The 121,896-nt window shown below is 43.1% G+C and overlaps 4 protein-coding genes across 22 annotated transcripts in view; 3 read left to right on the plus strand and 1 right to left on the minus strand.

Moving 5' to 3' along the window:
• LOC120730308 (cytosolic carboxypeptidase 4) overlaps positions 1 to 9,952 on the minus strand; it is an 80,783-nt gene extending 70,831 nt beyond the window's left edge. The window contains exon 1 of one of the 3 annotated variants that reach the window (XM_040026605.1): positions 9,584 to 9,952. In XM_040026605.1, the coding sequence (XP_039882539.1) occupies positions 9,584 to 9,665 (82 nt within the window). In that variant the 5' untranslated portion in view covers positions 9,666 to 9,952. The remainder of the gene's footprint in view (positions 1 to 9,583) is intronic. The other 2 variants (XM_040026604.1, XM_040026603.1) reach the window with 2 other exon arrangements.
• Positions 9,953 to 27,433: 17,481 nt separating this feature from the next.
• On the plus strand, positions 27,434 to 32,869 carry ska1 (spindle and kinetochore associated complex subunit 1). The gene is made up of 7 exons (XM_040026607.1): positions 27,434 to 27,559; positions 28,741 to 28,826; positions 28,923 to 29,038; positions 29,511 to 29,605; positions 30,264 to 30,389; positions 31,351 to 31,520; positions 32,165 to 32,869. The coding sequence occupies exons 2-7, from the start codon at positions 28,745 to 28,747 to the stop codon at positions 32,311 to 32,313; spliced, it is 738 nt and encodes a 245-aa protein (XP_039882541.1). The 5' UTR covers positions 27,434 to 27,559; positions 28,741 to 28,744; the 3' UTR covers positions 32,314 to 32,869.
• Positions 32,870 to 35,266: 2,397 nt separating this feature from the next.
• On the plus strand, positions 35,267 to 95,384 carry LOC120730310 (A-kinase anchor protein 13-like). 10 transcript variants are annotated; one of them, XM_040026609.1, is made up of 47 exons: positions 35,268 to 35,604; positions 37,832 to 37,975; positions 51,842 to 51,885; positions 52,303 to 52,444; positions 52,999 to 53,096; positions 54,523 to 54,700; positions 56,899 to 57,091; positions 58,904 to 59,123; positions 60,284 to 60,818; positions 61,672 to 64,401; positions 65,684 to 65,733; positions 73,579 to 73,651; positions 74,491 to 74,603; positions 75,760 to 75,946; positions 76,298 to 76,493; positions 77,030 to 77,110; positions 77,833 to 77,892; positions 78,629 to 78,815; positions 78,903 to 78,996; positions 79,969 to 80,011; positions 80,278 to 80,389; positions 82,334 to 82,466; positions 83,889 to 83,956; positions 84,120 to 84,174; positions 84,996 to 85,161; positions 85,435 to 85,541; positions 85,648 to 85,791; positions 85,874 to 85,983; positions 86,063 to 86,206; positions 86,541 to 86,666; positions 86,758 to 86,875; positions 87,027 to 87,147; positions 87,548 to 87,678; positions 87,767 to 87,843; positions 87,917 to 87,983; positions 88,104 to 88,218; positions 89,232 to 89,314; positions 89,404 to 89,595; positions 89,673 to 89,825; positions 89,959 to 90,029; positions 90,487 to 90,531; positions 91,094 to 91,144; positions 91,224 to 91,433; positions 91,574 to 91,852; positions 92,220 to 92,339; positions 92,437 to 92,644; positions 92,740 to 95,384. In XM_040026609.1, the coding sequence occupies exons 3-47, from the start codon at positions 51,853 to 51,855 to the stop codon at positions 92,793 to 92,795; spliced, it is 8,475 nt and encodes a 2,824-aa protein (XP_039882543.1). In that variant the 5' UTR covers positions 35,268 to 35,604; positions 37,832 to 37,975; positions 51,842 to 51,852; the 3' UTR covers positions 92,796 to 95,384. The 10 variants fall into 10 exon arrangements, with proteins under 10 accessions (XP_039882545.1, XP_039882547.1, XP_039882543.1 ...); XM_040026614.1 differs by lacking the exon at positions 37,832 to 37,975 and having other exon boundaries at positions 61,672 to 63,922; positions 64,136 to 64,401; XM_040026611.1 differs by lacking the exon at positions 37,832 to 37,975 and having other exon boundaries at positions 35,267 to 35,604; positions 91,097 to 91,144.
• A 2,655-nt stretch (positions 95,385 to 98,039) lies between these two features.
• Positions 98,040 to 116,421, plus strand: LOC120730312 (kelch-like protein 25). 8 transcript variants are annotated; one of them, XM_040026620.1, is made up of 14 exons: positions 98,041 to 98,262; positions 100,934 to 100,997; positions 101,282 to 101,409; positions 104,912 to 105,131; positions 105,233 to 105,338; positions 106,620 to 106,865; positions 107,642 to 107,731; positions 107,906 to 108,069; positions 109,198 to 109,345; positions 109,905 to 110,101; positions 110,715 to 110,820; positions 111,365 to 111,508; positions 111,726 to 112,142; positions 114,960 to 116,421. In XM_040026620.1, exons 4-13 carry the CDS (start codon positions 104,950 to 104,952, stop codon positions 112,110 to 112,112), a joined length of 1,770 nt encoding a protein of 589 aa, XP_039882554.1. In that variant the 5' UTR covers positions 98,041 to 98,262; positions 100,934 to 100,997; positions 101,282 to 101,409; positions 104,912 to 104,949; the 3' UTR covers positions 112,113 to 112,142; positions 114,960 to 116,421. The 8 variants fall into 8 exon arrangements, with proteins under 8 accessions (XP_039882557.1, XP_039882554.1, XP_039882555.1 ...); XM_040026621.1 differs by having other exon boundaries at positions 101,285 to 101,409; XM_040026625.1 differs by having other exon boundaries at positions 98,048 to 98,167.
• Positions 116,422 to 121,896: the final 5,475 nt, after the last annotated feature.

Genomic DNA, 121,896 nt, shown 5'->3' on the forward strand with positions numbered 1-121,896 from the left:
AGCTGAATGCATCCACTCCCAGGTTCCCATGCCCCAGCAGCAGCTGCCAGAGCTTTCCACACCTGCTGGCCTCGTGTCACTTCAGCCAGAGGTTTCCAAACCTGCTGGCCGTGCCTCGTCTTTGCCAGAGGTTTCCACTAGGGGTGCAACGATACTCGTATCGATATTGAACCGTTCGATACAGTGCTTTTGGTTCGGTACGCATATGTATCGAACAATACAAAATTTTTAATTTATTTTATCAACTTTCCCTCTTACGATGCTGTCTGTGTTGAACGCTCAGTGGATCTGCCCTCGACAGTGCAGCCTAGGCGGAGTAGTCGAACTCAGATTCACTGAGCGCAGGGCAAGCTAGCGAGACAGAAGTTAAGCTCTCCTTGCAACATGGCAAATTGAACCCCCCCCAATTCAGATCTGGCGTTTGGAACTATTTTGGTTTTCATGTGACGTATGACCCTGAAGGTAAGCGCGTCATGGACAAAAGTAAAACAGTATGTCGGATGTGCCACGCAATGCTCAATTACATTGGTGGGAACTAGTGTGTTAGCACAGTTAGCTCGTTAACGTGTTGGCCGTCCAGCCCCACAACGAATATGACTGCACATTTACTCCGACATCATCCTAGTGCAAAGACAAGTGGAAGCAGACAAAAACAACAAGCACACATGCTACAAACTTTACCCGAGTCATTTAGACAGCCGTTAGCACATGATTCTCCTTATGGTGACCTGATATGTTTAATATGCTGCTGAGAATATAGCCCAGAAGCGTATAGTATAGCTTTTATTTTGGAAAGAGCCATTTCTCTGTAATAAACTCTCTTTTCCAAAGATGAGTGATTTCTCGATCAGATAGATTTATTTTTTTATTACTTTGTTGTTTCAGCAACATTAAATTTAAAAACTGTACTTTTGAGTTAAAATATATATTTATAATTTTAATAAATGACAAATTAAAAAGACATGAACATTTCTTTTGTATCGAAAAAATATCGAACCGTGACACCAAAGTATCGAACCGAACCGAACCGTGAATTTTGTGTATCGTTGCACCCCTAGTATCTTCGCCTGCTGGTTTTACTTCGTCTCTGCCAGAGGTCTCCGCACCGCCATGTGTTTTCTCTTTCGAATCATATCACAAATGACCCCGACTGCAGCCTCGGCTTTCTGCCTTTTATTGAAAAAACTGTTACAATAAACAATAGTTTACACAAGCACCTGCACTCGTAAAACTCCCCTTGGTTACAAGGACAAGGCACTGTGTGTGTGTGTGTGTGTGTGTGTGTGTGTCTCTATGTGCGTGACTTCCTGATCACATTTGTTTCTAACAACATCCTTGGTCATAAAAAGGTAATCTCCCCCACACCCAATATATGGCTCAATTCCTGTATTGGTTCACCATACACAACACAGTGAAGCCATAAAAAGGGCAGGAAGCTTACCAAACATCAAACAAACCTTCACAAGGGATGTGCTTGTGATAAAACACTACAGCCTCCCCCAGAACCTCAAGAGGCTGGGGAGGCAGACAAAGGAATTCCTTGATCACAGAGTTTGAAACAATGTAGAGGAGGTAAGCATAAAAATGACAACACTTAACAATTCACTTTAACACACAAACTTAACAACGTGGTGTATGCTGTACAGTGCAGCGAGGAATGCCTAGACCAGGCACGTGCCTGTGCCCTTTTGTTGAGGCAACTTTTTAAAAAAAAATTATTATTTTTTTTTTTATGTGTGTGTGCGTGCATGCGGAGTCCTGTCTGTGCCCCTCAACAATAATATTTAACTATTAATCACAGTTTTGCTAAATAAAAGGATCTGGCTTGCATCAGTCACATGATCACATTTAACCAATGATCTCCCTTGACGGCAGAACGCGCTGGTTACGAGCCGGGAACGAGCTCACAAAGAGCACACGCATTTTTAGCGGTCCGGAGCTGTAGGAGAAACACAAGTTAACTCAGAGACACAGACTGATGCGACAAAACCAGTAAGTAGGTGTACAGCGTAAACTGTAGTGTATAGCACCCAGGAGTATTAGCTTATTACGTACACGTTGGTAAGTTGTCTTGTGGCAACTGACGAACTGAAACAAACGAGCGTGCTGTGTGTGCAACAGCGCGACAAACATTACCTGTCCTTTTATTAACTGCACATGTAGTGCTGGTCATAGCCGCTGGCTACCTGGCTGTCATGGGTCTGTAGCTCTGTCACCGTTTTAGGGAACATATTTAATTTTAAAGTATTTAGAAACATATTTAGTTTTAAAGTAAGTTTCCGGGCTTTTCCTGCCTTTCTGGAGGGATTATATTTCACTAAAAAACGATCTAATATGCATGTCCACATAATAATTATTATAATTATAATATATTTAAAAACACAAGCTGTATTTTAAAGAACATACATTAAGAAGCAGATTATATTAGATTTATATTTTAAATAAGACAAAATTTGGATTTTACAGCAGTAAGATTATTGTATCTCTACAGTTTAAAAATGTAATAAGCTTTGCCCCTGCACAGAGTGGATAGTGAAACAAATGGAATCATCATAAATACATTATTTCATATTTATTACTTCCCCCTCCTCATTGCTTTATTATTGTAGCTCTAGTAATAAATAATAATGTAAGGATTCTGGATCAGCACCATGATGCCCACAGTATATACAGTATTCTGAAGAAGGTCTAAAATGTCACTGTGTGTGCGTGCATGTGTGTGTGTTATTTAGATGGATTTTTAAAAAAAATATTACTCATGATATAACATTGTCCAGACATGCCTGGTAAGGACATGAGGAGGAAACAGCAGGAGCTGTGTGAGGCTACTAAAGGCAGGGCTATAACATTTTTCTGTCATCATTTTATTATAGATTAAGTGCAAGAGTTGTTAGGTGTGGATAATTAGATTATAGTTTATTGCAATAGCAAGTTGTGCCTTGTTCTCACATAGCAAGTGGAGAGTGATATATGAAATGATGGGATGGAAGGAAGAAGAGAAGCAAAAAGTGATTCACAGGCAGAGCCTAAATTATTTCTCACAGTTTTTTGTTGCCTTATGGTTCCAAGCGCTGTCACCAATGTTTGCATTTTGTTATTATCTCATGACACTTGTTTAATCAGCTACCATCTCTCCTATGGACTTTTTAATGTCTACAGTCTCAGATCAACACAGCCAGGATTGCTCTCCCCCCGCTTCAGGACACCTACACCAGGAGATGCCGGACTAGAGCAGCGCAGATACTGAAGGACCCGTCCCATCCTGGCAACAAACTGTTCCAACTTCTGCAATCTGGTAGAAGGTTCCGCATCTTCCGGGCAAGGACAGAGAGACTCAAGAGGAGCTTCTATCCCCAAGCCATCCGTGCCCTAAACACACACACCCGCCCTCTCACATCATCTATAATTGACTGAGTCAGGACTCTTCCAGACACTAAACCAAGGCACAATGTACATTTCAATTCCTTTAATTTTAAATATGTTTATATTGTCTATCCTGTAAAATAGTCAGATGTCTATTCATATTAATGTACAGAATTCACCTGCTTGCTGCTACTACTGCACATTCACCCAATGTATATACTACATATATATATATATATATATATATATATACATATATATATATATATATATATGTATAATGTTTTTCCTCTACACACACCCCCCCCCCCCCCCCCCAATTTTTTTGCACATGTCGAGGAGCGTGTCAGGCTACATTTCACTGTGTGTTATACTTGTATAACTATGCATGTGACAAATAAAGAACCTTGAACCTTGAACCTTGAACCCTGCCCTTCCCATATTAGATTCTTGATGAATGTGTGTTGTTGTTATTCAGCCTGGTTCAATGTGCCCCTTTTTAACTTTGAGCACCCGCCCCTTTAAACCTCTCTGCACGGCCCTGGCCTAGACCTCTACACTGGAGAGACCAAACAGCCACTTCACAAGCACATGGCACAACATAGAAGAGCCACCTCCACAGGACAAGACTCAGCGGTCCATCTGCATCTAAAGGATAAAGGTCACTCTTTCAAGGATGCCAATGTTCACATTTTGGACAGAGAGGACAGATGGTTTGAAAGAGAAGTGAAAAAAGCCATCCTTCCCTCCCCATCTCCAGCTGCCTCCCTCTTCCCGCTCCACCACAACCACCCACACATGTAGGGCCTTGGAGTAGGGGTATGTCACCAGGGTGCAGAGGAGGCTACCCCCCCCCCCCCCCCCCGTCCCCTTCTGGCTGCCTCTGCCTCAATTTTATCCCACAACTTAGACATTCACATTACTCACACTCTCATTACGCATACATATAGGATCTTGGGGGTGGGCACGATACACGGAGTCAGAATTACCATCAGGGTGTACACCCCACCCCTGGCGTCGTTGCCCACCTCTCAATTTTGAATACACGTAGACATTGAGGGCTAGCAGGAGGGACTATGCGCTTACCTGCTGCTCTCTGGCAGGTAGCTCCATGCCCTCCTGGGTTTTAATTGCACCTTAGAACACACATGCATCAACACTACAATGAGCGGGTGGAGGGAGGTTTGGAGTCTTCTCTCACCCCCGTTCTCTGCGGCCTGCTGGAGCGGGGGGGCTAGGAGGAGGAGTTGGCCGTCCGACTGCGGTCTGGAGTGTGGGGCCTCCCTGCTGCTGCGGAGTCGGGGCGGTCTGCCTCTCCCCACCGCAGGGAAAAGGGTAACACCACCTGGGTCTGGGTGCAGTTCCCCCCTCCAGGGGCAAGGGTACCTAGACCCGGTTCGTAGAGTACGCTTGGGGAGTGTGACCGTGTGTACAGCGTCTCTTTATGTCTGTCTCCATGTTGGTTGAGTGTGGAGTAAGTGCATATGAGAGCATGAGGGTGGGAATGGATGTTTGTGTCTGTGTGTGCCTGTATGTCTGTGTCTATATGTCAGGTTGGGTATCAGACGCCACCTCTCTGGGGACATCTCAGGCCCTCCAAGGTTTGGAGGCCTATCTCCACCCACCACCACTTCCCCTGCCAGTGGCGGACTCCCTCAGGTGTCGGTGCGTTGGTGGTTCTTTGTGTCTGGGGGTGGGCGTCCGGGTACACACCGGCTCACTCCTTGGCGGCCGCTTATCGGGGCCTGGAGCCTGGGGCTCGCTCGGGCCACTCCGGAGGTGGGGTGCCCCCGGCCTCTCGGCCTGGGGCTCGGTCACTCAGGCACAGCTGGCTGCCGGCGGAGCTCACGGGCGCATCACTGCAACTCCCCCTGGCTTCTGCTCCGCGGCTGCTGAGTGAGCCCTCATCTGGGACTCTCCTCAGCTCTTACTGGGACAGTGGCGCGGCTGCCCCTCTGTTGGTCTTCCTTGGTCTCTTGTGTTCTGGGGGCCTCTGGATGTCTGGAGTCTTGATCTCCTCCATACCTGCTTCATGCCCTGGAGGACGGGGCTGTGGCTCCCCACACTCCCTAGCAGATCGTTACATGGAGAAACCTTTGGAATGCAAGCATGCTGATCCACACAGGTATGCACACAGGTGTACACACGGGTATTCACAGACGCGGACTACAGCTTTCTTGGCTGCTGCCTCAAAGCACATTGTGCGCTGTCTATCTTGCGTGCTGCACAATATCGTTTGTTATTTAGTATCTACTGATATCTACTGCTAGCTAGTTTATTGTGATGGTGCCGTTTTTTTTATTTATTATGTTGCTCTTTGTTGTTTGCTTTCTCTTCTGTTTTTTTTCTCCATACAGGTGACCCAGGAGTTTTGTTCTTTTTTTTTTTTTTTTTTTTCTTTCTTCCCCCCCTTCTCACCGTCTCTTCTCCCATTTGGTTTTCTTTCTCTCCCTCTCTTTCTTTCATTCTTTCTCCCTGTCCTATCCTCCAGTCATGTCTGTCCCGTTTGTAGCAACTGAAAATAAAATAAATTCATAATTATAATAAAGGTCAATCAAATGGACCAATATGGCAAGGCCATGACGATCCACTTGGTAAAATAAATCCGCTTGGCATCTTTCTTGGCCTTAAGACAACAATTCTGATGGCCATAGATCCAAACGGGACACAAAAAAAAAAAAAAAAAAAAAAAAAATGAACAAAAAAAAAAAAAAAGCCATTTATGTCCACTGTGAGTGACCATCTTTGAATAGAGGCGGTGGTTTACGACACCAACTGTCTGCTATCTATAATCCAGTTTTGAGATCCCTTCCCAGACACCTTTACGCCCACTCACATTCTGGGCCATCTTACCTCAGGAAATCACATGATAGGGTGGGGCCAGGTTTCACAATGAGCTCACCCGAAACCCTGGCTGATTGTGACCCACACCCAGTTTCACACCTTGGCTCAGGCGATTAGAGGATCATCAGGGGGGTCCTTTTGTCCCTCTTTGGGGGGAAACTCCCACTGGGTTTAAATCTTGGACTCTCCACCATTTGACCCTAGAACTGAAGAAGCTTCTCGGATGAGAGGTGAAACGTCTTCAAGCAACTTAAAGAAATCCAGGCGCTTTTCTTTCCAAGCTCCTTTGACTACGATGACCTGGAACACTGAGAACCTTCACAGACTCTTGACAGAGTGCTGAATTTTTCTCTGAAGAAAAACCTAGGGCAGTTGTTCTTTTCTTCAATTAGTGATGAATCGTAAGATGTTCTAGCTTTACAGAGGGCTTTTTTATGGTGTAACAACTATAGCAACAATTTTGTAAGATGTGCATTTTAGAGTTACACCAGGGACTGAAATACTTCTGATGTGTGTCTTTCTTTTCAGAGGAGCTGCAGTATCAGAGTCGTATGCGGAAAAGATGTAAAACTATCAACAAGATAATCAGCCTCTCTGGGAGTACAGTTCAGGTAGCTGCTTTGCACTGTATTGGCACATTATTGGCACATGGCATTGAGCCCTTCAGCCTCTAGGGGCTGATAGTGGACTGTCAGACTTATTTATTTACTCATGATTCAACAGTTCCACAGTCCCACGGCATCTGAAGCATGCCAGTTTTAAAGCCCATGCCCCCTCCCCCCAGATGTAAATCACACTGCAATGGAAACTTGAAGCAAAGGAGGCCCTTTCCGATTGAATGTACCTATAAATCACCACCCTTATCCACACGGGCTAGATGATCCAGACTGACAGACAGAGCAAGGGAGAAGCAAAAGGACAGATATGCATTTACACAGCCTTATTTCACATAATAGTAAATGAAATGTTATTTAAAAACAATATTCTCCTTCAGTGTATCTGCATTACCGTAGCGCTTTTCTATTCACACTGTCCATTACTGGACAGTATCTCAAAATTTCATGGTAAAATGAAGACAGCCATAGTGGTAGGTGTAGTTGTACAGTGAAAGAATTGTTTTTAAAGAGGAGGGCTGAGAGAGGAGCTCGAGAAGATGTAGAGGGTGAAGATAACAATGTTTCTGTGGCACTCAGAGCAGTGACCAATTTGTCCTGAAAGTTGACGTATTAGAAGCAGGAAAAATAGACAAGCTTAAGGATTTGAGTGATTTTGACAAGGCTTACTTGTGATGACTAGATCAACGGTCCCCAACCCCTGGGCCTCGGACCGGTACCGGTCCGTGAGTCGTTTGGTACCGGGCCGCGAGAGTTGAGGCTCAGGTGTGAAATGTATGGTTTTCAGGGTTTTTATCGGTTTTCAGCGTTATTTTGTTATCATTTTTATCGTTAACTCGGTTTTCCTGGGTCTTTTCACGTGTGTTATGAATAAATCTTCTTTTTTTCGGTATCGGTACTAGTTTTATTTTGTTGTATTTATCCGCGACACCTTAAAGGCCGGTCCGTGAAAATATTGTCGGGCATAAACCGGTCTGTGGTGCAAAAAAGGTTGGGGACCGCTGGACTAAATGATTGTATCAGAGCATCTCCAGAACTACAGTTGTGGTATAATATCCATCAAAAGTAGTCCAAGGAAGGAAAAGTGGCAAACCAGTGATAAGATCAACCAAGGCTCAACAACACATTTAGCGAGCGAAGGCTAGTCCATGTGGTCCAGTTCAACAAATGAGCTATTGTAGTTCAAATTGCCGAACAAGTTAGTAGTTGTTCAGCCCTAAACCTTTCCAGACTTTTCTTTCATCTTCTGTTAAGTCTACCAGTGATCCATGACAGAAAACGAACAAAAACTATTGCAAGGCCTCCCCTCAGTTGAATGGACTCATTCAGTTAAATTCAACTTTATTTCTATAGCACTAAAACACAACAACAATTGTCTCAAAGCCCCTTATTATGCAAGTTAACATTTACTCATGTTTATTGACTCATGTTCTGCATCTATAAGAATTAATGATGTGTACTGAGTGGATTCATCTTCAGTTGTAGTTTTACAAGACTCTCATTGACACTGTTGGTTTCTAAAATCTGGTGAACTGCATTCACTAACTGCTAACTAGAAAGAAGTGTATGAGTCACTGACATAATTCATATGATTTTAGATAACTTATAATGTACACAGGGATCTGAGATCATAAAAAGCAATATCAAACAGTAAATTCAGACTGTTATCAAGTAAACAGTATGATATCGTTACCAAGACATTAAACCATAAATAAGAGTGACAGTTTCCTTGACTACCCTATAGCATACTCAAATCACTTATGTGTCATTAGCCCACTGGATGCTACTTTGCTCCTCTCTGTTATGCCTCTGATCTGACATCTTATTACTGTGGAGAGTTGACACAGCATGCACAGTAACATTGAGCACATAACAGCCACATAGCAGAGATAGCACTCCAGTCTGACTAGCACTGGAGGCACTAGATATTTTCAAGCAACCTTTCCATGACTACAGAAGCAAATGTTGCTTTTCATAACTGGCATTCTTTGCATTTTGAAACTCACAGCTGCAGTTTGTTAGTATGACTACTTCTTTCAGTATAAGTGATTGTAACAGTAAAGATTAGATTTAAATTATTTATTTATTGAGTACCCAATCACAGCAGAAGTCATATCTATGCACTGGTGGTCTGGTTCAAATGTTTATAAGTAAGGAAACTGAGGAAACTGAGATTTGTCTGTGGAAAAAAAGTATTTTATGCATAAATGGATGTGTAATGAATTCCAAGCCTTACAGTACACCACAATTAAATGTGTCAACTGCAACTGAATGTTCTTGCAAGTAATGCCAAGTCAGAATTCTGCTTGGTCTTGATGTGTACAAGCATACAGGCACTCATGCCAACCTTACACAGGCTGCAAAGTCAACTCCACCCCCGCCCCCTGTCCGTGTTCTCATCAGGAGAGTAAGCATAGACATGCAATCTGTATGTTTGCATGTGCATGAGAAAGTTTCATTTAATCCTAGATTCATTTTACTGCATTTTAAAGAGCCCCAGAGAATCACCAGAAGGACACAAGAAAGGACACAAGAACATCCAATAAATGGTATGGACCCCACAAGTTTTGATTTCAACCTCAGAGGAGTAACAGAAGACTTTCTCTTTACTGCAGTTTGCATGAAGTCCATTGATAAATAAAAGCTATTCCTCATAACTTTACTGTCTATGGCTTTTTTTTTTTTTTAAAGGTATTCTTAATTTCAAATGAAAATACATGTGACTGATACACATGTACACAAACACACTTAGTCTTACCTACCTGTGCAGAAGCCTGTATAGCTGCCATGCAGATCTCTCAGAGTACCATTCCAAGTAAAGTGATTCTGGCCATAAACAGACATTGTAACTGCTTCCACTGATTTCTGTTAACAGCTGCCCTGTTTGTCTGGTTATTTATTTGTCAGTCTAATCCACATACGCTGGGATCTAAATGAAAAGATGGGAAATAAAAAGAGATTCTTTCCCTTCCTTTCTTGTTTTCTCCTCTGACTTGGTGTTAGTGTGAAGGAAACTTAGTGTAGTGTGCACTACTGGAGGTAGAGGGTGTGGAGTCAGTAGCACTCATAAGCGCCTGATTGGGTGCCCTTGTGCCCTTCTGTCTTTTGACTGCTGTTGGTTAGTAGCCTAAATGTGAAACAACATACCAGTATGTGCAAGAGGACAGGTGGGGTGAATATATATAGTGTGTGTGTGTGTGTGTGTGTGTGTGTGTGTGTGCACGTGTGTGTGTACCTGCATTACTTATACATGCTGATTTTCCACACTCACACTGAGGATACCCACCTCTGTCTCTGGAGAGAGGTGGGGAGATGATCATTACATATATATATGTGTGTGTGTGTGTGTGTGTGTGTGTGTGTGTGGTGTGTGTGTGTGTGTGTGTGTGTGTGTGTGTGTGTGTGTGTATACATTTTTGCTTTCCTTTTTTTTATCATTATTTCTAGACATTTGAATAAAATTTGCTATACATGCTGCACGCTTTTCATTCAAACCATTCAAGACCCTTGGATAAATTTGTTGCAAGAGCTTTCAAGGTTTTTCTTCCAAAGGCGTTTTAATTGATCTCACACTCTCAACATTAGATTTCAGGATTGTAGCCTTTACCTTCTGGGCTTTTAGGATTGCATGTCTTACTTGGTCTGTTCCTCATTTTTCTGCAGTTATATTTTTTACACCAGGCTTTAGGGTTAAAGGTTGTTCAAGCTGAATTTGTTGTTTCTTTTCAGCATGATATTTTCTTACTCTTTCCCTTGTTTGTTCCCTTATATAAGCCCATCATTTCCGGTCTTTCACTCAAGTTCCTTCTCTGACTTCTTTCTTTCTGTTGTGTTTCTCTGCAGCTTTGAGTGAGCAGTCTTACCCAGGATGGCATTACCTTGGCCTACAGTAACACTGTGAGATTTCTTGGAGTTGTTTGTGATCAGGATATGTCCTTCAGTGCGCACATTAAATAAATGTGTAGGACTTTCTTCCCTTGTGCATTTCTTCTATGCACAATATCTCTAACATTAGAAACATCCTTCAGTGATGCTGAAAAACTAGTTCATATGTTTATTATTTCTAGGCTAGACTACAGTGGTCCCTCGCTAAAACGCGGTCTCCCTTCTCGCTGTTTCATGGATTTTTTTTGTGCAATTTTGCATGCTTTTTTTTTTTTTTTGTACATCGCATTGTGTTCTGCGTCCTGATTGGCTGTAGACCATTGTGAATCAATCTCATGGCATGTCTCCTGTACAGTACAGAATGCATTCAGCTTTTCAAATTTACATAAATCTTCGATCATTAGCAGTGCGACTCTGAAGTGCTGTACTGTATGTTTGTAAGTTTTCTCCCCAACAAACAACAACAATGTCGACGAAACATTTTGCATCGTCAAAGGCAACCGCAGGTGCCTTTGGTTTCATTCTATAATACTGGACTTATTTTTCTACGAAGTTTTGAACTTTGAGAGTGTTTAAACAAGAGAGAAAAGTGTGAAAATGTTCCTGCCTGTCTGAGAAAAGTGTATAAAGTGTGCAGTGAGGGGTTTTACAGCCTTAAAACATCTATAATAATTGTAAAAAATAAAGTTGGATACTTCGCGGACTTCACCTATTGCAAGTTATTTTTTAGAACGTAACTCCCGCGATAAACGAGGGACCACTGTACTGTAATTCGTTATTATCAGGATGCCCTAAAAACTCCCTGAAAAGCCTTGAGAGCATTACAAGTAATGCTTTACTGTAATCCGATTACTTTTTCAAGTAACGTGTAAAGTAAGGGATTACTATTGCAAAAAAGGTAATTTGATTACTGTTACTTTCCCGTAAGCACGCTGCATTACTACATTACTAAAACCGTGATTTTTTTGCGAGAGTGTCCCATGACAATGACGTAAGCGAGTGTGACGTTCGTGGCAACAGCTGTGTGCAGATCAACAATGGATAATATATCGAGTGCGGGAGAGAGTATGACCGTGCAGCTTTTAAAGAGTGGAAGTACTGACCTTACTTTGAGTTTGATTCCGTAAAAGGTGACAAAAACATTAGCGTCCGCTGTTCACTGCGTGGGAAGAAAACTTCTTTTTACAGCAAAAAAAACCCTAAACTTCCAAGCAAGCACCGACAGTACGCTGCCACGGGAATGTGAAATTCACAGAGAAACTGCCTGATCCTTCCACTGACCGCTACGACACACCTGCACCAGGGCAAATTTCCGCCTGCCCCACTCCTGCTATATAGGTGAAAATAGAGCAACAGGGCCACTGAATCTTTGATTTTATTTATTTTTTGCTGTGTTTTACGTGCATCTATTTGAAAAAGTGAGTGTAAACACAAAAGGACCAACACATTGTGCAGAGGAATGGTTTATTTGAAGAGTTTCAGTCAGGTTTCAGAGCTCATCACAGCACAGAAACAGCTTTAGTGAAGGTTACAAATGATCTTTTTATGGCCTCAGACAGTGGACTCATCTCTGTGCTTGTCCTGCTAGACCTTAGTGCAGCATTCGATACTGTTGACCATAATATCCTATTAGAGGGATTAGAACATGCTGTAGGTTTTACAGGTACTGCACTGCAGTGGTTTGTATCATATCTATCTAATAGACTCCAATTTGTTCATGTAAATGGAGAGTCCTCTTCACACACTGAGGTTAATTATGGAGTTCCACAGGGTTCAGTGCTAGGACCAATTCTGTTTACATTATACATGCTTCCCTTAGGCAGCATCATTAGAAGACATAGCATACATTTTCACTGCTATGCTGATGACACCCAGCTCTATCTGTCCATGAAGCCAGATAACACACACCAATTAGTTAAACTGCAGGAATGTCTTAAAGACATAAAGACCTGGATGGCCGCTAACTTTCTGCTTCTTAATTCAGATAAAACTGAGGTTATTGTACTCGGCCCTGAAAATCTTAGAAATATGGTATCTAACCAGATTCTTACTCTGGATGGCATTACCTTGGCCTCCAGTAACGCTGTGAGGAACCTTGGAGTCATTTTGACCAGGATATGTCCTTCAATGCACATATTAAACAAATATGTAAGACTGCTTTCTTCCATTTGCGCAACATCTCTAAAATTAGAAATATCCTGTCTCAGAGTGACGCTGAAAAACTAGTTCATGCATTTATTACTTCCAGGCTGGACTACTGTAATTCATTATTATCAGGATGTCCAAAAAACTCACTGAAAAGCCTTCAGCTAATCCAAAATGCTGCAGCAAGAGTACTGACAGGGACTAGAAAGAGAGAGCATATTTCTCCTGTTTTGGCTTCCCTTCATTGGCTTCCTGTTAAATCCAGAATTGAATTCAAAATCCTGCTCCTCACATACAAGGTCTTAAATAATCAGGCCCCATCTTATCTTAATGACCTTGTAGTACCATATCACCCTATTAGAGCACTTCGCTCTTGCTCTGCAGGCCTACTTGTTGTTCCTAGAGTATTTAAAAGTAGAATGGGAGGGAGAGCCTTCAGTTTTCAGGCCCCTCTTCTGTGGAACCAACTTCCAGTTTGGATTCGGGAGACAGACACTATCTCTACTTTTAAGATTAGGCTTAAAGCTTTCCTTTTTGCTAAAGCATATAGTTAGGGCTGGACCAGGTGACCCTGAATCCTCCCTTAGTTATGCTGCAATAGACATAGGCTGCCGGGGGATTCCCATGATGCATTGAGTTTTTCCTTTCCAGTCACCTTTCTCACTCACTATGTATTAATAGACCTCTCTGCATTGAATCATATCTGTTATTAACCTCTGTCTCTCTTCCACAGCATGTCTTTATCCTGTCTTCCTTCTATCACCCCAACCGGTCGCAGCAGATGGCCGCCCCTCCCTGAGCCTGGTTCTGCCGGAGGTTTCTTCCTGTTAAAAGGGAGTTTTTCCTTCCCACTGTCGCCAAAGTGCTTGCTCATAGGGGGTCATATGATTGTTGGGTTTTTCACTGTATCTATGAAGCGCCTTGAGGCGACTTTTGTTGTGATTTGGCGCTATATAAATAAAATTGAATTGAATTGAATTGAAAAAACCATTTTATTTTATATGCTGGAATATGCAGAAAAAAGGTTTAAATGTTAAACAAATTTCTTCCAGTCAGAGAATGTTGCATGTCATTTAATGTTTGCTTCACGCATAAAGTTAAAAGATTAAAACTAATAAAACTAGTTTCAAAAAGAAACTTTTTCATTTGATTACATTTTATATGATGGATTATACAGAAAAAATAGAATTGGGCTGAAAGATCTATTGCCTTTTTACCTATTCAGGTTGTAAATCATTTTTTAAATAAGTAACTAAGTAACTAATTACTTTTGGGGGGAAGTAATCAGTAATTAGTTACTGATTACTTTTTTCAAGTAATTTGACCAACACTGCTTGAGAGTACTGACAGGGACTAGAAAGACAGAGCATGCTTCAATGCCGGTTATGTGTCAAAATAGAGATATGTGAGTTTCGTTCACCCTCAGTCACTTCTTGGCTACATGCTAGCAGGAGGCCAGGTGAAGACAGACCTAGCTAACGTTCTAGTCGTGAGGTAATGGCCCACACCAACATCTGGGAAACATCTTCAATGTTTTCTGGGATTCGGTGAATAGATATTTTAACTTAACGGAAGGGGATCTGTAGAAGGGGGATCTCGGTGGACTTGAGGTGAGTGAGAGGTGCAACTACCTGGCTGTACATCGTGTTCCAAATTATTATGCACATTGTGTTTAAGTGTCATAAAGATTAAATAAGTTGTTTTTCAATTAAACTCATGGATGGAATTGTGTCTCAGGGATTTGTGGATCACTGAATTCATCTCGGAGACCTATGATCATGAGTTTGACGGGTGAGCTCAATTAAAGGAAAAACTACTAAAGAAGGATGTTCCACATTATTAAGCAGACCACCATTTTCAAGCAATATGAGTAAGAAAAAGGATCTCTCTGCTGTTGCATGAAATAGTTGAATGCCTTGGACACATAACCAAAACCAGAGATATTTCACGAAAACTTAAGCGTGATCACCATAATGTTAAGAGATTTGTGGCTGAGTCAGAGCACACACGGGTTCATGCAGATAAAGGCACAATGAGGAAGGTTTCTGCCAGACAAATACTTCAGATTAAGAGCAGCTGCTAAAAGGCCATTACAAAGCAGCAAACACATATTTGAAGTTGCTGGTGCCACTGGAGCCCTGCGAACATCAAGGTGTAGGATCCTCCAGAGACTTGCAGTTGTGCATAAACCACCCCTAACTAATGCTCACAATGGCTGCAGTGGACCGAGAACTACATGAAGACTAATTTTAAACAGTCTTGTTCAGTGATGAGTGCAGTGCAACCCTGGATGGTCAAGATGGATGCAGTGGTGGATGGTTGGTGGACGGCCACCATGTCCCAACAAGGCTGCGACGTCAGCAAGGAGGTGGTGGAGTCATTTTTTTGAGCCGGAATCACAGGGAGAGAGCTGGTCGGCCCCTTTAGGGTCCCTGAAGGTGTGAAAAGGACATCTGCAAAGTATGTGGAGTTTCTGACTGACCACTTTCTTACACGATAGAAAAAGAAGAACTGTGCTTTCTGCAGCAAAATTACCTTCATGCAAGACAATGCACCATCTCATGCTACAAGGAATGCCTCTGTATCATTGGCTGCTATCAGCATAAAAGGAGAGGAACTCATGGTGTGGCCCTCATCCTCCCCTGACCCCAGTCCTATTGAGAACCTTTGGAGCATCCTCAAGCAAAAGGTCTATGAGGGTGGGAGGCAGTTCACATCCAATCAGCAGCTCTGGGAGGATATTCTGACATCCTGCAAAGACATTCAAGCAGAAACTTTCCAAAAACTCACAAGTTCCATGGATGCAAGAATTGTGAAACTGCTATCAATAAAGGGTTCCTGTGTTAATATGTAACTTGGCATGTTAAGATGCTTTTGATTGAAATTGCTTTTGATTTCACTAAAATTGATCTACTAATGCTGCAAATTTGACAAATGGCCATTTTCAATTCTCTATAACTTATAAAATGTTTTGACACTCTGTGTTCGTAATAATTTGGAACAGTGCATTTTAAGTTTTTTATTTTTGAAAAACATACTGTTTTCATTGGGAGGTTTATTCAGTAACATTTGATTTATACTCTAACGGTTGATGACTCGAAAAATATGCTGACTGTCATTTGAATCGACTATTTAGGAAAATCAGAGAAAAATATCATTTGCATAATAATGTGGAACGCAGTGTAGTTCCAGATGAAGCAACAGTAAAAAATTTGCGAGTCCGAGAAAACGTTGAAAATGTTTCTAGCACATTGGTCTACAAATGACACATCATGGGGTCGGGATGAATGTGAACAGGTGCAGTAGAGGTAGACACAGGTGTAGGAGTGGTACTCTCCCAGCAGTCCAGGCCACATTCAAAGCTGCAACCCTGTGCCTTCTTCTCACATTGTTTCATTCTGGCAGAACAAAATTATGATGTAGGCGACCGTAAATAATTTGCAATTAAGTTGGTATTTGAGGAATGGCGTCACCCACTAGAGGGAGCCGAGCAGCCTTTTCTTAGATGGACAGACCAGAGGAATATCACTTACCTGAGGACCACAAAACAACTAAATGCCCGCCAGGTTTGATGGTCACTGTGTTTCTGTAGGTTCTTTTTCCATCTCATACTGTCCAGGTTCTCTGAATATCAAGTCGGATGCTCTCTCCTGCCAATTCGCCACAAACACCGATCACTCACAAGGGGGGACCATCTAACCCGCCACCTGCAGGGAGGGTTTAATTTCCTGGGATGTGGAGAAGACAATTCGCCAGGCCCTCCAGGATGAACCTGATCCTGGCACTGGTTCACCTGACTGCTGTTTTGTCCTCTCCTCAGCCCATTCCACAGTAATCAACTGGATCAACACTGCTAAGTTCGCCTGTCACCCCGGCGTAGGTAGGACCATTTCATTATTAAAATGGTACTTCTGGTGGGAGGCCCTGGAAAGGGATGCCCTTTGTTATTTCTTTTAGTGTTATTTCAGTTACTACATTATATGTGTAGTATGACGATGTCTAAGCTGAAAAAGGAATGGGGGAGAAAACTGGAAAAAATATAGCATGTGGCGGCTTGTACCATCTGTGCTAGGAGTAAGAACAGAACTCAACAACCGGCAGGATTCCTTCAAATTTTAACTATTCCCCATTGCCCCTGGTCTCACATAGCCATATATTTTGTCACTGGTTTACCTGTCTCTTCTGGGAACTGTCATTTTGTCCATATTCGACAGGTTTTCAAAGGTTGCTCATTTCGTCACCCATGACAAACTCCCTTCAGCCCTTCAGACTACTAAGCTCCTGGTTAACCATGTCTTCAGGCTTCATGGCATCCCTTTGGAGATTGTTTCGGAACGGGGATCACAGTTCACCTCCCATGTCTGGAAGGCCTTCTGCACTACTCTGGGAGCCAAGGTCAGTCTCAGTTCTGGATACCATCCGCAGTCCAACGGCCAGACAGAGAGGCTCAACCAGGAGCTGGAGTCTAACCTCCACTGCCTAACCACTTACATCCCAGCGACATGGTCCTCTCATCTACCTTGGATAGAGTATGCACACAACACCCTCATATCTTCTGCAACTGGCTTGTCCCACTTTGAAGTCTCCCTAGGGTATCAGCCACCCCTATTTCCTGAGGAAGAGGCTGACCTCGCCGTTCCCTCAGTCCAGCACCATCTCCAGCATTGCCACCGCGCCTGGGCTCAGACTCGGAAGGCGTTACTCAAAGCCACTAATCATCAATACCACTACGCCAATCGGCTAACAGGTATACTCCAAGGCAGCTAAGGATATTCCTCTGAAGGCACTCTCTCGCAAGCTTGCTCCCCACTACATCGGTCCTTACAAGGTTAAGTCCATAATCAGTCATTCGGCTGTCAAGCTTAAACTTCCTGCTACCATGTGCATCCAACCCACATTCCATGTCTCCCAGCTCGGACCAGTGCAATCCAGTCCCTTATATCGTACTATTGCCTTCCGTGTTTGAATCTGGTCTTGGGTCCAAATCATTGCACCAACCTCCGGGCCCCTGTGACAGCTTAAAACTTTCCTTTTTGACAAAGCTAATAGTTAGAGGTGGATCAGGTGACCCTGAATCCTCCCTTGGTTATGCTGCAATAGACTTTATGCTGCTGGGGGGTTCCCATGATCCAATGAATGTTTCTCCTTCTCTCACCCATTTTCACTAACCGTGTCTTTATACACCCCTCTCAATTTAATTATGAGTTATTATTAATCTCTGGCTCGCTTCCACAGTAAGTATTTTGTCTTGTCTTGCTCCCCTCACCCCCAAACGCTGTGGCAGACAACCACCCCTCACTGAGCATGGGTCTGCCGGAGAGAGTTCTTCCTTCACACAAGTACTTGCTCATAGGGGGTCTTCCAATTGCCAGAGTTTCTTTGTATTATTGTAGGGTCTTTACCTTCCAATGTCAAGTTCCTCGAGAAGACTGTTGTTGTGATTTCTCTCTATATAAATAAAACAAAAAAAAATTTAAACGATTTGTGTCTTAGATTTGAAGGTGCTCCTATATGTTTACAATGGTGATGTATAGTTTTTAGCCTCTATGGACTGTGGCGTACACAGAGAGAGCAGTGAAAGTTGTGCTGTCCCCAGTGAAGTGCTATACAGAAGTTGATATTTATCCTGGCGAGGGCAGGAGACAAAAAGAAAGTTGTATATATATGAAATGATACATGTTTACAATAATTGGGATATTCTTTTGTCACAGCAGTTGAAATGATGTAGAAATAATGTTATAATGAAATACCACATGGACCTCACTGTCACTGCAGCTGAAATAATACATATAATAATAAAAAAGCAACATGAATGTAACAATAATAGCAGTATTAATGTCATAAACTAATGGAATGATCACCGAGCACTGTAAAGGTTCAACAGGTTTATTTACAGGATTTTGCAAGGTCAAAGGCAATAACAAAGTGGAGGGTCAGGTGTTAAGAGTTCTAGCAACAGCGGTCTGATATTGCAGGCTGTTTAGTACACACACACACACACACACACACACACACACACACACACACAAACAACAGAGTTCACGGGAGTCAGACTTCATAGCAACAAAAAAAAACACTGATGAGGAGCAGGTCAGTCATCACAGCTGATTGCCAGCAGGTGCTGGCAAAATTCAGTTGTGGTTGCTTTAAAGTCAAAGCAACCACAACTGAATTTTTAAAAGGAAATAAAATATTAATGAAAGAGCAGATAACTCTTCACCAGAGAGACATATTTTATTATAAAGAGTATTTACACGTGGCTGTGAGCTGAATCAGTGTGTGCTCAATAAGTGGTCCAGAGGATGGCCAAGAATATCTATGATGCCTAACAGTTTGTTCAGTGATGGCCTCGCCACCATTTGACAGCCAATCACAGAGCCAGCCTTCCTGTGGCTAGTTAATCAGCAAACTCCAGCAGTTAATCAGCAAACACTGTGCTCACCATAACTACCTGATAAAAAGCCTCCAGGATTTTGCTGTACATATTGAAAGAGCTCCCTTTCTTGTACACAACCTCTGTGATGGTCTTCTAATTCAGCCTGTCCTCGATGTTGACGACAAAAGTTGTGCTCTATCAATCAGCAAATGGTTAAAATCACCCATAAAAGCAATAAAACGCTTGGTGAGCTGGCATGTCTCACGTCACACATTACCAGTGTATCAGATGATAGCTGAATGTAAAAAAGAACAACAGAGCAGACTAGGGTTTAGAAAGTGGGCGGTAAAATGTGTTTGGCTAGGAGCTCCTAATAACTGAAATATTTGGTTCAACAATGCCATTGACTTCTTTGAGAAATACATAAAAGGGTAAATGTGGTTGATTTCATTTTTTTTAAAGGAGTTAAACAGAGTTAAAATGGCTAAAACAACTAAAAACGTCCCTCTTCATATGCTGTACTGATAAACCCAAAAAGAGACACAAATGAAGGGAGGCTGGTAGCAAATAACTGGGTTTGCATTGCAAAGGGTGATAAGAAGCTGAGTGACTGTCCAGACTGAGAAGCTGCGGTTACTGGTCTGAGAATATTACTGGGTTCCAGTGGAAGGGGTGGGCCAGAAGGAAAGGAGAGCAGGGCCTGGAGGCACTGCAAGAGGGAGGAGAGAGTTATTTCAGGAGGGGAATATCAGCAAGTCCGCCTTGAATATCTAACTAGATCAAAGGATGGCTAAAGCACATTTGTATTGGAGACTACGATCTGGCAGTGAGGTGGTGGCAGAGCTGGATATTTGTAGACTCTTGATTACTGCAGTTGGTGAGGCTCTGCTCCAGTTCGTGGCACCTGTCTCCAGTACTTCAACCAAAGAGCTACACACACACTCACCAGAGTGACTGAGTGACTGTGTGTGTGTACGTGTGTGTGGTCAAATAATCAGTTTTTAGTTGCGAGGTTTGCTCACCCTGGGAATACAATGGGGGCACAACTGTGCTACATCAGGACTATGACATGACTGATGGAGTAGATCGCACCCATTGGAGACATTTTGATTCCAACAGACATGATACAATATGCTTCAGAAGCACATCTACACTCTGCCTCACTAAAAATAGTGTTCGACTTTACTGTCACATATCATCTTACTATACTGATATATGCATATACCCTATCTCCTATTTAAGTAAGGGCCATTCTGAATGAAACCTTCGACCGATATTGTCACACATACAGCGATTATTCACATCTATATGTTTTGTTTTGTTTTAAACAGTCATTAAAACCCAGTTCTTTTAATTTTTGTATTCATTATTCCTGCAAAGGTTCTCCAGTTGTGTTGTTTCACACATCACTCATATGTAACTTCACAGTCACCAAAATTTGTATGAGAATTTTGTGACCATTAAATACACTATGAAGACTGCCCAGAAAACTGCCTGTGGGTGGTGTTTGCTAGTCGAAATTAATGAAATTTCTGTATCTATAACTTTAAGTGTTTATACATTTTAAACTTTCAACAATATGTTAAAACAATAGACTGTTGTTTATAAATCCCTGAGTGAACTATGAATGTTGTGTACTGTAATAAGACTTGCTTGTTATTAAGTTGCTACATTATGTGAAGCACTTTGTAATGTGGCTTTAGGAAGTGCTCTCTCTATAAACACTGCTATTTTATTATCAGTTCTGATTGTAATCAGTTTGATGGACAGTTAAATTGGATAATCTACTTAAGCAGGAAGAGACATTCTGACTTTACAGGTGTAAATAATTCTTTGTGGCTTTCTTTTTGACCCCAGTCACAGAAAACAGAACCAGTCAACTCCAATCAGAGACATAACAGGAGAACGAGTAACAGAGATCAAAGAGTAATGCTGGCGGAAAATTGTTCATTGGAGATAAATTATCTGAATTTCAGGAGCGGGACCACCGGAAGGGGGGTGCATGGGGGTGGGTCTATATATGACCCCTCCAACACTACAAGCTGTTCATTCTTGTTTTCATATGGGGATCTGCCCAGTCCCAGGAGCCGCCACCAGTACCCTTACTGGCCTTTCCCAAACTGCAGCCTCAATTCACGCTTAAGCCATCTACCCTTATCTACTAGAAATGCTGTCAAACCTAAAATGAGGATGTGGTCCCAGCTAGTTTACTGATAAAATATTTTGGTCAAAAATGTCCAACAAACTGGGCTTTCTTATTTGTGCTCTATCAGCTGTAATTCCAAACAGACTTGGCAGCAGATTAGCGCAAAACTTGAAAACATTTATGCATTTTCATCAACTGAATATGTGTAAATCCCTGTGATGCAGTTTCTGCTGCTGTAGCCCTGCTGCATGGCTTCCTCCTGTAGTGTTAGTTAGATACAGCTCAACAGGCTGCTTTTATAAAACATATTAGTTCAGCAGAGACTCTGTATAGCATTTAAATTATACTGTAAGTCAACATCAGTGTAACCCTGGGACTTCCAACCTGAATATAACCTGTTCCGGGTTCTGTGTTCAGCATAAGTTGCTATAGTGATCTAGCAAGATAAAAAAGAGAGCAACCTTTGTAACTCTGAAAACTGACTTTAAGCTGAACATATTTCTCTGACCCATTAACCGCACTTTGTAATACACCACCAATATTTGCTAATCATCCATCTTCTTAACTCAGTGCGCCCCAGGGCAGCTGTGGCTACAATGTAGCTTGCCATCACCAGTGTGTGAATGTGTGTGTGAATGGGTGGATGACTGGATGTGTAAAGCGCTTTGGGGTCCTTAGGGACTAGTAAAGCACTATACAAATACAGACCATTTTTTACCATTTAACTTCTTTAAGATTTATTTCCTACTGTAATGTAATAGTATAGTCAAGTTTTATGGTCTTATGGCATTACAGGAAACAATGTAAGGTCACCAAAACTTAATATGACTTCATGGAAATCTAACTAGTACATTTTAAGAATTAAAGGATGGACAGATTGATGAAGAACATTTCCTAGGAACATATCCAGCACTTTTTGCAGATGAAATGTGCCACATGAACATATGAGATTCAAGGACCATTTAAAAAAAAAAAACACCTTTAGTCAGTCTGACAGTCTGGCTCACTTCAGTGGTTGATAAACTTTGATTTATATTGGACCAACTTCTTGTAAAAGACTACATGTTATGGGCTTGTACATTCCCATCTGTCATCACACTGCAGTGGAGAAAACCTTGTGTTTCGTTTTGTGTGTTCCACTAAAAGCACAAACAATTTTGGTGCTTTTTGTCTTAACTTTATCATGTTATGTTTGAGTTTTCAGTGGTCTAGGTTACTGAAATAGAGAATCATACAGTTGAATGCTTGTCATCTCCGAGACTTAACAGAACATCATCTTGGCATGTGAACCACGCTCTGGTCTTGTCTCATGTTGCCTCATGACTCAACAGGTACACGTCTCAAGTTTCAGTCAGAAAAGTTAGATTAATGATAGGTAAATATGGGGATAAGTGCAGTGATTATTAGAGTAGGATTTAAAAGCTGTAAACACAATGCATGAATTTCAGGAGCTGCATGACATGATAGATTACACCTAAAGTTAAAGCAGTGCGTAGACATCCAAAAGAATTGTGTCATGAACAAATATCCCCATGTTTACAGTAGGATGTAATACCACAAGTTCTTTCCATGTGTTTAAAATATTTATAATGGAAAAACATAGTGTCCTACTGGTTTCCAATACTTCTCACTGTGCTAAAGTTACCCAGCAGTAAAAATAATTCCTTCCAGTGAACTCAGTTCAGGTTAACAGGGTTGCTTAGTGACAATGTTTCTCACCAAATAGTTCCTATACTGTATGGAGCCGTAAGACGGAGACTAAGTGCTACCACTGACTTTCAGTATCTAGCATTCTCAGTAAAAGTAAAATATCTCAGTTAACAAGAATATAAAAGGTACAGATGGACACATTTATTTAGATGAACTTATTATTTATTTTTGTTCAGAGTAAAGCATCATGGTATATTAACAGACATGTTTACTTATCTGAGAATTAAAATGCTTCTGTACTAGTGTAAGCATTTTTCAGGTCCTGTTTTATTGTCCAACAGTCCAGTAGGAAGGACAGAGGTGACACTGCCTAAAATAGCCTTTGGTGTAACTCAGTCCTGGGTGAAAATACCCCACTTCATCACTTGAACTGGATCCCTTTTCAAGTTGCTCAGATAAAACGGTGTGTGTGCCAGCTCTGACAGTTGAGAACACAGACTGAACCAAAGGTGTGTATCTGTATCCAGCCATTTAAAAAAATGACTAATAACGTTCACCTCAGATGTCCAGTACAATGTGCATTTTAAACTGGTCTTCATGCTATCTGGGATTGATATAGCTGACAGGGGTTGAACATGTTGCCAGTTTTCTAATATATGTCTAAAGGTGCTATTGACATGAAATTGTAATTGTATGTAAAAAAGAATTCTTAAAAAAATTTTTTTTTTTGCAAAAGATCCCCCCCAGCAGAGAAGGCCAGAAAGAGACACAAGACGAAATAGAGCAGCAGTAGCTGCAGGCCTTAAACACACTGAGCCTGCCAACTGATGTCAATTAAATATGACATGTGGCATAACTACATTATCGGTTTTCCATTAAAGCCCAACTACAGCTGAATTTTATTATTTTAGACATAGAATTTACATTTTTTATTAGAGCTATTTTTGATTGAAATGACTCCGAAGTTCAATATGATAAGCTATCATACCTTTAAGCATTAAAGGGCAGAAAATGTGATCACACAGCTGAACCTCTTAAGTAACTTTAACAACTTTTGAATAGCTTTTGGGTGCATGATGGCATCTGTCTGACTGGGATAGTGTGCGGCTCAGTACTTCCTGTTGATTACCTCTTATTTAAGTATTACTGTGCTGATAACCACAAACATCAACACAAAGAGCAAGATAGCTAGTAAAAACGAGAGAAAGCATTCCAGCAGTATAGAAAGTCCACGTTACATTGTTGAGTGTCCCTTTTAACTATTTTACCATCTCACTATAATTTGGAGACAAGTTCTCACTCATTTTAGAATAGAATAGATTTCCCTTGGTGCACAGAGCACAGATATCCAAAGGGACAGCAACTTTAACCTCACTGAAAACAATTATGTGTGCAACAGGAACAGGAGGAGCACATAAAAGAAGGAGAATATGCAGGAATAGGTTTCATCTTTCTGCAGGTTCTAACTAAGGATATAATTCATTCACTGTTTTCTTCTCTAATGCCACGTGCCACACAAAGTGCAGAACAGCTACCTGAAATCTACTCGAGTAGAGGTTGATTACCTTATTAATAATTTTACATTTGCACTGCGTACAACTCTGGACACTGTAGCGCCTCTGAAAAAGTAGGCTTTTGTCACTTCTTCAAAAAGCTTAACTCCCAGGTTGAAAGTGAGTATTAAGCTGCTGTCTGGGAAGCTGCTCTTCTGGCATATACAGCTTTCCGTCAGTACAGAGCGTGTGATATGAGCTTGCATTGACAGGCCCTACGCAGGCTAACTCGGTCAAACATGGCTGAATTAGCACTTTCCAAAAGGCATGAAACCCAAGCCTCTCTCCGGGGATACAGTGCACGTCTAAAATACACAAGCAAACTTTGAGCCACAGGTAAACAGCACAGCTACCTGTGGCAGCACATTCTACACAATGTGTCAGAAAAGTGGTGCACAAGTGCTGCTTTGCTCATACTGCTCAGTAGTTTATAACCAGTCAAATCTTTGGTCTAATTGTTCCTTTGTTGTTTAACAGCACTTTCTTAGCTAAAGTTAATAGGAGCAGTACAGAGCAGTATTTGGATAAGTAATATTATATATGGTAATGTTGAATATAAAACATTATAAATTAATTCAAATGTGTGTGGAAAGGTTTGATTTCTATTTATACATTTTGATTTGTGACTGTGTGCAGAAACCTAAATGTGATTTGTACATGTTATAAGAATCCATTAAAAAAATTCAGCTTTTGAAAATTAACATTGTTTTATTAGGATGGTCTTTTGCTTTATGTAAGATATGTAAGAAGGCATAGTGACCTCTCTTCACTTCATGTATCATTTACACTGTGCTCCGCCTTATGCTATTTAAAGGTCTGGGTGCTTGTGCCATCTTCTGGTACATAGCCTGTACAGTTACCAAGACAAAATGATTTTCACCATATCATTACATTTACATTACATTTTATATGTCGGAGTGACCTTGAGAATGGCCTCACACATGTATGTGTAGTGTATGCTTTGTCGATTTCTCCTCAGTTTTAACCATGTCTAACCTTATATTTTTTCTTGTATACTTTCTGAAATGCTAGGTCTGTACACAGTGCTGGATGTTGATAAGGAGGTCAAAGTGAATCGCCACCTTATCGTGGTAAGGGGTTTGTGTGCCCCAGTGATCCCAGGGGCTATGTTGTCGGAGGGCTTTTGCTTTGCCCCCTAACCCTACCCCCATCTTATCTCACTAAATTAAATACTATATCAGAAAATATCAATAAATTAGATTAAAATAAAATATTAAAAGAAGGAGAAAATAATAACAAGTATTAATAATAAAACACTTTAAGATGCAACTTAATTAAATTTTTGTTTATTACCACGTGTGAACATAATTGAAAGGTCTATGTCAGTCATCTGTGTTGGTTACTGAACACATCGATGTGCCTTCGGCCAAATATTAAAATACACCTTTTGTGTTTTAGAGTGAATATAAGATGTACTATGCTAGATTTAGTTTTTTGAAGATGGGTTTCCAGCATTCAACTGTCTGGAGTAATGGAGTAATGAGCATTAACCATTACTGTGTGTAGAAATTTTCTTTACTGTGCCCAAGATTTTATTTAATGTAAACTTAATGTTGGGTTTATGAAACATGAACTGAGCAGTCTTGTTCTTCAACTGTGCATGTGTTAGTGAATAATTTCTTTTTATAGGGAAACAGATTTGAGGTGCAGCGGAACAAGTACTGACAACATTGCAAGAGAGAAGCCTCTACTGCTACGAAAACAAAGCAGAGAGAAAGAGAGAATGATAGTGTTCAAGGAAGAAACCACATAATAAGAAACTGAAAACAGGCGGAGAACAAGGGTCGCCTTATCTCCCAGCCAAAGACGAAAGAATCAGAGCATTTACTAAAAGAAGTCATCTGTCATCCAACATCTTTGGACAAGTGCCACTAAATTAGACTGGATGAACAAATGGTTTTTGTTCATGGCTGTTTATCATCCATGAACAAAGAACAAAAATCCATGAACAAAAAAAAAAAAAAACACAAAACAAAACAATACAAAAAATTGCTTAAGTTACTTTCCCCTAACAGATTTCTGCGTTAAAAACATGCACACACAAGGAGACAAGTCTTAATAACTTGAATTTAACATTCAGATGAAAGGTCATCTCTCTCTGTAATACCAGCAAAAACATATGCATGTTTGTAACACTGACGTCAGGCAACGACAATTTTAATCCAATATTGGCAAGAAAAAGGTTCCTTTAAATGTAGCAGTGACAGGAAGTGCACTGATTGTAGCGTGGGAGGAACCAGTGAGGGTTTAAACTGTCTCTCACAGTCACTGGTCAGGACAGTTTTTAAAAAAAAAAAAATATTATTATTATTTCAAGTACATATACAAATACGGCAATCAGTGCTGCACACATTCAAAGGATTACAATGAATTGCCAGAAAGAACAGCGATTACAGTAACAATGTAACCATATAAAACAGAAATAATGAATTTTTACATCGATATAGATGTGTACAAATGACCAAGATGCAAAACTGAGTGAATTGCTGCCTATTAGAGAAAACAAAACAAAACAGACAAACAAAAACAAAGGGGAAGCGTATATAAAGTTTCAGTTATTCGATTCAGTGGGAAGATGCTTAAGAATATCATATAGTTTTTGTGGTTTATTTCCTTTAAGTAACTTAAGGATTTTATATATAGTTTCAATTTGTATAAGAAAGTAACAAACCTGGGGATGTTTTGGTAAATCTACATTTGTGTATGAAAAAATTTGCTATACATAAAATAACATTATGACATAGTCCATCCTTCTTATACTGTAGAAAATGGCCAAAAGATTGGTCAGGACCAGTTGTCACAGTGACAAAACAGAATTGTACCACTCTGCTGCCATCTTCCAGACTCCGCTGTTTTAAAACAGCGCATGCGCTGGCCGTGACGTCTCGTGACGTGACATTTGAAATGAGCCGGGAAAGTAGCTACTGAGGAAGACTACGATGAAGTGAGAGCAGCTAAATGTGTGAGTGAGCTTAATAATACACTGTGTGTACAGGTGTGGGGACGGGATGGCGCTTATGGCAAAGGTTACGCTTCCACCTTCAGTCTGTTCCTACTTGTTACTAACGTCATGGGTTCATAAGATCTCTGTCATACGCTCGTACCTTAAACAGTGTACATGCTGTATATGTTCTCATATAGAAAGACTTGTTTGACAACCCGAGCGTACCGATCGCGCGCACGGTTAGGTTGCTGGCAGTAGAAGCAAACAGGTTTCCGTATATCAGTTAGCTGTAACTGCACTGCTTGTTGCTGGCTTTTATAGCTCTTGACCCTTACATTTCAGTGGTCTTCTTCTTCCCTGTCGTTGCTCTCGCTCTCGTTCACTCAGAGTAATGGTGAATTAATAAGTTGTCCTTGTGTAGCGCTTTGTCTTAACACGTAATTTTATGTATTTTCCACAGACTTCCTGTAAATGTTTCAGAATAAGAGCCTGGTTAAGAAATGACTGTGCATTGACACGGTAACCCCCCTTTAATTTGAAACAGCTACCGGAAGTGCCGAGTTTGTATAAACAAACAAGACTGTAATATGGGTTTTGACAGCACATAAGCAGGAGCCAGGCCTTTGGTTTTAGCTGTCCTTTCATTGACGCCTATTAAAGTTTATAAGCTGATCTTTTAATAAGTGTCTGACCTGTTTGTTAATCCGTGTGTGGACGTATTCCGGTAACTACAAACAGCACATGGAGTTCATAATTATCAAACTGTCAAAATATAACGTACTTTAAGAAAACTCTGACCATTTGTGTATTATTCCACTGGTTTACTCTTCAGATCTCTCATAGTGCATTGTCATATTCATGCTACCTTGGTCCATCAAAATTGTCGAAGTGTTTGAATGGAGCCGTGAGGGTCTTCAGTGTAAAAGTGATGTGTGTCTGACATAATGCGCTCGCTTTAGGAGATGGCTGGAGCAGCAGTCTCACATGTCCCATGTCTACAACTTAAATGTTTAAGGTTTTAGAGAGGCAATGTTTTTCGATCCAATTTTCATTGTCATGCTTGTTGCTTTTTCTTCTCCTTAAGCAGTTTGATATCATCAAAGTTCTACTTTAGTTTTGTGCATGACCTTCACCTGCATGCTTGACAGGTTAGAATTTTAAATTCCAATGTTAATGGTTTTAATTTGACCCTGTTTCAGAAAAATGGGCGACCTTGAGGATATCAGCCACCACATTCATGACAGAATAACTTCTATAAAACACATGCTGGATCTGTCAGTTATTGGTATGACATGTCCACTTGTATGAGACTGATGATAGTGTTTGCATCCATGGGAACCACTGCTAAGTTTTGTGACATAAAATGTTCCTCTGCATACAGAATTGCCTCAAAACAAGATGAAGAAACTTGGACAAGAACTGTTTGCCCTGGAGAGACTTCTGGAGGAGTTTGAAAAAGGCGTTGACCAGCAGAAGGAGCACCTGAAGCATCTCAAGGTAAAGTAGAGGCGTTTGTTTATCTGTTGGAACAAACAAGTCCAACATTCACACCAATAAAGAAGAATAAGCTGTGACCGCCATAACTAATTATATCTACTGCATAAACCAGTTAGTCACTGATACATGCCATCCAGTCAAGCCCCTGAAGTGATATTCATTTTCAGCATGAATGTCTTGCTTTTCCTTTGCTCAGAGTGGACCTTCAGGGGTGACTACGTGCACAAAATAGAAATTCATTTTCTCCTGACAGTTTGATCAGCAAAATGGCTTTTTAATGCTTTCTAAATGAAAACCTAGATAAACAAAATTTAGTTTCCTTAAAAAGCACCCTTTGAGGATGCCAGAATTTTGTGAATGCAGGAAAAATGGCAAACATGGCAGAGATGAAAACAAATAATGAAATCATCCAAAGTAAAACATTAAGTGAGCGGAGGGTTTTAGGGTTTGACAGTCTCTTTTTCTCACTCAGGAACTTGATGAGGTTTTCCAGAAGCATCTACAGGATGTTCAGCACATTAATAACAACATCCCTCCACACATGCCCCGGAAGAAGGGCCTGCTCAAGTGAGAATACCGGCATTGCTTACTTATGTTTTTTTTAATGGAAAATGGGGATTTTATTTTGAATAAAGCAGTATTTCTCTAATGATCTATGAATCAAATATATTTGGCAACCCGCTTCAGCATTTTTACCTTTTTTGTTATGTTACCCTTTCAACAGAATGTTGTTTGTGCTCAATTTTTTACTTCTCTTTGTTTGAAATATTGGCACTAACTATCCAGTCCTTCCTGTCATGGATTTCCATACTGCCTGCTTCTCTGCTCAGACTGCTGTTGTAGCAGTCTTTGATAACACTCAGATGCTGAACCACAACTCCCGGTGTTACCATCCAGCTCATGGGGGGCAGCAGGAAGCAGTTGTTCTTGTTGCTCTCTGGAGATCCATCGTGAGGTGGAGAGTCAGTGAGCAGGTGGAGAGTTCATGTGCTGCTAAGTGGAGCTTACCAATGCTTCAAGCAGAACTGCAGATGGATTAAGACAGCTGACTTCATTACTCTGCTGTTAATCAAAAAGTGCTTGGTTGTTTTTTTGTTTTCCCCCTGCTCTTCTCAGCATAAAAACAAACGCATTATGTTTGCTTTCAACTGTTGCTGTACCTTGCTTGTAGAGCCCACCACCTTACAAAATATACAGTAAATGCTTATGATCTGTTATTTTCCAGAGGAAGCGAACCTGCAATAAATCAGAAAGAAGCTGTAGAGGTTCAGCCAGCAGAAAAAAAGAGCAGCAAGAGTTTTGTCAGAGAGATGGAGTTTGTCACTATGCCAGAGTTTGAGAGCATCCCTCAGTAAGTATAATCAATCACTGTAATTCAAAATAACCTTATGTATGATGATCACCTTTGTGAAACCCACTTAAACAATCTAGGGAGGCTATCTCATTTTGACCTTGAGACTTCCAGGCCATTCTTGGCACAGATGTTTCTGTATACAATGCCAGCTACTTGATTATGGGGTACCATGTATGCCTTGCCTGCTAGGATCTGGCAACGTGTGTGTATGTATGCGTGCTAGCTTATTAATATCATATAATATGCTGGACACCTGTCTGTTCATTATGAGGAGTTTTCATGTCTTCATATCAGTGGCATCCATTTCCTCTTTATTACAGCTGGGTGTCTGATATCTGCTAAAGAATATTTGATGGCTTGGATCTTTTCCTACTGTTCAGCTGGCTTCTCAGCACCTGTTTTACTTTCTGGAAGTATTTGACTATTTTGCTTTCTGTAGCTCCGCCCCTTTGCTTTGGATCACCTTCCGTTTCGTTGCAGTCATTCAGGTATACTTATCCAGTCCAAAGGACATCCCGATATCCTTGCTTTAGATCTTGGTGTGGTGGAGCAGTGAGTCGATATCTCGCTTATTCCTGGCCTGCAGGACTAAGCGTCTAAGCTCTGGCTGGATCTGCCCTTGTGCTTTTGTGCTTGTGCTACCCGCCAGAGCTCATTTAGAGACTTCTTGTACCTCTTATTCATGCAGGACCTGTGTGTCATGACACCCTTCTGCATTTCTGTTAGTGACTGACATCCTTCCTGAGTTCTCTGATTTTATGACTTCCAGCCATCATCATAAGGCAGTCTGGCTACAGTCAGCTCAGCAGATGTCATTGGTGGCTGGGCCTCATCTAGTTCAGTTACACTGCTCTATTCTACCATGGTTGGCTCATTATGCCCATACCGCTCACTACTGCTCCCATAATAGCTGAAGACATAACATGAAACGGTGTTTTTCTGATGTGTGTTCATACAGGTACATGAAAGGACGTGTGACATATGAGCAGCTCAATGCAGCAGTGGAGAGCATCAATACTGCTGTAGCAGCCAAGTACAAGATTGTCCATCAGTCCTTGAAAACACTCAACAATCACTCACGAAAGCTGCACCAGCGCTTTAAGGACCAAGAGACCAAAGATACAAAAGGTATCCTGCAAGCCAAAATTGTGTGCTACTTGTGTACGTCTCAGGAAGATAGAATGGGCGTGTAGGTTTTCATTCATAGAGGTCATGTTAGTCCAAAGAGCTTTCTTTCTTACCAAGCTCCTTAGTTTGCAACAGAAGTCTTTCTTGATTTAAGATCACATTTTAGAATCATTGTGAAGGTTTTGCTGATCACTTTGAAAGCATCTCTGGGTTTTTCCCCTCAAGACAGTGAAAATGTTAGACTTCAATATTTGATATATTGTCTTTTTAGTGTTTTCAGCTAAGCATAGGCTTTTAATGATCCACAGACCTTTCTTCTGCCATTTATTTTATTTGTTTGTTTGTTTTTAAGTATTCATGAGTCATATAAAGCGATATAAAAATCATTTTGGACTAAACAGAGCAAACAAAACTGTCCTGAAAATTAAAAAACAAAGGATACCGGTGTTATACTTGCTTGTTTTTCTTTTGCTTTCAGCTTTGTGGGCGAATCATTAAATGCAAACCCACATCTCAGATATTTGAGATCACTTTTTTCAACTGGCTCTTTATGAGTACATTATCACATCCATATTGGTCAGTTTCTGAGAAAAGATTGTTTGTAAAACACAAAAGTTTCACAGTTGTGCTTAAATGTTTTGCAGGTCAGTATTTTGTGGTGGAGGATGACATTCGTGAATTTACCCAGATGAAGGTGGACAAACGCTTTCAGGGGATTCTGAACATGCTGCGACACTGCCAGCGCCTGCGGGAGCTCCGAGGGGGAGGGCTCACCCGCTACATGCTGCTATGAAAAAGACGCTTTCAGTTAGTTTTTCCTTTTCTCTAGTACACTGCCATATTTGTAAATGGCTTACATAGGTAAATGTCAATTGTTGTGATAGGTAGACATACCAAACATTTAACACGCTTCTGGTATATATATATATATGTTTGCGTACTTAAACTTCTATGTGTATGTTGTATTGTCATATAGTGTAATAATAGATACTAGTAATAATAAATGGCATATTTTCTCTTCTGTATCATTATGTTGTAATAATGTAATAATATCTTTACATGTCTGAAAGCTTGGTTATGATTAAATTGCTTTTTGTGTTGGTTTTTTTTGAGACTTCATTCAGAGATTTATAGCCCTTTTCCACTAGCACCTCTGCTCAATTCCGTTTCAGTCGTTTTCCATTACAATTAAGTACCACCTATTGTGCGTGAGGTCATTACAGCAACATTCCTGAAACTCCTGCGATATCATTTGTAAGCAACACAAACATCACAAGAATGGAAGATGTCGTAGCAATAGTCGCTCTCAAGACGCTAGCAGAGCCAAAGACCACAAACCTGCCACAAGGTTAGACAAAGGGTAATACTGTCTGCTCTGGGACTACCCCAGGGTTACCTGGTAGTGGTTTATGAAATAAAAATTCTGTTCCACACTGAAAACTTTATATTCCAGAGGCCGCTGGATTAAAATGGAGGCTCTCTTTGTTGGTGCCATGGTGAATCCTGGTATCAGAGCTCCAATGGTCATTCATTATCTTACTTTAATGCGTGACTGGTAGAATAACTCACATGCTTAACTCTGGAAGAACACACTCCGGGTTGATTAAAGTAAAGGTGATCAATCTCTTGATACTCAGAACAGAAGTTATGGTCAGGCTCAGTTTGTGCAACAGCTTCTCAGGCATTCACGTCATCAATGGGACGCTAACACACAGGCTGAAAGTAATAAGTAATTTTATATATATATATATATGTATATGACTCAATGCCCCACACATGAATCCTGGAATACCTAGAACTATACAAGATCAGCAGGATGCTGAGAGCCTTCATCAGGAACTCAATGGGGATGTGGCAAACAACACTAGAGGCCAATTTCAAGCCTGTAGCACAAGTCACTATCGAGTGTGGGGTCTACAAAGGAGATGCGCTGTCCCCACTGCTTTTCTGCATAAGCCTGAACCCCCCTCAGTCCACTCCACACCAATCCACACCACGAGGATCTACAGGAACAACATCAGAATGTCATTCGGACTGGAGAAGTGTAGTTGGACGGTAACAAAGAGAGGGAAGGTAGTCAGAACTGAGGGGATTGTAATACCGGACAGCTGCAAGTACCTGGAAATCCTAGGCAAACGGGAACCTTAAAGAGGCCGCTAGAAAAGCTGCAAATAGCTGCAGAGAGTGAGGCAAGTGCTGTGGAATCAGCTGAATGGGAAAAACAAGATCAGGGCTATCAACACCTACGCCCTGCCCGTGATCAGGTGCCCTGCCTGGATAATAAGCTGGCCAAAGGAGAAGACAGAAGCCACTGACATCAAGACGAGGAAGCTCATCACCATGCATGAAGGATTTCACCCCAAGTTCAGCATCCTGAGACTGTATGCTAAGCGGAAGGAACGATGCCGGGGACTGGTGAGTCCAGGATGAGGCAATGAACATCCACAAATACATCAGGAAAATGGCCACAACTGACTGTGTGCTTAGTGAATACCACAGGTGGTAGAACCCAGAGAAAGAAGAGGAGCAAGAGGGGGAGCCATCATAGAAGGACAGGCCCCTGCACAGTATGTACAAACGCCAGATACAGTACAAGATCCATAGAGGGTGGGTTCTACCACACCAGACAATACCCCAGGTGCAGGCTGTGCAAAGATGGCCCTGAGATAATCCACACAAAACAGCAGGGTACAAGATACTAGCAGGCAGGTCATACATGGAATGCCGTAACCAAGTGGCCGGCATAGTGTACAGAAACATTTGTGTGAGTATGGCCTGGAAGTCCTGGCCATAGTGTTTTTTTGTTTGTTTTTTTCCCTGTCCCGTTTGGCTCTTTTGCCATCAGAATTATTGTCTAAAGGCGAAGAAAGATGCCCAACGGATTTACTTTACCAAATGGACCATCCCAGCCTTGCCGTAATGGTCTATTTGATTCACCTTTGCTTTTATTGTTTTTTTTATTTTATTTTCACTTGCTACACACGGGACAGACTTGACTGGGGAAAAGAAAGGGGAGAAAGAAAGAGGGAAAGAATAACAGCGGAGAAGAGGGATGGGGATAAAGGGCAAAAAACAAAAAACAACAAAATAAGCAGACAAAAAATACATATATCAATCACCTGGATCACCTGTTGAGAGAGAAAAAAGAGAAAACAAGCAGAAGAAAAAGAGAGCAATATAATAAACAACATCACAATGATATATGGGAATATAACAGTAAATACTAAATATTAAACATTATTGAGCAGCACATAAGACCGACAGCGCACAGTGTGCTTTTAGGTAGGAGCCAAAAAGGGTGTAGTTTGTGTGTGTGAGCACCCGTGTGTACACCTGTGAGCATGAGCGTGCTTGTATTTAAAAGGTTCCTTCATGTAATGATCTGCTAGAGGGTGTGGGGAGCCACAGCCCCGTCCTCCAGGGCATGAAGCAGGTATGGAGGAGATCAAGACTCCAGACATCCAGAGGCCCTCAGAACACAAGAGACCAAGGAAGACCAACAGAGGGGCAGCCGCGCCACTGTCCCAGAAAGAGCTGACGGCCGTAGAGCAAATAATATCACATTGACGGCCACAGTCAATGTGATATTATTTGCTCTGCTGCTTATTTTCCATCCTTAAGTACAGCGTGTGTTGTGTGTGTGTTCACGTTACTGTGCTGGGTAAAGGCACACTGTGCGGTCAGTGTGCTCTGGTGTACTCTTGTTCGTGTACCACGAGGGGTCAGGCTGAGGAGCTCAGCGCCACAAGTCCCCGCATGTGTGCCCCTGTGGGCAGTCTGCTTGTTCTCAGTGTACAAGCTCACTGAACTGAGCTGGAACAACTTGTCACAGCTCATTGCTGATCCACGAATCTGCGCAGGGTCCCGGGGTACAGCAGGAAGAGGCTCCCCTTCAAAATAAAGCAGTTCCGTGCGTCACAGCGCTGTTTGTCTCCGCGGTGATTTCACTCGAAGCTGAAGTTCAGGAAAACGCTACAGCACACACTCCGTCCTCATGGACCTGGAAACCGCTCAGCACAGTGAGCCGTGTCTGCCTCTGTGAGGGAGCAACAGGCTGACTTCTGCCTCAAACCACCGCAGCGAGGTAAGCAGAGCCGCACAGCAGGGCAGCTGTCCGCAAACAAAGCGCTTGTCCTGGTGTCTGTGTGTGTGTGTGTGTGTGTTTGTTTGTGCGCGCTGTTTGGTTCTCGGTCATCCAGCCTTCAGTTCAGCTTTCAGCTTCTCCAAAACTGGAGAAGCTGAAAGCAAATATCATAAAGCGTCTTAGTAAGGTGTGAAAAAGCCGTCTGAAAATACAGAATACTTACTATAAAAACACAAATAATACGACAAAGTAAAACAGTACGGTAGAGCTCAGTAAACCCATTAGAGAATAATTAGGAAAATGTAAAAGGTTTAAAATAAGGTGCAGTAAAAATATATGAGGAGTGAGGAGGGAACAGGAGTCTGCTGGGCAGATGTCACACGGGGTATGAAAGAGTTCATGCAGGTTTTGAAGAGCTGATTACTGACACACACAGCTATGCTCTGGGTGTATGAGGCCTGATGGGAGGGAGCTTTGCAATCTGGCCATTCTCTTTCCAGCTGTTAGCTTTTCTCTCTCAGTACAGTTGAGCTGCTTGCTCAGCACAGGCATGCTTCCATTCATGCCAGCCTTTCCTGCTCCAACCCCGGAGGTTGAAAGATCATCACCACCATCGCTCATACTCACTTTATTAAGCAGTTGTTCCTGCACTGCAGACAGTGCATTTCTGTCTATTCATTTGGCAGAAAATTAAAAAAATTTAATTACCAATTCTAACAGTGGTAGAAAACACCCTCTTCCTTTGAGGACTAACCCGAGAAGCATGCTGATGTACTGAAGGTGGGGCACTGCGTCAGTGCTCCAGGTAGAGGGTCGCCACAGCGCATCATCTGCCTGCATCTCACCCTGTTCCATGTAACATCCTCCATTTGTTAGCGCAACCTCTGCAAGTTCTCCTTCACTGCATCCACCAATCCACTCTGAGCTCTTCCTCGTTTCCTCCTGCCTGGCAGCTCTAGATTGAGCATCCTTTGTTCAAACCAGCTCAGCGTCGCTTTTCTTGTTGCAGTGTGTCTCTCACAAATCATGACACTCATTACCACCCACTCCACCCTGCCTTGACTCTCTTCTTCACCTCTCTTGTACACTTTGCTTTAGAAGGTTGATCTCAATGATTGTAGGGTCTGTCTTACAATATAAAGCATACCTCCACCTCTCCAGGCTCTCCTCCACCTGCTCTCTGTTCTCACTACAAATAGCTATGTCGTCTGCAAACATCACAGATCCACAGAGCCTCCTGCGTGTGCGTGTCACCTTATGTGTCACTTCTGACTTCTGAGATGACCAGAAGTTTACAAAGTGAATTTAATATGTTATTTGTTTGGACCCAAAATGTGTGATTGAGCCTGTGAATTCATTAGAGAGCTTCTTTCACATAGAGTTGTGTAGGATCAAAAGTCATGCTTTAGTTACAGGTTGGTCCCTGCTGACCAGCTTTAAGGCACTTTCATGTTGGCTTCACGTCTCAGATCAAGAAGCTGTCCATCTTTTATACTGTTTGAGCTTGTGTTTATGTAATTCACATTCGGCTCACGCTGCCTTTTGACTTTTCCTTCAACTCATCACCTTTTCCATCAAGACAAATTAAACATGATTAGGAAAAGGCAGATGAGGGAATCTGTTGATGAGCTAATAAGGATTAAGAGGTTTACCACAGAAGAAGAACCAAGCAGTGACATCTCCTGTTGGACATTCTCTGTTCTTGCTTTAGAGCCTAACGGAGGGACCGTATTGATCATGGTCTTAGCTGCTCTTCCACACACAGTTAGTGAGCAGCTGGATCGTCTGTCTGTTTCAGATCAAGTGTGGAAACCTTGGAATCTGCAAAATGAGCATGTCTCCTTCATGCTGACAGACGGGCGGAGTGCTGTGTGGATGTTTCAGAAATCTTTGAGAACATGTGGCTGTCAAGCACTCCTATTTAGAGCTTTATCTTACAGGCTCTTTAAAAGGCAGAAGCACACACTGTTGCGTTTCTCCGGTCTGTCTGTGGCTCTGTCACACAGCAGTCAGCCGTGCTATGTGGGGTTAACCAGTGCTGCATGCTTTGCTGTTGAGTCATGCTCTCTCACTCTGCTAGCATGTCTTCTGAACGCTGTATTTGTTGTTCTGAGTCGTACTTGTTCTGGGTGTTGTGATGCACAGCAGTGCAGTGTGTGCTTTCTTAAATAAATGATTGTGTGAGACATAATGCAGATGAACGCTACTTGCTTTACTTTTTCGCTAGTGTGACCTTGAAGCTGACAGGAACTAGAGAACAGAGTACAGACTAATGTTCCAGCTGCAGTCCAAGACAGTGGAGTTTGAGTCCATCCAACCACAGGAGGACAGACCGTGCGGAGAGGCAGCTAGGTGATACTGAGGTCAGCCGGTAAGAAAACATGAGATGGAAACAGCTGACTCCCTGATATGTTGGCTGTTCTTCATTTCTAGCTTTTTATCTTATTTCTCTCGGGCTCCTTAGCTGGTTAGCAGCAGCTAAAATTTCTTAAAAGCTAAGTTGATGGCCAGTGACGGTGTTCTCTCAGATGGATTAAAAAGTAGAAATTAAAATGCTTATATGAGATGTCAGAAGGTGCCGGCGTACATGACTGTGTGCAGACAGTCCACACAGGCCCAGCTGTTACTGCAGTCTAACACAGCGTCGCCCATTTCTGTGCTTTTCTGATCCCACTGACTGATTCAGTTTGTTTCTGAAGAGAGTGTAACCCAGGTTTCATTTCTCTGTACACAGTCTACAGATGCCCCCTGAATGCAGCACAGGCTGGTGGTGACAGAAAACAAGTTCAGGATTGGGAATGCATTCGTGCCAGTGACCACAGGAAATGCACAGAAAAAAAAGTTATTAAAATGTTGTGACGTCACAGCGAGCAGACAGTTTCCTCTCAGGCGTCTTTAAAGTGAACTCGACACTGTCGGAGCACGGCTGATGTTTTTCAGGAGGTCCTGCGTAGCGCTTGTATGTTGTGCTGTGACTGCAGCAGTAATAGGGACAAACAGTCTGAAAAGAAGCTCCCTCACTCTACATCGTAACTGTTCCCATAGCGAAGCAGGACAGACAGAGGTTGGTGCTTTGTGCTGTAGGCACATACACGAACAGCTCTCATTAAAATCCTCTTTTTGGGGTTTTTGTCTCATGCTTCATTTTGCTGAAAAAGGCAAAGGTATCAGAAGCGTCTGCTCTGTGGTCTTATCAGAGTGCCGATGTCACTGAAAGCACGCTCTCCTGCCCGCCATGTCACCATGCTAGTGCTGTTCACAACACTACCAAAGCAACACTACCAAAGCTAACTTTTTTTCATAAGAAAAGTCGGTCCATGTGCAGCCTTGTTGTTTCAGTGATGATTCTGCGGGCTGATCTGTGCTCCTAATGAAGCCACTGTGTCACCCCTGTGGAATTTGGCACATGTATAAATATCTTTGCAACAGTAATTGCCTGCAAGTGACAGCAGCCAGAGCTCAGCTGTGTGATTGCATCTGAGGTCAGGATAGTTTGACTTGAATTGCCCAGACACGTATACTTGCCAGTTTGTGCTAACATGAAAATAACAAGTGAAGCAGAGACGTAGTGGATGGTGTGTAAGCCTTCACAAAATCCAAACCCATGACTTATAAAGATTCATAACAACTGTACAAGGATGATTTTTTTTAAATCACTTGTATTTTCACATATTGTGAGATTTGCATAAACCTCAGCGTGTAAAGTTTGAGCTGTGAACATCTTTCCATTCTTCCCCAGCAGCAAGAGCGCCTCCCAGAAGTCCACTTCCACAAAAGTAGGTCACAATAGTCCCAGAGATGCACCCAGCAGTCACTTTGTTAGTCACTGCCAGTTACCACAAACACTCGAGCACAGTCCTCTGTCAGTGATCAGGGTTAGGGAATTACTTTTTCACACATGGCCAGGATAGCTTTTAAATTGATGAATAATCATTTAATAAATGCATTTGGTGTTCACTCAGGTTATAGTTGACTAATATGGAAATTGGTTTGATGATTTGAAACATGGAAGTGTGACAAATATGCAAATAACTAAGAAATCGGGAAGGGGCCGATAGTTTTTCACAGCGCTGTCTGCAGTAGTAAAACTCTGCTGCCATTGGCTGCGTCTCTCTGTCATTCTGTCATTGTTCCTGAGGGCGGGAGCAGCAGCAGTCCCAGGTTGATTTAAAGCTCCAGACACTGAAACAGTCAGTTAGAGCCCAAAACCACAGTCTGCACACATGTTCACAGCACGGTCTGTGTGCGATTCTTTCTATATATTCTCGGCACCTGTGACACTGACATTAGTAATTCCTGGAGTTATAGGGGCTTAAAATCTGCATGATTAAGTGGGCGTGGCCTCTTTGACAGGTGGATGGTGTCAAAGAGTTGGAGTCCCAGAGCCGGACCTCTCATCCATGTTTGTGCTCTTTGCTGACAGACAGTCATAAAGTCTGTGCTCCACTTTTCAGTGAACTCCTGACTCTTTGTTTGATCCTTTCACTCAGTCTGTGCATTGCACCGATGCAGGCTGTGGGTGTCGCTTGCTAACCAAGCTAGCCTTGTTAGCTGATCACTTGGAAGGATTGTTCCAATACTGAATCACATCATTGAACTGTAGCATGGGAATACTAATAAAAAGAGCGAGGTTCATTATTGTTGTTGCTTTTTGTCATTAGAATCGAGTCATTCTGGATGGCACACAGGTAGAAGCAGCTCTGGTTCCAGTGCAGTGACATTGTGGTGTATTTTTTGGACCTGTCACTCTGACAAAAAATAATAACAGGATAACAATATGAAATAAAATTTATTCAGAGACCATAGTTTACAAAACATAGTATGTTTATTTCATTGTTTCATTTCATTTTATTTTATGTCCTCATCTGCTAAACACGCTGTAACGTCCTTCTCTTTAAACTGAATTATTTGTCCAGTTCTCTGCCTAATGTGATGTTGTACGTCATTCCAAAATATTCTGGCATATACACACGGTTAAAAATAGCTGCTGAGTAGTTCCAATTTATAATTAGCAAAGAACAAGAGTAGTTAAGCTTAGACCTCTCCAGTGTCTTTTAACTGAGTATATATTATGTAGTATTTAAAAGGAGCTTCCATCCATGCCAAGATACTGAACCCTGATTTGCCCCTAATGCATCCACTACAGTGTGAGTGCGTGTGTGAATGTTAAACAAAAGTTCTTGTATGGATGTGTGTGACTGAGGGGATGAGGCTTCTAGTAAAGTGCTCAGAGTAGAAAAGCACTATGTCAGTTCATATATTAACCAGTTCTCCTGTGTCTGTCTGGACTTGTACACAAGTATGAATGAATGATGAACAAAATATAAAGATTGCGTAATATTCCCCTCTTCACCATCTATTAAATTTCCTATGCAGCAACCCACCCTGAGGTTGAGAGACGGGGTGGGCTATACCTTAGATAGGTCAACAGCCCTGAGATGAGCTGTGGACATACTCACATATTGGCCTGTGGCCAGTAAAGAATGACCAGTTTGTCTTTGGAATGTGTGACGAGGCACCCGGAGGAAACCCCAGCAGGCACAGAACATGTCCACGCGGCTGCTTTGAAGCAGGCATGGTAAGCTTCATATATAGTATGCTGTTGAAAGCACAGTGACTCGTAGGACATGCACAATTGCAGTGAGTATAGCCTTGACATTTCCTATATTGTTGCCGTACGTGGTAAAATGATTAAATAAGGTTGGTTGGTTGTTGAGAGATCCACAGACAGACACTTAGACAAGTGATGAAACTGATATTTCTCCTTGTTGTAACATCACAATCAGAAACAATATCCTGACGTGTCCTGGCAGGCTGGCCACTAAATGAGTGTAACGATGGACTGGAACACTTGTAGACATGTGTTGTTGACATCAACTTTAACCTGTAATAAACAAGTACTGTTGCATTTTCAAAGTTTTGGTACCAAAAGCTTTGTAAGTTGTTCTGGTGACAGTTCACTTCATAATTAATCATAATTAATCCTTCTGTCAGCAGTCACATCATCAGTAAACTCCAGTGACCCGCTTCCACTGGCAGGCATACATGATGACAACAGGGAAACATAAGGTTTCCTACACCACGTTTGACAGATGATGACAGATAATGAGCTGGTCAATGCTTTTCTCTTACCATCATTCTGGTACAAGTTAATCTGGCTGTCATCTGTCCACTGATTTTTTTTTCCCTAGCACTGAGGTGGAAAAGTCTACTCTGGCCTTCCTGTTCTTGAGTCTAACCAGTGGCTTGTACCTTGTTGTAATCCGTCTCTTGTACACTTATTCACTCAGGAGTTCTCTTGTTAGATGTTGTAAGGGCTTTTCTTCCCCAGGAAATAATTTTGCAGTCGTGAACTTTAGTTGTTTTCGTTAAACTTCCAGGCCTGTTGGTTTTCCTGAGCCACCCGGAGCGTTGCTTCTTTTTAAGAATGTAACAGATTGTTGGTCACTCGTAAGTTGTTTTTGGTCTTTCTGCACTGACATCAACCCTTTATGGGCCTCGTGTTGTGAGTTCCAGTGAACAGATCTATTAGCTGCTTAATTTGTCATTGAATGATTCATTTTTAATAACTTTATGCATTTTAGTGGTTAGAAAAGTGGTGACACTCTTCTCTCAGATATTTAATTACTTAAACAAAATTACTTTTCCAGAGTTAGTTGTAACTGAGGAAGTGACATCTGTGCTGGGTTGTGACAGCGGTCACACTACAAGTGTACAACTGAAATATGCTAGGCCCACCTCTTCATGTGGGCCAAGGCTTAGTTTACTAAACTGTTTACTAAAATGTGCACCAGTGAGTCACTGGGGTGTGTGAGTAAGAGGATTCACCACCATTGCAGCTCAGTAGCTAGACCGGCTCATCTAACAGTGTACTGGAAACATTCCGATGGAGTTTTGGTCAATGTTGAAATGATTCCATCACACAGTTGCTCTAGATTTGTAACAGTTTCACCACATCCCAAAGGTGCTCTGTTGGATTGAGATCTGGTAAATGTGGAGGCTGTTTGAGCACAGCAAATATCTCTTTGAGGTGATCTGAGCTTTGAGATGTAGCACATTATTCTGCTGGAACTATACATTGGGATGCACGTGATCAGCAGCAATACTCAGGTAGGCTGTGGGATTGAAACACATCTCAGTTGGTACTAAAGGGCCAAAGTCTGCCACCACCACAACACAACCACAACCACACCACACTACCTGCAGCAGCTGCCTGAAATGAATAGACCTAGCGACTCATGTCTTCAGTCTGGCCTCACTGATTGCTCCAAACACACCAGGTTACTGAGAGATGTATGATAAATCAAAACAGCACAAAAGTGCAGTGTGTCTCACAGTTGTGATATCAGCAAATACAGTTTAATAATGAATTAATAGATTTTCATTAATCTTCTACACCAAATTCTCAAAGTGTTCTGTTCGTTTTCATTCTCTGCTGTTACCTCTGGTCCTTAGAATCTGGGCCTTGGTATTTTATTCAAGGTGAAAGCCTGTAAAATGTGGGTTAAAAGCTGGCTGAGCTTTGCCAGAAGCAGCAGCTGATTGGCTGTGGCTGAGCTGGTGTGTTGTGATAAGAGCCCAGTCTTTTGCAGCTCCACTGTGCAGCCAGAGGAAGTCTGTGACGGAGTGAAGCACAGCACCCCTCACTTCTTCCTTCCACTCTCTCTCTGCTACTCTGTCATTCCTGCCATACCAGACATAGCTTACCACCAGCTGAGGTAGGCTCTCACCGTAAATTTTTGGAAAGAACAGCCGGAGTCAGCATTCAGTCTTAAAACACATAATTACAACAAGTTGTGGAAACATGTCCTTCTCTCTGTTTCTGTCGCAAGAGCCAAGTGTGTGTGTGTGTGTGTGTGTGTGTGTGTGCGTGTGCGCGTGCACGTTTTTTCAGTCTTTATATGTGTTTGACATACAATGGCAGTGTGTGTATGTTGTCTGCAGTTTACATAATACATGTTGGAATGCTTAAAACTAGCAGTGAAACTAGCAGTAATAATTCCAGTAATTAAGAGGAATTTTGGCCCACCCATCTTTGCAGAATTGTTGTTATTCAGCCACCTTGGAGGGTTTTCGACCATGAACCGCCTTTTTAAGGTCATGCCATCCATCCATCCATCCATCCATTTTCTGCCCCTTATTCTGGGCTGGGTCGCAGAGGCAGCAGGCTAAGCAGAGAAGCACAGACCTCCCCTGCCACCTCGTACAGCTTGTCCAAGGGGAACACCGAGGCATTCCCAGGCCAGGCGAGAGATATAATTTCTCCAGTGTGTCCCGGGTTTGCCCCGAGGCCTCCTCCCGGTGGGACATGCCCGGAACACCTCACTCAGGAGGTGCCCAGGAGGCATCCTTATCAGATGCCCAAACCACCTCAACTGGCTCCTTTTGATGTGGAGGAATAGCAGCTCTACTCTGAGCCCCTCCTGGAGGGCCCACCCAATCTCTAAGGGAGAAGCCAGCTACCCTTTGGAGAAAGCTAATTTCCGCCGCTTGTATCTGCGATCTTGTTCTTTTGACCACTACCCAAAGCTCGTGACCATAGGTGAGGGTAGGGACATAGATCAGCCGGTAAATCGACAGTTTTCCTTTTACGCTCAGCTCTTGCTTTAGCACGATGGTCAAATTGCGAACAGAATTGGTGACAAAGGGCTGCCCTGGTGGAGTCCAACACAAACAGGGAATGAGTCCGACTTATTGCCAGTTATGCAGACCAAGCTCTTGCAGTGGTTGTTTAAGGATCGAGTTCTCCAAGTCCACAAAAAACATGTATACTGGTTGGGCAAACTCCCATGCACCCTCGAGTATCCTTGAGAGAGTAAAGAGCTGTTCCAGTGTTCTGCGACCGGGCGGAAAACCGCATTGTTCCTTCTGTATCCGAGTTTGACTAACGGAGCCCCAGCCTGCTGCCTTTCACCAAGGGCAACTCCACACTGAACCAGAGTCCAGCTCCTCTCCGGGAGACTGGTTTCAGAGCCCAAACTGTGCACTGAGGTGAGCCTGACTATATCTACCCGGTACCTCTAAACCTAATGCACTAGCTGAGGCTCATTCCCACCCAGAGAGGTGACATTCCATGTTGCAGTCGCTAGTCTTGGTAGAAAAGAGGATCGTTACGTCAGGTTTTGCTCAGGTTTGTATTTCTTAGTCCTGGTCTTAGTGTTAGTTACTTCCTGTTTTATTTTAAAAGTGTGACAAAGGACCCAACGCACACAACTTTACAAGGTACGTGTATGTTTATTTACATTGGATTTTTGCTCAGTCTTCTCGTACAGCTTTCGAGCTGCCATACTTCCGTTCAATCCAACACCATACACACCTCTCCCATCAGCTCTCGGTATCCAACCTATATAGGGGAGGCATGATAAGATAATGGAAATCAGCTGTTCTGGTCAGCCTCCCCGACACCACACCCTGAACCTACTGTTTCATCTCTCCCCTGCAGCTGAACCACAAACCACACTTCACCACAGATAGTTGCTTGTGTCAAGTGTGTTGTGTTGAGATTTTCATCTCCTTATCTCATTAGTTAGATTTAGTTTAGCTCTGTGTTGTTCCTCTGGTGTCTCCACTCCTTCCTAATGTCCTCTTGTGTATTTAAACCCTCAGTTTACATTGGAGTCCTATTTCTGCCTTGAACATAGCAGTCCATGACACTTCTAAGAAAGGATACAATCAAGATAACTCTAGAGACGAGTTATCTGTTTTACCCTTATCCTTTTTTAGCTTCCTTTCTATCCCTGCATTCTCACTCATACTTTCACACATTTAATGCTTCCAGGGGGTTTGGGATTTTCAGTAAAATTATTTTATTTCTTTGCTGGAGTTTTAGGGTTAACCCTGGGTTTTTTGTACTACAAAGGTGGTTGACTTCTTACTGGAGTAAATCACAATGGTGACTTAAGCTGCTCCGAAGCTTCATTCACTTCTCCGAAGTTGTGCATTTTACTGGTATATTTTTATAACCTTTTGATATTTTTTGTCGCCATTTGATAACATTGCTGTAGTAGGTAGTAGTTAACCCTGGGTTAGCTTAGCGATTTGATAACCAGCTTTGTATGACCGTTTAGCCTGATCGCCAGTGTTAAGATAAGTGAAAGATACCCTGGATATGTTGAACGAGCTTCGTAGTGTAGGGCACTGCTCATCTACTAATTAGAAGGTTGGTGGTTCAACAACAACAACAACAACAATCTTTATTTATAGAGCACATTTAAAAGCCAAGGGCATGCCAAAGTGCTTTACATAAAAGAATAAAACAATAAAACAATTAACACTATAACATCAGAGTCATCTAAGTGTGGAATTATGTTCACAGGTAAAAACCACTAATGAGAGTAAACTATAGCACATAGCTATAGCAAAGTAAAGCTGTACCATCAAACACAGTGATAGAGAACATAGACAACGCAAGACAACGCAAGACAAACAGAAAAATTAATAGAATAACTCACTGCAAACAAGGCCAGGATTTAACTGGTAGAAAAAGTAAGTTCAAACAGATATGTTTTAAGCCGTGATTTAAAAGATTGAATAGAATCAGACGCCCGGATGCCAATCGGGAGATTGTTCCACAGCTCAGGTGCAGCTAGAGCAAACGCTCGATCACCTCTAGACTTCAAACGAGATCTGGGCTGAACCAACAATAACTGTGAGGATGATCTTAAAGCCCTCGCAGGAGCATATGAGTTTAAGAGTTCCTTAAGATAGCTTGGTCCTGTGTTATTAGTAATTTTAAAAGTAAGCAACAGAATTTTAAATTGAATACGAAATTTCACAGGCAACCAGTGCAGATCAGCAAGGACGGGAGTGATGTGGGCAAACTTCTTAGTTTTAGTTAGAATGCGTGCAGCGGCATTCTGGACTGTCTGTAATCTATGTAGAAGGGTAGAGTGGAGACCAAAATAAAGTGAATTACAATAATCTAGCCTTGACGTTACAAAGGCATGGATGAGCTTTTCCAGATCATTGTGCGGGATATAGTGTTTGGCCTTAGAAATAAGGCGAAGTTGGTAAAAACTGGATCTGACGACAGCAGACACTTGTTTATCAAGTTTAAATGAGCTGTCAAGTAGCACACCCAGATTCCTAACAGTGTCAGAGAAGGAGCTAGTGAGAAAACCAAAGGCATCATGAAGTTTGGCACGGAGAGCGTCACTACCAAAGATCATAATTTCAGTTTTCTTATCATTAAGGATAAGAGTATTTGCCAGAAGCCATTGCTTGACCTCACACATGCACTCTCGAAAGCTACTCAAGGACAGAGCTAGATCATCATTTAACTCAAAATAGATCTGGATGTCGTCGGCATAATAATGAAAAGCAATGTGGTATTTCTCAAAGATAGCACTTAAAGGAAGCATATATAATGAGAACAGGGTAGGGCCTAACACAGATCCCTGAGGGACACCACAGCAAACAGGTACAGCTGGCTCAATCCCTGCCTGCTCCAGTGTGCATGCCAGATAACCTTGGGAAAGATACTAACCTCAACTTTGAATATTAGAATGAAAGTACCTAAACTTAGGGGAAAAAGTGCTTGTTTGAATGGCTTTAAGTGTGTTTAAGAGGCTTGTTGTATAAAGAGCTTTGAATGCTCAGGTAGAGTAGAAAACCACTATTTAAGAACCAGTTCATTTACCATTTTACCTCTTGTATTCTAAGATCTGCTTTCTCTTCCAGCTGATTTAGCTTCCTCATGCTGAATCTTCCTTCGTTTTGTCTATAGGCTATAAATCTAAACCGTTTTCCACTATTATATGATGGAGCAGTCAATACAGTGAGGACGACCAGGTCCTCGGTTACTTTCTCCTTTTGAAAGTCATTTAAAGTTGTTCTGCTGAGCTCCCTGGGTTTACTCGGCCCTGTAATGAACTCTACACCAGGTGTGAACACAGAGAAACAATCAATTTCATAATTTTCTTTTTTCAAAATTATAACAATTTCTTCGGATCTCTCACCCTTGAAGACAATGTGGTCTTCTGATGAAAATCCCAGTGTTGTTGGTCTTAGCACTTTTCAGGGATAATCAGTCTATGTCCATCTCAGACCCCAGATGCCAGTCAGTCATAGGATCCCGTAGCTGACACCAAGGTCGTTGTGGAAATATGAAATGAATTGAGGTGCACACAGCACAGAAACTGTTTTTTTTTTTATTTTCTCTTGCAAAGGCGTCGAACAGCAGCACAGGGCAGCAGTCTGTATGCAGTCTGTAAGCCTAGAATATTTATAGAGTATAGTTATCTGTCTGCCATGGTCACAGAACAATGTGTAACAACAGATAACTCGCTCATCAGTATGTGCTATAGCTGAACGATTAGATGGGGACACAATTTGACCGTATGGAGCCTGCCATTTGTTAAGGTTGGGACTTATTAAGGCTTTTAACACTGAAGCAGAAGAATCCTAAAAAAAATCCATGACAAATTACAACCATTTATATAAAACTGCAGCTGTGGGTTATTTTAGTAATCAAGTACACTGACAAGTATCCCATATCAGTGACATTCACATCCAAAAACTGACTGCTGTCTACTCCACTGTAGACAGCAGTCAGTTTTTGGATGTGAATGTCACTGATATGGGATACTTGTCAGTGTAATGTCTACTCCACTATAACCTATGTTGTCCGCGATCGAGACGAAAACCACATTGTAAAAGAAGAGAAGCACTAAAGTGCTGACTGTCATCATTTGTCCCACAGTGAGCAGTAAGATGCAGCACTTTAGTGACAGACTTCGGCCTGCAGCATCACTGAAAATGACTTCTTTGTATTTGAAGAGCAGGATACTGCTTCCTTTCACTCAGACACTGAAGTTATTGAATATTTGAGGATCCCGAACTTTTTCAGGATAGACTCTTTCCATGAAACACAGCAATACCCTCGAGTGTGCCTGTGGAGAGCTTCTTCAATCTGGGGAGTCTTGTGCTAACTCAAGGAAGTCAAAGGAGGAACATATTGGATTTAAAACTTCTCCCCATGAGGTTTAGTCCACTGGTAAGCTATTATTTGGTAAAGGAGCAGCTTTCCCCCTATTTTCAGTATTCCATTTCAACATGCTTTTTCCTTTTATTCATTTTTTTCTTGCACATATCTAACAAGCCTGTAAATTTCTTCATCTGTTGTTTGACTGATTTTGCTGTGACCTGTCCATAGTTGGATCCAATATACTAATAGGTGTAAAAAGGAAATCGAATGAACAACACTTAACTCTTAATTCTAAACCTGCACAGTGTATTTAACCTTCTACAGCCCACTGTTGCCCTCTGACCCTAACCCAACACAATCTCAAACCGAAAAAGTGTTAGACCTCCATATTTACCAAGAGATATGAACGCAGACATTATGACTTTTCTATTAAAGTTAATGTCCACACTTATTAATAGACACAGACAAAATAATAGTTACTAAAGCCCGAGCCACCAAAAGGGAAAAAGTTCTCTGTGTCAGTCTACCCGACCAAAGAGACTTTATGAAATCCAGAAATGTGCAGATTTTTAAATGTGGTCAGCTTTACTAGAAACCAGAGAACACACAGATTACCTGATTTGTCTACCTTTTTTTCTTTAAATTATATATTATAGTCTCTCTTGGGTTGCTTTTGCAGTTTGTTTTGGATCGTTATCATCTGTGGTGATAACTGTGAACCTCTTTCTGCTCAGTGTTGCAGCATTAGTCTAAATGTGAGCAGAGTGCTGCCCTGTACACTTCACAATTCATCCTGCTGCTTCTATCAGGAGTCACATTATAAACAAACACCAGTGACCCGCTTCCACTGGCAGCCGTACATGCCCATACCATAATGCTCCCTCCACCATGCTGACAGATCATGTGGATGCTTCAGATCATAATCTTCCTTCTTCATACATTTCCTCTGCATCATTCTGCGAGTTTCAGTGAACAGATGGCAAATGCAAGTTCAACACTTAGAATTGACTCCAGATATCTTTTATGGGTCATGAATCAGTTTGTCATCAACTGCTCACTTACTTTTGAGCCTCTGGAAATGGGAGACTGTAAAAATGGCCATAATTCCTAAAGAGGTGATTCGGTTCTTTGTTAAACCCTTTGAATTAAAGCTGATAGTCTGTACTTGGACAGCTGCAGAGCAGAATCAGTGAACAGATTGATGTCTAATGAGCCCCTGCTGTGGGATGGGGGGTGTGAGCAGGCACACACAGATTTATACACACATTCACACGATGCATACATCCATCCATGGGAGGGTGAGGATTATCTTTGCAGGCAGAAAGACAAGAAGATCCGGTTTAGCCACTTAGAAGTCTCTACTGAGCGAGCCTCTTTACCCACCAACCTGGATGAAGTCTCTAATTGACACACAAATTGTCATGCTAAAGAAATACTCGCTGCTTTTATATAGAAAGCACAGACAGCTGTCATTTGATTTCTTGAGTAACAGTTTAAAAGTGACTTTAAAGATGTTCATGTTCAGCAAAGGAGAACTCTGCCACTAAGGTACCAGAGTCTAGTGGCATGAGTGGAAAGCATGAATCAGCCTCAGGGCAGAACTCTTCAGCTCAGGAATGTGAGAGCTCATTAATCGCTGCAAGCAAGACTGAATATCGAATGTAAAAATGCAGCAGAGCTGCGAGTGTGTGTTGCTGATGTCCTCCTTTATGTTACAGCTTCACTGCAACTCTCAGATGTTGGACAAAGGCAGAGTTAAACAGAGCTTGGCGTTTGTGGCCAGCCAATGAGAAAAAGACTCCTTGCTAAACAGACAAAATGTCAGATTTCTGTCTTGGCGACAGAGCAGTCAGCAGGATTCTTTACAGCTTGGTTAAGTACCTGACGTAATGATAAAACCTCCCACCAGTTCATGAATGAGAGGCTCTACAAAGCTCTGTTATACAAAGACTGTGTGTCTGTGAGTTTGTGTGTCTGAGAGAAATAGTCTTGTCCTTTGGGTGTGTAAGGATTCCCCTGTTTCGTTCTGACTTCCTGCTTCCTGTCTGTGAAAGGGCTGACCAAATCAGTGCATGTACGAGAGCTGAATGCAGCTTTGTGTCTCTGTCACTTGTCAGTAATAAGTGTGGTTTGAACAGTAAGTGAGTCATGCAGACTGCTACATTGTCAAGTTAAAGCTGCAACAAGTTCTTGCCATGTGCTGAGCGACACTCTGTCCACCTGCACGTCTCCACAGCTGCTGCACAGTGACAGACTGTGCCAGACTATGGTGCTGCCGTCACAGTGCCACTCCTGTTAAGTCTGACATTCAAACTGCTGCTCATTCTAGTAATTCAGCTACTGCTAATAGTGAAGCGTATGAAGCACTCTAAAATCTCATATTAAAAACCAAAGACAAAACATTCACAGCTAAGAAGTGTTTTTCTTTTCAAACAGATAAGAAGTAGAAAAATCTTTTTTCCGCACACACAGAAAGAACATATCGCACATGCTCCACTATTACAGAACATACAGCATGGTTTACTTGAAGGAAAGGACGTGGAAGTGTGTCAGTGTGTGTTAAACTTTGTTTAGATTAGACTAAAATGTAAACCATCACCAGTTTGTCTGTTTGTAACTGGAAGTCTCACAGAATCTTAGTTCGGTCATTCCCAACCACCCATTTTGACTTCCAGGCCGTACTCGGCACGGATGTTTCTGTATACTCTACCGGCCTTGGTTATGGCATTCCATGTATTCCCTGCCCTCCTGGCATCTTGCACCCTGCTGTTACGTGCTGGATTGTCTCAATGTCTGCGGTTTTGCCTTCTGGTAGTACAGTCTGATTACCTTCCCTCCCTTTGCTACCGATACATTTCTCCAGTCTGAATGACATTCCAATGTTATGATCCTCATGGTGTGGATCAGTGAGTAGATGTCTTGTTCACTGGCATACAGCATATAGCAACTTTCCTCTGTGTTGCCTTGATCTTGGCCTCTGAATATAAAAAAACTAAATGCAAGTACCTTTATGTGCTGTGTTGGTTCAGAGTTTCAGTTGGCGCATCCCTGTAAAAACTGCAGCAGTGTGTAAGAGGGTGGCAAGATGTTACAGTCTTTGCAGACAGCTTCATCAACCATGTATGTAATGTGTGGACGATGATGAAAATACAGTTTGTCAGTGAACACATCCTAGCATGTCATTTTCATGAGAAGATAACTGTTTTTTACTTCAGCTGTTTCAGACCTTTCATGTTGCAGATCTGGTATACTTCCTGGTGTATTTCCTCTGGCACTGTGAATGTTACATCTCTGCTTTGCCTCTTCTTCTAGTGTCTGACACCATGAAACTGAATCCACGGGAAGCTCTGCTTTATGTAAGTATCTGTTGTTTTTATAAGGCATCATAATGAGCTGTAAAGGAGCTAGAATGTCTTATTAAACTTGCCTGGTGTGGCAAATGCACTTTAAACACCAGCTAGCCAGCTGATTAGCAAATATGCTAACACACTTCACTACCAAACAGTCAGCAGATGGCACAGACCCAGATCTGTCACATGCCATCATTTCTGTTTCGAGTGAGGTTCCTTTTGTGAAGCACAGGGGCCATACCATTTGAAAACATCATCTAGCTTCAGCCATACAGGCGTTTTCCAAACTTATAGGTCTGTTTTTCCATCTATCATCTGTGATAGAGTAGCTGATGTGAGGTAGTGTTTGCTGACTCTCAGCAATCTGTGAGCATTGCTGCAGTCAATCGCCGATGCCATGTTTGTGACACTGTTTTCTGTCAGGGAGACTGTGTGCTGACAGTGCAGCTTGATGAGGACGAAGAGAAGGAAGCAGACTTTTACCTGATTTTCTCTGGGTCTACACAAAGGCACGTGAGCAGCACACTGCGAGTGAGTCATGTCACACTGCAGGCCATGTGTCCAGGTATAACACACACACACACACACATGTACACATGCATGCACATGCACACACTCACACTCGCACGGCTGGTTGAGTGGATTTTTGAAATACCAGAACAGAGAGTGCAGAAGTTTTGCAGGTGGATGAAAGTATGTGTGTTCACATGAGTGGAGCTGCTACAGAGCCCTCCTGCTTTCATCGTCCACTGAAGCAATCCTGTGTTGGTTCCACTAATCCAGACTTGAGCTCCGTTAGGTTGGGATCTGGAGCCTGGGACCATCTGTACAGACTCACAGTGTGGACTCCTGTACTCAGTTCTTCATACTTCATGCTTTAGTGAATTTGTTTACTCTTTAATTGTCTTATGGATGAACTGAGGTAGATAACTTGTTGGTGAGTGAGTGATAATTTTGATGGTTTTGTTGATGTGCTGCTGACAACTCCACCCATAGATCACACATTAGCACACATCACGTATCAGGTTCTCTGCATGTAGCTCACCTGCCAGAAACCGACTGTGTGTGTGTGTGTGTGTGTGTGTGTGTGTGTGTGTGTGTGTGTGTGTGTGTGTGTAGGCCATAATGTGTGTGAACAGGTCTTGGTGACACTGTGTTTGGCTCGCCCTGATGGATCAGTGGACACACACTCGCAGCAGACCTTCTCCTTTATACAGGTAACAGCATTAAAGAGCTCCTTTGGGTCAGCCCTGTCATGATGTCATGTGACTGGTGGGATGAAAATGATGTGAGACTATTGCAGCAACTGATCACTTTCAATATGAGCACAAGAGTGTTAAAGTTTGGATTGTACGTGCCTGACAACAGAGAGCGGCAAACGTCTTCATATGTTGAAGAAAGCAGTCAGCACTGTGAGGCAGCAGGCCTGTTTACAATACTGACGTACACATGAGCCAGTTTTATTTCTAATATGATTATTACTTATTAATGACTGCCACCCACAACTACAAGTGTACCTGACTGAAACCTCCATCAAGGGACATTATTAACAACTCAGTTCTCAGACTGTGTGCACTGAGACTGAGACAGAGCAGAGTTTGCATCCATCCAGAAAGTACTTTAGCCATAATATAGATATATTACAAAATATATATTAGCAGTAATATAGATGTATAGATATATTACAGAAATGGGTCTGTTATAGGTATGAGGGTACAAAATATGGGTGTATTATGGGTATGTTACAATGTACACGGTATGAAGGTATGTTATGAATATGCTATAACTATAAGTATGTACAGGCTATGAACAGGATATAAATATGAAAACTATACAGAAATATGAACTATGCAAGTTATAAACAGTTGTAAACAGTTGTAGAATTATAATTATCGTATTGTACAGAATGTACAGAGGCTATATAAAGTGCAAGTGGTTGTGAGTGGTGGTTCAGTCCATGTTATTATTGTGTGTATGAGGGTACAGTTGGCCATTTGTTTGTTTTTGTCCATTGTGTGTGCGTAGGTGGTTGTGGGTGTGTGTTCAGTCCATGAGTTTAATGTGGGTCAGATGTCAGGAGGCTATGCTAGTAAACCTGTACCCTATTGGCTGGTGTAAAAACAAATATACTTTGTTTCTCAAGCAAGATAAAACCTAGTACAAATTCAGTTTCAGGGATCTTATGGTTAAGGATTTCTTAAAATATATATATTATAAAATAATATAGGTACCACAGTTTGAGAGCATGGGGCACCTTTGTGACATGTGTGTGATGAGTGTGTGTTGCAGGTCATGTTTGCAGTTTCCACAATGGAGGGTGATGTTTTTTTGTTCATCCTGTTTAAGAATGATGATTAGGCAGCAGAAAGCTGTGTGACACACATCCCTGTGAGGAAACAGGCAGATGTGAGCAGATGTACTTGAGTTGACAGTTGACAGGTTTGACAAAGAGCCTGTAGGAGTGTATCTGAATGATGACTGCAGTGTGTGGTGTGCAGCACACAGAAGCATTCCTACTGAACCGGGAGCAGGTGAGTGAGAAGAGACAGAGGGGTCCTGAAGCTGCTGGTATTTAGAAGGAAACTCAGAAATTGAGAGTTTTGAAGAAGTGCTCAGAGCAGCGTGCCTCTGTTTGTGTGGTAGAGTCCAGAGGAAGCTGAGAGCCTGGCCCTGAAGCATGTCAGCCAGCCTCACCGCAGGACTGCACCACAAGCACCCTGCAGCACACACACAGATGGGCAGAAGGGAACGGTCACAGTGACGGACGCGAACAGACCCGACACACGGATGGATGTCGCTTCATTTTGGAGCAGCTGCCCTGGTGAGTGAGCATGATTTCTGTGCAAACTACTGCAGTGAGAGTCAGCCTCACCTGGAAGAGGTTGAGAACAGACAGGTACAGGCTGCCCCTGCAGGGTCAGTCTTCTTCCTGTTAGCTTCAGTTCTCAGACTGTGACGGATTTTTCCAGCTCAGATGGCATTTGCATATTGTGTAATTTTAAAGGTTTGCTATTTAATTTTTTTGTATTCACCAAGGTGCCGAGCCAGAACCCACAACACAGCGTCCCAGCTTCAGAATGTTTAGCAGGATTTATCTGGTTCCACCTGCAGACATGCACTACACACGTTTGATTAGCAGCCACTGCAGTCTGAGGAAGCTGAACTTTGTGATCCTCATACATCTTTTAGCACAGGGGTTTTATCTCAGTATGCACCAACATAGCACTTAACCAAAGAAGACCAGGTGTCCCACCCACAAGTTACTTCCTCTCCATGGGGAGCCCATGTGCTTCCAGATTATAAGGGGTATGTAATCCCTGCAGCATAATCTTTGTCTGCCTGTGCTCTCCTCCCAGCTGGACATGTCCAGAATGTCTCCCTGTGGTGGTGTGCAGGTGCCATTGTGGTTGGTGGCTCACACCCAGTGCTGTGCAACTTCACAGACACCACTGACAAAGTCCTGTGGCCGTAATCTGCACCCACAGCTCATTGGTAACCTATGAAGAAGATATGGACATAGAGTAGCCGCAGCCATGAGTTTGTGAAGTTACCTTTTTAAAAACTTGAGCTGGTATCATCTTGATTTTGTGGCCAGAAGTCTCCATACTGCGATAAGAGGATGGAGATTTTAATGAGCTGCATCCAGGGGCTGTATGAATGCATCACAGATAACTGCTAACATCCACCAAAACTGAAGCACAGCCTTTTCATATGGTCTGTTAGCACAATTAACTGCACTTGAAACTATATTATTTAATAGATAATTACATTAAAATAATCCAAATACCAGCAGCACACACACTGTCCAGAGGGACTCAGGGACTGCAGTGAAGGCCTAGTTGGAGGCCACTTGGATAATAAAGCTAAACTTTTAGACTTGTTTCTATAAAAGGTCACCAGAGCAGGCTGAGGAGAATGCAAACAGAGGTTTGAGTCGTGTTCAGTCTGCCTGCGTGTCACCCTTCCAGAAGGAAAAGTCTCTGTTTATAACAGTAAACACAAGCAGAGCAAGCAGGTTTTTCTGTGTTACAGCACCAGCAGTGGTCCTCAAACGTCACACACAGCTCACTAAGGACTCTTCAGAATCACCCAACCCACTTCATGACAGTCGTGCAGAGCGTGCACAATGAATTCCACCTGCGTGCTCCAAGCTTGTTACACATGATGAATGTGCGTGAATTATCTTGGATGCATGGATCAGGTTTTCCTACCGAAATACTTCAACTTTGCCATTAACAGTGAGATTTCTCTAACGTCAGATGGTTCGTTGGATGATTTTGTAGCTTTTTAATGAAAGTTTGAATGAATGGAGACAAAAGCACCGTTGTTCTCCTTGTTTACACTGAACGTCACTGTTGAGCGGAGCGCCGTGTCCTGCTGCGTGACTTCCAGTCAGCACCAAATTGCTGTTATAATCTTCACTACGGTCTAAGTCAGCATTGGTTTAGTGTTTGTACTTTTCTGCCCACTGAAGCTTTAAACATTTCATGAAGCCTTTTAGGTCCACTAAATATGAGGCAAGTCTGTTTCTGCTGCTGTTTGGCAGCCCCCCTGATGCTCTAAGCACTGCTACATGACCCACATACATTTCCTTTTCACTATTTCTGCTTGTTGTTTTCAGACATTTCATCACACACACGTCTCTTAAAGATACAGAGTTAGTGGTAAATGGGCCGGCTCTTATATGGTGCATTTCTATCAGAGCACTCAAAGCGTTTTATACAAAATGCCTCATTCACCCAAGCACATGTTTCTATATGAGTGCTTTCTAACATTCACAGATGTTCATGGAACAACTTTAGGTTGTTAGTATGTTGCCCAACTTTGGCACGCAGGCTGATATTTGGGACGCAGATTGGAGCAGCCAGGAATCAAACCACCAACCTTCCAATTAGCAGATGACGTGCTCTAACTTCTGAGCTACAGCCACCCTTACTCTATTCTTCTCTGTCCACCAGGAGCTGTTCTGTTTTCAGTTGAATCCAACCATCACATTTTCCCTCGTTTCTTCTTCTCCAGCTGTGTGTGAGCACCAGCAGCCCTCCAGCCTGCTGCAGCTCGCAGCCAGTCATGGTCTGAAGACGGCACCAGCATTCCTCCTGCAGCAGCCAGCAGGGAAGGAGGCATTGCGAAGGACGAACACTCAGGGTTCAGCTCCAGCATGTCTTGCAAAGAGCAGAGGGAAGCAGCCACTTCTGGAGCTCTTCACACAGTGAGTACTGCTCATTAACGGGTACTAACTGAGGTTAAAGCTCCGAGTTCATCAAGAAGCTTGGGAACTGAAACACAATGACAACATTCTGCACTCTTCTGTACACACTCCGGCACACAACAGGGGTCCAGTTGGCTGTCCCTCCCTGAGGGGTTCTTCCTGTTAAAAGTGAGTTTTTCCTTCCCACTGCTGCCGAATGCTTGCTCAAATGGGGTTTTTTGATAGTTGGGGTTTCTCTGTGGGTCTTTACAATACAGAGCGTGTTGAGGTAACTGCTGCTGTGAATAAAACTGAATAGAAATAGAACTGTCTTCAGTAAATCTGGTTTGCATTCAGTGCCAGAGAAATATGGAGATTATTCTTATTTTTATTAGTATTTTTAAAGGCATGAAAACTTTGGTGGCCACCATTGGGAGCTGGAAGGCACCAGGACAGTGTGTGTTTTGTCCTGTGTTGTGATCGGTCAGTGTGTTCATCGCTGCTGCCCTCAGTCTTCAGTGTGGCCACTAATCCTATTGTCCTGTTGAGCTCCACTAACAAGCTCCTAATATATTTAAAAGGGATCCGGTGAATATGTGCAGCACCACAGATGCTAGCTAGAGATGATGTTAGTGTTTTTAGCTCATGCTTTGGATGAAGTGTTGGGTCCCTTTTCAAAGCCTCAGCAGCTTTACTGAATGGGTGGTGCAAAGACTGTAGCAGCTGAGGACACAGTTGGGTGCTGTGTGTTTGCTGCTGTGTGCCCAGGCCTCTCACAGCTCTGTCACTGACGAGGACGAGACAGTGCAGCTGGATGTCTGCAGGTGAACTGAAGCGTTGCATTAAATGACTGTTCGGAGGAAACAAACCCCACCTAAAACTGTGCCGTTGCCCCACCTTACTGTTTTTCATTTTCAAAACATCTGTTTTCCAGGCCACAGTTACCACAGTGTATGCACGAGTGCCATTGTGGCTGTGAGGCAGTAAGCCGTGGTGACAATGATGTGTTCATAGCTGTGTTCAAACACACAGAGTACCCAGAACTTTTATCCCCCAGCACATTCATCAGAGAGCAGGGCGTCATTTTTGCACAGAACAGCAGAACTATTACATATATACTAGCCCAGTAGGTGGCAGTATTGCAGATGACTGTACAACAACAATAGCAGCATATAAAACAGACAGACACCTGCAGCAGGCATCAGAGAGCAGGTGATTGTGATTTCCTGTTGATGGGGTCAGAAAGTCAGAGCTAGGAAAGAGACAAGCAGTAGATGCAAGACCCTGCTCTCCCAAACACAAACACACACATACGTGACATCAACATGTTTGGGCCTCTGTTAGAGAGTTAGAGATCAGATCCTGTCCCAGCAGCAACGTTCCAAGTTCCTGGAAAATGTTTGTGTGTTTGAATCAGAGGGAGGGAGCTGGCAGAGTTCACAGAAACATGAGGCATTCATTTTGTCCCTGAGAAGAGCACAACACATCGAAGTGTGTGTGTGTCTGTGTCTGTGTGTGTATCAGTAGCTTTGAGCTCTGTGATGTGATCTGGCTGCATGGTTAGGGCTCCTCCTCTTTAGGGAGGGCATGGATGAGTTGTGTGTCTCAGAGACAGGAGGTGAAGTGTGTCTTTATTTGAGTTCTTGCACAGTTTCCTGATTCAGCTCCTCCCTCGTTGTGACTTTACTTTCTGTTCTAATCATTCCTGTGAACAGGTAGGAGCCCTGGGGTTGTATTTCTCTGTGTTTCCTGTTATCCTGGTATCTGGATCTGTGCACGTGCGCTACAGAGGAAACCAAGAAAACTCTTTTTTTGTTGTTGTTGTCATTGCAGCTATGCAACGCTCCCAGATGTTCAAGCGGAAGCTGAGGAGACACTGCAGGTTTACCCCAAAGGTCAAGTGTTTCAGTACCATGCCAGTGTAGGTACCTACACCCTAACCTTCCTCCTCCAGAGGGAGGGGGACACAGGGACAGACAGCAGGGGGCGCTGCTGTTTACCGGAGGAAGTGATGGAGCTGAGGAGGCTGATGGAGGGTCACAAATCCACCGTGGTGAGTAGATAACATCAACAGTCACAGTGTGCAGAAAGACTGCTGCTGTTTTTTCACCATTACTGTGCAGCACGTCTGCTCCTCCTCTTCATCCTCCGCTGTCGCAGCTCTTTCCTGTTCCTGGCTGCTGATGGAATTTGGCTTGTTTCTTTGCTACTTTGTAGCTGCATGAGGCTTTCATTCATTATTGTATTTAGATTCTAATTGTCATAGGTGTGTGTGTGTGTGTGTGTGTGTGTGTGTGTGTGTGTGTGTGTGTGTGTGTGTGTGTGTGTGTGTGTGTGTGTGTGTGTGTGAACTTTTTATAGGGTAACTTGGTGAGTAGCGATGCTATTAAGCAGTGTCTGTAATATGACAATGGGATAATGAGGTCAAAGGGAAACTCCCAGGGCTCAACGTGCTCACACATGCATCATTTCCAGGATACAAAGTGAGCTTGCATAAATATGGGCTTTGCTGCTAATACAGAGCCAGCCGTCCTAGACAGGTGACCAGCAGAGGAGCTTTAAACTGTTTATACTGCACAGGTGTGGCATATGTGGCATGCGTCATGATTTCCATGAAGTGATAACATCCACCCAGTGGAAAACCTTACAGGAAAGCTTGAAGTAACAGAGTACTTTGTCCCAGCCAGCAGGTGTCACAGTCAGACCAGAAGAGTGAGAAGCTGGACTGTGACCTGCTGTTTCCTGCAGGTCTGTGAGCCAGAGGAGTGAAGGCCAAATGAAACTAAAATTCCCATAAGTGTCTCCTTTCTTCTTCAGGTTTTAAACCTACTTTGTGCAGCTCACCTGACAGTTCATGGCTGGCCTGAACATGTGAGTGGATAGCCAAGATAGCTTGTTTGCAGTGTAGGGATCAGTTCCACATACAGTGGGTTGCTGTGGTAGGCATGCGAAGCCTTCGTTTCCTTAATGAGTGAGTGAGCTGTATGACTATCAGCAGTTGTAGGCACTGATGGCTGTGACAGATCATCTCTTTTGTACGTCACTCTTTTGTTAGTTTTGAGATTAGCTTCGATCACCCTTTCGGGTAACAGCCATCCATCTGCTAATGTTGTCTTTCACGCATACTGAACAAACGATGTGCTAAACTGCTTCGTGGGTCATTTCTGCATGTTTCCATATATGATTCATTTGTATTTCTTTTCCTTTTTTCAGAGTTCAGGCTTCCACTCGCTGGAGGAGAGAACACAAGGGGACGACTCGGCTGCTGTCAGTCAAACATCCTGTACCAGTGGAGGTCTTTGTCAAAGAGAGGAAAAAGGGTGGGAACACCAGGGCACAGCAGCTGCCCGCACTGGGAGGAACAAGAAAAACAAAAAGAGAACCGCCAAAGTCACAAGACCTGCAGCAGAGTCTTCAGGAAACCAGAGCCGAGAAAGTGCACGGAGGCCTCGCACAGCAACAGGAAGTGGAACTCTCTCACCAAGACAACGAGAAGTGGCGACTGTGACTAATGTCGGAGGAACACAAGAAACTCCATCACCCATAAGGCCAGTATTGGGACCAGGTGTTGAAAGGAAGTGTGCTGGCAGGAAGGTGGTTGCCTTGCCTACGGCCAGTGTCGTAGATAAACAGGAAGACCAGAAACAGGAAGTGGAGCTGCCGATGCGTAAGCTGGTGTCAAAGACAGGAAGAGACACACAAAGTTTCAGCGCAGAAATCACAGTGGAATCAGCTGCAGATGGGACAGGTACGTCCTGTAACTGAATACACAACTTTATTGTGCTGTGCGTCGTCTGAGGTGTAGGCAAAAACGAAACGCTCTTTAACAACAAGTGCAGGCTGTGCAGAGACGAGAAGAAAAGGAACGATGAGCTTGTGAGTTTCTGGCTGTTCAGTTACTTAAAGACTCAAAGAGTAACAAACGAGACATCTGTGCATCTGTGCAAACTGCTGTTTGATGAAAACGTGCATACAAACACAGTATCTGAGCTTTTTCATGTTTATGAGGTTTTTTCTGAGGTGTGTGTGTTTGGTCCTGTTTCCTCTGCAAACAGCTTGCTCAGATAGAGACCTAAAGCAGTAAGATCCAAACTCCACGAGCTGAAGGAGCCCGGTGGTTGTTTGTTAGCTCACATTAAAGATGAGTTCTTTAAGGCGTTGTTGTTGTGTAGGGATTGTGTCATCATCACTAAAGACAAAACCTGCTGCAGTCTGAGATACATGAAGGAAGGAAAATGAGGTTCAGCAGGTCAGTCAGAAATCCATCCCAGCTCATCATCAGTCTGCTCGCCTCTGTCTGAAGTTGCTGTTTATCACAGCGTTGCAGGTAGTCTGTGTCAGGCCTGTTCTCACTGCTGTAGATGCAGTGTGTCTGTTTTAGGCGGGGTTCAACAAACTATTAACCGCTCCATCTGACATCACAGACCTGAGCTGGCAGGTCAGGGACTGTTTCATGTGTTCGGCATGCAGCTGTGGTGTGTAATGTCTGGGCTGGGTGTGTGATCCAGATCAGAGTAATCCATTTGATGAGTAAGAGTTAAGAGTTAAGCTGTGATAGACCTGTTTGTTCTGCAGTCCCTAATCTGCTCGTCTCCTTTCAGTGGCCATGGGTCAGGAGCAGTCCCAGGACAGTCAGACAGAGCAAGAGGAGCCAAGCCCAGTCGGCACTATGGAGAAAAGTCCTTCATCTGACACGGGAGCCAGCCCCGAGTCCACACATGCTGAAAGGAAAGGCAGGAGAGTGCTATGGCGGGATGGAGGCTGGACCGGAAGCATAATGGGACCAGAAGCAGCCGGAAAAACCATCTGGTATGAGGAAGAAAACTTCGGACAAGTTTCCAGTGAAGATTCCAGGAGAACAGAAGTGAACTCGCAGTCAGTCTGGTACGACAGTGGCACCACGGGTGAGAGAATCCCCGGACAGCAGGAGCAAGGAGTGACACAGAAGAGAAACTGCGATGCGAGCTCACCTCAAGCTTTAGGTCTTAGTTCTCCACAGCTGTTAGAGCAGGCTCTGTCTGCAGCTCCTAGTCAGTCACATGCTGCTGGAAACCTGCCAGCGCTGTCACATGGGCCACACGCACAAAGACGGGAAGTGCAGCGAGAGGAGGAAGTTAGGTCAGACTGGGAGAAGGCAGGAGTGGAAGGAGACAGAGAAGAGGCCAGTAACAGAGAGACAAGTTTCAGCAGAAGGATTTGTGAAACAGCAGGCGCTGAAGAGGGAGGAGAAAAACTAGCAACGAGCAAAAAACGCAAGAGAAAGAAGAGGGGGAAGAGAGGAGGTGGAGAAGCCAAACTTAGCTCCTGCTCTAGTACAGAATCTCAGGGTCACACAGAGATTCAGTCAGAAAGCCAAGAAGCAACAGACCCCGGCATCCAGTCACAGACGCAGACTGGGAGGACAGACGATTGCTGCCTCCCTGATTCTGAGCCGGCCCAGAAGCAGGAAGCCGATGACTATGCCATGCACCTACCCGGCCACACGGAGATCCAGGCCCGCAGCGCTCATGGAGCTGGCGGTGATGTTACAAGCTCAGACTCTGGTTTCATGGCTGAAGAGCTCAGTCGCACTGAGCATCTGACAGCACACTCCACTCCAGTTACAGCTTCACACACAGAAAGAAGAAAGGACTCATCGGAGGATGAGACCGTGAGCTCAGAATTCGGTGAAGCAGACGTCAGTACGGTGGACATAAAGATAAATACAAGTGTGCAGCTGGAGGCAACACAAGGACGTGACCCTGGAGAGCTGGAATCACAGATGCCTGCCATTCCTGTCCAGCCAGCACCGGATAATGCTGATCTTAAGGCTCTGCCACCAAACGATGATCTGACCGTTACTTGTACAGCCACAGAGTCTGGGATCCAGATCGAGTTAGCGAACTCCAAGTATCCAAAGGAATTTGTTAAACAGTCGGAGGATACAGAGCTCAGGGAGGAAAAGCCAGGACACTCTGTGGATCCCACAGGAACACCAGCAGGACTTGTTGAATCTGTGCGTCCCACAGAAGCTGCTTTTGTACCAGCTGACGATAGAGCGGATGTTGCTCCCCTTCACATTCAGGAAGGAAGCACTGAGAGCACTGCAAGGGAATATTTAAAGCATTGTTTGGCCCCTGAGATTCTGAGAGGTCAGCAGCGCACGGAGAAAATGAGACATGACATGTGGGTGGGCGTAGAGGGAGGAGTTGAGGAAAGAAGCCAGAGTGGCGACGAGGACAGTGCCACAGAGGCGTGCTCCATGGAGCGAGGGCGAGCGGTGAAGCAGAACTATGATGAAGATGTGGTTGCTGCTGCAGTAGCTGTTGTAGCAGTAGCAATAGCATCAGCAGTGGTTAGCATAGAAGTTAGCCAACATTTATTAGACAATATGTCAGAGAGTCAAGTATGTGCTGGCAAAGAAGCAGGAACCAGTCCATCATTAGCAAAGGGGAGCGGTGCAGTCGGCCTCAGCACGACTCAGTGCTCACAGCTGGCTCCACAGCTGATCGCCAGAGCTGACACAGAAAACCAGCCTGCAGCACACTCTCACTCTCACCTCACTAACCACATCACATCTATAGGACAAGTGTGTGTTCACACAGCAGAGGAAGCACCTTCTGCAGAGATATCTTGTATAACTAACAGAGACGATCAGGCTAACAGTGACCTACCTTCATGTGCTGAAGCTCTTCAGTTACCAAAACAGCCCAAAGAGGAAATTCAAAAAGAAAGTCTGCACAGCAAAGTCTTTACATACTCACCACCTAAAGAAGAAGATAACAAACCTTTGCCAGAGGTGATGACAGCTAAGGCAGACGGAGAGAGCCAGTCCCACTGTCAGAATCCACTGCTCACAGATCAGGCTGCCTGTCCTGAAGAGGGAGATGGACAGCAGCACTTTCAAACAAGAGAGATCCCCGATCAAGACGGCGGTCACTCTGTGGAGTGCAGAGATGCTGAGTGGCAGGATAGATCAGAAGATAGTGAGTGCTGTGCAGACCTGTCAGCCTCGCAGTCTCACACTCCAGGAAAGGAGAGTCAGCCACAGCTGGTTATAATGCCACATCAGAGTGGTTCAGCACTTCCTGTTACCCCCAGTAACCCAGCTTCCCTAGCTAGTCCCACTCCACAGGAAACTAATGCTCCTGTGGAATCAGCTGAACTTCTGTCATCAGCAAATGGCAATAGTCTTACTGCAAGCCATCCTGAAGCTGATGGTGGCACAAACCAAAGAGAAGCTCACGACTGTGTCTGTGTGAACCCTGAGGATGGTGTATTTGAAGGTCTGGATACGGTGGAGAAAGGAGGAGAAGTGGAGAAGCTCACAGTGGAGGATGCATCCCACACAGGTAACTCCATCTACACCCCCCCCCCCCCCCCCCCCACACACACACACACATCTTTGTTCATGTCTCTTATTGTCACTTTGATCTCTTTTATTTCCTGTCCTCGTCACCTTCCTGTCACCATCATTCATCCTCCTCTCCCCCACAAACCTCCTTTCCTTCAACAGAATCATCATAGCAAAAATATCTCATTCCACATTCATTAGACTGACATAAATGTTCTTTAAAATTCTTTTTAACCTTTGAAGAGTGTGTCTATGGTCTAGTTACTCTTTGAAAAGATAAGTTAGTGTTGGAAAGAGCTGTCACATGAGCAGTCATAGTGTTGAATACTTGATTGAGACGGTGAAAGTCTTCCATAGTTCTCTCCTGGTCTGATGAAGGAGTGACTGGAACGCATCAGTTACGACATTCCTCCATTCTTAATGAGACTGAGTGGAAGCAGGCCAAAAAAGGTGTGTGTGTGTGTGTGTGTGTGTGTGTGTGTGTGTGTGTGTGTGTGTGTGTGTGTGTGTGTGTGTGTGTGTGTGTGTGTGTGTGTTGTGATGGTGGCGGTGTTGGTAAGCATTAGCTTTTCTTGGTTTCGGAGGCACTGTTTATATTTTGCATTGTATCCAGGAAACGTGATGATGTAATCAACATCATAACATCATAACAGTTAAATGTAAAACTAGAGGTAGGTGGAAATATGGTTGTGGTATGAGTTCTGTTCCTGTGTGTGTGTGTGTGTGTGTGTGTGTGTGTGTGTGTGTGTGTGTGTGTCCAATCCAGATTCTGATCCATTGAGCAAAGGCCTTGAAGGACAGCGGGACATTAAACGAGTATTATACTATTCGACGCTAAGTTAATACAAGCACTCACACTTTAAAAACATGCCTGACCCGTGCTGAGGCCCAGCTAGCATTAGCACCAGAGCTAGCTGAAAGAGGCCCAGGCTCATAATTCTGCCCTGCTAAGACAGAGAGAACCTAGCCTTTACGTGTGCCTACCACTGCAGTTTTGTTCCTTACATACAAAATACACACCTTGATCACTTTTCAGTGAAGTGTTTGCTCTTCCTGGAACAATGACATCACTTCCTTGTTTTCAGAGGCTTTGGAGTTAATGTGTGTGCAATGACTGGCCTGTTTGATCCTACCACCTCATGTTGTTCTCATCACTGATTCACCACCCTCTAAATATAGCTGTGCTCTGTGTATTGTGGATGATATTGTAGCTGGCTGATGCGTTTTTCAAAGCCAGTGAGTGTCCACGCTAACCTGATGGTGTTTTCTGTCGTGTGCAGGAGCAGCAGAGCAGGAGCAGAGAGGCTGGGACAGCGCACACACTCTGCAGGTGAGCTGCTGTTCAGTGGAGTGACTGTTTCATGGTGTCACAGGCAAGTCTGTCCTATTGTCTCACCTGCATACACTGAACCTGTCAACGTTTTGCGAAGCAGCTGGCTAGATGTGATGTGATGTGATCATTGCAGGCTCTTGCAGGAGTGAAGTACTGAGACTTTCTGGAGAGTAAGCTAAGGCTCCACCCCCTTAAAACCCTGTTATTTGACAGAGCGGACAAGGGAGCACGGAGACCGAGCAGCTAAGACAAATACACCAGCTCAGTGCCACACTCAGGTCCCACAAGCCCACCTCCTTTCTCCTTCCTGCAGTGCATATGAACATTAGTTTTGCTCTCTGTGGTTTTGGGGTTAGATCAGAGCGGGCCAGGCCGCGGTCTCCTTTGACACCATATAAATCCTTCTCTAATGACTCCTGATGACGCACTGTTTGGTATCATAGAGCTGCAGGTTACAGTGGGAGGCATGGGAACCTTGAGACCTTGCCCTGGGGTGTAATGTCAGAGTCAGGGAGGGACGGAAGAGGGAGGTACAGTACACAGAGCGGTATAGGAGACCCTGCTTTATTCGCTTTCATGTAAAACTTTGCTACCTTGTTGAGAAGATGAGCAGGTCGAGTTTGGAGTCTTAGAGAAACTGCTGGATTTCCATGTGTTTGATTCAGATGTTTGGCACTTTTATTTATTTTCCATAAAAGTGATCATAGGACTTTGAAATCACTTATTGAATCATGTTTGTGCAACTTTCTAAAGGATCCTGGGTTCCACTGTGTCCACATTTGAGTTTTGTTTGGGATCAGGTAGCAGGTTTGCTAACCTCTGTTAACAGATCTGTTAATGCAGTTAGGCCAGAGCTGATACAGTCTCACATCTTACATGTACGGCTCGGTGACAAATTAAAGGAAAATCCTGACCCTCTCAACCCTGTAGTGAAGTGACCATCTTTATCACCTTTATTCCACGAGGAAGCTTTTCTGTGCTGATGGGAGTGCTCTCTGCATCCAGAAGACATGAACTTCATCACTGTCTCAGGTTGATCTTGAAGCAATTCCTGCAACAAGTCTTCCCGTCTTCCTCGTATCGTCCCCAGCTGTCGCAGCTTATGGCCGCCCCCTCCCTGAGTCTGGTTTTCCTGGAGGTTTCTTCTGATAAAAGGGAGTTTTTCCTTCCCACTATCACCAAAGCACTTGCTCATAGTGGGTTGTCTGATTGTTGGGGTTTCTCTGTATTATTGTAGGGTCTATACCTAACAGTATAAAGCACCTGGAGGTGGCTGCTGTTGTGATTTGGCGTTATATAAATAAAACTGAATTCAATTGAAAATTGAACCCTGTGTTCTCTTTGTGTGCTCTCTGATGCAGTCTGTAGGAACTCACTCATTTTCGGGTATTCTTTGTTGCCCCCGTGTGGTTTCAGTAGGTATAAAAAGTTCCAGATGTGACCGTCTCTCACTCTGTCAGAGCTGGGTGGTGTTCGGCTGTTACCGTGGTTACCGCTGTGTTTGTGTGCTGCTGATTGGTCACAGGTGGTGCTGATTTCTTGCACTTACTGACTATAAGTTAGCTCTGTGTTGTTGAGAGAGTTCTTTAATTTATTAAAAATGACTTTCATCATGTTATCAGCAACACATGCACACACACATGCATATGCACACACATGCACACACACGTGTTGTTTTTCAACCAACTTATTCATTATACTGCACATTTTTTTTCCCAAGGTGTACCCAAAGCATTGTGGGAACTGTAGTGTGAAAAAGCAAATACTGAAAATATGGGGCATGCCAGAAATAAATTTGATTTCTTTATTTTTGTAACTTCAGCACGAGAACTGTGTGCTGGTGCAGTGTTGACCGAGCGCTCTGATGTCAAGCCTGTTTGTGTGCTCTGTGTGTACATATGTGGGTGTGTGTCACAGGTCTGCATGTGGTTTAACTGTGATTGAAAATGTTCAGTACGTGTGAACGGTTGTGTGTCTCTTTGTGTTAGCCTTGCAACATATTGGCGGCCTGTCCCTGGTGTACTCCTCCTCTCATCCATTTACAGTGGCATTGACTGCAGGTGTCTGTTTTCCATGTTTACGTCACCCTGATGTGGCAGTGATTGTGCATGTGGGTGCAGCAGCACATATGACATTATCACTCAGCACAGTCACTCAGCACAGGGCATAGTCACTATTTATCCACTTCTGCTGCTCTTATTTGGCTCCTTTGATGGAGGGAGTGGACAGAGAGAGAGGGAAGAAGGCAGTGAGGGAAAAAGGAAGCGGGTGGATAGGAGGGATGGAGAGGGGGCTGGTGTTATAAACAGATGTGTGCAGGAAGTCTCCTCGTCAGAGCTCGCAGGCTGTAGGGGATTACTCTGAGTAGGAGCACACTGATCTGCGTTAGCTGTTCTTTCACTGTTTGTTTAAGTGGATTTGGTTTGGATTCCCTCTTCTCATGTCGCTAATTGGATATACTAACTGTTTTCTTCTTTTGTGAAGTTTTCTCATTTCACCTCAAGTAAATCAGCTGCCTGTAACTGCACAAAGTTCCAGTTGGACCTTTTTCCTTCGTACTCCTCCCTCGGCTGTTTCCATCATTGCTGCTGTGACAGATTTGCAGTCGGGACAGACAGTGGAGAGCGGGGCGATAGCTGAGCTTTTGCCTGCAGTATGTTTCGCTGTCAGCATGTGTGTGAGACCTGGATTGTTAGCAGCTGAGGGTGAAACTGGCAGCATGTATGAGAGGCACAGGCGAAGGTACAGCTTCTGTGCCAAAGGAGAGCCCACTGTGGATGTGCTGTTGATCAAGGTAGGGAAAAAAGCTGGTGATTTGATGGCTGAGAGTCCTGCAGTCACTCATGTCTTAGCTGGCCTTCATATATGTACTTTAGATACAGTGCTGTGCAAAAGTCTTGAGCCACGCCTCATTTCCTTATATTTTGTTAGGAAATCTGTGCGGTGATTTATAAACATGAACGAACGTCCATGTAAATATATGCATGTTCCGGGGTCCGGGGGAGGCCAGTCCATAACTGATGGTGTTCCACTTTGTGTTTTTCTTTCCAGGAATGCTTTTACTATATTTGCAGTGTGTTTGGGTTCATTGTTGTATTTACATAAAATGAAGCTGCTGCCAGTCAGATTCTTTACAAATGTTTTTACACGGTGGATCAAAATCTGTTGGTACTTTTCTGCATTCATAATTCCATCGATTTTGACAAGATGTCAAACACCACTGGCTGAAAAGCAGCCCAAACCATGACAGAGCCTCCACCATGTTTTACTGCAGACACTCAGTGTTGGACCCTCTGTCCTGCCCTCCTCTGTAGATACACTCAGGGAAATAATTCTGTAATCTCCTGCTGAAAGTTTGCTCACTCCCCTTTTTTTTACTTCCCTTTTATGGCAGATTCATTTTAATGGAGAGAACAGAATATGAACAAACAATCCAGAAAAAACATTACATAAAAGTTATAATCTGATTTGCATGTCACTGAATGAAATATTGAAGTATTTGATCCCCTACAGCAAGCAAGAATTGTGGCTCCCACAGATGTGGCACACACATGACAATCAGTGAGTTACAGATACTCCTGATCTAAACTCTCAGTGTGTATGAAGGACACCTGTCCACAGAATCACTTTCTTCCATCCTAACTCACACTAAAAAAAAAATCTAATTTGGGTTGATCAGACCTCTTGCCACAGATTTTCAGTTCAGTTCTTGTGTCATGTAGGGTACCTCAGCCTTTTCCTCCTGTTTCCCTTCATTAAAAATGGCTTCTTGATAGCCGCCCCAAGGGCTGGGCTATATCATACCGTTCACGGTAATACCGGTATAATGTCGGGCAACGATAAGAAAATGAAATATCGCGATAGAATATGGGTAAAACCCGCATGCACAGTGCCTATGTTTTTTATACGCACATGCCGGAAAAAGCATGGCGGCGACGGAGAATGAGAAGGGCGAAAGGGGATCGTTAAATGAACCAGAATTGGTTTGTAAAAATGCTGCAACTTCAGTGGTGTGGAACTGGTTTAGCTTTCGTCCGTCAGATACACAACAAAGCACTATTTTTAGTAGAGCATGCTAGCGGGCCGTCGTTATTACCGTGTTTTTTGGAAAATACGGCACACTTAAAATCAATCCTTTGATTTTTCTGAAAATCGACAGTGCCCCTTATAATCCCGTGTGCCTTATGTATGAATTCTGGTTGTGTTTACTGACCTCGAAACGATTTTATGTCGTACACGACGCTCGAAAATCTGTCAAATGTTTTAGTACGACTTTGCTAAGCTAGGAACCCGCACCGCTCGATGGATTGTTGGAGCATTACGGCTGTCGTAGGCAGGAGCCTGGCGGAGTGATACGTACTGTGCTTCAACATAATATTACCGTATTGTGTGTGTATAACCTCTTTTTAAGTTTTGTGGATGTTATACATGGTTATGCTGAGGATATGTGGGCCAGTTTCCACTGGAAATGCCTTTTGGTTAAACTGTCATCAAGGAATTTGCATTTGCACTGTTACATTTTTATATAACTTTAATGCACATAATAAACAGCTGCTTGTTTAAGTGAAAATACATTGATTTTTTTTTTTTTTGCACGAATAAAGTTGTGGAGTTGTAAAGTATTTTGTCTAGTGTCGATTATATCGTCAGTTATATCGTTATCGCAAATTTTCAAATGTATATCGTGATAAATATTTTTGGTCATATCACCCTGCTCTAGCCACCCCTCCACTGAGAACATTTCTGATCATCAGAAATGTTCTGTGCAAATGACTTAAAGTCATGTCTTTAAGAAACTGGATTTTTCCTGTTTCTTAAAGACATGACTTTCAGATACTGTTCATCTGCTGTTGAAAGTCTTAGACCTGCCAGTTATTTTGAGGGAGAGGGATGTTGTTGATGCAGGATTCTAGCTGCTCAGCTGTCCTGGCTTCTTCTTCTTTGTCTCTTCTTTCTTATCATGATGCTCCAGATGTTCTCAGTTGGTGAGGGTCACAAAAATAACGCCATAGCAGGCCAGGTCGGCCATGCTTTAACAGATGCCATACATGGGTTAGCATTGTTATGCAAAATATGGAGGGTCGTCTAAAAAAGGTGTCATTTGGATGGACTATCTGTTGGTTTAGAACATGTCTATACCTTTCAGCATTGATGGAGCCTTTCCAGATGTGCCAGCTGCTAATTCCTTTGGTCTTCAGTCAGGAGGATGTGGTGCCCATGTTTTCCAAAAACAATCTGGAAGGGTCTGACCTCAGAACAGTTTCCTACTTTGCTTCAGTCCATTTTAAATGAGCTGTGGTCCAGAGAAGAAGGCAGGGTGTGTGCATCATGTTCACTGGCATCTTCTTTGCAAACACACACATATACAAAGATTTGTGTACATATCACTATGATCAGTGTTTTGGTGATAGTGTGAAATTGTCACACCCACAGCCTTTATGCTGTCACAGAGAGTAACACAAAGCATGGTTTGCATTACAGTTTCTCTGTTTTTACTCCTATTCAGACAATTTTCAGAGCAATAGAACTCCAACTTCCATCATACTTTGGTGATGCAGAAATGAAATCCTGCTGCCGGGGGCTGGTTTGGCTTGCTTCTTACGTATCAGCTCTTCCCAGCAGAGATGAGAGAGCAGAGCAGGCTTTGTGACAGCCCCCAGCATTAGATGACAGCACTGCTGTTAACACACAGCATCTCAGCTGTGTCAGCTGTCCTGAGAGATGATCTGTGCAACTATGAGAGAAAGAGCTCCATGCTCCTGATACAGATCTGTGTTGTGGTAAAGTGTCAAAAACTGTGACGCTGATCATGCTGATTAAGAAACAGTCTATTACTGACAGAATGTAACAGACTGTAACAGCTAATAGTCTATCAATATCAGTAGTGTATCAATGCTGCGATTGTCCTTTATTAACTTTTAACTAACTAACAGCATCTGCTGCAACTGGTTGGGAGCGAGGGGAGAAAAGACAAGAAAGACAAGAAAAAGGAATGTTCTTTCTCAGACTCACTGAAAGCATTAGATGATTCAAATCAGCTGGACAGATCACCATTCGACATACACAAACATATGCTTTATTTGACACAGGTAAATTATTCAAGCTCATTAAACTGGGATAGAACAGTTCACATGCTTCATACATTTCATTAAATGTACTTATCTCTGGTGATTTAAAGTGAGTGTTCACTTTAAATCAAGTGTGCACCCTCCAAACAACTGTCCAGCATATGCTGCATGGGTGCAGAGTGACAAATGCTGCCTGTTGTCTCCTACATGTTGGAGAGCTGCTCTTTTGTGTGGATCTTTTTCTGCAGCATGTTGACAATAGACAGTGCAGGAAACATGGAGCTAAGACAACAGATCCATTGAGACAGTCGTCAGCGAGACAAAGGAGTCATTGGCTTTACTGATTAACCATCACACAACTAAATATGAGATCACTGCGATGGCCCAGCCTACAGCAGTGACAAAAGTAGTAGGAGTTACACAATTCATTGCTTCACTCACATTAATATCCAGCCCTTAGACTTCAGTCAGCCTTTGTCTAAACACGCACATTTATCTTAAAGATGATATCAGAGAAGAGAGGTCTTTGTGGTCTTTTGTTCAGTCCGCCATCGTGCAGTTTTACAGTGATTATTTCTGTACCCTAAACACAAAACATACAATTGTGACTTGTACATTCCATCGAGCCACGAGTATAAAGAAAGTCTGTCAAGTTCTTCCACACCAAACTCTCTCATGTCTTTACGGGCTTTGCTTTGTGCACTGTTATGCACTCATTTTGGAACAGGAAGGGACCATCCCCAAACTGTTCCCACAAAGTTGGGAGCATGAAATTTCCAAAATGTCTTAGTATGCTGAAGCATTAAGTGTTCCTTTCACTCGAACTAAGAGGTCAAACAGCCCCACAACATAATCGCTCTCCACCAAACTTCACAGTTGGCACAATGCAGACAGACAAGTACCGTTGTCCTGACAACCGCCAAACCCACACTCCTCCATCAGACTGCCAGATGGAGACATGTGATTCATCACTCCAAAGAACACTTCTTTGCATTGTGCTATTTGATGTAAGGCTTGGATGCAGCTGATTGGCCGTGGAAACCCATTCCATGAAGCTCTTACTGTTTATGAACTAATCTGAAGGACACATGAAGTTTGCAGGTCTGTAGTGATTGACTCTGCAGAGAGCTGCGGACTGTGCACTGTGTACCTCAGCATCCGCTGACCCTGATCTGTAGTCTTGCGTGGCCGACCACTTCACGACTGAGTTGATGTTCCAGTCAGTCCCACTTTGTCATAAGTTCACTGACAGTGTGGAATGTGGAATATTTAGTAGCAAGGAAATTGCTACTAAACTGGTCAGCTGGATGGCCCAAAACGTTAAAGATCTAAAGGCTGGAAAAGTGTTGTCCCGGAGGGAGTGTTGAGCAGTTCAGAGCAGCTGATGTTTGAACAATTGCAGAATTGCACCCTGGTAAAGGAGCCTTCCTACATCGGTCTTATGTTACACTGGACTGCTGTGTGTGTGGAACAATCATTCTCTATGTGTTGGATCAACATGTAACACACAGATGCAGCACACACAGTACGTGGGTGAACGGCTGTTGTCATCAGTCACGCGTGGATCCCGTGTTTGTGTGTGACAGTGTCATATTGTGTCACCTGAGAACGCTCAGAGAAAAATTCTGCGAAGAACTGAGGATGACGCTTAGTTCTTCATCCTTGTTTCGGAGCACAGTGCTGTGTGCTCAGCACAGAGAACTTTACAGGAAAACTCATGTACTGCAAACAGCAGCCTCATTCTGCTTTCTCTCCCTCTGTGTTTCTTTGTTAGATCCAGAGAGAAAGCCATGTGCTCTGTCCTGTACAGCCCAGTCTTGAACACAACGCAATAACACCATGTACAGGTAAGGCTTACAGACTGTCAATCCACTTATTTTCAAAGGAAGTAACCAGATCTTAACACCAGTTTACCTGCTACTAGTACAGCTGAGCAGAACCCTCAAGAACTCGTATTTAACGTGCTGTAAAATGTGATGGAGATGTGTGGAAACACTTATAATAGTTCCACTGTAATAAGCACGGCTCAAGCTATTGCTGTTTAATTCCATAGTAACATTTGAATCAATCAAACATAAGGAAGAGTGATGATCGCCTGCAAACACTTGAATCAGGGCTGCAAAATGCAAAACCATGTAATAACATGTGATTAGCATTTTTTAGGCTTGAATGTGGTTTTAAATGCGTTTTGAGTCGAATGGAGCATGCAAACACTGATTTCACTGCATCTCTGATGAGGTTCTGTAACGAAAACTTTGCATTAAAATGGATTATTTTATTATTTAATGATAATTTGAGTAGAGTTATCAGTAGCAAAAACCAAAGATTGTTATTAATACATTAATTAGATTATTTAAATAGAATATTTGTATGAATGTAAACACACACTGAGCCACATGGTACAATTCAGAACATAAACTTTAATTTATTATTGCAGTAAATTTAAAGCTTGAGCACTTAATGTTTGTTTATTTATTTAACCTTTAAACTTTATCAGATAAAGTGTGCTTTCACACACCAACCACAGAGAAACAGGCAGGCTGTTTCTCTGTGGTTGGTGTGATATGAGATAAACTTCCTTTCTACCAGCGCTATAGCATGCCACAGTCTCTAATGTGACAACTCATGTTGTCTTTCGCTCACTCAGCAGGAAGTGATTGACCGTCCTCCTCCTTCTTCTTCACAGATATTCACACAGACCGAGGAACGTGTGTGTCACTGTGTTTGGTGCAGGGAGAGTCGGCGGTGGAAGATGGCCTGAACGTCACTCCTGAGCTGGATGATGGTCTAATTCACAAGGTACACACAGACACACAGACACACACACAGACACACACACACACACACACACACACACACACACACACACACACACACACACACACACACACACATAGACTTTGTGAAATACCACATTAACTGTTGAGGAATTACAGACATTTCTATGCATAGTCCAAAGTTTCAGAGGCTCAAACCTAATTAATCAAACATGATTTTAATTAAAAGAATGAATGAATTTGTAGTGACTGCTTGAAGTTTAGCACCCAAGCACATCACCAAATGCTGTGTTTCCTCCTTTAACATCCTCTGCCAGGACGGTAGAGCAGCTGCTGTTTGTGGGTCTTTATCTTTCACTTCTATCTTCTGTAACTTAAAAGCATGTTAAGTTGAAATCAGGGTACTGACTTGGCCATTGATGAATACGTCACTTCTTTGCTTTGAGAGGCTCTTGGGTTTTTTGGGAGCTTTTGAGTGCAGACAATTGAGCTTTGAAGTGCAGTGTTTATCCTGCTGGAAGCAGCCATCAGAAGACGGTACACTGAGGTCATACTGGGATGGACACGATCAGCTGCGATAGCTCGACTTATAGATCTCCCCCATACCCATACACCACCAGCCTCAGCCTGAGCCACTGATACTGGGCAGGAGTTTACATCAAAGTCTGACCCCGCCAGCTGAAGGAAATCCAAACTTATCAGACCACACAATGTGTTTGACATTTGTATGAAATAATGTTGCCGCGTGTTCATAATCAATGCTCTCCTTACTCCCATAACCACACACGCACGCACACATACAAAATATCAGCAGTTTTGGTGCAGCACAACTTCTCTGCTGTCACAGAGAAATATTTGGAGCTGGTCAGAGTGTGAGCAGTGACTCATTTTTTCTGGAAGAGGCCTTTTCCACCAGCTTTTCTCATAATCCTCCACAGACCACATTCAGCTCTTTCCCTGAGAACGTTTTCTTACAGGGCCCTTTCAAATCACTCCAATGCCCAGCTTCTAAAATATCCTATATTAAAAATCTACTACTGTGTGTGTGTGTGTGTGTGTGTGTGTGTGTGTGTGTGTGTGTGTGTGTGTGTGTGTGTGTGTGTGTGTGTCAGTGCCCTAGCTTTGTGTTTGTTTACATCTTTGTAAAATCCACCTCACATTTCTCCCCTTCTCTCCAGCCTGAGGCTCCTCAGACTGGTGTTGGGCACATGGACAGCCAGGCCTGTGGCGCCCACTCCTCCACTAGTAATGCACTGATTCAAGAAGCTGTCAGTCCCAGCAAAGCAGCTTTGTCAGTGGACACATCTGGCGCTGTGTCCCCTCAGAGCTCCACACTGTCCTGGATGTCAGAAACGGAGGACAGAGGTAAAGCACACAGTGATACTTGAAACTGTTATTTCCTTGAAGAAGTTAATAATTACAAGCTCTTTGGCATGTTCTACTTCCTGTCTGTCTGCCTGTGAGCTGATAGTAAATCTGTCTGTTGCTATGCACAGTAGATCAGGACAGATTTCACTCAGGTCACAGACACAATGAGCTTCTGGTGAAATCCAGCGAAACATCCCATATTCTCAGCATTTACTTCAGAGTTAGAACATTAGTCATTAGTATTTGTAGTAACTGTTTGAACAATGTGCTGGGTGTGTTGCATGTGTCCTGTTACGTGTTCATTCTTAACCGGTGAGTGGTTGTAATATTTTTTTCTGACATACATCTGAGGAGGAGGGGGAGAAAGAGGAGGAGAGGTAGAGGGAGGAGGCGATGAAGAAGAGAAAAAAGACCAGCTTCCAGAAACTCCAGTGTCATCAGCCGTCTTGCGCACATCCAGTCGCTCCTTGTCTCCGTTGCGTCGCCATAGCTGGGAGCCGGGCAGGACCAACACAGCCACACACATGGAGCTCTCACAGAGCAGGTACTGGAACCTCGGGCTGTTCTGAGGCACTAAAGGACCATCTTCTAAGTAAAAAATATGACCCTCTGTATAGTTGTGCTGTCTAAGGAGGTCTTTCCATAGATGTGAATGCTAAGATGAAGCTTTGTATCAAAGCTGCATGTTAGCATTGTGGAGGCCTTCTTGATTGGACTAGAACAACATCTGTAAATTGTGCTTTGTTGTGCAGCTTAAGCCTTGTATCGGGTCAGAATCTGTCTCATTTGGCTTTTAAAACTTTACTGATGGGTCTCCTTGTTCACACACATGGTGTCAACACGAGAACAGATGCTCCGCTCCCAACTTTATTGAAAAATCCTGCTGACGTCAAATGCCAGATTGGCTGATATTTTTCAAAACACAATTGCATTCAGAGTTATTTACATGAACTGCGTTTGCAAACAGTGAGTGCAAACACAGCAGCCGAGCATCTGCTCCGTGTCGAGCAGCAGGAGAAATTAAAGCCGGCTTCCACATCTTTGTTCACGAGTGTATCTTTCTCCTGTTGTCATCAACAGTCCGCCTGCCCCTTCCTTCAGCTCACTGAAGACCGTTTCAGGAGAGGTGAAACAAGCCAAGACCCCTCTCCACAGAAGAAGGTAACCCCGTCTTCCATGACCTGCTTTATTCACGTCTGCCTCTGTTTCCTAGCAGGGCCACATACTTTTTCTTTTTGTGCGTCTAGGCTGATATTTCTGTGAGTCGTGTTTCACACATTCAGAAACAGCTGAGAAATGACTGATTTACTGATAAAAAGGACAACACGTATTCAAATGTGAGGCAATGACAAGAACCTTAAACTGAGTTGTTAGAGTGTGAGTGCAACACCGCTATTCCTCACAGCAGCCGAATCAGGCTTGCATTCCTGCCTTCTTACTAGAGTGCAGCCTCAGCCTGCTCACACGGCATACACAGACACTCCCTGGCCCAAGCATGGCATCCAGTGGAAAAGTCATCAGCGCAGTGAGAGCAGCAGGTCAGCAAAGTGTGCTGAGACTGAGGTGGAGATGGAAAGATTCTCTTAAACTCTGGCTGTAGTGCTGAGATGTATGATTATTACCTCTGTACAGTATTTTCTGCATTGAGTTGTGCAGTTCAGGCTGTGTTGCTGTGATGTGAGTCCAAGTGTTATGAATTAAAGCAAAGTGCCAGTTTTCAGACAAACTTAAATTAACAGCTTAGACACATCTTTCTCACCACAACACCATTATCATTAATTCTTGTTTTAATACACCCCTGCCATCAAACATCTTCTCTTTCTTTTCTTTGTTTTTCTTTGCATGTTTCTCACAATTCATCCCCCATCTGTCCATTTCTCCAGTATGAGCTGGTGTCCATCCAACCTGGTTTTTCCTGATCAGGAGCAAATAGACAGCAGAAGGTAAATGGCAGAAATCAACAGTAATACACAGATATTGTTTCGTTTCAACAGCTCTTCGATAGAAGAGCGACTTAAAACCTCTGACTATGATGTAAGACGAGCACAGAGAAAGATGACACAACAACATACCAATGCGCATTATGAAATGAGGTCTGATTAGACGTGTGGTTCAGCCTAGCAGGCTGCTGTGTGCTTTGTGGCTGCGCCCTGCTTCTCTCTCTCTGCTCCAGGTGCCAGCCTCTTTTCTCTTGTGGAGCCGGTGCACAGCTTTTTCACCCAGACACTTTATTCTTATTCCACTCTCTGCCCAAGTCTTTTGGTGAAATATAACAATTTGGGGGTTCGTCCGGGATGTAAAAACAGTCAAACCCATCCATGGTTTACACCACCTCTCGCCCTATGACAGCTGGTCACCAACGACACTGATGTATAAATCAGGGTTGTGCATGCATGCATGGATGGATGGATAGAACCTGGACATGAATACGAACCGGAACTAAATTAAAAGAAAGTTGGCAGAAAGTCCTGAAAGGCTATAAAAGTATAAAAGTTGTAAAATAATAACTACTCAGCATAGCACACTTACTATGAGGAGACAGACACAGAGCAGAGCACTGGTTTTATACTACAGTATTGAGTGATAAGTGGTGGAGCCGTGCACTGACATCACCAGCAGAAAACAGTGTGCCACCTGAGTCAGGAAACATGGTCCTACTTCATTTCTCCTTTCATCCAGCCACAGTCTAGAAAGTCTAGAAGTGGGCACAGAAGTGGTGCAGGACCAGACACAGTGTGCCAGCATCAGTGATCAGGAGGTGGTGGCTGCAGGCAGGAGTTCACAGGTGGAGAGCCTGGACAGGGGGTCTCTGGCCTCCCTAACCGAGGAGGAGCAGGAAGGAGACAGCAGCAGCATTGATAGCCAGGTGTGTCCTCTTACTTTTTTTTGCTTTGTTATTCGATGAGAGGACGGATTTATATACTCGTCATTTTCATTTCTTGTGTGTTGTTAGACATCATTGATTGTCAGCCGTCCTGCCATGTTTCATCATCCAACTCTCACCAAATCCATCTCCATGGTCACCGTTACTCAGCGGGACGTACAGGGTGAGTCTCTCAGTCCTCTGTCTCTGCCTCTCGTTTGTTCTGAGTAGTAAAGATTCTCGACGTTCTCCGCTAAGATTCTTTCATCCTGCTGCACCCATGAATACCTTTTAGCGAGTGGGTTTCCTCCATCAAAGCGACGAATCAGCTTCTCTGTCAGTATCTCTCCGCTCCTCCCAAAAACTAGACGCTTCTTTTCCATTGGCTCTTCCTCCAGTGATGAGGAGGAGGAGGGAGGGAGTAAGTATGAAGAATGTCCCTGTAGTGTTCCCTCTGTCAGTCTGGTGTCCTGTAACACTGACCATCAAAGCAGTTCAAATGTGTCGACCCATTGCTGGACCCCACGTGTTTGTCTTCAGAAGCCTAAACTAATAAACTAGTCTGTGTAAGTGTGACGAGTGTCTCCCTTTCAGTGTGCCGTGTTCAATGTGACCTAAACCTCTGACCAGCTAGTGCATTAACATTACTTTCAGGTGGTTCTTTTACTAAAACAGTGTTATTGTCGTAATATTACCCATGACAAAGTATGAAGGGAATGGTTGATTGTTTGAGCAGCCGTGCTGAAGGCTGCTGCAGGTGAGACACTTACACAGAGCACATAGGATGCAGTCTGTAAACACGAAGCCGCCCACAGAAAAGGTAAGGCAGGCTATCAAGGAACTGCTGACATCTGAAAAACAGTACGTAGCTGTCCACGTTTATTTTTCTTACGGTACTCTTGCCAGTGATACAGAGCACGGCACTAGTACTGACTCAGCACATCTGCCAATGTCTTTGGTTAACTTTGTGTTTAGTCATTTTATTAGGGTTAGAAGTGCAATGGAGTTCATCAGTCATCACTTTTGTTGTCGTGTCAACCAATTACTAAAAGCAGGCTTTGCTTTGTAACTGTGGCTTTGAAGACATTGCTGTGCAGTTCAGACTACAGCTGTGTTGTCCTGATCAAATGATGATTGTCGTCTTTGCCTCATGCAGGTGTGAACTCATTCTGCAGTCACTCTGGGTCACTGGCATCCAGGTAGGAAGAGAAGCTAATAAATCTTTTTTTCCTCTGCTTCACTTTTAAAGCACATCATACTGAAGAGATGCAGCACAGGCTGCATGTAACTGAGTGCATGGCACGCTGATCCTGTTGGGTTTTTCATTTGAGTTTGTTATTCTGTTTCTTCAGGCCCATGATTGTAATGTTAATGGGTTTCATTTATTTGAGAGAACAGGAAAACATTTGCTGATATAAATAGAAATGAGCATTGTGCCTTTGAAAGTTCCCTTTGTGTTGTTCAGTATTTCAGAGGATGAGCCAGGTCCCCTGCAGAGCGAAACTGAGGGAAAAGGAGGGCCTAAAATTGGTCGGAGATTCAGCTACCTCCGCAACAAGATGAGCAAGAAAGTCAAGGTGAGAAATGTTTACACACAGGATGTGATGCAGCCACTTCTTCTTTTCTAACACTCTGACGTATGTTTGGAGATGACTGTAGAGCGTAACGCTGATGTGTCCATGTGTGTGCCCTGGCTGATAAAGACCAGGGTATTTCAGTTATATTCTTTATTTTTGCAAATGTATTGAAATGATGAATTTTTCCATACTTTGTCAGGTGCATGAAGTATTCAGCACAGGTGAACATTTGACTGTGTTCACTGTGTTTTTGGGTGATGAAGCATTTAAAACACAGCATGCCAAACTTTGGTGGCTGTAGCTCAGGATGTTAAGCAGGTTTTCTGCTAATCGCGCGGTTGGTGGTTCGAGCCCTGGCTCCTCCAGTCTGCAGGATGAAGTGTCCTTGGGCAGGATACTGACCCCATGTTGTTCTCTGGTCCAAATGTGATTAATCGGTGGAAAAAGTGAATGGGTGATATATAAAGTAGAACAGAGTTATAAAAGCAGCAGTCCATTGTAACTCAGCATAGCGCTGCAGACTGTCTGCATGTTGTATCTGTCAAAGGGGGAAGTGTCAAAATTCTGTGGGTTGCTGCAGAGAACACAGATGTCATAAAAGACAACTAGTTTGTAATGAAGTGAAACCAAGTGTCTGTTCTTCATGCAGGCTTTTTGATAGTTTCTTTTTTTAAGTCACAAAGAGCTCCATTGTGGCTCTCTTTCTTCTTTAAGTGAACTTTTCCGCCATGATTCCACCTGTACAGAGTCTTCACTGTCACTCTGCATGCTGGACTGCACACAGCCATGTGTGTGTAAGTTGTGTACTCTGTGACTATGGATGCATACAAACTGATCCAAATATACCTGCAATATTTAATGTTCTGTTTGTGAGTGGACTGGAATTTTTCTCATGGTTAGGAAAAATGCACCAGATACTATAGTCTGCTAGTCTACTATAGGGTGCTTTGGACACCCGGACTATATGATGACTATATGATCTGATGATCAGATGATCTGTGGCTTGTAAGCCTGGCTGGGTCATACAAGCACAGTCAGGCTGACCCCACTGCAGCTACTTGTGGGCTACTGTGGTGGAGTCAGTGTGACGATAGTTTGTGGTTCACTGCAGAGCTGTGCAGTTACAGGTCTGCACATCAAAGCCGTGCGTGGGATGTTGTGTAAAATGGAAATAAAAATGCAGTGCAATGACTTACAAATCTTACAAATCTCTTAAAGTCATGTTTTATTCACAATAGAAGACAGAAACCATATCAAGTGTTTAAACTGAGATATTTTTATTATTCCATGAAAAAATCGAATAGTAAAATGTTTTTGATGTGCTGTGTTTGCCTCTTATCACAGGATGATACAGGTTATATGCCAAATATCAGTGTGGACACAGTGGCATTTGTTGGCATTTGTTAGAGGTAATTAGTCTGAGTTCAGACGAGTTTAATGTGACTCATTGTGCATTTCTCGTACGCAGCAGACCCCCTACCCAAAAAACCAAAGAGGGAACTGAATTTAAATAAAGTTGAAGTGAAACCAAATATTCAAATAAATGAATAACTGCACTAAAACTGAGACGTAACAATACAAAACCCTGCTGAAACTGTCAAAGGAAATCTAAAGCCAAAAACAGGAACGAAGTGTGACATCATACATCTCAGAAAAAGATTTATTTCTATCTAATGCCATCATATATGTTATGGTAAAATAGTGGCTTCATCAAGACGGACAGAACTCTGCAAAACAACCAGACAGACAACAAAAGAGGAAGTGTGTGTGTGTGTGTGTGTGTGTGTGTGTGTGTGTGTGTGTGTGTGTGTGTGTGTGTGTGTGTGTGTGTGTGTGTGTGTGTGTGTGTGTGGTGGCATGCAGAAATGAACAGTGCACTATCTCAATTCAAAGGAATGAGAAATGTCAGGTTTTAAAGTGTGTTGGTGTCTTTGCTGTTTTCAGGACAAGGAGAGGAGGGGGGAGGGTAAGCAAGAGAGCAAAGCACGAGAAAAGGCCCCCCTGTGCCCCCCCGGCTCCACGCTGTGTCAGCACAGCGGCAGACTCCTGTGCAATAAGGAAACGTTCTCCTGCAACAGTAAGGCCCTCGTAGCGCTGTCTTTCTGACACGTGCCAGCTCTCTTACTCTCCTGCTGCATTTCTGCTCTTTCCTTCCTGCTTTTTATTTCACCTCCAGTCTGGGATCACCACTTCCTCTTCTCCGTACTTCGTTATCTCCATGCGTTTTCACACCTTTCATAACACCATCATACTGCTCTGTGTAATAATGCTGTAGTTGTTTACATAGAAGTGGTTAGTCATGATTAGTAGTGGTTAATAGTCTGGGCAGTCATCAGACAGCAACAGGGTTCTGTGTGGCTTGTGCTTGGTCCTCCTCTGCCTGTATGGTTTTTCACCCACAGTCCACACAGCTGCTGGGCTTGCTGTGGTAGGATCCACTCTGTACTTGTTTGGCCTTTAATAACAGGAACAGAACCAGCAGACCTCTTTAGCACCCCAGCCTTTACAGACAGAGCTGACTGGACAGTATTTGTGGAGTCTGCAACTCCACAAATACTGAAGCCTCAAACTGAAGGAAAATACTCATGGTTAGATGATGGAAGGTGTTGCAGGTACAAAGAAGCTGGAAAACTGAGCAAAAGAAAAGGTTAAAGCTGAGTGGGACAGTCCGGAGGAGGCAGCCAAACCTGGGGACAGAACCTGCCAGTTTCTCTGGCGGATGATTTTATGATTGTTTCTTTATGGGTTTAGTTTTTCAATCATCAGCCATAAAAGGCTGATGGCGTACTGTTGTAAGTGTGCGGACGGCATGGATGCACAAGTGTGTGAATGTGATGACTTCAAAACGAGGCGAGGTATGAGTTTGACATTGATACCATAGGTGTATCTGCCTGGAGGCTGAGGGGTAGCACTGACCAGCGCTGGTATTTCTTCTTCCTGTGAGCCGGACTGAAGCCATGGCAGCAGTCACTGCCTTCTGGTTTCTTTGCCTTTGCATGCAGAAGAGAAGAGTGTCAAAGGATGTTGTAGTGTTAAAGAGATGGAAATATCAAGGCTATAGCTGAATAGTCCAAAACTTCCTGTTCCACTTCACGGTGACCTCGATGGAGAAGGTCATGAGGTCAAGGAAGAGTGTTAAGGAGAATTTCCGAGGACCAATGAAGGGAAGCACGGTGCTTAGAGGCTCCAGCTGCACTCAGACTTCCTAAGAGAGTGATGCTGATGATGAGGCTCCTCCTTAGTGAACCCACCACAGTACATCCAGCTATGAAGTGAAATATAGCATGTGTGTCAGAAACGCTGCTGCAGAGATGAGCCACTGTAGCTCCTGACATTATGGCAGCTGTAAGAATAAAGCATTGCATAAATGTATGTGACCTGCCCTCTAAAGTGCTGTGCGGTCAGTAAGACATTAAAGTATGTGAGATGAATGTGGCACCCTGTGTGTGTGTGGTTGGGGGTGAATACACTAACATAGCTGTTTCTGTGCTGCCTGCAGACTGTGGGGTCCTCGTCAGTGACAGATCCACGGAGAGCCTGTCTGTCTGTGCAAAGAACAGAATAAAGGTAGGTATGGTACACAGACTCATGATGAATGTGTTACCATCAGGAATAACTGTAGATGAACAGCTAAATCACATGTTCAAATTTAGAGGTGAGGTATAAATCCATCATAAATGTATTTTACAAGTCTTCTTTAAGTTTAATCTGTCATGTTTGTCTCTATCAGCAAGCAGCGGTGCCAGAAGGCGTTCCTGGGTCGTCTGTTAACACGAGGAGTAAAAGTAAGAACACATGGAGAACTTTACAGAGGAGACACAGGATCAACTAAAGCTAAAGACACTTTCAAAGAATCCTTTATATCAATCCGTCTAAAAATTCCCAGTTTCCCTCAGATTTGACTGGTAACTTTATCTGTATATGTCCTAGTGACCATTAAAATAAAGCTGTGGGTCTCAAATCATTCATTTAGATACAGGTGCTTTAAAATAACTGCACAGCTGTGTTACTAAGAAAGCTGCTGAGTTTGAATCTATTCCACCACTCCCATGATCAGCAGAAGCCCATTAGCAAAAGAAGAGAGGTTTCCATGTTCTGTCGGTGCCGCACAAACGCACACTGTCCGCACTGCAAAGTGCAACACAATGTTAATGTACACATGTACTTGAAGACAAATTCCTGTCTTCACTCAGTGCTGTTCCTCTGTCAGGATAGAAAAAAGGTCCAGCTGTCACTCCAAAGCCAGCGTACAGTGATGGCACAAACACAGAACAAGCTTATGATTGAGTGCAGCATGTTTGACTTTTTACTCAGTTTGTAAAAGAGTAAGTCAAATAAGGACACTGGGAGGTAGCAATGCAGCATTTCTGAAGGAGCTTTAGTTCGATGAAGCATGCTTGCAACTCAGACCTGAGCAGACGGAGCACACGCAGAGAGAGGGAGCTGCTTTTGATTGGTAGACAGAGCTTCTGATGTCCCAACAGTTCCACTGATAGACACCTTCTGGCTCATAGTATGAAGAAGAGAACTACAAAAGAACTAGATTGCTGCTTTTTAATGAGAAAATAATCAAATTCATTTTCTGTTTTGATATATTTTTATCTAGCTACATCTTCTACATCATCGCTGTCGTCAAGGTCCTCATCGTCACGTTGGTCAACAGTAACAATGCCCAACGACCACCTTCCTATGCTGTCTCCGAGAAGAAACCGCAGAACCTTCAGCCCTCACAGCAACCTGGCTAAGAGCATCTCCAGTAGCAACATACCATCGTAAGACGTTACAACTAATTAACTTTGTTTCTGAAAATTCCCAGTTAGCTCTAAACGTCACGTGTGCACACCAGCACAAGTGACTGTCTCAGCACTGAGCACACATGCCGTCACTCGATGTGCTCTTCACAGACGTGAAGACGGGTTTTTCTATTCTTGTCACTAGAACTAGTGGCAGCTCCAAAGGTGTCATATTGTTCTTGCGACTATGTGATGTATGTAGAAAGCAAAGCCATTAAAATCCTGCTCATCTTCATAGTTTTGTTCCTTCAGGTTAGACGATGCTGCACTCAAGCGCCTCAAAGTGCTGTCCCAGTCCACCGACTCTCTCCATCAGGGGAGCAAAGTCAACGCTTCAACTGAGTCTCTCACTGATGAAGGTAGAACACAACAGACACACACACACACACACACACAGCTTAGATTCAAAGAATGATGGTTTGAGCTGCTGTGCGTGTGTGTGTGTGTGTGTGTGTGTGTGTGTAGGTACTGAGATCACTGACACCCAGCTGATGGAGTTTGAAAATGACATTAAAGATCTGGCAGCTGATTCTTGGAGCGGCATGGTGGATAAGAAGTTCTTGAAGTCCCTGAAGAAAGATGAAGTGAAGAGACAAGATGTCATTTATGGTAAACTGTGCTGTGACTCAGTGGGGAGTGACAGACTGCTGTCGGGGCCAAACATGGAGATAAGAGTGTTTTCTCTGCACAGAGCTGTACCAGACGGAGGTTCACCATGTGAGGACTCTGAAGATTATGTCGGAAGTGTATCACAAAGGCCTTCAGAAGGAGCTGCAGCTTGATCTTCAAACTCTGAACAAGGTGATAAAGGAGCAATTTCACCCGTGGACACGCTTGGGTACACACAGTATAACGACCTGTCTGTCCAACATTTCCCTAGATTTTCCCTGTTTTGGACGATCTCTTGGAGTTCCACACAGAATTCCTCTCATTGCTCCTGGAGAGAAAAAGAAATGCATCAACTGAGAGACAGAAAAGCAACAACTTCCTCATCTGCAGCATTGGAGACATCTTAGTTAAACAGGTGAGACGAGGAGACGAGGAGGGTGTATGCGTGTGTGACAGTGGTAAATAAAGTTGAAATAAGTCCATTTCTGGTGGCCCTTACACTCCTCGTGTGTGGAGTGTGTGCTGTTGTCTTTTAGTTAAGTTCAACTCTAAGATATCTGTTTGGAAATCAGGGGTGTCGTTTGGTAGTGTCAATGGCTGCAGTAAAGATCATGGCAGTCTTTTCATTAAGTTGTAGTTCTTTTGAGTTAATGGAAGAACTACAATATTCACAGCATGTTATGGAAAGCGCTGAATTTGCTTCCACCTTAAATGTGTTTACTTTCTTTTTTGTGACTTCTTAAATTCAGTTTTCAGGCAGCAGCTCTGTCCGCATGACGAAAGTTTATGGGAAGTTTTGCAGTCGCCACAACGAAGCCGTCAGTCTGTACAAAGAACTGCACGCCAAAGATAAACGCTTCCAGGCTTTCGTCAAGGTCAGAGCTGCTCTGTGTACACGCAGCACATCAGAGGACCTCACCTGCACTGTCTGGGATCTATGCATGACCTCAGTATCTTTGTGTGCAGAGAACAATGAGCAGCAGTGTTGTGCGGCGGCTCAGCATCCCAGAGTGCATTTTGTTGGTGACTCAGAGGATCACCAAATATCCTGTTCTGATCCAGAGGATCCTTCAGCACACCAAAGGTAAGAATGAAGACCCGTGGCAGCATCCACCGAGTCAAGCGCATCTTTCATTGTTCTTCAAACGTCACCTAAAAACTGTGCGGTGACACTGTGTCCAACATCTTTCCTGAGAACATAATTCATCCTAAACTCTTTATGAATCTCTGAACAGAGTCGGATAAGGAGCACGGCTTGGTTTCTGACGCGCTGCGCCTTGTGAAGGAGCTGATTACGGCTGTGGATAATAAAGTCAACCAGCAGGAGAAGAAACAGCGCCTGAAGGAGGTGTACAGGTACTCAGTAGTGTCAGTGATGGAGTTTGCCTACTCCTGGATCAGCTGATCACGTGGGTCATCAGAGCAGTTCATTCCTCCAGACAGTCCCCTCCCTGCCCACTCTTAGCTCAGAGCGCTCCACAAACGCTCCCAAACCAACGTCTGAAGTATACGTTACACAATGTCAACTGATGAACGGTGAATGATGAATAAGCTTAAAGGCTGGCTGATACCTGGGCTGTACCTTCCACATATATACCACTTTTCTAGTCGTGCTGACCGCTCAGAGCAGTGCTGATGTTCAGCCTGTGTTTTACTCTCTGCATGTAGTTTTAGATTTTTTTCTGTAAGCTTAGCTTGCAGAAACAGCAGTGCTCTTAAATGTGCCTGAGTGTAAACCTTTAATGTCTCACTGCAGTCGCACTGACAGTAAGTCCATCATGAGGATGAAGAGTGGTCAGATGTTCGCTAAAGAGGACCTGATCAGAGGGAGGAAGCTGCTGCACGATGGAGCGCTGCAGCTGAAAAACTCTGCAGGAAGACTCAAAGGTTCATCACATTTGCATCTTTGGACCAAACCTGACGTGAATTTATTCCGACTGGAGCTCGCTGTAATCTTCGTTTCTGTGTGTTGCAGAAGTCCACGCCATGCTCCTGACAGATGTGCTGGTCTTTCTTCAGGAAAAAGACCAGAAATATGTATTTGCCTCATTGGTAAGTTTGGCACTCGGCACATACATAAGATCGTACCCAAGGATTCGGTTTGATTTGGAGCCTTTGTTCCCAGGACCAGCGCTCCACGGTCATCTCCTTACACAAACTCATTGTAAGAGAAGTGGCAAATGAGGAGCGAGGTCAGTCTCCTTCCTTCTCTCACATCTTTTGCGGATTTCAGTCACTGTGTGATTCAGTCTGGCTTTTAGTCAGCACGAACCACAATGGTTTCATCAAGGATTGCCTCGTGTCTCCTGCAGGTCTGTTTCTGATCACAGCTGGCACAGAAAAGCCAGAAATGGTGGAGGTGTTGGCCAGCAGCAAGGAGGAGCGCAACACATGGATGGCCATTATACAGGACGCTATGCAGTGCATGTGAGAATACACACACACACACACACACACACACAAAGATCACTGGCAGATGCACTTCAAGTCCTTTCTGCAGAAGTTTGTTCCTAACATGAAGGGTCAAAGGAAATAATATGTTTTACATAAGTGTAGAGGGTGCTCAGCACACAGCAGTGGTTAGCACGGTCTCCTCACAGCAATAAAGTTTTCATTTGAATCCTGGCTGAAGCCTTTTAGTCTGCATGTTCCCCCTGTGCCTACGTGACTTCCACCCACAGTCCGAGCATGCACCTCAGCTGCACTGGTGATTTTTAGAGGCCGTGGGTGTGAGGTGGATAAACACAAAGTAAAGTGTTGTATGGATGTATGCTTTGATGTGGCTTGTAGGGGTGAGTAAGACTGCAAGTATGGCAGTCCGTTTACAGATGCTCGATTTCCAAAGTGTGGAGCTCACTTTGTGGATTATCTATTCAAAAAAGCAAAACTTTATTTCTTCCCTGCTGGAAGAAGTAGTGCTGCACAGTGTGAGGTCCCGTGGATAACACTGCCATCAAACTCTGTACATGATGTAGCATGGTGCATTAGACAAAGCTAAGCACAAGCACAGCTAAATAATGCGAAAAAGGTCATTTAGGAAAAAAGAACAACATTTGACCAGTAAAGAAATCGAATACACGTCAAAACTGTTTGTGAAGCAGGAACAAAAAAGATTAATTAGAATAATGATTAAATTAAAGTGAGATCGCCAAATTAAAAGCAGTTTAAGATGAAATGACTGACAATAATAACTGAAACCACAAATTAAAACCTAACAAAGAAGTAGAAATAAAATCTTCAGTATGGCAGACCTCTGTGCAGAGCTTGTAGGACCTTTAAAATAAGCTTTTCATTTTTTATCTAGCAAAGGCGTTAGAGCTGCTCTGTTTCCAGCAGTGCAGGTTTGAGCGTTGTGAGCAATGTGGTACATTTATCTGAGCTGAAAGCAGAAGCTGGAGAGTATTCGAACATCACGCCAGGCCTTCATTGTGTTCTGACAGGGAGAAAGATAAGGATGAGGGACTCCCAAGTGAGACGGAAGAAGACCGGAGACACCAGGAGAACAGAGCAAAGGAGATCCGCGGTGAGCAGCCGATGTTCCAGTTAACGTGCTGTAGTGGGCGGGGAGTCCCGTGTCATGTTGAGGGTGTTTGCATTTGTCCCTGATTCCAGAGCTTCTGCAGAGGAAGGATGAGCAGATTATCAGTTTATTGGAGGAGAAGATACACATCTTTAGAGAGCTGGGTAACTGCAGTCTGTCTCCAGAGGATGCTAACACATCGGTCATGGAGCGGATGTTGTTCAGAGCCACACCTGATAACATCACCAAAGGAGAGCCGGTCATAAATGATGCTGTGAGAGAAGGTGAGCAGGCCTCTGAGGTTACTTCTCGTCATGTGCATCTCAGAGATGACGTGTTCAAACCTGTTCCTCTCTGTCAGTGGAGGCCCTGCATGCTTTGGTCAGCGGAGGTTTTGGTGCAGCGGCCTGCGGTCCAGGCGGCCTGACAGGGGGCGCCGTGGGACCAGTCTGCCTGCCCAGACGAGCGGAGACGTTTGGAGGCTTCGACAGTCATCAGATGAACAGCAGCAAGAGTAAGACACGAGCAGGTCATCAAAGATGTCAGGGCAGGTGTTCACGCTCCTGTGAGACCGACTCTGCCGTCATCACAGCAGCTGTCTTTATCATGACCAGCCTTTAAAAGCCTTCACCTCCTCTTACTGTCAGATGGAGAAAAGGAAGAGGGCGAGGAGTCAGTGGACCTCCGCAGGACTGAGTCCGACAGCGTGCTGAAGAAGGTAGGGATGTGTGTGTTTCACATACGGTTATTCATCTCATTTAAGACGAATCATTTCTTTAATACGTTCCTGCAGGTTTTACTGTGATGAAAACGAAATGTGCCTAACTGATCAAATGGGAAGAGGCATGGCTGCTATAAACAGAGTGGGAAATCCATATGTAATAAAGAACAAGATCAGCGCAGGTATTAGTGTTATGAAGTTGAGTCGATAGTGTAGTTGATAGTGTCAGTCAGAGCAGACATCGAAGGCTGCTTCTCTGACGTCACAGTCATTTTTAAAAAATGGAAATATGTGCGATAAATGTTTTTGCACAGCACTTTACTTTTCCCCTGTGAGCCATCAGAGGTTCAGAACGTTACGATCCTCTGACTTCTGCTCGCTGCAGTCCACATCCTGATGTTACCTGACCAGCACTTTGTAATGTGCTAACATGAACTGTGTGTGTGTGCCTCAGGGAGCCACTGCCAGCCTGCAGACCCTGCTAAAGAGAAACAATGAAGTAAGTGGGCTCCTCATTCAAACACAAACAGACACACTAGTACTACTCCATCACTTTAGCTACATCACACAGGACTTTTGATAAGGACAGGACAAAGAATATCTTTTACAAGAAAAGCTTCAAAACTGCTTTGAAAGTGATGCTGAAAATATGGACGTGGCTGTTTCATAAGAATACAGTTTCTGCTTCCTTTCTGTGATGAGCTGCCGTCACTGAGAATTTTCCAGTCTAAGCTTGTCTTCACTGACTGCTGCAGCTTTCTGCAAAGCCACTTCTTCTCTTCCTGTTGTTTAATGGTGTGCTGCAAGCAATTGTAGGTCCAGTGCTGCCACCTGCTGGTGGTGTTTGCACATTTTATCTTCTTAGACACCAGCAGAAGGACAGAAGTTGTTGCATAAACTGTTATTTTTTTCTTGACAACTGTGACCATCCCTAGCTCTTTCTACATGTCAGGAGGAAAATAAAGATGAACCCAGTCATGTGATGTACTGGAGGTCTTATTTGTATAAACAGCAGTTTGAGCTGTTTTTACTGACTCTGCTGTGATGGTGTGTTTCTCCAGCAGCTCCAGCGCAGTGTGACACGTCTCCATGAGCTGCTCATTTCCCTGCAGGTACACATACACGTTTACAGCAGAGGTCACGTTCAGGCTAAGTTTTCACTTTACATTGACCGTCTGTCCCTGCCTGCAGGCTGTGGTCATCCAGCAGGACTCATTTATTGAGGACCAGAGGCAAGCCCTGAGCAGCCAACTCAGCACCACCTCCTCCAGACAGTCCATCTCTTCCTCCTCCTCCTGCTCCTCGCTCTCATCCTCAACTAGCTCGCGCCCCTCCTCCCTCATTGAGCAGGAGAAGCACAGGAGTTTGGAGAGGCAGCGGCAGGAGGTGGCCAGCCTGCAGGTTAGCTCTCACTAATGCTGCTTTCACATGTTGAGTCATGGCTGCAGTGAGCTCATCGTTCCATTGTTTGACAGGATTCATGTTTTCATCCAGCTTCCTGAGCCCAGTTCTTGTGACATCACACTTGTGGTTTGTTTTAGAAACAGCAGGTTGCACATCAGGAAGAAAAGAGGAAACGAGAGAGAGAGTGGGAGCTGAAAGAGAGAGCTCTGGCAGATCGGGAGGAGAGGCTGGGGGAGGAAGAGGAGCAGACGAGGCGGAAATGTCGGGAGCTGACAGAAGAGATGCAGATGTTACAGAGGAGCAAAGAAGTGTACCAGAGAGACGTGGAGTGGCTGAGGGAGGCGCAGAGGAGGCTGGAGAGAGACGAGGAGGCTCTGAGGAGAGACAATCAGAAGGTGGACGCAAATAGAGAGCAGGTCAGAGGTCATGTATGATGAAGGCGCTGCTAGTCTGATGCACTCGAGCACTCGAGTGTCGTCACAGGCAGGCTGCTGTGTAGCTGTAGTCTCTGTGCACGTTCACCTAATCATCACAAATGAATCAATAAACTACATGTCATGCACGCTGTAGTATTTTATGCACTGGATGTAGTGAATTCTGTTTTTCCATGTCTGCTTCCTCTTGCCATGCCAAGTTTTGGAGGTGGAGAGTGGAAATTTGGCATAATGACTCTCAGAGCCATGACAGAAGCTTTAAAAAGAAAACCAGTTGGTGGAAATGAACCGATAGATATCCTTCACTGTCTCACTCACATCCTCATGCATGATCTAATCATTTTTCCAGTTGGAGGAGCTTCAGAGGTACCAGCGCACTCCCTCCACAAACTCAGACGACTCCTTAAGGTTCCACAGCACCGGGTCCCTGGATCTGGATTTAAAAGAAATAGCAGAACAAGCCAAAGAGGTAAGAACAAGGTCCTGCTTTAAAACCACGTTTGTGTTAGAATTTAGGAAGCTGCTGCATGAGCCCTTGAATGACTAATATTGTGGGTGAACATCAGGTGGAGCTCTCATCCTCCGCCCCAACCAAAGAACCTTTCCTCCGCATTGGATCCAAGAGGATGAGCAAAAACTTCAACCCCTTCTCCTCGAAGGCTCAGGGAGCAGAGAAGGAGTCCCAGCTCCCCTCCAGACTACTTCAACTGACCAAATCCAAAGAGAAGAAGGAGAAAAAGAAGAAAGGAAAAGGAGGGAAGGACGCGCAGACAGGTACAGTCAGACCGACTCAAAGTGAAGACGGTCATGGGTGGAGCGGTGTTCTGTGTACTGGTATCCTGCTACATAACTCTTGTGTTTGTCTTTAGAAAACAAAGGTGCAGTGATGTTGGATTCTCCAAACGACAGTGACTTCTTCATCTGAGGAGTGAACTCCTAACGCCCAGTCGCACAGCTGACAGTGTGTGTCTGTCTCTGTCTGCTTGGCCCCAGACATTGCCCCAGCCTTCCCGCCACACAGACTGTACCATCAAAGGTCAAAGGTCAGGCAGGGTAACACACTGACTTAGCTGAAGTCTTTCCCAAGGTAACAGACTGCTCTGGAGACTATCCTGCCCACGCTCCAATAATGCCAAACTGGATGGATTCAGAAGAGTTTGTCCAGCAGCAGGTCCGAACATCCACAGCACCTGAGCCCGGAAAAGCTTAACTTGACCAATCACAAGCAAGATTTCTTTTAAGTGTTGCTGAAGCTAACTTTTGTTGCTTGTTGTGCACTCCTTACTTGTAGAACACACACACACACACACACACACACACACACACACACAGCAGGTTAAACCATCATTCATTGTGAATGAAACAGACCCCTTAAATTAAAGAATCTGTGTTTATTTGATCTTGAGCTGAAGTGCCTTCCATGTGTCTGGTACATCACTGGCAGCAGGTATACGTGTAGCAGCAGTTAATCGGATTTGTAACAAAGTACTGATGAAATGTACATTATACAGAGCTGACCCTGCACTGTTTACATGTCAGTGTAGCAAGCTTCCTGCTCATTTCATTGGTCCTTCATTTCTGCCCAAGCTATCATTTCAGACCTGGCAGCAACATATCTAAAGCATGCACTGACCTGGGCTCTCCCATCACAGTCACCAAACTCTTATACGCTGATTTAAATTCAACTTAAGATTTTAATAACGAAACTGGACATTTTATTAGACAGATGGTTCACAAACCCAGCCATGAGTGAAATCAAAGAAGGACAACTGTTATATTAGAACACTACATGCCTCTGCATGTGGACAAGGGTCCACTCTAACCCCCATTTCTATTGCCTTTATTCACCCTCACAAAGCCCTGCCGGTGTGCATAACACACCCATCATACACTGGACACCTACAGGCTCGTGTGCTCCATCCACCTGTGTGGGGAATGACAGTCGAGGTCGAGACATTGCTTTACTTACTGCTGCACTCACTTGTTATGTTTACTCTACATGAAGCTTAATATTCCTATTCTTTTTAATAGAAGCACCTGACTCATACTAAACAGCCCAAGTGCTGAAAAGTGGAACAAACACGTGAGAAGAAGACTTCTGTGATACACACCACTGGTTTGAATTTGCTTGTGTGCATTCCCCTGTGTTGACAGCTGCTTCTCGTCATGACAAAAATGGCGTGTCCTTGCCGAACTGCTCCTCTTTGAACAACAGATAACAGAGCCATTACGAGGAAGCCAGTCAAACATGCCAAAGAGAAGAGTCCATTAAATATTCATCACTTGTGCTTCTGTTTTTCTGCAGCGTTATGTTTCCAGATAACTGGATTCTCCCAGTGCATCACACAGGGAGGCTCGCTCAGGGCGTGTACATGATTATATGTAGCCTTCAGTGTCATATTTCCGAGGGCGGGGTTAATGCAGCAAAAGTGCTTTAGCTCTGCTCTAACCAGGTAGTACTCTAACCAAACAGCAGAGGTGAGAACAAAAGTTAACAAATAAAACCAACACTGAAAGACTGACACTCCTGCATTACACTTTCAAGCTCGTGGCGCTCCGTGACGCTGCTGTAGTGTCTGCTCACAGATAACAGAGGACAGAGATGGCAGCACGGGATGCTCGACAGTGACAGCACAGTGGTTTAACAGAGACGTGAGGAACTAGTCAGCAATAAGATCAGGTATATAAACAGTACATGCTAAATTGTGTAAGTATGTGTGGGTGTAGTATATGAGCAGCAGGTAAATGACTGAGAAGAAACCATTAAGGATGATACATAACAAGCCCATTAATACATTAGTCATGTTTTTGTGTTGAGTGGCACAAATCATGTTAACCCTGTAAAGCCTGAACCAATCATTACTAGAAAATTACATTTATAAAACAAATGTAGTTCATTAAAACTACTGACAATTTTTCTTAAAGAACTTAAATATTATTTTGCATATATGTGGTTGTTTTTATTTAGTTTTTTTTTACTATTTATTGTTGATTTGTTGAGCAAGTTATTTGTTTTTCAGCGGGGAGAAAGTCTCAAAGACTCATCTATCAAATATGAAACAGTTGGCATTATAGGGTTAAAGACACGTTTCACACTCACAACCAAACAGATGTTCACTGATGGATTTTAGTGGAGCAGACACTCCAGCACCACCCACCCACCCACCACACAGCAGTACAGTGTTATCAGTGTACACTGATCCCTCAACAAACAAGCTCAGTCACTGGCACGGCCTCTGTGTTGTTCCCGTGCACTAAAAATATTTCTAAAGCCATTAAAAATGAAAGTTTCACCATCTTTCTCGCTGTGTGTGGGATCGTCTTGAAATGTTTTTGGAATAAAAACACGAGGTACAAAGTTTCTGTTTTATTTCCAAAGAAAACAGATGGAGGCAGAGCAACACATTTTGTAAATATGTACAAATTTCAAGTGAGAGAAAAGCTTTATTTGTCTACTTTCTTCCTGATCTGGAAATATAATGTTCAATCCTAATAAATTACTATGCTATTGTCACTGTGTGGTTTTATGTACACGGATAGTATGTTAGCTGAGAGGAGACAGAGGAGTGAGAGCGATGTTGAGAAGCTCCTGGTATGCTGCATTGGTCAAAGTCCCTCCTCTCACAGGAGCATGTGGACCTGTGTTTCCACCGAGCTGTGTGACTAAATGAACTGGAATCATCTGTGAACCATTTCACAGAAAATCACCAGAAGATCACTTTGAGTGAAAATGGATTTTTATTTTGTTAGTTAACATTAGAACAGGAGCAGTTTTACCACCATGTGCAAAGTGAAGTATTCAGTCATTGCCCCCTGACCAAGTTTCACAGCGAAACATTTTACTTGTGATGATGTTAAATCGTGTTAGCCTCTGTGTGTCCAGGGGCCCAGATGGGTCACCAGTGCAGGGCTGCCGTAGATGTTTATTCATTGAAAGTATTCGGTCTGATTGAGGTGCCCTTCCTATTCTGTGCTATACAGACGGGCTGAAAATCCTGCATTTGTTTTCTAGAATTTGTCCCATGAGCCCTCTTCGTCTATCAAACCCTTAGTCAACCTCCTTAGAACTAACTCCGTATTTAAGGGCTCTAATCTTGAAAGCACAGTGCACAAAATCTGTCTTTATACAGGCAGTTAACTACAGCACATCTGCATATTTGTATTAATTCAGACACTCTTTAGCAGCCACAAATGGGAGTTCACGTGCAGGTCCACAGGTCACAGTGATGGAGGTGAAAAGATGGAACAGAAAGGTAACATCAACAATTCAAGAAAAATGCAACAGACTCAAAAGTTTGAGTGCATTGTTGTTTTTAACAACCTCGGAGCTGCACGAGGTCTGTTTCTCAGGCAGTCACGGGCTGAGGTGGTGTTGAGTGATGGAGAGTGGAGAGGTAGTGGCATTTTCAAGAGAGCACTTGTTGTGACAGCAAAGCTGGATGAAAGATCGCTTGGACTGCTGTAAGTACCTGTGAGGTAATGTGAGTGAGTTAATGAGCTGGACCTGAAGGAATGCATTAGAATGATCAGGGACAAGCAGCAGTGGTGCCAGCACTCGTGCTGATCTGGTAGGGTTTTACCTACAACTTAAAGATCTATGATATAGTGGTATGATATGGAGATTTGGTGCTGTTGTAAAATGGTGTTTTGTAATGGAGACCAGGGGCTACACAACATTATTCCATGCATGTATTTGTTCTTGAATGAAGATACATGAAAACCACATGTATATTACTTGAGATATTTTATGAAAAACCGCTGTATGTTGCATTCTGTAAGATGTGAAACTAGTGGTTAAACCCACAAACTCTTTATTGTTTGTTATCTTTTTGCAAGCAGAGAGTCAGCTGCTGCAGCCGCTAATGTGTCAGCTTCACTTTCCAGAGCCACAATGCCCATCTGTTTTCTAAATTGGAGCATGGGGTAGTCAGTGTAAGGCCATGTCTTTCACAATGTTTGGTTGCAAATCTTTAAACTGTCTATGTCAAAGTGAAACTGAGCGTTGCATAATCAACAGAAACATTTGCTTTTCAAAGACCAAGCGTTGAACCAGAGAGAGAAGAAGGAAACATGAGGTTTAAAAAAACAAAACACACCTGACCTGAGGCCTTATCCAGACAGCTTCAGGGTTACCCTGGGCTTCTATACGAAGGTGATTCACTTCTTCCGGGGCTACATCGCCATGGTAACTTGTACTTTGCTCCTGTGAAGGTAACTTGCTCCGGAGCAGGTTAAGATCCAGATTAGAGATAAACAGGTATGAAATCTACTGACCAATCAGGTCTCCAGAAAGTAGCATCATGATCCCTGGAAGATCCCTCCGACCTCTGTGTGTGAACTCTACGGGGGATCTAAAGTTGTTGTTTTTTTAATCGTCTAATGTCTCTGGATTTCCCTGATGAGCATCTATAATAAATAATTCGATTTTTGAGCACAAAATTGTTTGTGACCCTAAAACATGACACCTACACAAATTTTCTGACCTGACATCTAATTTATACAAAGTTCAAATTCTGCTTTTATATTTAATCTTTACTCTCAAACCATAAACAGCAGCGACTCTGCAGCTGAGCGCGTAACACACATCACACCGTGAGCAGCAGGTGATGTTTCCGTTTAAAGTGGGCTCAGAGCACCATGTTTTCGCTGATGCTTGTATTCAGTCTGATGGATTCTCAGCCGAGGGACTATGTTTTCTGTGTGTAACTTGTTACTGACACCACTGGCACACTGCAGTGTTTCCACGTCTCCTCTAACGGGCTGTGAGACATGAGGCTCTAATGTTAAAATGAATCCAGTTTAAAGTTTCCCAACCGTGCACGCAGTGATGAAACTGTTAACTGGAATGACAATATTTACTCTCTGCGCTAAATCACCAGATTAGTCATGTCTGTTTCTACTGTGTCGCTGTGATTTAAAGCCAGAGGATTGTTTTAAAATCAGAGTAGTGTCGACAAGCAGTCGTTTTGCTACCGCGTTTAAAGCCGCCTCTCTTTGTGTGTGATTGCTCCTCGGGGGATTTCATTGGGGCTAGCGTTGTGGTTCGTACAACGACGTCGACGATGATTGGCCTAAGTAGCTGCCAGTCACGATAGACGCCGCTTCTAAAATCTCGCCCTGTGAAATGTTATTGGCTAAGAGTTTATCTCGAGGCTGGGGATTGGTGTTAGTAACGCCAGCAACGAGTCAGTCCAAAGTCATTGGTTGTTGGTTCCGCTGCAGTGTGAAGGCTTTCTTCCACAGCCAGTGAGACAGGCATCGGGCCAAGCTACCGAAGAAGAAGGAGAACAGGGAGAGGTAGTTGAGCTGCTGTGACGGGAGTGTGATGTTTGTTCGTGAGCGGAGACATGAAACTTTACACTGCGTGGATTTAACCTGCAGCTGACGTGAACGTGAGTAGCAGAGCTTCCCTCTGGCACTGCTGTGGGAGCCAGACCGCGGAGTGAGTGGAGCTTTGTCAGTTATTGTTCTCACATTAGCGTCAGTGCTTCAGCTGCAGAGCTGTGTACGGTCAGCTTGCGAATTCGTATGGACTCGAAGTGTCTGTGTCATGTGAACGACAAGCTTTAAGACAAGTGTAGGCTGCTCGCAAAGGTTCTCAACAGCACCCAAGTTGGTGCATAGCAAAGCTAAATGGAAGCCATTTGGTCCAGTGCCATTCCAGCGGAACGCGATTTTTCCCATTTGAAATTCCAGACAGGTCTATGGAAGTGCATGTTCGGCTGCCCCACAGGCAGGAACCGGCCTAAGCACATCCACAGCCTGGAGCTGGTGGCCCACTGGGGGCATGTTCACTGACTGCTAACTAACTCCGTGGCCTCAGATCCTGTTGGACTAAAGTGAAAGTTTTCGTCTTCTGTCAGGGAGCTCTTTGTTTCTCGGAAGCTACAGCAGCTCTGCCACACTCTCTCAGGACCACGTTTGTCTTTTGTAACTATTCTCCGATTATGCAACACTGTTGCTCAATTATTTAACTTGTGATAAATGATTGAAGCAGGCTGAGCTGCACACATCTTTAATGTTAGCAGGTCCATGTCAGGCACCAGGGTCAGCAAACAGAGCATGAAAGATGTGAGTGCGCATGTGAAGACTTGGTTTCATGTTTCATGTATTTGATTGGTATAATTTGTGATATGTGATCTGTTTTTATTGATTAGCCTGTGAGAGTTAAGCGGCTGTATCAGACAACACTTTGAACTTTGAAACGTTGTATTTGTCTCTCTGACCTTAGAGACAGAGTTTGAGACAGAGGTGAGGGAGAGTAGATCTATCAGACAGAGGATGATGAAGATGGAGCTGCCAGGCAAGAGGAAGACCTCAGAGGTGGTTCGTGGATTTAGTGGAGGAGGATGTGCAGAGGGTTGTTGTGACAGAGGATAGTAGGTAGGGAGGGGGAAGATGGAGGAGCTGAAAGGAGAGAAGGAATGATTCCTCACCTCACAATTGATTTTCTAGAAAATTATTTGGATATTTAAAAAACGTAAAGTTCAATAAATTTGACCTAAAGAGTTTCTTTTTCTCAGAGTTTGTAGCTTGTGTCTTACAGCTGAGCAGCTCTCTCCCTTTTATCCTTTGTCTCTAAATCATCTGAGACGTAATTACTTCCTTTTTGTTCTAAGAAAAACTTTTTGGAAACCTTTGGCTTCTAATTTCTTCTTCAGTTTCTTGCACATAAAAATTCTGGGTGGGCCATGCTGATGTGGATGTCAGTCAGTATTTACTCACTAAGCACATTGAAGTTTTTGGTAAGTTGTTTAATAGGTTGTGCTTATATGTCAAAGCCATTTAACACAGAGTTACTAACAAAGCCAAGCTTGGCTGCAGTGCAGAAGGAAACCTTTGATTGTCGTAACTCCTCATAGCAGGCATGGACGTGTGCTTTTTACTTAGCTGTCCAGGTGGGTAAATGGGAATTTTAATAACCTAGAAATAACATGGACCCGGCCCCCAGGAGAGGGCTACTTGTTAGTGAATCACTTGCTCAATCAGACAGACACACAGAGTGGCTCAGGGCAACAGATTCAGCTATGTTAGTTATGGGTAAACAAGCTCAGGCCTACTGACTGCTGCTCTCTTTAAAGCACTCCATCTATTCAGCCTCTGTGTTGATATTCCACTGGTGAACGATAGGCGTGTGCGTGCTGTAACACCGTGTGTGTAACAGCGTGTGTGTGTGTGTGGTGAGCTGTTTGGATGTGGAGTTGGTATGAGCCTTCTGTTGGGCACACATGCTGTTGCCTGGATTCAATACTGCCTTTACGTGTCCAAGAAACTCAGCTAATCTGGACACACCGACCCACATTCAGCACACTGCGCCTGTGCACAAAAACCCTTTCACCCATCCACGCTGGAGCCCCTGCAAAAACCTTCTGCACTTATAAAAACTGCACTTCACACTGTAAGGATCCATCTGCCCAAACATACTCTCACCACTGCTTCATGTACCAGCAGTAACACGTAAATACCAGCATGCATCTGTTTTTAATGAGCGTGCAGTAGCGGGACCTCCACCTATTGTCTGAAATGCATTAACAGCTGGCTGCAGCTGCTCTTCAGCTAGTGCATCGTTCTTTTTCTGGTACACCACTTAAGAAGATGAGAACCAATCGCACTGTACGTATATTTTGCTCTCCCTCATCTCTCAAAGATGGACATAGAGCGAGCGCCCTGCCTCTGTGGACCAGCCTCCTCTGGTGAAGGTCAAGTAAAGATGGGGTGAAAAGTTGAACAGAAAAGAACAACCACAGCAGCCCACCATGGTTCAGTCATTTACAGAAGATTATGGTCCAAGAATTGCTTGTTCTGATTAATAAACTCTGGGTTTCCATAACTGTGTCCTCTAAGCGTTAATGTAATATTAACATATAGCTGCTTTGTTAAGAAAACTCCTTCCCTCCGATTGCAATATATATGTATCACCAAATGAACTATCAAAAAGGATTTATAGTTGATAATGTTGCACAAGTACTGTGGCTCATTGTGTATATGTTTGAAACTGTGGTGATTAAGGTAAGAGTGGCGTCGACAAACAATCAGTTAACCCCTCCCTCCCTTCCTCGACAGGTGGATGACTCAGGCTGAGCAGGCCGCCAAGCTTGCATTACTCTGGCAGATCCCTGGGCAGTTGGTGAGTGCACATACATTTTTGTTTTAATACATTCTTCCTTCTAACCATTATCTCAGGCTGCAAAGTTGATCAAATTTTAATTTCAATCATGATTTTTATGTTCAAACAATTAATGAATGTGATCGAGGGGTGTTGGAAATGCACGCTCTGCCAGCAGAACACAGCTTTATGTGTCAGTCACAGCGCTTTCCTGCACTGCGGAGCCTGAGGTTACCTGAGTGCACCTGACTGCAGTGAGGTGCTCCATATCACAGACTGTCAAACAAGTCTCATGTCTGCCACAGCAGAAGACCACGAGCTCTGCACAGCAGAGCGTCACAAAATGCAGTATGATGAAAGCCAAACAATGCAGTGGTTGCTAAGGTGACTCACCAAGAATAAGCTCGGATAAAAATTTACATCCATCATGCAGGTACGGATGGCATGGAGTGAAAGAAGCCTTCTAAGAGATGCACTGAATTTGGGTGAATAAAGAGGACCAGTTAATTTTTATGCAAGGATTTGTAAGTTAACAGGAAGGCAGCAGTGTCCTTTTACCTCACTAAGTTCAAAAATAATCCTGATCCAATAACTAATCTCAGTACTGATCAACATAATCATTATTATCGCCACCGCTGAAGCCTCAGCTCTAACTACGGTATTTTACTGCTTTGTTTTAAACAACGCCAAAGAAAACATCTACCTGTTAATCCTGTTGTTGATAGTACAATGCAGTATTAGGGCCGTATTAAGAAAAAAATAGTGTTTATTCTTAGAATAAAGACAAAATGTTGAGATTAAAGTTGTTTTGAGTCAAACATCTGCCACAGAAAACACCCTGTGTAGATAAGTTAGTGAGACAGCTTGAATAGATATCTTCTTGTGTCTTAGTCTACAACATACACCTTCCCTACTGCATGAAGCAATAAGCATGAGCAACTTGAACTTGATCTGAACTTATTTCTGTTTTAGCACATAAACACAGCATGGTGATGCGTATAAGGACGAGAAGGTGCAGAAAGCTGCATCTGGTCAGAAGGTGGAAAAAAACAACAACACACAAACGTGGAGGAGTTGGTCGGATTTGTCCAAAATGAAATGGCTGCATTGGACAGATGCAACGATACAGATGCTTACAGCCTCGAGCACGTTTGAAACGACTGTAATCTCCATATTTCAACTTTGTTCTCAAATATTACTTTAGGTTTAATCTTGAAAGTAACAATAATATATATTTTTTCTTATTATGGCTCTAATATTCCTTCGTATAACAGGGATTCTTTAAAAACTTTATCAGTGGAATAATCAGAAACCACAAAAAAATACAGCTATGTGTGCCATATAGGGTAACAAAGATGAATTGCCTTTACTGTATGTTGACTGATGACAGCTAAATGTATAATCATCTCTCAAAGCCCCGCTCTGGGTCAGAGGAAAAATCTTGTAACCTCAAATCCTAAAACCAAGTCAGAATCCGCCATCATCCCCTTGGAAGGTGTGTCAGAAACGGCCCTAATTACTGCGGCCCTCCCAAAGGGAGAGATGACAACACAGAAGCTCACGTGTGTGAGAGAGCTGTGCTGCGCTGCTGTGTTGTCCACAACATGCTTTGTTTGAATGTGCTAGCATTTCCATCCTTTGTTCATTCACAGCACACACTGGTCAAGTCTGCATACACACACCCTGTCACTGAAGGGGTATGACTTTACTCTAAAACTCTGTGTCAGCAAATGTAGACACACACGCACACACACAAGCAGCAATGGGGATGCTGACCCAGCATTCCTTCCAGTCTGGGCTGTATACCTATTTTCCTGTGACTGGCTAACACAGCACCACTGACCATCTTTAGCGCTTGGTTGTTTATCAGTCTGCAGTGAAATTGAGAGGAAATATTGTGTTCTATTTATTGAGTCTTACTTCATTAGGTGTTTAGAGTGACCCAGGGTGTCATGTCCATTGCTCTACTGGGAGACACTAATGTGGGCTACAACAGTGGGACCTGAAGGAGGGAGAGAATATAAGTGTACATGGCACCAGGACACTATAGGTTGCAGGTCCAGTTTTGTAATCGGGTGAAGAGAGGAGCTGAGCTGTCAGTGAGTTGGAGCAGGTGGTTGAGGAGGATACTGGACAGGCATAATGTATAATGAGGAAGTGCTGGAAATATCTGACAGAGGATCTTCTATTCCCACCTCCAGCAGAACAGAACAGAATCCCTCAAAAGCAGCTCTGGCAAATCATCAGGTGGATAACTCGTCCGTTATGTATTAGTTGGTAGTAGTTTAACAGCTCCTTGTTAGCCGGGTCTCCAGGGTGGAGGAGGTTTGTCCTGAGATTAATTAAGGCCCTGGATGTTGAAATACTGATGTGATGTGGTGCAGTGCCTCTGGATAGGCCGACGGGGATGGTGTTAGCCACCCCTAAGGAGGAGTGACCTCCACAATCTAAAATGTGTTGCCCAAAGGCGAAAAAGACAATGCAGTTTGTGCTTTCACTGTTCACTTTGACCATTGTCACGTCACATTCGTGCCTCACTCTAGGACAGCGGTCCCCAACCCCCGGGCAATGGACTGGTACTGGTCCGTGAGGCGTTTGGTACCGGGCCGCAAGAGTTGAGGCTCGGGTGGGAAATTTATGGTTTTCAGGGTTTCTATCGGTTTTTATTGTTACCTTTCTTTCCCTGGGTCTTTTCCCATGTGTTATGAATAAATCTTCTTCATCTACTGGTTTTATTTTGTTGTATTTATCTGCAACACCTTAAAGGCCCGTCCCTGAAAATATTGTGGGGCATAAACCAGTTGACATTTTTGTGTGTGTGTGTGTGTGTGTGTGTGTGTGTGTGTGTGTGTGTGTGTGTGTGTGTGTGTGTGTGTCCTTTATTCTATTAATGCATTTTGTACATGGTCCATATAAGAAATAAATAAAAATGGAAAATGGGGAAAAAAAAAATCAAGCCAGTCTAGGAGCACTCTGTCTGTCTGTCAAAGAACACACCTCAACATGTTTTGTTACTTTCCAGATATCTCAGAGTGCTGCTCATCTGCAGCTGTCACTTGTGCATAAGTGCATTTTATTAAACATGTTTAATAGTTCCCCATACTGGTCCCATGAGCCAATCCTTTCAAACTTAAGAGACAGTTTGGAACATTTCCTCAACGCTCTGGGATCCTGGAGTGCACTCAGAGGATCTCATTCAGGGCACAGATACACTGTGTTGCCAAAGGTATTTGTTTGTCTACCTTCACACGCATATGAACTTGAGTCACATCCCATTCTTAATCCACAGGGTTTAACATGATGGCGGCTCACCCTCTGCAGCTATAACAGCTCCCACTCTTCTGGGAAGCCTCACAGCTTTGCACTGTGTTTATGGGAATATTTGACTATTCTACCAGAAACACCTTTGTGAGCTACTGATGAGGACGAGAAGGTCTGGCTCACAGTCTCCACCCTAATTCATCCCAAAGCTGTTCTGTTGTTGAGGTCAGGGCTCTGTGCAGGCCAGTCAAGTTCTTCCACATCAAACTCATGTCTTTATGGACCTTGCTTTGTTATAACACCACTAACAGCTGACTGTGGAGTATTTAGTAGCAAGGAAATTTCATGACTGGACTTGTTGCACAGGTGGCATCCTATCACGGTACCACACTGGAATTCCCTGAGCGTGAGCCATTCTTTCACAAATGTTTGTAGAAATAGTCTGTGGCCCTGAAAGTGATTGAAAGTTGGATGGGTGAGTGAATACTTTGGCAGTACAGTGTACCATTATGTGAACAGTGTTGTAAGAAATGTGATGTTATGGTTAGATCTTTAGTTCTTGTGTATTGTGCACAGAACTGTGACCGCTTGCATACACGCATCTATACTGCTAATCCCAGCTGTGTCTACAGTGTGACAATATTTTCCTTTGTCTCCCCCTGTTTTTATTGCAGTATAGGAGAGAGTGCTGTAGGTACCAAGCAAAGCTGCCATGTCGGTGACTGTTCACGAAAATCGGAAATCCCGCACTAGCACAGGCTCCATGAACATCTCATTGTTCCACAAGCCTTCACATCCCGACAGTGTCCTGACTCATTTGAACACAATGAGAAAACAATGCATGTTTACTGATGTCACTCTGTGGGCCGGCGATCGCTCTTTCCCATGCCACAGGTAAACTCACGCTGCCAGTGTCTTTTTCGATGACCCCTTTTGTTTGTTTGTTTTCTAACTTGTGACTTTCACTCTGGCTCATCTGCTTTCGTGTTCTGCAGGGCTGTCCTGGCAGCATGTAGTCGTTACTTTGAAGCCATGTTTAGCGGAGGGCTGCGAGAAAGCTTGGACACTGACGTCAATTTCAGAGACAGTATACACCCCGAGGTACTACTCTGAATTTCTCTTTGAACAGTCAGGTTAGCGTGTTCTGGTGGCTCCTTGTTTTCAGTTCTTTTCATTAAAAAAACAAACAAACATATCTATATATAATCTTATATAGCTCTACCTCAGCACTCAAAGCACTTGCCTCATTCACACAAACACTATTTTTCTCAGCTTTTCCTGCACAAGTGCTTTCTATCTAACATTCACCCACATTCATACTGTGATGGATGCATCTGAGAGCAACTTGGGGTTAGTACCATGCCCAAGGATATTTAGCACACAGACTGGAGGAGCCAGGGATCCAGCCACCAACTTCCCACTTAGTAGATAACTTGCCCTACCTCCTGAGCTGCATCCAATAAAATGAACCTGAAGTCCGATGCTATTTAATTTTGTATGCCTTAAAGTTTAATCTTCAGAGGACAGGAAATATAAGTGTAAAGAAATATACATGTAAAGAGTTGAGGACAGAGAGGGTTGAACCACTTCATAGCAGGTCCTTTTTCTCTCACATTAAAGAAATCAGAAGGACAGCAAGCTTTCATCTGCACAATATGGTCAGAATCATGAGGGATCTCATAACCTCCTCTGCCACCTCACTGTGGACTGGCTCATTCCTTACTACTGGGCTGCTCTGAAAGCTTTTAGTGGAGCGGGGATGAGAAAGAGGGATCGTCTGTCTCCCATATTAGCTGGTCTTCACTGGCTCCTCAAGTCCAGAATTCACATTAAATTTCTTCCTCTTGCAAAATTTGTTTGCAAGAGGAAGTGATCGGGGTTCATCATGTGTCACAGACCTTATAGTATCCTGATATCCCAGCAGAGCTTTGCTCTCAGACTGCAGGTTTACTTGTTTTTAGTTTCTAAAAGTGGAATGGGAGGCATGTCCTTCAGCTGTCAGGTATCGGCTGTCATCCTGTTTAGGTAATGGCTTCAGATTGTCCTTGTAATTCGATTTGGCTCAGGTGACACTGAAAAATTATTGTTACTCTAATTTATTAGGATTTAGTTTAGGAAGATTTCTAACTAGGATCAAAGTGTCTTTTCCAATGGAGACCTGGCTGAGGTTGCAGGCTCGCATTAAATGCTGCATGTATAGCACACATATGCAAACAGCCACAATACAAACTGCCTGCTTCCTCTTTTCTTCCATTCTTTGATCTCTTAAAATTCACCAGTACACGTGCCCACGTTTAGTGTGTTTTGGTCTTAGGCAGTGTATCACGCTGTTATATGTCCTGTAATGTGCATGGCTAATTTTCCAATGGCCTACTTGGCTAGGTCCTGGAGCTTCTGTTGGACTTTGCCTACTCTTCCCGAGTGATCATAAATGAGGAGAACGCAGAGTCGTTGTTGGAGGCTGGCGACATGCTGCAGTTCCACGATATTCGGGATGCAGCAGCAGAGTTCTTAGAAAAAAACCTGCACGCGTCCAACTGCTTGGGAATGATGCTGTTATCAGATGCTCATCAGTGTAAAAGACTGTACGAGCTGTCGTGGAGGATGTGTCTGGTGCACTATGAGACGGTAAAGATGACTATTCTTGTTTTCTCTAAGTTTATTAAAAAATACTGAGTGAACAAATGAACATATGTTTCAGATTTGTGGGGGGATTGATCCTGTGGAATATTTTAATAATCTGAGATTGTCACAATCAGGTAGTAGGAACTCAAGCGCAGAGCGGTTAGACGTCTCCAAAAGCAGTTTATTTACAGCACTAGTGCACGATGTATACAGTGAAGGGAAATCCAAACTCCAGGGAATCACGGGGAAGCTCTCTCACACTCGCTCACGTCTTCTTGCCCAAACTCACACGTTCACACAGCAGGGAGGTCACAGGTCCGGGAAGGAAAGTCTCTGTAGCAGAAGAAAGGGAAGTCACTCACAAAGCACAGGTTCACAGGAGCTGGGAGAATCACTAACGTCTGTAGTACAATCATCCAGCGACGAGAGGATCTGTGTTCCAGCCTCAAATAGTGCTCCTAGGTGATGACAGCTGATTGTTGTCAGGTGTGTGGACCAAGGGCGGGAGCCCACAGTGAGCTCCGCCCAGGCAGAGAGGGAGAGAGAAAACCAAACAACACATGTAGCCTTGTGGGGCCGGCCGGGCAGGCACAGAGACCACGACAGAGATGGAGGATTTGTGGTTTTCATGCACTATAAACCAGAATGATCAAAATGGAAACAAAGGCTTAAAAGGTTTTACTTTATTCAAAAAAGGAAAGTTTCCTTTTTTGAATAAAGTGTGTGTTTGTGTGAGAGAGTGTGTATGTTGCATATAACATAAGTATTTGTGCTTTCAGGTGAGAGAGTCTGAGGATTTCTACAGTCTGTCCAAAGACCAGCTGCTGGAGCTGATTCTGAGTGACGAGCTGGAGATAGAAGATGAACAGGTGAGTGTCGTCACTCGCGGGGACTCTCCTGTGTCTGTGGCGTGTTTTTTCAGAGCGTACTGATTTGTGTTTGGAAGTGATTTTTCATCCAAATACCAACCAAACCGCAGAATGCTCCTCGTACAGTGTTGGAAGCCATAAATTGATGTTGGCTGGTAATTTGACTCATGGCAGGTTGTGTTTAACTCTGTGATGCGGTGGGTTCGATACGACTTGGAGGGTCGGCGTCTTCATTTGCCAGAGCTGCTGACAGGCATAAGGTTGGCTCTGCTGCCCTCGGAGTGTCTGCTGGAGGCTGTAGCCTGTGAGGAGCTGATTATGGCTGACAAGAGGAGCAGGTAGGCTCATAAGACCAAGACCATGTAAACTTTGTGTCTTCTCTTTGTTTCGTCTCACATTTAAGCTTTCGCATTCAGTACTAGCTTTTCATATGAGTTGGGTCTGATTGAGTGAAAAGTGTTACAGGCCAAGAAGTTTCTTAGGCTTAAAAGGTAATAAAGATGTAAAAGAGGAGCCGACCACAAAAAATGAATGGAAGAGAGAAGACGATGGTTAATAACAATTAATGCAATAGTGGCATATACACACAAGTGAGTAGAGGAAAGGAGTAAAAGGAGGTAGAGTACATCATGGGAAGTCCCTCAGCAGTGTAGCTAAAGCATCTTCCCAGGGTCACTTGATCCTCCCCTAATCGTTGGCTCTATCAGAAACAGAGTTTGAAGCCCAATCTTAAAACCGGGTTCATGCACAGTTTTAAGATGATATTACTTTTCCATCACTTGAATACAAATTTTCTGAAATGTCTCCAAGTCCAAGCCAAAATCTTTTTTGAAAGGTATTACACAGCTGAGGCCGAGCAGCCTCGCTGTGACTGTGACTCGATCATCACAGATCTGTGACACCCTGTGAGCTGGTGCCATGGACCAGCTGAACCCAACTTCAATCAAAAATGGTGTTTCTCAAAAGTGACAGCAAATACTCTACCTTAGAATGAACCAAGAATGTCACCGATTCCTGCTTTTATTTAGTTATTCATTCAAACTGTATTTGATGGGGCGATACAGTTTAATATAGTTCTGATGCAGAGCATGAAACTGATGTCCTGCAGGGTGATTCCAGGTATCACAACCTGTCTGCATACAGGCTTTTACATCGATCAAGCAAAAACAAAACATTTCAGTATCACTTACATGAACCACAGAGCAGATCATGTCGGACTCCATGACTGCTTCACAAGACTTGCTTGGATATAGATTCCCATGTATCTGTGTATCAGTTCAGTTTCCTTTTGTGTTATATCTTTTTTTTTTTGTTATTGTTACTATTTATATTTTTCAAATATTATTAAAATATTCTTGAGAAATTATAGGAGTGTGAATTTAAACAAAAATCAGCTAGCAGCTGTGGTTTTGACAGACTCTCCACGCTTTCAGTAAGGATCAGCTGATGTGCTGACTGTCCTGCAGGTCCATAGTAGAAGAGGCAATGCAGTGTAAGAAGAAAATCCTTCAGAATGATGGAGTAGTGACGAGTCCTTGTGCCCGACCACGCAAGGCAGGACATACGCTACTTATACTCGGAGGCCAAACCTTCATGTGTGACAAGATATATCAGGTAAAAGGACCTTTCTGCTTGTGTGGTGTGATTTCATGTAATGCACTGTCAGTGTCACTTCTCTCAGGCTGATGTGAGTTGAACTGCTATGTTATTAACATGACATTTAACGGCTCTTTCATTTTAAGCTTACACCTATAGATCTACTAATTCATCCAGTATTTAATTGTTCTCCTGTGTAAAACATCTCTCCTGTCTCTGCTGTGATCTTCTCCATCTCAACCCCGACACAGTCGGCTTTTCACAACCAAAACTCTCCTTGCTGATTGAGTTTAATCTCAGCACAATGACTAATACTAATTTAATATATCAGTGGGGAAATGACATAAAAATTCCATTGATTGGTGAGTTATGAGGATTAACCTCATAATACATCGACATAACCCCGTCTTCGTGTTCTTTGTGAACATGGAAACAAATTCAGAGTGAATTTTAACTCCGCTTTATTTAATTCACCAGTTCATCTTTATGTATCTTTATGTCATCCTCTGTCTCATTTTATGTTGACTGCAACAACTGGGCCACTTCTGATGTTCACATATTTATGTCAAATCTATAGGTTGATCATAAAGCCAAGGAGATCATACCGAAGGCAGACCTTCCCAGCCCTAGAAAGGAGTTCAGTGCCTGCGCCATTGGTTGTAAGGTTTATGTGACAGGAGGTCGAGGATCAGAGAATGGAGTGTCTAAAGACGTCTGGATCTATGACACTGTCCATGAAGAGTGGTCTAAAGGAGCACCCATGCTAATAGCCAGGTATGCTGTTTGTTGCTTTATAGGAAATGCTGGATCAGAGCAAACGGCAATGTAGTAGTACTGTCCAATTTTTAGGGTAGTTTTGCAGTTAAATTTGCAGTGTAAATGGACATTTATTGGTCTAAATGTGTTGCCCAGAGCAAAGTGAGATTCTAGAGTTGTATATATTGTACTTGGCAATTGTTTAACAATAAGAAATTATCACAAAACAGACGTTGCTCTTGCCACTGAACCAGAAATCGCTTAGAAGGCAATTTTTCCTGCTGCAACGTTTATCTTTGTGAATCTGTGCTTCAGACTACGTTTCATTCACTTCACCCTATTATGTTTGAAAGGATTAAAAAGTGTTAGCATGACTGTAAACATGGCAGATATGTCATGAACTGTGGCAAATGCCAAGGCTTTCTAAGGAGCTCCAGGATAAAATGAGTTTTGGATGCAACTGAGATTAGTTAAAGTGCCACTGGTAGAAGTATAGTTTGTGTGGATAGACGCTGTGTATAGAAAAGTGTTTAAACTTAGTTTAGCCATATAGTGGATTGCATTACAAAGTGCACCATCGCAAACCCATCACTGACAGAAGTTCACACAACATGCTGCTTCCCTTCCACAGGTTTGGCCATGGATCAGCTGAGCTGGAGAACAGTCTGTATGTTGTTGGAGGGCATACAGCCATAGCTGGTGTCTTCCCTGCTTCACCATCTGTCTCTCTGAAACAGGTCTGAAAAGCAATGACTTCTACCTAAAACTGAAATAAACAATTATTTATTTGTAACTGACAAGTGCAGAATTTTTTTTTTTGACAATTTATGTATATTTATGTACAGTTTATTTGTTCTGTAAATTTCATAGCCAGCCACAAAAGCGTATATGCATTGACTTTGAACTGGCAGGAAGTTACAGAAAGTGGTACTTTGCACAAAAGTGCATTCTCTGTTAAAGTCTTACAGAATAGTTAAATTATAATAATAAATGACATTGAGAAAATTGCACCTTGACAGGTGTTAAAATAAATCTTTATAGGCAATGTAAACATGTTTTATTGGGCAGGGTGGAGCGCAGGGTTAGGTGTATAGCAGGTCGTCCGTAACACTCCTGCCAAGTTTAAAGACTGTCTGTCAAGAAGAGTGAAGAACAGCTTTACCATGTGCAGAGATTTCACTGATGCTTGACCAGCAGCTCAGTTTGCATTTTACTGTTTTATGATCAAACTTTACAGGGACATGAAAATAAAGTGTTAAGTGTATCAAACGTCTTCACCAGGTGGAGCGGTATGACCCTCTCAATAACAAATGGACCATGATGGCTCCACTAAGAGATGGCGTCAGTAACGCTGCTGTGGTCTCTGCCAAACTCAAACTCTTTGTTTTTGGGGGGACCACCATACACAGAGACAAAGCCTCCAAGGTTGGTCCTCTTTGTTACTTACCTGCCTCTCTGAAGCATCTCTACCAATACTGTATGAATGTTATTGATTATACTTTTCTTTGAAAGACCAGTTATTGTTCTTTGTTTCAGTCATTGTGTAATAAAGATGTAAAAGAACAATACTACATTTAGTGTGAGTGTTGTGCTGTCGGCGATGGCACTGTAGCTGTATAATTCCCTGCTTGCTATTTTGTAGGTCCAGTGTTACGACCCCGTAGGAAACCGCTGGAACATCGCTGCCGAGTGCCCTCAGCCCTGGCGCTACACGGCAGCTGCTGTCTTGGGAAGCCAGATCTTTATCATGGGCGGCGACACAGAATTCACAGCTGCCTCTGCTTATCGCTTTGACTGTGAAGCCAATCAGTGGACTCGAGTGGGCGACATGACATCCAAACGGATGAGCTGCCATGCCGTGGCCTCGGGAAATAAGCTTTATGTGGTTGGAGGTTATTTTGGGACGCAGCGGTGTAAAACTCTGGACTGTTACGATCCCACGTCAGATAGTTGGAACTCCATCACCACTGTACCTTATTCACTGATCCCCACTGCCTTTGTCAGCACATGGAAACACCTGCCTGCCTAACTGTGAGGTACCAGGAGACACTCATCCCAGGTATGTTGAGGAATGTCTCAGTATGCCACACAAGTCACTGATTGTTACAGCAATCCACATTTGTTAACGTCAAAGTTACACTTCATAACTTCTTCACTGTGTGTGGTTTTTATCACAACTCGGGCTTTTCAGTCTTAAACATACTATTCACCGCTAGATGTTACTTAGTCCTCCCACAGCTAGCCTGAATTGCCTTCAGGCTAGCTGAAAGTCCCTCTTCCCAGGTTTTGCTTCTGCAGCTGCCAAAGCCACAGGCCAGTCCTCCAACACCCATCTGCTACCTCAGGAGACCCTTGAGGTCAACCAAACCTGGGAAGCCCATACCAGCCTCATTTATTCCTTCACTGGCACTGGCCACTAGTGGGTCTGTAGGTTACCACCACGACAGGCACAAATGATCATATGGCTTTAGCTCTTGCCCACTGGTTTGATAGTGGAGGTCCTGAAAATGGCCATTTGGACCCCATGTCCCCAACTGCCCCCAGTATGCAAGAGAAATCCAAAAAGACCTCACAGACAGGACCTCTGTTATTCACTTGGGTACCAGTTCTGTTTAGCAGCCTTCCCTGTTAGCTCATTCAACTCACCACTAAGTTGTGATCAGTTTATACAATTGCGTTTTATTTAGTTAGTGCCACTTCACAACAACTGTCCCCTCGAGGTTCTTTATAGTGCAGGCTATAGACCTTAAACAAGAAGAGAAAAAAAGTGTAACTTCCATATTTTACAGCACTGCTTCTTTCCTCACCCAAGTCCCAATATTATCGCTGATCTTTGGCCTAAGGTTCTGTGCTACCAGGCATATTTCTGAGCAAACCTCAAGCTCAAACCCCTGCTTAGCACAGAAGTGTAGTAACACAGCAGACTCTGGTTTAGACTTTGCTGTTGCTCCAGTTTCTGCGTGGGCTCCAGCTCTATCATCATTACCCACCTGAGCACAGAGGTCTCCCAGGAGTGGAGTGCCGAGGTGGAACCTCTTCCACGATCCCTGTCAAAGACTCCAACAAGTCAGTGTTCTGAGAAGCTGTTCAGAGCCCTGCTCTCTCTAACTCATAGATGTTATTTTATATGTTGTAATAATGTTGGTGGTGGCTGCAGCTCAGGAGGTAGATCATCTACTAATTGGAAGGTTGGTGGTTCAATCCCTGGCTGCTCCAGTCTGCATGCCAGATCTCCTTGGGCAAGAGCTCAGTGTGTGAGCGTTAGATAGAAAACAATGATAACGATTGTAGTGCATCAATGTATGTTCCCTAACCTTGAATCAGTCTGGAAGAAACTTACAGGTTACATATATTTAGAAAGAACAAAAACAAAGAAACTGCAGTGTTGTGTGTACATTATGTGTACGTTTTTGTTTTTTGTAAATACATTTTTCAGTTATTGGGGATCACAGGAATGTGATGATGTCATGTGTGAATAAGTGCTGATCAAACAGTGACAGTAACTGACTATTTTGTCATACAATGAATACGTGTTTTGTTATTCATCTCTTTGCTGTTTATGAGCAGCAGTTTTGCTTTCTCACTAAATACAGTTATGTAATGAAGATAAAAAGATTTACGATAAATGAACACGCATGTGTGAATTTTCATACATGAGCAAAGCGAAGAAGCTCCACAGGCCAGAGTATAATGGTGGCAGTACTAATATTATTAAAAAATCAACTAAGTAAACAGGAAATGTAATGTTACCAAAACATTACAAACATTTGCAGATTAAAATCGTGTCCATTTTTTTTAATAGACTTATGTGGGAGAAATGATTTCCTGTATCTGTCCTTATAGCAGCCGCACTGATTCAGCGTGTTAGAGGGTGATGTGTGTCCTGTTTGTGGTCCATAACAGCCAACACAGAGCCAGCCTTCCTCATCATTTATTATCCTGATCACTTGTTGGTTTCACCAGCTCTGATGCTGCTGCCCCTGCACACCACAGCAGAGGACACTGTGCTCACCACAACCCACTGACAGGAAATCGCCAACACTATGCTGCACGTGTAGAAGGATGTTAGGAAACGGAGGCGGCTCATCCCTTTCTTGTATCCAGCCTCTGTGTTAGTTTTCCACTTGAGCCTCTCGGGACGTACACGGGGAGTGGATAGCTGTCCTCGATCACCATCTCCCTGGCCTTATTCAGGTTTAGAGGCACATGATTTTCCCCAGACCATTAAAGCACTACTGATCTGCCCTCCATCTCCCACCCATCACTTATACAGTTAGCTGTATAGGCTTCTGAGTGATGTTTCAGTTCACACTGCAGTTTGGTCACAGTCCTGCTCCAGCCTCACACACCTCACTGCTGTTGTCTTCTCTGCCTGCAGGTGTCGACGCTGCCCCTCACATCAGTTTACAGTCGCGCTGTTTCACTCAGGGTTGTAGAGAGTTAATCTAAGCGCAGTTTATTTAGATTGTTATCAAATAAATTATTGTTTGCGTTGCTGGTCATAATAAGAGTGATGACAGCAGTTATATATCTAAGATGATGCTGTGTAATCTGTGAACAGCTGTGAATGACAATGACACCAGCCAACAGGCTCCACACAACATTATGGTGGTGGTGGTGTTAATGATGGTGAAGTTCCAATAATAATAATAATAATAATAATAATAATAATAATAATAATAATAATAATATCAGCAATGTGTGTGTGTATATGGAACCACATTAAAAGCAGCAGAACACAGTAGTGGCAAATATCATCACACAGATGAATATTTTTCTCTAATCATAAACTGATGGGCAACTTTTTAATGTTTTCTTGAATATGAAGTTAATAGTTTTGTTGCCTTCATGTTTTATTTCTGTTCTTTTCTTCCAGGAGGAGAAACTCTGAGAGTGGCCGAAGCGCCACACAGGACCAAGCTTTCTGAAGACGAAGCAGCGTGTCACACACTCTGAATCATTGTGAGTGGTGTGGTTAAAAAAACCCCACAGTGCACCACTCAGGTCTGAACACAGACAATTACAGTGCTTCCTGATGACATACAAACACAGAGACTGTGTGTGTGCGTGTGTTTCTTTAGTGTCTTATGAGTCAAACCATTCCAGTAAGAAATCAAACTAAGAGCTGCCATGTTTACTTAAGTCATTTTCCTCAGAAGTCCAGCAAAATGAAATGAAAGCAAAGAATATGTTCACTGCAGTATTGAATAGTCATTGATGTGATGGAGGTTTCTGGCTTTTGCAGTGCTAGGTTTTATTTGTTCATGTTTTGTTTTGTTTTGTTTTTTTTTTTTGTTTTGTTTTTTTTCTTCGTAAGAGATTTTCCAGTTCATACAGAAACAAGTGCAGCGCAGGCCGAGTTTAGCCTGAATTATCCGGTGGTAAAGAATCATTTGCTAAAATGAAGTTGAATTACTCATGCTACTTTCTAAAAGTCCTCGTTGATGTCACAGCATTAGCAGCTCTCCACACACGATCTATTTATTCACCTCTGCAGCAGTGCAGCTCGTCACCAGAGGATGTGGACATGACTGCACAGCAAGCAGCCTGTGTGGCAGACTGTACAGAACTGTGACGTCGAAGCGATTTACTCAGCACCAAGAAAATAAGCATCAAAGATCTACTTTTTGGGCTTGGATTCAGCTCTAATGGACACCTGGTTGATTAACATTTCAGAGTGCATTTGCAGTCCTCTGTATTTCCTGTGACATGATTACATTATGAATGAATGTGTGCAGCTGAGCAAGTTTTCAGTGGTTTGAAATCTGAGAAGCACAGCGGCCTTGTTGAGTATGTCCTGCAGACACGCTCAGTGCCATTCAAACACTGCTCTGTATTTTCTCTGTAGCACCTAAAGACTTTTAATCTTCAACAGTGAGTTCGTGTGCGTGAGTGTGTGAATGAGTGATCAGTGTACAGTGTTTCCCCGTGCTCAAACTAACACAACAACTGAATGAACAAGGTTTGTGGCGCACACAGTTGCACCGCCGTTGCTATGTTGTACTGGCTCTGTCAGTGTACAGTGTTTACTAATGTCGGGAGCGTCTTTGCACTCGTTCTCTCTACAACTGTTCATGAAGACCTTGGATGGACCCTTCTGAGCTGCATTTGCTTGTTTTCCCAAGTTGGAATTAAACTTTATCTCAGAAGAAAGACTCTGAAGCATGCACCAGTGAATCTGGGAAATCTGAGGATGAACATGTTTCTTAAAGTGAGGTTTTCCAGATGATTTTGAAAAAGTTTTTTAAGTGTGGTGCTGTCATGTTTTTACTGGTGATAATAAACACTGACTCACTTTTTAAACTGCACTGAGCTTTTGAACGTGCAGATGAGGATGACTGGTTTGTCTCTGTCGCTTTTAACACGTCGGGTGTCAGAAAAGGTGAATCTTTCCATCCCAGTATACACTGCATCCTTGACTAATATGTACAGTAAAACACTTACTAGTGAACTCAGTTACAGGTAGACTGATTGTGTTTTCTGCAGGGACACTGATTCTGGTTGATTAAAAACCTCTCACCTGCACAGAGTACCGCAAAGACGACCATGAAGTCACAGGACAGCCCATGCTTGCATTCCGACTAAATGACTAAATAAACCACAGCAATGTTTTCAAATTCACATTTAGCTAGTTTTACAGTTAAAGGCACACGTGCCAAGGATCAAATGACTTCTGAGTGCATGTGACGTGCACACTCGTGCCAATACTAGATTTAGCCTCAAAGTCAAAGAGTCACTCTTCCAGTGTCCTCAACAAAAATGAAAAAGTTAATTTGGGTCAGCACAGTCATTTTTCTGCCCTCCCAAATGTACTTTCTATCGATGGAGTGAGAAAAGTGCCTCCCATGGTCATCTAATTGCCTGTTTTCATCACTGTCATCTTCTATGTGATCTAGAAGAAGTGCACCAATAATTATTACAAGGATATTTGCTTTCGGTATGCTCAGTTCAGCTGAGGTGTTTAAAAAGGTTTGTGTCTTTGTAGCAAAGTGAAAATGCTGAATGACCTCCTCCAAATGTGATTCCATCATTTTTGTCAGGGCTGGTATTGCTGCTTAAAGAAAAACACAACAAAGTGTTGGTTTAATCAAACCAGCTGCTAACGCCTGTTAGCCACTGGAAAGTGTCTGGATCTGTATCTCTCTCATTAAATCATTAAATTAGTTAATTTTAATTAGGAACTAATTTCAAATGTAGCAGCAGACTCGTCACACCAGACAACATTTTTCCATGGACTGAGCTTCAGAGCAGACAGCAGAATTACAGCTAAACTATAAGGAGGTAAACTGCCTATTCACTGTCAGATACTGTGAGAGGAGTACTACATGCATCACTGAAATATGGCTGCACTCATACTTTCAGATAGTACTTGGCTTATAACGTTTTGGCAGATAGAGCAACACGTTCTCACTCCCAACTCGTCAAACGTGTGACGCATGGTCAGGCTCCCTCTGCTTCACTTATGGACGCACAGGGTACCCCTCTCGCGTCGGGAATTGACGTGAAGGGTCCTCCGATTGAAGAGATTGCTGCGGAAGTGCCTGTTGTCGGTATATTTAGACATTTTCCAAATCACATTGTAGTGACGTATACAGAACACAATAAATTATATAATGTAAACAACTACCTGAAAAACAGGTAGAAGATACTTTTGTATCGTTTATTGCATTTACGGAGGGAGTGATGTATGCTGGGTAATGGCACAGCTAGCTACTGGGTGACTTTATTCACCCGCTTCGGCTGTTATCAGTCCATACAATGGGCGTTATTAGCACAAATCTGTCCCATAGATATGGGCCATCTCCTGCTAGATTGTTCAGAAGGTTGTTCTCATCCATCCAGATGGAGGATCACTAACAGGAGCGTGGAAGACTCCAGAATCCACTCTGGCTGGAATCCGGTGGATACAGCAGTGTTTACAGGTAAGACCATTTAAACGGACAGCATTTATAGAATGACTATTAAAAGTCAGCGAGTGTCAGTAATGTTAATGTGGTTATCTTAGTAATACACAGAGTGCTAATATAACAGCTTTAAGATGCATTTGTAGATATTATTACGTGTTTTACCGTCTTTATGGTGCTAGCTTAAAGTTACGGTGTAAACGTTAGCTTATATTGGAGTAAAGCTGTTACTGTTTAAACGATGTTAGCACAGAAATATTAGCTTCTGTCATGACTGATGAAGTTACCAGTTAATAAAGTTTCCAGTAAAGTGTTTAATCACAGCCACAGATTGGCAGCAAATATCTCGATTAGCTTCAGTGCATCTGTAATAAATATGTGCAAGTTTCAGTGCTTCGTTTAAACTGTATGATACTTATACTGACCCAGGGTCAGTGTAAAATACAATCCCAGCTGTGTGAACAAAGCCACTGTAAATTTAATCCTGCATGACAAACCTCAGGATGCAGGTTATTATTACTCTTTCCTGCTGGCACACCTGTCACACCTGAGAGTCAGTTAGAAACTTGCAGTGACCTGGACATCATGCAAAGACTGTCAGACTCTGTAATACTGCAAATGATCAGTGACTCAGGTTAACACTAAACTTTAAACGGCACCTCTGTGTGCTGAACATCTAGGATTGAGTCAGGCTGCATTGACTGTGGGACTTTAATGTGTTAAAAGCAGGTTGAAGACGGCTCAGAAACATTTGAAGATTAAAATTTAGCATTATGGCTGCTGGTGGTTTGTAAAGCCTCTACTCAGCTGTATTTTTGTTACTAATTTATGTTTGTTGTTGTTTAACACAGATTTCAGAAGATCAAATATGCTTAATAGTTTAACTAGATTTCATTTGTCAGTGTGGGACTGCTGAGTCACCGGAAGAACTCATTTGATTCATTCTCCACATGATGTTCATATACAGAAATGTTTCACAGGAACTGATTTCTCCCAAAGAGTGAACTAGTGTGTTTCCAGAGATTACCTCTGTATGAATGTACTTCTTAAATGAAGGCAAGTGTTTGTCCTTTTTTGTTCCTCAGGTACAGTACGTGATATCAAGGGCAGGCAGTCAACACTGGGGGTAGACAAGAAGCAGACGTACTTCCAAGAGGGAGCTGCAGTGAGGTCAGAGGTCAGAATCTGAAACAGCTCAGGTTTATATTTTAGAGGTTATAAAAAATCAAAATGTATTTATGAAGAAACCTTTAAATAATAGTCATAATTATGATTATTGGATTTTCTGTTACACATATCGTGTTAGCCCTGCAATAAACTGGCAGCCTGTCTTTGTCCTGTATCAGCTGGGATAGGCTTCATCCTCCCGCAACCCTGAATTGGATACATTGTATTCCAATTATGTAATCTGATCATTTACAAACTCAATCAAAACTCTAATCAAAATGTAAGTAATAATTATAAAATGGGAAAGCAGAAATAAGTGTGACATAAATGTAAATGTGTGAGCTGACATAGAGGACAGCTATATGCAGTCTGAAAAACCTTTGTTGTCAAGTTTGCAGGTATATCAGCACGAGACATTCTTACATAGAAGAGACATTAAAGTCTCTGACTCAGTGAAGCATTATTGGTCCCGTCTGTTTGGATAAATATAGTAAGTTGATGTATGTGCATTTATTGACACATTTTCTTAAGTGCTTATCCAGTTCAGGATCACAGTGGAGCTGCAGCTGGATATGTTCAGTAAATAAACCTTACAAAAGTTAACAATAAACCTGCATCCATGTATGTTGTTGTCCACAGGAGAAAGTTAAATGACTACAAACCTAAAGCCACTAGTTCCCACACTGGAGCTCCCTGACACTGTGTGTTAACCGTATTTAGCTTGTATCAACAGTTGTAACAGGCTAAGCCACCTGAGACACTGCATTGAATTTGTTCCTGTCTTAATGATTTCAGCTGACTGGTTTCAGCTCAGATGTTCTGCTTTTTCCTTTCAGTAGATCAAAGCAGCTCGTGCTCCTTCTGCTTCCATTTTAGAAGAAGAAGAAGAAGGCGAAGGCTTCAGCGAAGTGGCGTTCATGGTCTCAGTGAACAGTCACGGTCACACACTGCATGTGGTTTTAAAAGCAACATGTCTGTTCACCACAACAATGGAGATGTGTAATATTAGTGCAGCTACGGTTTGTTCTTGAACATCAGTTCTGTTTTCTACTTTGATCACTTAGACCAAAAAAGTGTTGTTTTCAGATTCTTTCTTTTACATCTATAAACCACCTGCTCATTTTTTATTACAATTAGTTTCACATGAATGTTAGTGTTTCCTTTATGATCTTTTAATGCTTACACTACACTGTACATGTCTACATTAGAGACATTTCTGTTACCTGTTTCTGTTGACTCAGAGTTGTGAAATGTTCTTTTATTTGATACACAATATGAAGTTCATAATTTTCTTACAAATAAAACTCTAATGACAAACATGAACAGCTGTGCTTATTTCTGAGACATGAGTTTTTGAATGTGTTCATGTTTAGACAGTGTGCATCTGTATGCTGAAACTGTAATGGTGAACCTGAGGTGATGGTCAACAGAAGGAAAATATACATCAATATAAAACAATATTGAAGTAATGTCTTTACCCTCTGCAGCGTGTGCACGCAATCACCTTATTCACTGTAGTAAACATGCACCGCTAGCTCACGTGACTGACTGTCTCCATGGTTACATCGTATATTATTAGCTATGTAAACAGCTTCCAAAGATACCGCCATAGCTCTCTGCAGCTGTAACACTTTCGCACTTTGCAAATCATTTCACGTTTTTGATAGTTATGAAGACAGAATATGTTTTTAAGGTCATGCTAGGCGGTTGCTATGGTGGTTGCTGTGGACTTGGGTGGACCGCGTCCGATTCCTGTTATTAGCTGTCTGCCGTAGGAAGGCTGCGTTCCATTTACAAGTAGTGACAGTCGGCCGCAACTCGAACTCAAACCCCGCTTTGTTCTTTAATCAGTGTTGGGAAGGTTACTTTTAAAATGTATTCCAGTACAGATTACAGATTACATGCCCCAAAATGTATTCTGTAACGTATTCCGTTACGTTATTCAATGACAGTAACGTATTCTGAATACTTTGGATTACTTAATATATTATCATGCTTTTTACAACTACGTGAATGTACTATTGCTGTGATTTATTACTTTTACTGAAGGTCCGAACCGTAGTAAAGGGGCTCTGGCTAATATGTCGGGTTCTGTGTTGGGCTGAAAACTAGCTTTACTTTGTTGTCTGGGTCAACTCTGCTTGCGAGAGACAGAGAGAGGCATTGAAAGGCTGCTCCAACGGAACTTATTGTTTCGGAGGAAAACACGAACACAGTGTACAGTCAAGTCTTAATAGCTTACTTACAACTGGGCTCGTCAGGCACTCTTCTTGGCTGCAGTGGTTATTATTATATTTACATGCTTCCAGCTCCCGTTTTTCCTCGGTGACAGCTCGTACTTTTCCACTCGCCTTTTTCTCCCTCCTCGCGCTCACAGACCCATAACGTGTATGGCAGTCCATTTTCCCTGCAGCACGGACTACACTGCCCATGAGGCTACATTCTTTAAAGCAGTAGCATTCTGTCTATTAGCTTAGCACAACAACAACAAAAAGGCGCTCTCTCACCCAGGAAACACGCAGAGAGAGAGCGTCACCCTGTAACCATGGCAACCGTAACGCTGCCGCCTGGAACAAAAGAACGTAGCTGTCAAAACAAAACCCAAACAGTCCTGACCCGCCACAATATGAAACAGGAAAGTACCGCCGTGTAATCCATTTATTTCAACAAAGTAACTGTATTCTGAATACCACCTTTTTAAACGGTAACTGTAACTGAATACAGTTACTCATATTTTGTATT

The sequence above is a fragment of the Simochromis diagramma genome, unplaced genomic scaffold, assembly GCF_900408965.1.
Source record: "Simochromis diagramma unplaced genomic scaffold, fSimDia1.1 OVJJ01000293.1, whole genome shotgun sequence".
Taxonomy (NCBI): Eukaryota; Metazoa; Chordata; class Actinopteri; order Cichliformes; family Cichlidae; genus Simochromis; species Simochromis diagramma.

Coding starts and splice junctions, on each gene's coding strand:
- LOC120730310 (XM_040026609.1), top strand. CDS start 51,853: ATGAAACTGAATCCACGGGAAGCTCTGCTTTAT. Junction 65,734..73,578: donor ACAGCGCACACACTCTGCAG/GTGAGCTGCTGT, acceptor TTTCTTTGTTAG/ATCCAGAGAGAAAGCCATGT. Junction 77,893..78,628: donor GAGCAAATAGACAGCAGAAG/GTAAATGGCAGA, acceptor CCTTTCATCCAG/CCACAGTCTAGAAAGTCTAG.
- LOC120730312 (XM_040026623.1), top strand. CDS start 104,950: ATGTCGGTGACTGTTCACGAAAATCGGAAATCCCGCACTAGCACAGGC. Junction 106,866..107,641: donor GTCTGGTGCACTATGAGACG/GTAAAGATGACT, acceptor TTGTGCTTTCAG/GTGAGAGAGTCTGAGGATTT. Junction 107,732..107,905: donor TGGAGATAGAAGATGAACAG/GTGAGTGTCGTC, acceptor GACTCATGGCAG/GTTGTGTTTAACTCTGTGAT.
- ska1 (XM_040026607.1), top strand. CDS start 28,745: ATGGGCGACCTTGAGGATATCAGCCACCACATTCATGACAGAATAACT. Junction 29,039..29,510: donor AGCACCTGAAGCATCTCAAG/GTAAAGTAGAGG, acceptor TTTCTCACTCAG/GAACTTGATGAGGTTTTCCA. Junction 29,606..30,263: donor CGGAAGAAGGGCCTGCTCAA/GTGAGAATACCG, acceptor GTTATTTTCCAG/AGGAAGCGAACCTGCAATAA.